The sequence below is a fragment of the Trachypithecus francoisi genome, unplaced genomic scaffold, assembly GCF_009764315.1.
Source record: "Trachypithecus francoisi isolate TF-2019V2 unplaced genomic scaffold, Tfra_2.0 Lachesis_group0, whole genome shotgun sequence".
Lineage (NCBI taxonomy): Eukaryota > Metazoa > Chordata > Mammalia > Primates > Cercopithecidae > Trachypithecus > Trachypithecus francoisi.
The window spans coordinates 81,112,084-81,256,262 of record NW_022681453.1 but is presented as its reverse complement, the minus strand read 5'-3'; the positions used below and the strand labels follow the sequence as shown (position 1 = coordinate 81,256,262).

The following is a 144,179-nucleotide window of genomic DNA, read 5'->3' as shown; positions in this document are numbered from 1 at the left end:
AACCTGAAAATAAGGCAAAAAGATGCCTATATATCATTTCAATATCAAACTGGGCCCAGGAGATTGTTAATTCTATTGGAGACTATACCTTTGTTTGACTTACTGTTTACTATTGATTAGGACTAGAGTCTATGAATCTGTGGTTAGCTGGTAGATTTTTGTTTGATAAAAATGCAAATGAATTCTGTTCAATAAAAGTATGTCAGAGGACATTATCCATCTATCTACCTATTTATCTGTAAATATATATTTAGTCTCTTTGATTCTGGAATCAATTTTAAAAATCCTAATGCTTCCCTCGTTGATAATTAAGTTTTACATGTATCTTTGTATTTTTCTATGACAGACAAAGTTTTGACTTACTATAATTTATACCCTGAAGATCTTACAGCTTATAACTGGGAAAGCCAGTATGCAAGCCAGGGCTTTAGCTCTAGAGCTGATGCTCTTGCTCCCACATCCACTTTTTCTGGCCATATGTAGTGTACTGCATTACTGAAAGCTTATGTTCAACTAAAAAGCTAGTCCTCCAAAGTAGGGGTAGGGAAAAATCTCATTATCAGAAAAACAGTCCCATTTTTCATGTATCTGAGAGTTAGAAACAAGATGGAGAAATCCTATCTCTGGATATGAATTTCCTAATATATAAAGGCCTTATCACTTGGACCCATATAGTTGCTCCCTCCTATAAGTGTCTTCCCTCTTCCCGTCCAATAAATAGAGGAATAGAGTAGATTATCCACAATTTTGTACTTCGTATAACCCTTCATAGTCTGGGCTATATTGAATGCATACTATAAATGACTAGTCAGTGTTCCCACCCTCAGCTTCTATCACCATCCCTACTCAACCAATTTCTAGCTCTATACCAAATCCCTATAACCCAAGGCATTTTACAAAGATAGTTATATTCTATAAACTCCAGGAACATACACTCACAAACAGATATGGTAAAATCCCACTTGTTCAGTTTAATCAAGAAAGTTTGGACTGAATTAGTGAAAATATGGAATTGTGGAGTATTTTTAAAGAACTGAAGTAGTATTAATTTCAACTATCTATATGATGGTATTTCAGTTATAAAACTATACCTGGTATTTGTCCTTGGGGACTTAATTAATGGGAAGATAAAAATGGTATGTAATCAGCTTATCAATGGAAGGAAGAAATGTGAGCCTTTCTTAAGTGATTGCAAAGTTTGTTCTCTTAAGCAGGTTAAACAACTCCCAGTTTCCTTGTAACCCTTTCCAGATTCTAAATTAATGCAGAGTATCATGTCTTCATAAAAAATATCGACTGAGCTCTTTCAAATCCAAAGCAAGGATGCGTAAACTAAGGAGGTTTTATTGCTTCTACATTTTTTTCCTATAAGTTCCTTCAATTAAAGGAGCCAATTACTTAGTCCATGTCCCTGGTAACACCATCTTGAAACAAAATGTTGGACAAGGTCTCCTGGCAACCAGTGGCCACCACCCTTTTGCTCAGAAAATGGGGGCTACTGTTGTACCAGCCGGAGCCCAGAGGACACAGGCGGGCAGCCGGCAGCACTCCCTGCTCATGCTAATGATCCCAGTCCAGCGCTTCCTTTCTGGGGAAGAAGGAGGACAGAACTGGATGCCAAGTTCTTGCACAAGGTCAAACGTTTCTGGAGGAAAGGAGCCAAGGTTAAATTAGCACTCAGAATGACATAGGAAGCTGGGTGGAGAAAAACACTGGCTGAGGGGGGAAAGTCTGGAAACGCAAATGGAGACAGCAGTAAAAAGTAATTACTAACACATTTCCCAACTTGGAAAGCCAGCCACATCCCACACCAGGGCCAGACTCAGAGCTCTTCTGTTCCAAGGAGGTTGGAGCAGGCTCAGGGACAGGAAAGGATTTTGCAAGCCAGCCACCTCCCTCTCACTGGCTTTGGAACTGTGCTCCCTGAAAAGTGGAATTCATCTTGAAAGAGAAAACAGAGGACATTTCTGCCTAAATTCTCCATTAAGATACACATTTTCCATACATACAGTGTATCTATCCTTTTAGTACTACTCAATAGCAAAAGATAATCAACATCAAAACAAAGGAAAGGGAAATCTTTGAGGAGAATGTAAGCTTTTGCAAACCTAAAATATCTCCCTTCTCTGCCTTTTATCAACATCACTGGAGGAGAGAAACTGTTTGTGGGAGGGACAGACCCAAGGAAAGGAGGAGGAGGAGGAAAGAAAGCGGGAGGGAAAAGGGAAGCAATGCTCTCTGGTGTCAGGGAGAAATTCATGACTGGATTGACTGTTTTGACAGTTGATTTTTACTTTTTTTTTCCTCTAACTTCAGAACCATGACAGACAATTGCTGAATATCAAATTGATGAGTGAACACTTCATCAGATCTGCTTGCCTTAACAACAAAAATAGCCAAAATGTTAAGACAGTCAAACTAGATTGATTGTTTTTGATACAATCTGTGGGTGGTTGACCCAAGAATGCTCAACCTAATCACGCCTGTAAACACAGAGACTGTATCCACAGATGCAAAAGCAGCCAGAGGACAAGGGAGAAATTCGTCCGTCACCTGGATGCCTCATCTCTACAGTGGCACTGAACAGCGTCTGGAGAGACACCCGCAAGGGTCTGTGAGTGACTTCTGGGTGCTGGTCTCACAGGAGGCATCCACTTTAAAAGCTGTGAATGCTGATCCTTTCAGTTTCTATCAAGAAGACAAAGTCTGGCTTGTAATAGAAAAACAGACTCCCCCAAATCATTGTCTAGAGGTGCTGAATCATGCATGAATGTCAGCATGATGCCAACTATGGCTCCCTTTCCTGGGGACTTTATCTGGTGTGGACCAAAAGAATCCTACTTCATGCATTTTTTTAAACATCCACAGATAACTATTGTGCCGTGTCATAGACCAAAAGGGAAATTACATTTTTCTTATAATTGGATTTGGTACTTGTAGGCTTTCCTGAAGACAAGGAAAAGGAAATTTATTTTAGATTCTTAAAAAATCTTGAACTAAAAAAATTCGATCAGCATATCAGGTACCTATCTGAATTCAACCACCACTGTGGCAGAGATGGATGCCTTCGTGTACGGGTATAGGAGAAAAAGGTTCCTGAAGCTTCATTCTTGTTTGTTTGTTTGGTTGGTCTTTTTCTTTTCATTCTGAGTTCTAAAAAAAATTACTACTTGATAGCTTGGTGGCAATGCAGTCTGTGTTGAGAAAATAGGAATTGATTAAGAAGTGAGAGACTGTGAGAGACTGAAAATGAGTACGAAAAAAAGCCTACAAAGCATTTACAGTGTAATTTTCCAATACAGATTTGAGTAGATACTGCATGCACTTAGAAACAGATGCATTGTCAAGCCTTTATTATTGAACAAAGAATACGTTTTGAGTTTCCCCCTTTTAAAAAGAATCCAAGAAAATACAATGCTAGAATCTATATATTAGCACAGCATTCATTTGAATGCCTAATTGCTTGAGACTTGCAAGATTCTGCCTCAACTCTTGGAGGTCCTGACGTAACTAGTGTATGACTGGATGCTAAGGAAGAATGGTTGCAATGATCATTTGTGGGAACAAAACACTAATCTATAAATCTCAATTTGCTGGGCTAATTACCATAGATGTTAACTTGATGTATTGATTATTACAAAATAAATCTGTGGATACATTTAAACGTATGTTTGTCATAGTCTGTTTTGCATTGCTATAACAGAATGCAACAGACTGGGTAATTTATTTTTGAAAATGTATTTTATACATCTCTGGAGTCTGGGAAGCCTAGGGTCTGGGAGCCACATCTGATGAGGGCCTTCTTGCTGGCTGGGACTCTCTGCAGGCCTGGAGGTGGGACAGGGCATCACATGGCAAGAGGGCTCGTGAGAGACAGCCAAGAAGGCATTTACAGCAAACTGACTCTCATGATAACTAGCCATTCATGGTGACCTAATTACCCTCAAATGATTCCACCTTTAAAACTGTTGCACTGGGGACCAAACTGCCAACACATGAACTTTTTGGGAACACATTTAAACCATAGCAGTGTTTAAAACCTAGCATCACGTCTCCTTAATATGTTCTGTATTTTATAGTACCTCCTACTTTTCTTATTTAAATTGATCCACGCCACAATCCTTTGAGGTAGACATTTCCATTGGACTATGCCGATTAATATACATTAATATGCTGGCATGCCTGTATTTCCTAACAGCTTGAATTGCTAAGAACTAAGCTTTTCTCTACACAAGGGTGGTTGCTAAATGAACAAGAAAAGATGTGACCCAAACACAATCCACTTTGAGGCCAGCAAATTATCCCTTTCCTGAGAATTTGAACCAAGAAATTCCCAAAGAGTAAGAGAGTGGTGAGAGCTGATGTTGAAATGTCTTAATGGAGAGAGATGTGGCAGAGGCCATGAAACTATCTGAAGTTCTAAAAGCAAAAACTATGAGTCAGCAGAAGTGATAAGGAAGAGACATAGAGACAGCAGAAGGTGATTAGCGAGTAGGAGGCAGAAAATGAAAGGTAGAGAACAGCCAAGTCAGATAGATTCAAGAGCACTAGAGTGAGATTCCATGACCTCCTACTGTTAAAGTTATGAAGATCCACCTCCAGTTCCGGGACAGCTGTAGTTCCTGCTTTTAGTCTGTTTTTTTTTTTTTTTTTTTTTTTTTTGTCTATAAACCCTTGGTAACATGAGTGAGTCTCTATTCCTTGCATTCGAAGGAATTTTACTAAAAAGCATTGTCATCCTCCATATTGCTATTGAGAAAACTAAAGCAAAAAGAGATTATAGGTCATAACCACACAAACAGGAAGTGGTAGAGCCAAGACACATGCCAAGATTTTTCTAGAATTGGTGCTGATTCCAGTTTATCATACTATAGCAGTTTCAAAAAATGGCCCCCTAAATCCTTTGACCCTCCATTCAACAGAAGGAGGTGTCTATGTCCCCTGCCCATGAGTTTGAGTGGGGGCTGTGACATCTCCAACCAATGGAGAATGGTAGAGGTAATGCTGCATGATTTTTGAGGCTAGGTTAGAAAAGACCAAGCAACTTCAACCCTGCCTTCTGGGAATGTTTGCTTTTGAAACCCAGCTACTATGTTGTGAGGAAGCCCAACCTAGTCCACGTGGAGGGACTATCTGGAGAGATCCTGAGACTACAGTGGGGAGGGAGAGAGAGAGGAAAGGGGAAAGGGGGAGGGGCTCTGGTCAGTTCTCAGCTGCTCCAGTCTTCCTTTCCTCTCCCTGGTTGTCCTCTTTCCTCTCCCACTATTTTAGGTCCAACAACTGTTTGACTGCAAGTACACGAGAGACTCAAACCAGATTTATCTGAATGACACCTTCCTGAATTTCTGGATTCCCACGGAAACTACGAATAAAATGATTACTGTTTTAAGTTATGTTTTGAACATAGCAATAAACACTTGGTCTGAGCACTGTTACCAAGTATGTAATATGCTACATCCAGAACCTAAAGAGGCCCACCAGGCGTTATGCTTCCTCCTTAGTGGTGGGAGGGGTAATATACAATACTTTGTTCTTTGCCTTGAGAGGGATGTCATGGCATGCCCAAACCACTAGACACCCCCCCCCAACCAAGACATTTCCTTGATATTTCAGGGCCCTCAATCTTCATTAGATGTATTTTCCACATTCTACAATTCACGTGTCTCACCAAGGTCTCCAAAATGCTTGTGACCTCCTGCTTAAAGTGGAGAAATGTATGACTCTCAGGAGTTCCCAGTCTGGTCACTATACTAGGAGAGAGGGAAAGAGTTAACACAGTCCTGGGGCAAGGTCACAAGTATATATTGTTGTTCATTTCAGTGCAGATCAATGGCTCCATGCCATGTCTGGTATATAGGAGAAAACCAAACCAAAGTGCTTTTTCTATTCTCCCACTCAACAGTCAATAACAGATCCCACAGGCTGAGGGCTCAGTCCCACAAGACTGCCCCACACTTCAGATGGTAATCACAGGCTCAAGGTTGTTTGACCTCTGTTTCTGACCTACTGTCTGTAAATCAGGGATCCTGTGACTACCTCCTTGAGTTCAATTAATTTGTTAGGGTAGCTCACAAAACTCAGGGAAATACTTACTTATGCTATCTGGTTTACTATAAAGAATATTACAAAGAAACAGCTGGATGGAAGATATACACAGGGCAAGGTATGGGAGAGGAGGAGCTTCCATGCCCTCTCTGGGCACACCATCTTCCAGGGATCTCCATGTGTTCTGCTGTCTGCATGCCCACTTGAACCCTGTCCTTTTGGGTTTGTATAGAGGCTTCATTACACAGGCATAATTGATTATATCATTGACCACTAGTGATGAACTCAACTTTCAGCCACTCTCCTTTCCCTGGAGGTCAGGGGGTGGGGCTGAAACTTCCAACCTTCTAATCCCATAGTTGGTTCCCTGATCACTGGCTCTCATCTAGAGGTTATGGGAAAGCCCACCAAGATCACCTTATTAGAGCAAAAGAAGCTCCTGTCACCCAGAAAATGCCAAAGGACTTAGGAGCACTGGGTCAGGATCCAGAGTCAAAGACCAAATATTAAAACAAAAGATGCTTGTAGCACCCCTATTCATCAGGAAATTACAAAGGCTTGAGGAGCTCTGTGCGAAGGACTGCTGGTAGAAACCAATATATGTATTTCTTATCATTTTCACAGCATGTATTAGATTCCATGTTAACCTGCTCTAGCAAAGACACCACAATTTGTCCAGCAGCTACAAGTGGGGCTGCTACTTGGTAGAATTTTCGGTTGCCCACTGTCAAACCAAAGGAGCCACATGGCTTTTATAGATATAAGGCTAGTCAATTAAATAGGGATAGGGTGTGGCTTCTAACCCTGCATCCTTTTGGTCTTCAAGATGGGCCCTAATCTCTGTCATTTCCCCCAGGATGCAATATTGTTCTTGATTTAATGTGTTGTCCAGAGTTGATGGAGTAGTATCAGAGGCTTCCACTTGGACTTTCCCATTATAATTCTTACCTTATAGGCCAAAAACCAATAGAAGGGTTCTGTCAATTGCTTATTCCAATGATGTATTCAGAAACTAGGGAAATACCACCACTGGTTGGGCCCATACACCTAATTGATCTACTATAAGCCAATTTTTATCCAGAATCCTCATTTGCACCCTTTTAAACAGGTGTGTGTGTGTGTGTGTGTGTGTGTGTGTGTACCTGATGATGCTTTGGGCCGCCAGGTGTTAATGTTAACACTCAGTTCTTGAAAGGCTTAAGTGTTCCCCTTCCCCCAGTACATTGTTACCTAAGTAGATGATTGTAGGTCCTTTTGGAGAAGGATAGGGAGAATCACTGGAATTAAAACTTGCCATGATTTTGCAGTCTCTTTCTCATGAGACACAGCCTTTCCTTCAGTCATGTGGGCTGAGGGTAGAGAACAGGACCAGGTACAGAAACTCAGCAAGAAACTGTGACATTTTATTGGGACAGCAGCCCTCAGCCTTTGTTTCTTTTTGTTGTGTAGATTGAGAAATAACCTCATTGCCTGCTCATTGTATCTTGACCCTGGAAATGCTGTTTTCTATTAACTGTCTCTATAGCACTAGGTGAGTCATACCACTCTACCCCAGCCCGGCTACTCTTTCCAGTGACTGAGCTCACCTTGCTTTTGACAGTTAAGTGCTACCATCTGTCCTCTATCTTTTTAAGGCATCTATCAGTGTTTTGCTATCTGAAAACCCATTTTGGGGACAGCATCTTCCAAAATCAATCCTGGTCTACCGAGGTCAACCACCACTGAGATTCTTAACAACGCTGGTCCCCCCAGTGCATCCCATTTAACTTCGGTAAATGGAATGTCCTCTGAACTCTGTCACAGAACATAACCAGCTAACAGGTTTTCTGACATTGCAAAATATACGCACTTCCATATGCTCACTTTCCATCCTTTTCTTCATCATTTGCTCCAACAATGCTGGTATGTCTCTTGAGGTTTCTGCCTGGGTCAGAAATTCTGTACTAAAGGTGAGTGTCCCAATAATAAAGTATCCTTAGTCCAACATTATATTCTACCTCCTTTAATGCAGCACCTCCAAGAAGCCAGTCCATTTATATTCTTTGGCCCTTTCCAGTAAATGTTGGCTAGGTCCTTCAGCTCCTTAGTGTACAATCCCTTTCTTTGCTTTGCAATCCCAGCACTTCCTCAACTGAGTTATGTTGTGGCTTGACCCTACATTGTTATTCTGGTGATTAGCAGGGGAGATGGGGTAAATTCTTAGGGTTGCATGTTGTCTTGCAAGGCAGAGGCTTCTGCAACAACTTCAAGTAAGGAGAAGGCACTAGCGTTTAACAGAAAGGAAGGCGTTTTTCTTTTTACTAGTCCCAGAGAACCCAGCAAAATCTGAGATTTTAGATTCCTCATCCTAAATCTCATGGTCCCACTCTTTCCCAAACAGGCCCTTGACTTTGGTGCAGCCAACCTGTTAAGTTGAGATTTCAACCTCCAGGAAGCTCTGCTACTCTTCCACTTAAATCCTGGTCCTGACCCTCAGCTTTTTCTGTCTTCCTGCTGCAGGAGAAGAGCCTTGAAATACTGCCAAGGAGACCCTCTGGCTCCCGTGCTTTGCTTCCCCTGTTGGTTAGTTGCCATCAGCTTTTCATTGATTTTCTCTAATACATGGGTGGCCACTAGCAAATCTTCCAAATCCAAAGTCCTAATAGTTTTATCTACCACAGAGCTATCTGATGCCAGAAATACTGCACTTGCTACTGTATTCCCTTCCACCAATATCCCATCCCAGTTCACCCCATAAACTTAACAACTGCACTGCAAGTATATGCCAAGGGCTATTCATGCTTCATCTCCCACCAATGATGGGGTCATCATTTCCAGGAGGCCCAAATCTGCTCTCTCAGGCCACTTTTGGTACCATCTTTGACAGGTCAGGTTTCCAAGGAGACAGACTCTGATAGTATTAGATTTGTGTGCAGGAGGTTTATTGAGAGCATACTTTTGAGAGCAATAGCCATAAGAGGTAAGAGAAAAGTGTAGGGCCTAATAAGAAATGGAACTGTAATTCAATTACAACAAAGGCCTCAGCCAAGCTTATAAGGACTTCTGGAAAAGAAATGGTCTGTCAGAGCTGTTCTGCCCTGAGGAAGAGGTGTTGGACTTTTATAAATCACGTCTCCTTTAGCCAAACATTCTTCTACCAGAGAGGTGAGGATGATCTTGGTGGAGGCAACTATCTGGTTGTTGCCAGTTGCTAGAGAGGAACTCAGCCAAGAGTGCCCAGAATCTAGGGAAGTGGGAGCTTTTGTTCTGAAAGAGGGATCTGATTGGCACACCATAACTTCCGTTATAAGGATCCACAAGATAAAAACTATTTTCCGACTCTGATTTAGGCCTACCAAACACTCCTGACCGATGGACCATGTACCCCATTTTAGACACAGCAGAGTAACAGAATGGGCAGAATTAGAGAATGGCAATACAGTGAGACAAACACTCTCAATAAGAATTCCAGGTCCTGACTTCCTATCTTCCATCAGGTGATTCTGAACATTTGGCATTATGTGATCCCAAAGCACATGGGAAGTGGTGCTCTAGGCTTTCCAGGAGGTTCTCGCATCAGACTAGATACATTGCTCAAGTCCAAATGCTCTGTGAAGTAAAGGAAAGGCTACCAAAGCAACAAGGTTTGGACTTTTATCATCATTTGGGCCACAGTCATAGGTGGCAGCAGAGTGTTGCGGGGAAATCCACTGCCCCTGGAACCAGAAGACAAAGATGTTTGGAGTCCAGCCCTGGCTTTGCCGGTCATTAACTAAGTTGTGGTGAGCAAGTCACTTAACCCCTCTGCATCTCAATCTTCCAATTGTGAAACAAACATCATATGCCAAAGTTATGTTACACTCATTTTACACGTGGCTATAACAGCCAGAGGAGCAACGTCTATGAAATAGGAAGGATTATTGTTGTTTTGGTTAAAAGGGGAATTTCTTCAAGGATTGTAACAAGATATCTAAATTGACTTAACTTTTGTACTTCACTAGCTTTGTGTTCCTAATGGGCAAATAGTTCCAAATATACTTACTATTTTACATTAAAATGGTTGTTTTCTCATCTCTACAGGATGCTAAAGGTAAACCCAAAAGAAACCTTGCCAGCTGTGCCTCACTGACAATCAGTCTAGGATACTTTGGTTTGGAAACCTCCCCACTGATGGTATAGAAAGGACCAATTTCAAACAAATCACTTAATAATAGGAGATGGCCATTTTCCACAATAGCAACCAAAAGTAAAACCATGCATAATGCTCACTGAGTTTCCCAGGAAGGCAATCCTTTAAAAGACAGGGTGGAAACAGGAGGGGTAAGAGAGTGAAGAGGAAGTCAGGCGGGACTGACAATGATACTTTATATTCATATAGATTTTTCCCTCCATTGATTCCTAAGCATTTGGCAAACTTTAATTGGCTAATCCTCACATATCCCTTTGAGGTTAAGTAGGCGGCAAGTATTATCTCTAATTTTCAAGTGGAGGAATGAAGGTACAAAGAGCTTAAGTGCCTTGCCTAAGGTCACAAACACGAGCTAGTGAGAAAGCTGAGAGCCAACAAGACTTACAGGGCCCCTAACTCCTCATCCACAGCCTGAACTCTGAGGCTCACCCTGCGAATCATTTGGTCTTTTCTTGATCTTTCTGAAGCAAAATCCTTGACAATTCATTTTACTAAAGGTGGAAGATATGGCATCTTTATTCCAATATAGCATTTGCTTTGGATCAAAGGAAAGATACATATTTTCAGGCGTGATGAACTTTTCCACAGTTACACAATGCTCAATGCAGGCAGAAAAGAAGACACACGTGTGTGTGTGTGTGTGTGTGTGTGTGTGTTTAATTTTCAAGAAAGACATTGATGTCCTTTTCTGACACTGCACATTGTTTGAATCCAGCAGCAAGGCAGGGCCTGTGAACAAAACCCTTTCTATTCACTTCAAAATGTAGTATCTTTGCTAGACATTCTTCAGAGAATTCTCAGCTTTGTCTAACAGATTACCAAGGCTTCTCTTCAAACTACCCAGCTGACCCTTGTTCATCTAGTAGCCTTAGTGTTGCCAGGAGAAACAGATTGTCCTCACAGGATTAAAGCTTGCTGTGGGGTGTAAGACAATTTTGTATCTTAAAATATATATATACCCTGGCAAGAATTGCAAAAAGTCTTTAGGTATACATGCAGGCAGAAAATCTATGAATCAATGAGAACAGAATTATTTCACCTTATTGAGACTCACAGAACACTGGACACTTTACAGTCATTGTGTGAAGAAAATGAAATTTTCACCCAGGTTTGGTTAAGTGCAGTTTTGTGTTCAGGGAACCCTGCTCTAACTGCGGCCCTGAGCCTCATCACAGAGTCCTGAGGCCCTCAGCTCAAGGCCCACAACACCGGTGATGCTAGCATGTCCTCCCAAGGAAGTAAAAACCTGAGTTCCTCTGAACTGGAAATACAGAGGGAGAAAGAGTGGGGGGATATTTTCGAGGGAAGAAGGGAGGAGAAAAGGCAAATTGAAAAAGGACAATTTATGTCATAACAAATTGATAACAATCCCCAAGCCTCATATTTAAGCCAAACTACACCCATTTCCAATGCGAGGGTGAACATGTGGTTAGTCCAAGGCTCACTTCTCTCGATCCCAGAGGTTCCAGGTTGAGGGCAACTCTGACACTCACTGTATCCAAGGCCTTGGGTCAGATTTTTGATATTTATGGGTCTTAGTTTCCTCATAAATCCAACAAGAGAATGAGGGAGTTTGAAGGCCCTCTCTCTTAGTCTCTGAGTGACCAGCAGCCAAAACAACCCGTCGGTCCTCCTTTCCTCTTCACTTCCTTGCTTCTGACTGGCTGGTGGCCTGTGCTAAGGCCCAGATACTATTCAGATGGGTTACCTGGCCATTTTGTTTTTTGCCTTCTAGGGATCTCTTCTTCCCTCTGCTGGCTGCTTAGAGCTGTTTAGGTCCATCTCCTGGGAAAGAGGGAGAAAGAGCACTTGGGGGAAAGGCAGGAAACTGTCTGTATTGTTGCTCATGCCTGTGGGGCAGGCCCTTTGCATATCTAAGTTCGTGGTACAGATGAGGAAACTGAAAGTCAGAAGAGAGAAAATTATTTCTGAGATCATGCAGTCATAGAATAGAGTTAGGACTGACAATATAAAGTGTGGGGCTGAGTGCAAAAGAAAATTGTGAGGCCCCTTGTTCAGACAATTTTTATTTATTTATTCTATTCAAGACAAGGGCTCATCACCCAGGCTGCAGTGCAGTGGCATGTCACAGCTCACTGCAGCCTCGAACTCCTGAGCTCATGAGATCCTCCCACCTTAGCTTCCCACAGTGCTGTGATTACAGGCATGCACCGCCACACCCAGTCTCAGATATTATTAAAAATTTCAAGACATGACAGCAGAACATGAAACCAAGGACAGGGACCTTCTGCCTTTAGGCCCTCTGTGAGTGCGCAGGGTGTAAGCCACCCAGAGTAGATTCAGAACATGAACGCTGCTCTCTCTTGTGGACGTGGTGTCAGGATTTCTTCCACTTACTGCTCCTGATCCACGCCCCATGCTCCTCCATCTTGCTCTGTGCCCAGGAAGTTGGCCTCTTGGATTTGGCCTCTGGCTTCTGGGTGGCTTGGCTGGAGGGTGAGGAAAGTGGGAGCTTTCTCTCCCCTGGGCTGCTGTTTAGTGGTTGCTGTGTTCTCTCTCTCCAGCTCAAGGACCAAGGTGACAGTCAAGACTCCTATAGATTTAGGTAGACTCCCCTCCCTTACCCCTTCAGGACTAACTGTCCTCTGTTCCTAGTCCCAATGCTCTTCTCCATCCTTCCACGCTGTCCACGCTGTTGGAAGTAGTCCTCTTTTAAGAGTGACATCTGTTTCCTTACAGGGTATCCTATTGGGCTTTCCCAGTGACTCTTCCCTTTTCTTTGGGAAACTGTACACTGCTTTTTCTTGGGAGAGCTCCTGTCCTGCCCCCAGGTACCCAGAGGTCACAGGACTTGAGCCTGGTCAGTCAACATCTCTGGTCTCCCTTGCCACACTGACTGTTCAGGGAGGACTCCTCTCTCCCCGGGAAGTTTCTGTTAGAATTGATGGAGGAGGTGAGGGACTGTCTCTTACCTTCTAGGAGACAGCAAATTTTTTCTATAAAGGGCCAGATAGTAAATATTTCAGGCTTTGCAGGCCTTCACTGTTTGTTTGCTTTTACACAACCTTATAACAATTTAATATCATTTTAACTTGCCAGGTGTGGGAATGGGGGGTATACAGAAACAGGCTACCAGGCCAGTAGGTTGCTGACCCCTTAGGGTCATATTAGAGAAAAAATGAGGCAAAGAAAGACTCAGCCCTCTTCTTTGCTAGAATAAAGGAAGCCAGCACACTACCATTTAATGAGTTTTCATTATAAGCAAGTACATGCAAACATGTAGGTGTGTAGGTGTGATATAGATCCATAGATACACACACACGGCAAGGAGAGAAACTCCTGGAAACATTAAGATCCCCATTATAGTTCATAAGTTTCTGGTTCTATAACTCTTTCTTCTACCCATGAGCCACCCAGCATTCTTCCTAGTTACTAAGCTAATCTGAGCTGGTTTGAGTTGGTTTTGTATTACTTGGAAATGACCAAATCCCAGCTACCATATCATACTATCTCCAGAACCCACAGTCAGCACCCCCTTTGATTCTAGTGGTGGCCAGAGCAATTCCATGCAGCCCATGAACTGTACAGTTCTTGGTCAAGGCTACTTGATGAGGTCCACTCTGGCTAAAAGTTTCACATAGTCAGCATGTATATCTTCTAGAACGGGAAATCGGAAAAATAGAAAGTCATTACAAAAAATGAATGTGAACTGAACTCCCTTTGCACAAACATTTAGAGTCACAGCTCACAGTTCAGGGGGCACTGCTGCTTCCAAACAAGGTCTCCATGGCATCGCATGCGGGAACCAGAGGCCTGGGACCAGGAAACCAAAGCTTTAGCAGCAGCAGCTGTCTCTGCCTCTAATTCAGTCAGTCCTGATGAAGTGGTAGCTCTCTGGCAAGTATTCATTGCAAGTCACATTCAGAAATTGCTGTTGCAAATAGCCTGGTGTCCTGCCCATGCAGCTGAAATGAAGGGGCATTGAAAAGGCAGGGCGTGAGGCATTCACTGAAGAGGGGACACCAGGCATGACCTGGGCCAGCTCCACCAGTGCAGGGACTGATCTCCAGAAGAAGGCAGATTCCCATGGTGTGTCTGCTGGGGAATCTTTTTTCCTTAGAAGAAATGTTTAGGCGGAGAAGTTCATAAAAAGCTACCATATAGCCACACCCATGGCTAGAATAAAAGGGGCTGGAGTGGTGGACTGTTTAAAATAATTCTTCCCCTTTTTCAGAAATAGGAAAGCAAAATGGTTATGAGATAGGAGTAAAAAACAGTGATAGTGAAACTCAATGTCAAATATTCTATCTCATTCTTTCCATTAGGTGAATTCATGTTTGATTTGACTGTGTGCCTGGATTTGGGTTGTAGAAAAAAATGTCGACCATAGGAGAGATTGTCCTGAAAAAAGCATTGTGACTGGGTGGGTTGGCCCTTCCAGGATCCAGGGAGTGTTGACTAGACGGCAGCACTTCCCAAACGTTAATGTGTAGGGACTTCCTGGGGATCTTGCTCAAACGCAGATTCTGATGCATTTCTAACAAGCTTCCTGTGATGCAGAAGCAGCTGATCTGTGGGAACATTATGAGTAGCAAGGGACTAGAGGATAATAGTGTCTTAATCCTGGTGGCATTTGTCACTAATAAATGTTAACAATGGCTACCACGTACTGCATGCCAACTATGAGACATGAAGTCACAGAGCTAGTAAGGAAGGTTGCTAGAAACTGTCTCTGAAATGTGTGCTCTTGCCATCACTCCAAGCCGGCTCACTGCAGGGTACTGGGGTGAATGGCAATGCTCTGGCCCTCACAATCCAGCTCGAGGTCCAGACCCCTTGCAGCCCGGGAGCCGGTAGTCCAGGTGCAGCACCTGGAGCCCTCCCTGGGCAGACACTTGGCCAAGTTCAGTGAAAAGCATTCCAGGCTTAAAAAAAAAAAAAAAAAGTACATCTGGCATTTCCAGACACTGATGAACAGGCTAGCCTTTCTGCTCAGCCAACCTGACTGATTGTTCAGAAGTAGGGTATTAGGATGAATGAAAGTAGGCAAATCTTGATCTGATTGAAAAATGGTTGTTTGTGTACAAAATACAGTCAAATGATGAACTGCTCCTCCAGGGTAAATGCAGGATGTCTTTGTGCTATCCACAGAGGATAGAAGTTGGTACTGAGTCCTGCCTTTGTTTCTCCACTCAACAGTTAAGAAAACATAGGGCCATGATGAACAAATTATCCAGATGGAAATTGTATTATTTGTCCCTGAAAAGAAGCCTGGATCCCAGAAACTTCTGTGATGTGGGTTTATTGTCTCAGTCTTTGTGCTGATTGGACTCTGGACCGGCATGATTAGGAAGAAATACAATCAGCTTTTCAGAAATGTGTACCCCTGGAAAACCTCACAAAGGAGTTTATTTTCCCCCCTCTCTCTTTGGCCTCCTTTCTGAACAGCTTTTCTTGTAGAGCTCCAGGCAGAAGCAGCTCCAGGCAAATTGGGACTCAAGGGAAATTTCTCTCTGACATTTTCCCACCTCTTCCATCTGGGTTCTTTCTTCCTACCCTCCACCCCCTCCAGCCTCCTCCACTTCCAATACTGCACCCCATCCACTGGCACAAGGTGTGCATACATTTGTAGGGGATGGAAGGGATGGGAACAACTATTTGGGTATTGTAGTGATTCATATTTATTTTCTATTTTGATGAAAAATTACCCATTATTTATTTGTCACAAGTAGAATCATGACTTATGTTCTATAATTTATCTAACTGATTTCATGTACAAATTTTAATTAGATTTCTGACAGTTACGTATCACTTTCCTCTTCTGGAAGGATGACGTTGCATGTCTCCCGCTTCTGCCCACCTGTAGTCATCTCTGGGCTTGTAGTTCCACATTGTTCCTCCCTGGGTAGTAATTAGGTACCTGAAGTATTTACTGATGAGAATTCAGGCTGTCCAGACTCCAAAGGCCATAAGGCCCATGAGGTACTGTCCTGGTGGAAAGGCCTTGAAAGAGAGTTAAAGTGGATGGCCCAGGTCGTTTGCATCTCTGCTCCGTCAGCACAGGGCAGTGTGGGAGACCATGTGAAGACTGATGACCAAGAGCCTCGAGGTTTTGAAGAGTAAGTTGAGGCTCCCTTCTACCAAGGAAGAGAGAACCATCTGTGATGAGCACACTTATTCAGCAACAAACTTCACTGAATGGCAAACAACTGGAAATACTTATCAATGGTGGGGGCAGGGCTGGCCAAAGATTATGAAACTAGTCAATAAATCATGGTATTGCCATGACAATGAAGCTTTAAAATAATGAGTTAGAGCTGCGTGAGTTGTTAGGCAGAGGTCTCTAAGCATATTGTCGAATGAAAAAGGTAAGATATGCATAATTTGCTGCCATTTGCTATTCAAAAATCATAAATATATCATATATATATTTATGTATGCATATAACATTTCTGGAGTAATACATAAGAAAATATTAATAATGATTGTCATTAATAAGGGAAGCTAGTGTTTTTTATAATACTCTTGCTATTATTAATAATAATATTAGTTAATATTTGTTGAGTACTTGCCCTGTAGCAGACAGCATTCTAAGTACTTAACATGTATTACCTCATTTAATCATCCTAAAAACCCACAGGACACATTTTAATTTACCTTCCCATAAACTTTAGTTCATCTTTACCTTACCTTTGTATAAATGGGGGCACAGAGACACCAAGTGACTTGCCCAGGGTCACACAGGTAGCCGGTGGCAGAGCTGGGACGTGAGCTCAGCCTCTAGAACCCTTGCACTTCACCACTCTGCAATAGTGCCTCTACTATCAACTCCTTTTTACATATGTAGAGGTGGAGGCACATCATGAAGTTAGGCAGTTAGGCAGTGAATCTTGGATTCAAACTCAGGTGACCACATCCATTATGCTACATGATCCCTTTTCTTGTACTGTTTGAGCTTTTACCAAGCAGACGTATTAATTTTCAGAATTTAAAAATCTTGACAAAAATTGCAGATATTCTATAACTTTAAAAATTATTTGAGAAGTTACTGTGTATTTGTTCTGTGCACGGAATACAGAAACTGACCACCTTGTCTTGCCCTTCAGGGCTCACAGTGGCATGGGAGCTACTTACAAATGAAGAGACACTTTGAACACAGCAGTAGAGAGGTAAGTGCAGGATGCTATGGGAGCCCAGGCTCAGGCCTCAGGCTTGGGAGGGAAGGACAAGGAGGACCTCTGACCTGTGACATCGGAGCTGAGTCCAGACGGATGAGAAGGAAGAAGTTAGCAAACGAAGAAGTTGGTGAATACAGGGTGAGGGGGAGCTCTGTGGGGAGGGGAAGCAAAGGCAGAGGCATAAGATAATAGGTACCTCCAGGAACTGCAAAGTTCAAGATGGTTCCAGATTAAGGTAAAGAAGTTGGAGTAGCCAGAAATAAAAAATCATAAGCCAACCAGCGTAATTCAACTCACTATCTGTTGTTTTTTTTTGGATAGCACAATTGTTCATTGGGCGGAACTGCATCTTCCACCTCAAGATTTTCAGCATCTCTGATCCTTGCCCAGTAAATGTTGGTAACATCCTGGCCATTGAGAAACCCAAAATAACCCTTAAAGAGATGATACTGTGGCTGGGCATGGTGGTTCATGCCTGTAATCCCAAAACTTTGGGAGGCTGAGGTGGGAGGATTGCTTGAGCCCAGGAGTTCAAGACTGGCCTGGGCAACATGGCAAGACTCTGTCTCTACAAAAATACAAAACTTAGCCAGGTGTGGTGGCATGCACCCGTGATTCCAATTACTTGGGAGGCTGAGGCAGGAGAATAGCTTGAGCCACAGAGGTGGAGGCTGCAGTGAACCGTGATTTTGTGATTGTGCCACTGCACTCCAGCCTGGGCAACACAGCAAGACCCTGTCTCAAAAAGAGAGAGAGAGAGAAAGAGAGAGAGATAATACTGCCAGATCCCAACTTCCTTTGATAATCATGAGATAAAAGATTCTTGTGGGTGTTTAGGAATGAGGACTTTACCAAAAGGCAATAGGAGACATGGAAGAAGAAGAGCATCATCAAATTTGTGTTTCAGAAAAATGTCCCTGATTGAAGGATTCCACAGGCTTTGGAGATGTGAGAAAATTGGAGGCAGAGAAAATAATTAGGAGGTTGTTACTAGAATGCCAGCAAGAAATTATAAGAATTTAGAAGAGAGCAGTGGGGGAGTAGAAAGGAGATTAAACACTATGAAGGAGATATTATTAACATATGTGTCTATCAACTGAGATAGAGGGTTTAAGAAAGAACAGCTACGAATGTTCCCTTGGGTAGAATTTGGTGACTTTGGATAATGGAGGTACTTGCCACAGGAATATAGAATGAGAAGGTCTGAAGTGGGGAACAATGATGTTATCCTGGACATCACAGATTTGGGGTACATTTGTCACATCCAAATGAGGATGTCTGACAGGTCAGAAGAGAAGCTGAATTGGAGATGCATATTTGAGAATTATCCAGGCGTGTGCAGCGGTTGAAGTCAAGGGCATCCAATGAGTCTCGCTGACTTAGGCAGCTGATGTGAGGTCACAGTGCCTCCTTAGGCAAAAAGAACCATTAGATAAATCATCTGAAATTGCCAGTATTCAACTGCTTTTTGACCAATGAGAAAGGAATTTCAAATGATTCACACTAAAAGTAGTCCCATCTTTATACCTTATTACTTTATGCCTTATATTACTTTCACTCTCACCATCTGCAAATAGGGATTTAGATCATCGATCTCCTGCTTGAGTAGAGGAAGGAAGGGAAGAGGCGGGTGGGCTGTGGGGTAGAAACTGGGAAGTAAGACATCATCCTTAAAATATGAGAGTCCTGGCAGGGTCAGCCGGGAGAAAGTCAGCCCACAGTGAGACAGGGAGCTGTCAACGAACTGTTCTGCTGTGCAGTTAAGGGGGGATTCATTTTTGGGATGGAGTTCCTACAAACCTTAAGGGGAAACAGACTCTTCTGTCTTCTTTACAGGAAAACCCAGAGAGACAGGGAGAGAGTTGTTAGCAAAAGAGCAGAGGGCAGGTAGGTCAAAAGCATTTTGGCTCAAAGAAGGTAGTTGATGAGCCGATGTTTTCCAGGCCTGAGCTTATCTTGTTAGGAACGGCCCAGCCTCTCTCTTTAGGCCAAGAAGAATAACTCAGCAAGCCAGCTACAACTTGGAGCAAACAAATGTGCCCTTGCAATCCAAGTATAAGGCTTCTCTGCATAACGAGTTCCATGCTTCTGGAGTACTTTGAGAAAGAGGGGGTTTATCCAATGTCTGCTACTGAGCTATCTGCTAGGCAGATGTTTCTTCACATTATGTGTTCTTTATTGCCATTCTTCCAACCACCATTCACGTTACTGATGGTCACAGTCTCAAACGCCGGGACCCCAGGCTCCCTTAATAGAAAGCTGCTTTCCACATGTGGTCAGTAATAGAGGGATAAATGTGGAAGTTAGCCATGCTTCCCTTTACTGTCCTTACTTCTAGTGTCTAAAATGCTACTATATGGGAGGGGTAGCATCATTATGCAAAATGTTCCTTAAGGATTGTGTATAACTAAAAGGATGCTTGGCTGGGGAACAGGGATTTTTATTTTGACTACATGTTTTTTAGGGAAGAGAATGTTCTATGAATATCTGACATTTCTTCAAAGTCAGGGTCCTCTGAACAAAGACATTTACAGCCAAATTGAGAACACTTGTATAAGGAAATATTCCAAGACAGTAAACCTTAGAGATGTTTCCCTCTCTGGAGATGTTGCAATGTAGCATAGATAAAAGCCTACACTTCCTTCACCCAAAGAAGGGCAGTTTAAATTTCAGAGTAAAGATAATACTTTTGTTTCTCTGCATAGTATGATGTACAGGTCACTCGCAGTTCCATATAAGACCAGAGTTTCCTAATTGTGGGGTTTCTTTCCAATAATGTACCCCACTGTGCATATAGGTGCCATTTGGCCTTCACTGCATAGCTCTGTGGGGGATATTACTCTAACCTGCTGATTTTGCTGAGAGTAATAAAAGATCTTTGCCTCTGACCCAGAGATCTCATATTTTATGTATGTGTGTGTATACATATATATGTATTTATATATATATATATGTTTATTTATCTGTGTGTATGCATATCAATCTGTTAAATTTATATATAAATAAAACTGTGGCCAGCTAACTTGTTAGCTTGGAAGTAAGACAAAATCTCAGACCCTTCACAAATTCTTATTTAACAATTTTATATGTAAATCTCCTCCAAGCAAATCTGCTCCCCATCTAGAAGGAGTATCCTGGCCTAGAATCCATCCCATCCTTCCCCCAGGAAACAGTGGGGATAGGGACTTTTAGCCTACTTCAGAAAGCATTTTTTTGCACTCCAAGCCCGGGACCATTTGTGGTGTTTCCTAGAGAGTGAAGTACGGATCGTCTCCTCACTATGCAAGGATATCCAATAGGTTGTCACTGAATCAAGTGCATCATATTCTCGCAGGTAGATAAGGTCCTAGGACAATCATTACTTATCAGAGTCAGAAATTTCGGAATCTTACTGAGGAGGAGACACTCTTTCTAATGGCAGCACTAATTTTGCACAACTAACTCTCCCTCTAGCAACCTTAGCACTTGACATCTACCTGCAGAGCAGACTTCAGCAACACTTTAATTCTCTTCCAGCTCCAGACCATGCCTCAGGGCCTGCAGATGCCAAAGAAGGGGCCGCTCCTCAGGCACCACCACATCATGGCAGCAGCTCAGCAGCTCAAAGACCTGGCAGCTGTGTGTGTGCTCATACAGAAAAGCTTCAGCAGCTTTGAAATTAGTGTGTGCTTGTACAGAAATGCTTGTAATTACAGCCCGGCTTCCCTTCCCCACCTAGAACATTCTGCAACTCCCAACAATTCTCACTACTCAGAGGTTCAAGCAGTTGAGGAACTTTAAGCTCTATTAACTTTATAGAAAATCGACATCTCTTTTTATGTCTTTCTTTTTGCTGAGGCTGCTTCATTGAAGTCCCCCCACATTTTCAAAATTTTAAAGGAAACAATGCTAACAGGAAGTAATGCTTAAGGTCATTATATTTCTGATCAGGGCACACTTAAAAATTTTTATTTTGTAGAGACTAGGTCTTGCTGTGTTGCTCAGGCTGATCTCAAACTCCTTACCTCAAGTGATCCTCCTGCCTTGGCCTCCAAAAATGCTGGGCATGAGCCACTGTCTGGCATCAGGGTCCACTTCTGACGCACTCAAATTATTACCTCTCCAATCCCCACCCCCTCACTCCCTCACATCCCCACATATAGATAGTTACTTATCTCCATCTAACAAAGCCAGCCTGCACCGTGCATGAGATGGTGATCTGTGTGGAAGATTCCAGACTTCCCTTTATGGAGACAGCAAGACTGTCCTGATGACCACCTCCATATTTATTTTTCCTCCAGGATGAAATTTACTCTAACCTCCCAGTTGTCTGCCCTGTCATCCACTAATAGAAAAGATTTTGTGTTAATCCTACCTCTTCCGTCCAGGAAGGAAAAAGAGAGCTCATCCCAGACTGTTGTGCAGCACCACCTGCCCGTTTGTCCATAGCCAAGCAATGATGGATCTGTGCTAGGGGGATGAATGGGAATTGTGTTTATTTTATGAGCTGCAGAAAGTTGGCTAGGGAACCCAGCAGGAGGTTTAACAGGAAAAAAATGATTTTATCTATGCTGTGTATCTGCTGTCTAGAAAAATATATGGCATTATCCTGGCTTGAAATTGAGAAAGAAAATAAAGGAGGATGGACTTTTTTTCCCCAAATCCTGGGTTTGAGGGATTAACTTCAGATAGGTCTTTCTCTGTTTTGGGGATGACCTGCTCAAACCGAGGGCCCTCTGCTCAAACTGGGTGGTGGCAGGAAGGGAGTGTGAGCCACTCAGGGACAGGGGCCTGTCAGAGGGTCCCCAGGCCAATGCTCAGTGACCTGGAGAGAGTCCTACACTATTTGCAACTTCTTGGATGACGGGAGGGTGCAGCTGTCCTCAAGAATTGTTTCCCTCATGGCAATATTATGGTTTGTTTTCTCTTGGAAGTCGCCACACTTATCTTAATGAGAACTTAGCTAAACAATTTAATATGGAACTGCTTTAGAGGATGTTATAAAGAAAAGCTCATTGTTGGAGTCTGTACTTTTAGTTTTGATTGATTGATCGATCCATTGATTGGTCACAGTGTTTGAGTTGCTTTCTGGCTAAAGCAGTTCCCCTAGGTTTTACTTTCCACAAGGTCCAGATTGACTCAGGTTGTGAGAAGAGGGCTTTGCTGTGGACATTTGAAAAATATCTCACTTGCAATTCTGGCTGGAAAACTACTGGGAAGGGGGACATAGTGAGAAAAGGATCTTATTGATGAAAAGAAACAGTGCCAACAGAGTCAAGGCCAGATGGGATTTCGCTCTTAATGTAGTAACTGTATGTCTTGTTTCTCACTCTCTTTATGCCATATGAGAGGAGCCAGATACCGCAGAAAAATAGAGGGCAATGGGAGTAGCGTGGGAACATTAGAAAGACAAGTAAAAATGGTGCCTTTAAGTTGCTCTTGCAGCCCAAGCAGTGGTCCTTGACTATGACGGAAGAGCTGAGGACCCCCGCTAACCCAGGTAGCACCTTTATACAAATTAGAAAATGATCCCTTTCCTGCAGGAGTTCAGGCAGGGTGAGAGAGGAAGGGTTGAATTTCAGCGTCCCTGCAGCCCCTTGGGAAAATGCCCTTGTGCGGTAAACAGCCTGTAGTCCTCGGAGAGAAGCCCCCAGTGGCTGAGGAAAGGCTCATGAACGTGAATGTCTTCCCTGGGATCAGTCTTCCTGGGAGTCCCAGCCCTCCTGGCTGGAACACAGCTCCAGGACTTCTGGGCAACCCAATTAGAGGAGGGCAAATGTCACAGCCACAGAATATCTTTTCATTTTTTTCTTCAGTGAGAAGCCCTTTCCCCTCAGAGTCCATTGTAATTAACTCAAGAGAGAATAAGCCATCCTTCCAGCCCAACAAGCAGCTGCCATCACAGTTTGACATATTTAAACTGAAAATCTGTTTTCAGGGCTCACCCAATGTATATGTCCTTCCATGTGAAAATCTTATAGCTAGTGTTTAAAAAAGAAAGAAAGAAAAGAAAAGCCACATTTGCAGTCCATCTACCTTTATCCCCTTCCTCCTAGATCCACACCAAGTCTAACCATGCAATAATCTATATGAGGGAGTTTCTCTGCTCATTAAGGAATCAGACAATGACAATCTTCTTGCCTGTGCCAGGGTGGGCGCCGGCTGCAAGCTCCTTTGTCTAAATGCCACAAATTGTTACAGTTTTGCTCTGCACTTTGGGTGTTGGCGTCATCACCCTTTAATTGGCCAGACGACTCTGCTGTAACATTGAAAAGGAATAACAACATTCTCAGTCCCTGTCCACTTTTCAATATAATTATTTGTCAGAATCATATTAACCTGATATATGACAAACCCATAAAATAGATTCATTTAGGTCTCCAGGAGTCCTCCCTCATTAACTCTGATATTTATAGCCATGACTTCAATGCTACAATTCCTCCTCCTGTGAAACACTGAGCAAGGATGTGAGATTTCTCTGACACTAGTAGAGGAGTTGTTTGTTTTCCAGTGTTGTGAAGAGGAACAGAAGAAACTTCGCCTTGGGTCCAGGTCCCTGTGAACCCTGATTGGCTCTTCTGCCCATTCCTCTCTTTTTTGGGAAGGGGAGGAGAGCTAAAACTAGTCCTTGCTCACAAATCCTACACATTTAATAACTTGCCCAAGGTAATGAGGCAGAACTAATTAGACTGAGTTATTCAGAAAGCTGGTTCTGAAATGCAACTTCCTGGAATCAAAGTCTGGCTTTACCACCTCCTAGCTTGGGTAAATTGCTATATTTCCTTTGACTTGGGCTTCCTCATCTTCAGAGAGGGGTAATAATAGTTCCTAACTCATAGGGTTGCTGTGGGGCATTCAATAAATTAATGTTAAGTTATTAGAATAATCTGTGGCACATAATAAGTGAAAAATAAGTGTAAATTAAAAATGTGATTATAATTAATAACATTACCATGGGCCGCAGCTAAGCCAAGTTTTCACCTGCAGGTGTATGCCCTAGGCCAGCTGGCTCCACATTGTGTTTTGGGGATCCCTGGGGTTGGGTAGAGATGGCTCAGGCTCTCCAGAGATAGAGGTCTCTTAGCTGTGGACAGCGTGGTGGGCAAAAAATTCATCAGAAAGGGTACCCCTATCCTATAGCCAGAGCCTTGGCACTTTTATCCGTTCAATGTATTGGAATTCTAGATGAGTTCTCATTTAAAGAATGGGTTCTAAGCTCACAACAAATGGAAAACTGTGGCTCCCCAGCTCATTTAAGTGGCCCTGTGAGCACTTGTCACTACTGCTTGCCAGGGGTTCTTCATGGAACTGTGATCATGAGGCCCACAGAAGTTTCTTTTACTTCTAAACCTTGGGAACTCACATGGCTGCAACTTTGATTTCCTGGCATTGCCAAAGGCTAAGCGTGCTTCTTATGGCTGTAAATGGCTGTGTTGGAAATGTTGTCCAGGACAACCATGAAAACGTGAGCTTTTGTTCCATCAGGCTTGACAAAGATGGGCTATAAATAATAACAGGATCTGATTTCACCGAAGTATTTCTCATGTTGCGTTCTTCATAGCTGATCTTGTTCCAGGAATCCACGGACCATTGTGTTCTCAGATTGTCCACCTGTCTCCTGGAAACCAAGCGTAAGGCATTTGCAATCAGCTCACATTCCTGGCAAGGGCCCTGTTTGACTCCCATAGAGCCCTGCAGGATTGATTCGTTAATTCTGAACAATAAAGAGAATGCAATGAAGCTCTGTCCACTGATACCAAACAATCTAAGTAAAACGCCAATTTCATCCTGTCATTCATTTCCTCAGAATTTTAGTATCTCCTCCATACGTGTGTTGGATAAAGCCCAAACCTTCAAGCCTGGCTTTCAGGTTGACCTGACCAACTTTCTTTCTCCCTGCTCATCCAAAACAAACTTTCTGATAGAGCAAATTGGTTTCATCCCCACCATCCAAATCATCTTTCCTCCATCCTCTCCATCTTTCCAGAACAGATTCATTTTCTTAAAATCCATCCCTGGCCCCTTTTTGTTTCTGAAACTCCTTTGACTGTTGAAAACAAAATAATTATTTCCGTCTTTGATCTACAACTGTGCCTCCTATCTGCTTTGCTTATTTGGGCCCTTATTCTGTGATGCCAATTGCAGGAGGAAACAGGTGATGAACTGGACCAAGGGTCTGACAGGGTCTGATTTCATGGAGGTATATCAAGGAAGATTGGGTGCAGTTACCAAGACAGGATCCCAAAAAGTGACATCTGACTCAGGGACATGGAGGGGAGGCTAACCCAATAATCCAGACACCAAAATGTAAGTCAGAATGCTCATTATGAAGAGACACAGACCATTCATATCAGCAGGGTGCCGGGTCTCCAGTCCAGGCTGCTTTCTCCCTGCATCAAAATGTCAGGGAAGCTTAATTGGTCATTAGGAGGTTGAGCAGATGTTTTAGCAAAGAAGGCAAATAGTCCTGTAAACTCTAGTGTGGGTTACAGTGAGAGCTGGTTACATACTTCTGCTCCCTAACAGCAATGGAGACCCTAGTGACCAAATGCTCCAATCTCCCAAATTCAGTGTCTCTCTCCAGTGAATAGTGTCATATCAACAATAAAAGTATCTGCCTCCCTGTTCTGACGTTTTCCTAAGCCCCCAAGACTTTTTCCCTCCTATGACTCATTAATTTTATTCTTTTATTCAAGAAATATTTGTTGAACATCAGCGACTACGCACCAAGTGCTGGGAATATAAAGGTGAACAATACCCGAGATGCTTTCACGCCACTGGTTTTACTATGGCTGAGTTTTGCTGTAGATCTAAAAGTCATTCTTTCTTTCTAAGGTGACTTTGGTGTGTCTGATCTGATCCATTTAGGCCTCAATATTGATATCCAGCATAGCACTATTATCTAACTTTCCTGAGTGAAAATCTTATCGCTTCAACAATATTTTAAGCTCCCAGAAGGCAGAGAACAACACTCTTTCTCGTGGATCCCTTGTGGTGTCTAGGATAATGTTGTGTACATAATAGCAACTAAATATGTGTCTCTTTACAAGAGACATCATGTTTCTTACCAGCCATATAAAAGGGAGGCAGTCTTATATGATTTTATTTTAGATTCCCAAACCAGTGGTACATAGGTTAAATCCAGCCAGCAGATATGTTATATTTGGTCACACAGTGTTTTTGTAATTGAGCCAACATTTTAAATGGTTAGATTTCTTACACACATACGTGAGGTGTGTGCACATGCAAGAATTCCAAGCTCCTCTGGATTTTCAGCTTTCCTTAAGAAACTGGAAGACCTGCAACCCTTGGCCTTACACCCGATAAGCAAAAGTGCTGGCATGAAACTATGCTGGACCGCTTCAGAGAGCAAGCCTTCCCAGTATGTTGCAGTCCCTGTCACTCCGTGTCTCATCACACTTAGCCCGCCTCACTTACATAACAGCCTCATCCTGAGGCACTTGAATCTGTGACCTCTGTTGTACACAAAGCCAGGGATATAGAGAAAGGGGAGAGGAAATATCCTCCTCAGCACACTGCAAAAGAACAACTCGGCACTGCTGCTGTGTTTCCTGGCACACTGGAGGTGAGGACAGGCGTGCAAGCTTGGCCAGGGGCGGTGCTTACAGCGAGCCTTCTCTGGAATGTTGGTTTCTCCTGCCGGGCAACCTACTGGGGCTCCAAATGGCCTGTCTCCTCTTATCGAAACGATTCCAACCTGCCTCCCAGGCCTTTTGCCAACTGCCCCGAACCCTGTCTCAGCAGCTTCTGGCTCATTGCTCGCTGCCACCTCTGCTCCTGCCAAGGGAATCTGCTGGCCTTTGCTTCCCCTCCCCACCTCCATCTCACTCAGTTTCTCCTCAGGCCACAGGCATGCCTGAGTGGAAAATGGCAGCGAAGAGGAAGCTGAAAAAGGGAGGAAGAACGAGAGGAAGGGAGTCCGAAAGAAAACATTCAGAGCGGGGAGTTTATGTACATTATCCAATTGGATGTCAGGTCCCTGTCAACAAAGATTTTAATCATGTGTGGGTATGTCTGTGTGTTGTGTGGGTATGTAGGGTGTGTGTGGTAGTTTATAGGGAGAGGGAATAAAAGGAATAGTACAAATATATTCACAACTGTTATTCAAACTAAGGGGAAAAATCTATAAAGATAATGGGCTTGTGACACAGGAGGCAACCGTCATATACAGGTGGAGCTGTTTCCCTGTCAAGACACCAAATATATACATATATGTATCTGTGTGTGCATGCCTGTGTATGTAGAAATATGCACACACACAGGTATGCATTTCTTTTTTATATTATAAATTATTTGCTTATTATAGAAATTTGAGAAACAGAATATTTAAAAAAGGAAAGAAAATGGAATAAAAATCAGAGATCCTTATCACTCAGAGATATAATTTTTAATCTATTTCCCATTTCTATGTATACTACATATTATTTTATATGACTGAGAATGTATATTGAGTATTAAATTTTACTAGCTTGCTTTTTTGCTTTTAAAATTATATCATACCTCAATGATATTAAAAAAGAACTACAACTAACATTTTAATAGTTCCATTACATCCATAGTGTGGATTTTCATAATTTACTTAATCAATCTCCAATGTTTGAGCATTTAGATTGACAGCACTTTTCGACTTTTTAAAGTATTGTACTAGTGAACTATGATCAAGTCACTGCACTCCAGCCTGGGCGAAGGAGTGAGACCCTGTCTCTTAAAGAAAAGGAAAAAAACACACTAATAATAAACATCTTTATGCATCGATCTTTGCATTTAGCATTCTTTCTTTGGGATAAGTTTCTAAAAATGGAATTACTGGACAAAGAGTAAAAGCACCTTTAAAATTCATGGGGTATGTATTGGCAAATTGCTTTCCTAAAGGTGATACGACTTTATCTTCCCAACATCCTTATATAAAAGTGGACACTAGAAGGATCGCTGAAATTTTCTAGTGGATACACCTAGCTAAGACATCTAGCCATCTACAAAAAGGGGTTGTTTTATTATATAATTTATACGTTACAACAGAATATGTCATTTAAGAATAATCAGAGTCACTAGCTGGAGTTTGCCTATTCCACACCCACAAATCAGTCTTTCTAAGAGATATATAAGAAACTCCTGGGTTTGTTCTCAGATACAACTCTAGGGCCTTCTCCCTAATTCCATCTTTGATTCCAGCACAAACCCATAGTGTGTCACACAATTGCTTGTGGAAGAAGTAGCACCCTCTCTGCTACTGGCAAAGATGGCTGCCTGCACCGTCCTAGTGGCCAGAGCAGGAAGTCCGTCACCGCCACAGAAGTGCCTTGCAGAGCCTGTGGGGCCCCATTTTATTTCTACTGCCAGTTTCATTACCAAGTCTCTCCCAATCTTCTTCCAATGTGTGATCATTGTTTCCCCTCCTTTCCATACCAAACATCTCTCTCTGAAATGGAAGAGAAGAAATACCCCTTCAAGGTATACCGTAAGTAAAGCAGTGCTGTCCTGTGCCTTTAGATGTTTTTGTTTGCATGTTTCTTTATTACTGCTTTTATTATATTTTGCTCTGTATCATATAGCCCTTTCTCCTTATAACTTATGGAACTGGTCCAAATGAGGCTGGCTTGGTAGCCAATCTGGCATTTGCTATTGAACCTGCATACCTAAGGAAATTACTGCTTACCTCAACTCTCCTGCTCCTGCCTGGAAGGAACACTGCCCATCCTGTACACTGCTGGAGGCTGGGTGAGGGGAGGGTGTTTAGAGGTAAACTTTGCTTTCCTCTGGCTTAAGGATTTTAGAGCCATGGCTCAGTGGTCATCCTCAAAGTGTCCAGCCAATTTCCCATGCCGCGAAGCTCCTTGGTATCCCACTGGAATGATGGCTTGAAGTTTGCCCACAGGCCTAATAGACATCCCTGAAATTTTAACTTGTATAGACCGTAAGCCCTTCCTGGAGACTCAGTCATGGACCGTTCGATATAAAATATGTAGTGTGGTTTTGATGTTTAAACCCAATCCCTTCCTCTTAAGAAATAGTAAAACATCTCTTTTCCTATCTTTTCTTAAGGATTGTCACCCTGATTCTCTGTCTTTTGCTAATCCTTTTGATTTTCATTCAGTTTGTTTCAAATTAGTCATTTCCATTGGTCAATTCCAGGAATTTACATATATATATAAAATAAACATATATATAATAAATATGTGTATATATATGTATATTACATTTACTGTTTTACTATAAAGGATGCTACATCTCTTCCTACATGAAGAGATGCATAGGGCGAGGTACAGGGAAGGGGTGTGGAGCTTCCATGCCTTTCCTGGGTCTGCCACCTGCCAGGAACCTCCACATATTCAGCTATCCAGAAGCTCTAGGAATTTTTATATTAATTGCAAAAAGTTCTCAGTCTTTCTGTCTCTGAGCTTCAACTATCTGAATTCAGCAACATGTGAAAGGTTTTGATACCTCCTCCACTGGCCAGAAGAGAGCAACTTGAAGGCCGAACACAGTCTGAAAAGAATTCCCTATTGTTTAAAAATCATGGCCCTATGATGAACTCTGAGTCATAACATCAATCATTTCTCTAGGATGCAGCTCCCTAAAGATTTTACTAACTGAGCGAATTGTCAGGGAGATGTTCCCTATACCCCGGTCTTAGAAATTCTGGTTCTGGAGTGATGACAGTCCAGCTGATAAGACAAATTGCTGTGATGTCCCTTTTGGGTTTTCAGTTTTCTTTTCTTTTTTAAAAGCCCATCCATGAAGGTAACCCATGTAGGTCTCTTTCTTGCTAGCTTAAAGACCCTACCTAATAGACCTGAGGATTAAATTAAGTTTATCTGTTTTTAATTTTTTCCTCATGTTATAAATGTAATTCAGATCTATTACAGGAAATTTTTAAAAATCAGTTAGCAAAACATAAAATCAATAAAAAATTACCTGCAATTTACCAAGATAATTTTTGCATATATTCTGCCAGACATTATATATATGTGTGTGTGTGAATATATATATATATTTAAATGAAAATAGGATCCTATGGTTTGTAATCCTTTTTCTTTTGTGTAAAGAGTAATGTCTGCTTTGGATTAACATTAAACCTGAAAGTGACAATTCTTCAATTTTCTCCATAGTGAATAGAGTTTTCTGAAAGTCAGGCAAGAACAAACCAAAAATAAATGCAATAGCTTATAAAATCTCTAGGTTGTGTGCATGCTGCACTTCTCCTCATTTTTCTAGTACTGGCAAATAAAAGTAAAGACGAGATGACAGGGAAGAAAGGAACCTATACCCTGTCAGGTCATCATGCTACATCTCTCTACACTGGGTCTTCGCTTATTTATTTTTGACCAAGAAAGGATCCTCCTCTGGGTAGCATGACAGGCCTTTTGTAGCTTTGGGCTCTCAGGCAGGCACCAGTTAATCATCACATAATAACGGGAAGTGGGTCCTACAGCTGCCTCATGTCGGGATGCCTTGTTTTCACTCAACTGGGTGTGGTTACGACATGGAAGTGATGACCAGAAGCTCCCACCAGAGTCGGGGTCCAGCCTCTTGATCCCCTGACACAAATACTTCACCCACTTTGTGTGTTGGAGTCCAAGACTTGACAGACCCTTTTTATTAAATATTTCAGTTATTTTCGTGAATGTTCTCTGCTATCATTTTAGGTGGTTTATAGAGGTGACCTTGCTACAACTTCCTACTTCATAATCATCACAATCCATATTAAAAAATATTTCCACAGCTGTATGCATGAGACACAGCTTACAGGTATTTTAAATACTAATATTTTGGGGTAGTTTAAATTGTGACACTTAGACAAATATAAAATGAATATATGTTTTTCATTTATTCATTTTGTATTTATATTTATAAATAAGATTTTATTTATTTAGCTCTAACTAACAAATAAGCAGTAAGATGTTACAATTGGTTCCAAGAAGAAGCCATATATATATGCAGGAATGCTGAAATAAATAGGAAAAAACTGATGAATATGCTCAGGGCAATAATCAATTGCATTTCAGCAGACACAGTTCACTGCTTTCCTTTCTATGGATAAGAATATTTTAGATGATCAGTTTTCTATAACTTACAGAGCTGTAAAACAGCTCAAAGACAATGAAAGTTAGAGATAACCCCTAGACAAGACACCCAATGATCCTTTTTACCCATGTAAAAATCTTTTACATTTATATTGGAGTCTGTGCACCCCTGCCTTAGCTGCAAGATTCTTTTCCATGTAGCTATTTGTCATTAAGCAATGTGGATGCGAGCAAAGGAGTAAATAGTACCCAATGGGGAAGCTGCTCTCATGCAAAAGTTTATTGCCACACCCTCTGGATCACCAGCTGGTCCCTGAGAGATTGGGTAGAAGAAACAGTAAGAGGCTGGCTTGTTGAGTGAATTCCCTTAATACCGGTGAAGTATCTGAGCAACCCATGGGATTCCAGATAACACAGGGATCAGAAAGCCTAACTTGTCCCGTCAGATCATCCTGTTCCAAGAACCTCATTTTCATCAGGGTTGGAATCACTTTCCATGGAGTGAAGCTGTGAGGTCAGGTTGCCCTATTGGACTGAGCCAGAGGGTGACTACAGAGTGAAATCAACCAAATTCACACATTTTTTTAAATACACATTTTCCTACCACATAAACAATTTAAATATTTAAATCATTCCCGTCAGCATCAGCTTCAATGGGATTGTTATTACTACATTTTCCAATTCTACTACTGCAATTAAAATGCATTAACATAACCTTCAAACAGGCCTGCCAATGCTCAATTTAAATCATCTCTTTAAAACTGTGTGTTTACAGAACTAGCCAGAGTAATATGTGGCCTCTGGAAACCATCAAGGGGAAGCATTACGAAATTTTCTGTTGTTAGCAGCAGACCAGCTCTCCAGGGGATTTCCCAGACTGCCCACTAAAATCAGGTCTCCTGGACAGGAGGTGAAGTCCTCATAAGGTACAGTAGATACTTGTTTTGGCGACAGTCCAGATACTCACCATGAATAGTTTTTTCTAAGTCAGTTTGATTCTAGCTTGATTGGGAAAAAACACCCTCCCTGTCTACTTTGCCTAAATGAAAGGCATGAAAGAGGTGGGGCAGAGGAGAGGCCTTCTATCATTCTCTAAGACCTAGAAATCTACTTTCACAGGAAGACACAGACTTCACAGAAGAATTGAGCAAGAGCCAGTATGGAAATATTGGACAGCTTCCCAGCAACTCTTGAGTCAGGTCATTATTGTGCAGTTTCATCACTTTGTTTGAAGGGAATTCCCAGGACTATAGGCGTATTCAGGTTCATATGTTATGCAGAAATGCATTCCAGAATTAAAAATACAGTTACTGTGATTTGGGACTTTCTACCCCTCTACTTCCTGCTATCCACTAATATAATTATGCATGTTTTATAATTAGAGTATGTTAGGATACACATTTGCATCTTGTATGTGGTTGAGAATACATTCTCAAATCTATTTGTGGGCCCAATAAGCCATGTGACCATGGCAAGTTTCCTCATGGCTCTGTATGTCAATGTTCTCATCTGTGAGCTGGAGGCAGGGGTACCAGATGGTCTTTCAACTCCCTTTGACTCTACACATACATTTCCATCTCCAAACTAAGTCTGAGTTCCTTTAGAAAAGGTGTCAAGAGATTTGTGCCTGGGCAAGACCTTGAAGGATGATGGTGTTGCACTTTGTCTAGTTATTCAAGTCAAAGTAACGACTACTTATACATATTTTTAGGGTCTCTCTGCTAGGGTTACGCTTCATGAAGACAGGGATGACATCTTTCTTGCTCAGCACTGTCTCCTCAGTGCCTAACACAGTGCCTGGCACATACAAAGCACTTGGTAATTATATGTTGAATGAATAAAGGTCACCAGGGGCCTGGATTCTTGTCTGTTCAACCTAGGTGGAGAAGAAGCCTGGCAAGACTAGAAGTGGGAAAGTTTCTCCAGCTGCTCTGACTTTAAAGGCAGCGGAAGAATCCAGACAATGGTGACCACCTTCTGGGGCCTCTTCTGGCAGCTGAGCCTGCAGGATCTGCAATGCCCAATCCCTAAACCTTCCTAGCCATGTCCTCACACTCCAGGACTGACAACATTAACACATCCCCTGCAGCACTATGCTTGCCTGGGCTCTACCTGCAGAGATGCTGGGTGGGACCACGTATGTCAATGCTTAGGGGGTTCCTACATGATTTTGGTGCTGCCTCTCACCTCTGCACTTTGAACCAGGCCTGCCAGACCAACTCTGGTTCCACTCACAGAGCTCCACATGCATCACTGCAGCCCTGGGTACTCTCCTGCCAATCCCGATGCCACTCTGGCAAGTCCAAGTCACTGTAAGGATCACTGCAAGGACACTCAAGACAAGGAAACAAGTGACACCTGGAACCCTGCTCAAATTCCCCTCACTAGCAGTGAGCCCCGCCTGGCGTAAAGTTTTGCTCAACAAAAGGAAAGGCAAACACGGAAGGGTGGGGTTAGAAAAAGCTGTAATCCAGATGAGTCACTTTTAATACTTTGCATAAAGGCAGCCCTGCCAGAAGCATCTTTTTTTGGTTTTTCTTTTTAAAAAAAATCTAAATAGTTAAGTGTCCAATATATGCTGGTGGGTCAATACATTTTATATCAAAGTGCAGGATTTGAGTATTTATGTAAAGTGCAGAGCTTGCTCTGTGTACCACCGCCATGTGGAAGCAGGGCTGGTCCATTCCCCCTTAGTTATGCTTGAAATTTCTTCCTCCAGGCTCAACTCAGAGAAGAAGCTGGGAGAAAGCTCTGCTTTCCCCGGCGTCTTGGGGCAGCCCTGTTTGCCTCGCAGACAGAGAAGAACCGAGCCCTATATGAACACACGTGGCCTCTCTCCAGCATACAAAGCAAGATATTTTCACCTAATGTGAAACTGAACTTGGGTAACAGTATTAAGCTTTACAATGTTCCTTATGGCCTCCACATTTTGTGTCACTCTTTTGAAATCTGTGATCTCCTCTAGAGATCTCTAAATATAACATTCGGAATTTGGAATATCAGCAATTGGAAGTCCCATTAGCATTGTGATTGAGTTGGGGCTGGGTGGCAGAGTGAGAGTTCAGTTGTACTTGGGCAGGCTTTCTGCTTGTTTACAGGGCTTTAAAGTTTCCCAGGACTAAACCATGTGATTAGTATATGATTTTTCCGTAAACATTGTCCATACATTATGATCAAAAGTAGTGTGCACTTAAACAAAGATGTGTGAGAATGAACACACTTCCTTTCTCTCCTTTGCTGAGTCTTTCCTTAGGCTCACAATCCTAAGTCTTGGGGGATGTTTGCCGATGTCAACATCCATTTTTAAATGTCCAGCAACTTCTGCACGTCATCCAGATGGGATGACAATTAACAAAATGCATCTGTTTTGCAAACTGCTAAATGGAAGATTTGTAATTATAAGATATCTGAAGTTCATGGGTTTTTTTTTTTTTTTAATTTACTAAAAGTCTACAGGGAAAGGAAAACATTGAATTTTAAGTGTGTGTGCATGTTGTGTGTGTATGTGTATATAAATTGTGCAAAGGATGGGGGAGGGTAAAAGAACAAGAGATGACTGAAAGTGCTTCTCTTTTAATAATAAGAAACAAATGGAGATGATTTTGTCTGGGAAGCCTCACTGTACTTCTGCAAAGTCATTTGTATATTGGCTAAGTGATTTGCATACTGCTGGGGCTACCGGCTCCCTGAACTGCATTCCCCCAGGCCTCTCTTTTTGCTCCTGCTCCTGCCTTCTTCTTTCCACTAGGAATATGGTAATAATTAAGCTAGCAAGGAAACATGAGAACAAAAGACTCAGTGGCAGGCGTTCAAAGTCACCTCTTACTTTTAACTCCGTAAAGATCTGGGGACAGATCTGCCCTGTCAGCTTCTCAGGAGAAGAGTCAGACATTAATTTCTCTCTTCTAGAAAGGAAACCCATTTGAGGGATTATGAATGTTATTCCGTGTCTCGGTCTGAAGTTTAAAACTTTTCAAGCATGCAGTTATTAAGATGCCAAGTTGCCTCACTTAATTACAACTTTTATTATAGTATTGAATACTTTAAATGCACTATTTATCACACCTCAAGAGAAGAGCAGTTCTGCTTTAATGGACCACACCCAGTGGGCCATCTATTGATTATCTTCTCTACTGAATTAATTCCTAGTAATCGCCTAGTGAGCAGTCATTAAAGGAACATCTTCCTGGGCATACAGGGTTGGGGTGGATGGGGTCTGATGGGCCTTTCGGACGGCAGCAGCTTTTGTCCCCCTTACTGCAATTTCAGCCATGTCCTTACTGACCTAAGTTCTTGAGACAACATGGTGTCTTCATGGTAGAAAGGCTTTGTTCACAGGGAGGCACCAGACAGGGCAGGACAAACCAATTCCTTCCCTATGAGTGACTTTTAATCAAGCAAACCTGCACTTCCCTTGCTCCCCACTGAAGATGGCTTCTGATGTCAAAACAAGAGACTATTCTGTTGAAGAAAAGTCCAGCCCCAGTAGAAGGATAGTGCTTCGGGAGTTTTTATCATGGGATGGGTGTTACATGACATGTGCGCTCTCATTTCACTGAATTTAATTCAATCATTGAATGAATTTCTTGTTCAGAATGTAAACTTCCAAGTATGTATGATGAGTCCAGTATTTAGTTGAGCTGCCTGAGGTCCCGAGAGGTTATATATGTCGTCCAAACAAATAGGTGGTAGGTGGCAGCCCTGTCCAATTTCAAGGAGGAAACCGATTTAGAAAAGCAGCATGCCGAGTTTCAACAGGGACAAGGAAATGCAATCCAGAGCTGTGATTTTGCCTTTCGCTTGGGGAGGAAAGCGGTCCCTGCAGACCCATCATCTCCCAGGTGACCTCGGTTCTCTTGTCCGTTTATAAATCCCATTCAAGAGTCACTTTATAGCACTCAGCAGAGCCTGCTTGTCACAGGCACTTCAGTCTTTTACAAATGAACTGTCTCCTCTAATTTAATTCCACTGCAGTGCCCAGCGGCCAGTGTAGTGGTAGATTTGCAAAGCCAAATAATGAATAGCCTGGTTGGCTTTCTCTTTTCAGACTTCCCTTCCCTGTGCTGGACCCTAGGCCACCTGCTCCCTTCCCTGGCCTCCTCTTCCCGAGCCAGGCCACAGACGGTGGCAGAATAGGGACTGAGATGATTTCAGGCAAGCCACCAAGTCAGGGACTCTGGGGTCCTACAGGCGCCACACTCAGCCTAACATAGAAGTTGGTGGAGTTAGATTTGGCCCCCCAGAATGCCTCTACGCTTGTATTCATGACCTCCAATCTACTTCCACGCATCCTTTTCTTTCCTTGTGATATCTTATAATAGCAACAATAATGATAATTTTTCAAAATACCATGTATTAAATGCTTATTGAGAACCAAGCACTATGCTTAATGCATTACATGTATTACTTCATTTAATTCTGACAACAACCTAATGAGTTAGACATGGTTGTCTCATTACTAATGAAAGTCTATGACTGTCAGCCCTCGCCGTACATTATAATCACCCAAACAGTATTTTAAAATGTGGACTCCAAGGCCTGCCCTGTAGAGGCTGTTTTAATTGCATGGGGGTAGAGCCTAAGAATAAATGCAGCTCCTAACAGGTGCTGCATATTGGAAACACCTGGAGAGCTTTAGCAACATACTGATCCCTGATCCCACTCCCACATAATTCTGATTTGGTTGAGCTGAGATGAGGTTCAGGCACTGGGATTTTTAAAGTTTCCCCAGGTGTGTTTCATGTACGGTCAAGATGGAGCTCCCCTGTACTGGGTTGAATAATTGGCCTAAGATCTACAGACTCTGGGGAGTAAAGCTGGGATTAAGACTGGCCAGCCCCAATTTGTGTGTGATACCTATCCCTTTCACTCATCATTACAACACCTATTATTACACCTCTACACCGATGAGTTCTTATGATTACACCCCTACACCCCTTTCCTATTTGTAGAAGGAAACCACTATATATATTATACTCCATGGAAATTATTTAAGGATCCAGGAAGCTGGTGGAAGCATTTTAGAGGTTAGAGGGAGCAGGAGCCCTGCCCACTAAATTTCCACACCTGCCTTTACGCATAATACCAACGCCATGCATCCTAAGGGTCACTGTGCTCAGTGGCTGCTAGGACCAGAGCAGAGACTACGTGTGCTTCAAGTCCAGGCAAAAATGTCCTCTGAGACCACCCTCCTGCTCCTCTCCTCCTGATATGATAGCTACTCTCACTTTGCAACTTAATTTTCACTCAAGGAGTAAACAATTTTTAAAAAATTCTAATAGAGTAGGCCAGGCGCGGTGGCTCACCCCTGTAATTCCAGCACTTTCGGAGGCCGAGGCAGGCGGATCATGAGGTAAGGAGATCAAGACCATCCTGGCCAACATAGTGAACCCCATCTCCACTAAAATTACAAAAAATTAGCTGGGTGTGGTGGCGTTCAGCTGTAGTCCCAGCTACTTGGGAGGCTGAGGCAGGAGAATAGCTTGAACCCGGGAGGTGGAGCTTGCAGTGAACCGAGATCGCGCCACTGCACTCCAGCCTAGGGACAGAGCAAGACTCCATCAAAGAAAAAAACAAAATCGAATAGAGTTAAAAGCTGAAAAACTCTCATCTTAAAAGTTTTAACCCTTTGAAGTCTCCCACCCTTGATGTGGATCTCCACTGTTGTTTATGTCCCAAATTTAGCATATAGCACTTGTTACCCTGGCCGTACTTGGGGCTGTCCCAGCTGGGCATGGGCTGCCAATCCTATTCCAAGGTCTGATGGGATGACAGGTTCTCTGGAAGCCACTGCTTAATAGAAGACCTACACAGTCCCTGCTGCAGGCGTGGTTCCCACCAGGCATTTCTGGGAGTTCCCAGCAACTGTCCTGCATTTCTTCACAAAGGAACTCTGTCCAACCTGTTTTTCTTCTCCCCAGTCCTGTCCTTCTCTGTATACACCTGGCAGCCCCCAGTAGGGTGGCGGGAGAGGATGAGGCACAGGCACTGGGACTCCCACGCAGTGTCATGGCTAGGTTCTGCTCAGGGTGGGGGCCCTGTAGAGATTTTAACAAACACTGCTCTCTTTCAGGTGTTATTCACATCATTCTTTCTCCCTGGGACCCAGAGAGAAGTCAGTGGAGCTCTGGGCTGGGGACAAACCCACGGGCCAGGAGCTGCCTGTGCTGACTCGGCAAGTTCCCCACCCTTTCTGTTACTAATGACTAAGTAGTCATCAGTCTGGTGACTCTTACTCTCTTTTCCCTTGGGGAAAGTTCTCTTCTGGGAAACACTTCAGTTTCTCAGAAAGACTCCTAGGGCCCACGCCCTAGTCTTTGCCCCCCTCACCCTGTGCCTTGGGTGCACCAATTTGCTGAGGTTCATATTGATTGCAGCTTAGGCGTGCCCAGGGCCAGACCCTAGGGACACTTTTATTTTTTAATACTTTAAGTTCTGGGGTACATGTGCAGAACGTGCAGGTTTGTTATATAGGTATACACGTGCCATGACACACTTTTGAAATCGCCCTGTGACTGAGAAAGACCCTGCCTGCATATTGGTTCACTGAGGCTGTATCTTTATGACTCTCAGAAAACTAATAGCTGAGAACTTTACTGAAAGAAGAAATTAGATAAAACTGGGCACATCCGCTGCATTCTTCCAGTTGCCCATGATGAAAAACCTTGGCCTTACCCTTTCCTCCTCTCCCACCCCACATTCCACGGGCCAGCAAAACCTGAGAGTTGGTCCTTCAAATCACATCCAGAGTCTGACCATTTCTCACCACCTCCACTGCTTCCAACCTGGTCGAAAACACTATCTTCTCTTTCAACAGCTTCCAACATCTCCCTTCTTGCTCCACCTTTGCTGCTCTGTGGTCTAATCAATGCAGTAAATTGATGCTGCCAAAATTAAATCAGATCATGCCACTCCTCTGTTTAAAACCCTCCCATCAATGGCTTTCCAACTTGGTGGAGTAAAGTCAAAGTCTTTACAATGGACAATGGCTGCAAGGCCCTCTAAGATCTGGCCCTCTGGAACCTCTCTGAATTCCTCTTCTGCTGCTCTTCTCTAACTCATTACATTTCAACCACAGGACCTCTGCACTATTTGCTCTGCCTGCAATGGTCCTCCCCAAAGTACAGACATGACTTGCTGCCTACTGGCATGACTTGCTGCCTACTGGGCTTTATTCAAATAATTACTCCATTGCATTGCATTGAATTCTAAATCCAGGTATTTGACTTTAAGCTTTTGTTTCTCATTAATCAGTCAAACCTGTGTAAAAGACAGAGGAAAACTGCCCATAAATCTGCACAGGTAACTCCTCTCCTCCCCTGCCCTCCTTGTTAAAGATTTTGCATTTGGCCACATGTGGTTTATATATTATGGCACATAGAAGAAATAGGTCCACTTGATAACAAGAATATCTCAAGGGATATCTGAATGAACCCTGGGCAAGTTCTGACAACCATTTTTGACCAACAAGAACTAACTGAAGTGTGAATTTATTTTGAAAAATGGCTATTAGTAATGAAAATGTCAAGCAAATTCTGACTTTCTATAACTGGAGTAGATGGATTCACCTTTTCACAAAGCTTCAGCATGCAAAACAGGTTCTGATCTTTCACAAGGATAAAAACCTATTCAAGGCTATGGCTGGAAGCCCATGGCAGTAGTAGGAATTTAATGGTTTTTAAATTATGGTTTTGGATGCCTCTAAATTGTTCTCAGAACCTGGGTAAGGCCACCCTGACCACTTGAATGTATTCATTTTCAAGTTAGAATATTTCACAGATTGGCTGCAACATGGAGATACAAAATTCATACACATATGTGAAGTAAGGAATTCTGTGCCATCTCAATTTGTAACTGTCTATATTATATATGGTTAATCTATGATTAAGCAAGAAGAAATTTAGAAAATGCTGGCTCAATGCCAGCTTGAATTATAGACTCTAAGTTAAAACAGAGTTTAAAACTCAAAGTGTCTTGGCCCTATCGTCCCACTCAGTAGTTGAGTATTTCTGCATATTTCCTCAAAATCTATACTCTAAGTCTTCAGAATCTGGCACCAGAATCTGAATCTATGATGGTTTCCTTTTATGTACCAGTTGAAATTCTTAAAATTAACAGTCTCAATTATAACCTGAGGCAATGAATAAACACTTGACTTCATTTATATTTACATGATGGTACCCTATAGTTAACCATGTAATTAATCAGTCTTACAGAACTGTACATTCAAAAGGAAAAAAACGGAACAGTTTTCCGCATTTGTTTCATACCCTACCTATCACACAGACAATGTCCTCCTTTGACACAGCAGTCATGCTGCCAACAGAGAGTAGTTTCAGGAGGAAGGCATGCTGTCCTCTTTAGGATAAACTACGTCGAATGAAAGAACCAGCTGTTTGCCTCTGGCTGGGCTGAGGAGAGGGGAAGTTTAAATTGCAGTTTTTTTTCTAGCTTCATCTGTCTCTCACCTCTTCTTTTTGTTCTTTATTTTTACCTTTTCCCTCTTCCAAATGGGGGTAAAAACTGGAAAGGCTTGAAATTAGCTGGAAAATCAAAGGTCTTGAAAAGCTGAAACATCAAAAGAAAGGAAGAGTCTACATGTCAATACTGCCTTTGAGGTTATTTCTAAATTATCTCTATGTCCATCTACTTGCTTTTCTTTCTAATTCAATTAGTACCATCATTTCTATCACCTACTATGTGCTAGGCCCAATGCCAGTCACTGGAGATGTTCCAAAAACCGAGACAGGACCAAGAGACGCATCATGATGTAGGCACACACATGTGAGCAATCATGACATCATGGTAAATCACCGAAGACACACAAAACTCAAAATCAGTCAAATTCCCATTGTTTTAAAAACATTATACAGTAAGAGGTAAAGTGAGCATTTCAACCCACTACTGAGAATTAAACATCTTCAACAGTTGCAGACATTTTCCTGTGCATCTGTATAAATAAAGCCATGTGTTCATGCGTTAGGGGCCCTCAAGATCACTGCCAGGTTCTCTGATTTGCTAGAAGGACTAAAGGACTCAGCATATAGTTTTACTCCCGCTAAGATTTATTACAGTGAAAGGATACAGAATGAGATCAACAAAGGGAAAAGGTGTGTGGGGCAAAGGCTGAGAGAAACCAGACACAAGCTTCCAAGGTTCCTTTCCCAGTGGATTCACATGGAACATGCTTAATTCCCCAGGCAAGGAGTTGTGACATGTGTTAAATGTCTACTAGGGAAGCTCCTTAGACACTCACTGTCCAGCATTTTACTGGGGACTGGTCACACAGGCAGCCTCTAACTGAGATATATCAATATTTCAGAATCTGCCACAGGAAAGCAGATGTTCAGCACAAACCACATGGTTCCTATAAACAGTTTGGGCGCAGGGAGCCGCTCTTACCAGTTGGTAATGGCAGGAACTCTCCTAACTTCCAAGTTCCCAGATGCCAGCCAAGAAATCTTTCAAAGGATAGCAGTCAGGCCTCCTGTGTTAATTCTTTCTTGCACAATTTATCTGTACATTTTATACAAAATGCCGTTATGCTCTGTCTACAAATTTTCTTTTAAAGATGACACAGATATCTTTCCATGTTAGTTCATATAGACCTTCCTAATTCTTTGTCATAGTTACATAATATTCCATTCATAGGCAATTTAAGTGTTCTTTCATAGGTAGATATTTGGTTTGTTTCCAATTCTTAAGATACAAATTATGATGCAATGAGCATCATTAGACATATATTCTTCATGTAGTCATGTTTATTGTTTCTGTTACATAGGCTTCTCGAAATGATATTCCTGATGTCATTCAATTTGTTTTTTGTTTTTTTTTTATTATACATTAAGTTCTAGGGTACATGTGCATAACGTGCAGGGTTGTTACATATGTATACTTGTGCCATGTTGGTGTGCTGCACCCATCAACTTGTCAGCACCCATCAATTCATCATTTATATCAGGTATAACTCCCAATGCAATCTCTCCCCCCTCCCCCCTCCCCATGATAGGCCCCGATGTGTGATGTTCCCCTTCCAGAGTCCAAGTGATGTCATTGTTCAGTTCCCACCTATGAGTGAGAACATGCGGTGTTTGGTTTTCTGTTCTTGTGATAGTTTGCTAAGAATGATGCATCCATGTCCCTACAAAGGACGCAAACTCATCCTTTCTGATGGCTGCATAATATTCCATGGTGTATATGTGCCACATTTTCTTAATCCAGTCTGTCACAGATGGACATTTGGGTTGATTCCAAGTCTTTGGTATTGTGAATAGTGCCGCAATAAACATACGTGTGCATGTGTCTTTATAGCAGCATGATTTATAATCCTTTGGGTATATACCCAGTAGTGGGATGGCTGGGTCATATGGTACATCTAGTTCTAGATCCTTGAGGAATCGCCATACTGTTTTCCATAATGGTTGAACTAGTTTACAATCCCACCAACAGTGTAAAATTGTTCCTATTTCTCCACATCCTCTCCAGCACCTGTTGTTTCCTGACTTTTTAATGATTGCCATTCTAACTAGTGTGAGATGGTATCTCATTGTGGTTTTGATTTGCATCTCTCTGATGGCCAGTGATGATGAGCATTTTTTCATGTGTCTGTGGCTGTATGAATGTCTTCTTTTGAGAAATGTCTGTTCATATCCTTTGCCCACTTTTTGATGGGGTTGTCTGTTTTTTTCTTGTAAATTTGTTTGAGTTCTTTGTAGATTCTGGATATTAGCCTTTGTCAGATGAGTAGATTGCAAAAATTTTCTCCCATTCTGTAGGTTGCCTGTTCACTCTGATGGTAGTTTCTTTTGCTGTGCAGAAGCTCTTTAGTTTAATTAGATCCCATTTGCCAATTTTGGCTTTTGCTGCTGTTGCTTTTGGTGTTTTAGACATGAAGTCCTTGCCCATGCCTATGTCCTGAATGGTACTACCTAGGTTTTCTTCTAGGGTTTTTATGGTATTAGGTCTAACATTTAAGTCTCTAATCCATCTTGAATTAATTTTCGTATAAGGAGTAAGGAAAGGATCCAGTTTCAGCTTTCTACTTATGGCTAGCCAATTTTCCCAGCACCATTTATTAAATAGGGAATCCTTTCCCCATTTCTTGTTTCTCTCAGGTTTGTCAAAGATCAGATGGCTGTAGATGTGTGATATTATTTCTGAGGACTCTGTTCTGTTCCATTGGTCTATATCTCTGTTTTGATACCAGTACCATGCTGTTTTGCTTACTGTAGCCTTGTAGTATAGTTTGAAGTCAGGTAGCGTGATGCCTCCAGCTTTGTTCTTATGACTTAGGATTGTCTTGGCAATGCGGGCTCTTTTTTGGTTCCATATGAACTTTAAAGCCGTTTTTTCCAATTCTGTGGAGAAACTCATTGGTAGCTTGATGGAGATGGCATTGAATCTATAAATAACCTTGGGCAGTATGGCCATTTTCACGATATTGATTCTTCCTATCCATTAGCATGGTATGTTCTTCCATTTGTTAGTGTCCTCTTTTATTTCACTGAGCAGTGGTTTGTAGTCCTCCTTGAAGAGGTCCTTTACATCCCTTCTAAGTTGGATTCCTCGGTATTTTATTCTCTTTGAAGCAATTGCGAATGGAAGTTCATTCATGATTTGGCTCTCTGTCTGTTACTGGTGTATAAGAATGCTCGTGATTTTTGCACATTAATTTTGTATCCTGAGACTTTGCTGAAGTTGCTTATCAGCTTAAGGAGATTTTGGGCTGAGACAATGGGGTTTTCTAAATATACAATCATGTCATCTGCAAACAGGGACAATTTGACTTCTTCTTTTCATAACTGGATGCCCTTGATTTCTTTCTCTTGCCTGATTGCCCTAGCCAGAACTTCCAACACTATGTTGAATAGGAGTGGTGAGAGAGGGCATCCCTGTCTTGTGCCAGTTTTCAAAGGGAATTTTTCCAGTTTTTGCCCATTCAGTATGATATTGGCTGTGGGTTTGTCATAAATAGCTCTTAATATTTTGAGGTATGTTCCATCAATACCGAATTTTTGAGCGTTTTTAGCATGAAGGGCTGTTGAATTTTGTCAAAAGCCTTTTCTGCATCTATTGAGATAATCATGTGGTTCTTGTCTTTGGTTCTGTTTATATGCTGGATTATGTTTACTGATTTGCGAATGTTGAACCAGCCTTGTATCCCAGGGATGAAGCCCACTTGATCATGGTGGATAAGCTTTTTGATGTGCTGCTGAATCCGGTGTGCCAGTATTTTATTGAGGATTTTTGCATCGATGTTCATCAGGGATATTGGTCTAAAATTTTCTTTTTTTGTTGTGTCTCTGCCAGGCTTTGGTATCAGGATGATGTTGGCCTCATAAAATGAGTTAGGGAGGATTCCCTCTTTTTCTAGTCATTGGAATAGTTTCAGAAGGAATGGTACCAGCTCCTCCTTATACCTCTGGTAGAATTCAGCTGTGAATCCATCTGGTCCTGGACTTTTTTTGTGGGTAGGCTATTAATTATTGCCTCAATTTCAGAGCCTGCTATTGGTCTATTCAGGCATTCAACTTCTTCCTGGTTTAGTCTTGGAAGAGTGTAAGTGTCCAGGAAATTATCCATTTCTTCTAGATTTTCTAGTTGATTTGCGTAGAGGTGTTTATAGTATTCTCTGATGGTAGTTTGTATTTCTGTGGGGTCCGTGGTGATATCCCCTTTATCATTTTTTATTGCGTCTATTTGATTCTTCTCTCTTTTCTTCTTTATTAGTCTTGCTAGCAGTCTGTCAATTTTGTTGATTTTTTCAAAAAACCAACTCCTGGATTCATTGATTTTTTGGAGGGTTTTTGTGTCTCTATCTCCTTCAGTTCTGCTCTGATCTTAGTTATTTCTTGCCTTCTGCTAGCTTTTGAATGTGTTTGCTCTTGCTTCTCCAGTTCTTTTAATTGTGATGTTAGAGTGTCAATTTTAGATCTTTCCAGCTTTCTCTTGTGGGCATTTAGTGCTATAAATTTCCCTCTACACACTGCTTTAAATGTGTCCCAGAGATTCTGGTATGTTGTATCTTTGTTCTCATTGGTTTCAAAGAACATCTTTATTTCTGCCTTCATTTCGTTATGTACCCAGTAGTCATTCAGGAGCAGGTTGTTCAGTTTCCATGTAGTTGAGCGGTTTTGATTGAGTTTCTTAGTCCTGAGTTCTAGTTTGATTGCACTGTGGTCTGAGAGACAGTTTGTTATAATTTCTTTTCTTTTACATTTGCTAAGGAGTGCTTTACTTCCAATTATGTGGTCAATTTTGGAATAAGTGTGATGTGGTGCTGAGAAGAATGTATATTCTGTTGATTTGGGGTGGAGAGTTCTATAGATGTCTATTAGGTCTGCTTGGTGCAGAGATGAGTTCAATTCCTGGATATCCTTGTTAACTTTCTGTCTCGTTGATCTGTCTAATGTTGACAGTGGAGTGTTGAAGTCTCCCATTATTACTGTATGGGAGTCTAAGTCTCTTTGTAAGTCTCTAAGGACTTGCTTTATGAATCTGGGTGCTCCTGTATTGGGTGCATATATATTTAGGAGAGTTAGCTCTTCCTGTTGAATTGATCCCTTTACCATTATGTAATGGCCTTCTTTGTCTCTTTTGATCTTTGATGGTTTAAAGTCTATTTTATCAGAGACTAGGATTGCAACCCCTGCTTTTTTTTTTTCTCCATTTGCTTGGTAGATCTTCCTCCATCCCTTTATTTTGAGCCTATGTATGTCTCTGCATGTGAGATGGGTCTCCTGAATACAGCAGACTGATGGGTCTTGACTCTTTATCCAGTTTGCCAGTCTGTGTCTTTTAATTGGAGCATTTAGTCCATTACATTTAAGGTTAATATGGTTATGTGTGAACTTGATCCTGCCATTATGATATTAACTGGTTATTTTGCTCGTTAGTTGATGCAGTTTCTTCCTCGCCTCGATGGTTTTTACATTTTGGCATGTTTTTGCAATGGCTAATACCAGTTGTTCCTTTCCATGTTTAGGGCTTCTTTCAGGGTCTCTTGTAAGGCAGGCCTGGTGGTGACAAAATCTCTAAGCATTTGCTTATCTGTAAAGGATTTTATTTCTCCTTCACTTATGAAACTTAGTTTGGCTGGATATGAATTCTGGGTTGAAAATTCTTTTCTTTAAGAATGTTGAATATTGGCCCCCACTCTCTTCTGGCTTGTAGAGTTTCTGCCGAGAGGTCTGCTGTTATTCTGATGGGCTTCCCTTTGTGGGTAACCCGACCTTTCTCTCTGGCTGCCCTTAAGATTTTTTCCTTCATTTCAACTTTGGTGAATCTGGCAATTATGTGTCTTGGAGTTGCTCTTCTCGAGGAGTATCTTTGTGGTGTTCTCTGTATTTCCTGAATTTGAATGTTGGCCTGCCCTACTAGGTTGGGGAAGTTCTCCTGGATGATATCCTGAAGAGTGTTTTCCAACTTGGTTCCATTTTCCCCCTCACTTTCAGGCACCCCAATCAGACGTAGATTTGGTCTTTTTACATAATCCCATACTTCTTGCAGGCTTTGTTCATTTCTTTTTCTTCTTTTTTCTTTTGGTTTCTCTTCTCACTTCATTTCATTCATTTGATCCTCAATCGCTGATACTCTTTCTTCCAGTTGATCAAGTCGGTTACTGAAGCTTGTGGATTTGTCATGTATTTCTCATGTCATGGTTTTCATCTCTGTCATTTCATTTATGACCTTCTCTGCATTAATTATTCTAGCTATCAATTCCACTTTTTTTTCAAGATTTTTAGTTTCTTTGCGCTGGGTACGTAATTCCTCCTTTAGCTCTGAGAAGTTTGATGGACTGAAGCCTTCTTCTCTCATTTCGTCAAAGTCATTCTCCGACCAGCTTTGATCCTTTGCTGGCGATGAGCTGCGCTCCTTTGCAGGGGGAGATGCGCTCTTATTTCTTGAATTTCCAGCTTTTCTGCCCTGCTTCTTCCCCATCTTTGTGGTTTTATCTGCCTCTGATCTTTGATGATGGTGACACACTGATGGGGTTTTGGTATAGGTGTTCTTCCTGTTTGATAGTTTTCCTTCTAATTGTCAGGACCCTCAGCTGTAGGTCTGTTGGAGATTGCTTGAGGTCCACTCCAGACCCTGTTTGCCTGGGTATCAGTAGCAGAGGTTGCAGAAGATAGAATATTGCTGAACAGCGAGTGTACCTGTCTGATTCTTACTTTGGAAGCTTCCTCTCAGGGGTGTACTCCACCCTGTGAGGTGTGGGGTGTCAGACTGCCCCTAGTGGGGGATGTCTCCCAGTTAGGCTACTCAGGGGTCAGGGACCCACTTGAGCAGGCAGTCTGTCCCTTCTCAGATCTCAACCTCCGTGTTGGGAGATCCACTGCTCTCTTCAAAGCTGTCAGACAGAGTCGTTTGCATCTGCACAGGCCTCTGCTACTTCCCCTTTTGTTGTTTAGGTGTGCCCTGTCCCCAGAGGTGGAGTCTACAGAGACAGGCAGGTTTCCTTGAGCTGCTGTGAGCTCCACCCAGTTCAAGCTTCCCAGCGGGTTTGTTTACCTACTTAAGCCTCAGCAATGGTGGGCGCCCCTCCCCCAGCCTCGCTGCTGCTGTTTCGGTTAGATCGCAGACTGCTGTGCTAGCAATGAGGGAGGCTCCGAGGTCGTGGGACCCTCCCGGCCAGGTGTGAGTATAATCTCCTGGTGTGCCTGTTTGCTTAAAGCGCAGTATTGGGGTGGGAATTACCCGATTTTCCAGGTGTTGTGTGTTTCAGTTCCCCTGGCTAGGAAAAGGGATTCCCTTCCCCCTTGCGCTTCCCAGGTGAGGCAATGCCTCACCCTGCTTCAGCTCTCACTGGTCAGGCTGCAGCAGCTGACCAGCACCAATTGTCCGGCACTCCCCAGTGAGATGACCCCAGTACCTCAGTTCAAAATGCAGAAATCACCAGTCTTCTGTGTCGCTCGCGCTGGGAGTTGGAGACTGGAGCTGTTCCTATTCGGCCATCTTGCTCCGCCTCTCGATGTCATTCACTTTGTAAAGGAAGGTCACTGTATTGAAATTTTAGCATGTATAGGCCAGGCACAGTGGCTCATGCCTGTAATTCCAGAACTTTAGGAGGCCAAGGTGGGTGGATTATTTGAAGTCAGGAGTTTGAAACCAGCCTGGCCAACATGGTGAAACCCCATCTTTATTAAAAATACAAAAATTAGGTGGGCATGGTGGTGCATGCCTATAATCCCAACTACTCGGGAGGCTGAGGCAGGAGAATCACTTGAACTGGGGAGGTGGAGGTTGCAGTGAGCCGAGATTGTGCCACTGCACTCCAGTCTGGGTGATAGAGTGAGACCCTGTCTTAAAATAAAATAAAATAAAAATAGAAATTTTAGCATATGTAGTAGATGTAGACAGAATGTCAGAAAAGAGGACAGTGAGGAGGCCATTGAAATAATTCGGCGACAGTTGATCAGGGCCAACAGAAAGCTATGGCAAAGAGCATGGTGAGGAGCAGAAATAGTGTAGACTTAGAAGTCAATATAACAGCCCCTGATAATGGATGAGAAGAGGAGAATGAGCAAGGAGGAATTAAGGGCGATTCCTAGTTATACCATCTGGTGGACAGCAGCTAGGTGAAATGCAAGGAGAGCAATTATGAAGCAGTTGTAATAATTTAGAGAAGAAATAGCGGGGGCTAAGATTAATTCCTCTCTGCTCCCTCTCCTCTTCCTGTCCATCATCAGGGGCGGTTGTATTGCCTTATAACTAAGCCTACAGTATTTCTGCTTCTCCCCATCGTCCTTGCCACAGCTTAGTTCAGGCCCTGATCAACTGTCACCCAGATCATTTCAATTGTTCATTCATTCACCCATCCATTCATAATACGGAACATCTGTTATGTGTCATCCACTCTGTTAGTTGCTTATCACTGGTGCAATTTTTTTTCTTTTTTCTATTCTTCTTGCCAAAAACATTGAGATAGAAATTTGCTGCAATATAGATTCCAAGTAACTTCCAACTAATTTGGCCATTAATTAACTTCACTGCAATTCTTTTGTGAATGGCACAAAGCTTAATAAAAGCTGCAGTGAGTGATGGTGCATTGGGTCCCAGATGCTTGAATAATTTGCACACACTTTGGAGTAAATATATGAGAAGAGAGAGAAAAGGAATCAAGAAAGCAAATAAAATCTCTTTTATGTCTAGGTTTGAAGACAGACTCCCTCCCACGCATCCATTTCAAGCAAATGCCCTTAGCAAACGTGAGCAGGTGATCCACCTCCTTACTTCCACCAGAGTCTTCTCTCCTGCACAGTTCCAAGTATTACTTGTGTGGGCCTTCAGTGTGATGTGAAAGAGAAAAGTCAGGAAGCAGTTCTCTTTATTTATTTATTTTTTTACTGACTCACTGTGCCCATCACATTTGCCCTCCTTCTTACCGCATGAACCTGAACTGCAACTTCCCATCATTTGAAGCCCAGAGTCATAAAATTGCAATTTGAATGATAAGAAGTTTTATTTTTATAGGATTTTACATAGTGTTTAATAGAAATTCATGTGCTTTAATGCATTTTATTTCACAACTTGTTTGAGTTTATATTGAAATCTGCCTTTTGATTAAGTTTATTTGACTAGGCAGAGAAGTCCCAATCTGCATTTGTTCCTACCCAATTTATGTAAGGAATGTGATCTCACACATTCTTTACAATTTTTTTTTCATAATTTCTGAGGCCCCAATGGAATCACTTTTTTCCCTTCCTACAGACTTAAATTTCTTTATTCTTTTTTTAATTCATGTAAAAAGTCAAGTTACATTTTCCCAAGAAGATATATAAATGGCCAATAAGCACATAAAAGGATGTTCAACATCACTAATCATTAGGGAAATGCAAATCAAAACTACAATGAGATACCACTTCATACCCATTAGAATGGCTATTATTTAAAAAGCAGAAAACAGCACGTGTTGGTGAGGATGTGGAGAAATTGGAATCCTTGTGCATTGCTGGTGGGAATGTAAAATAGCACAGGTGCTATGGAAAGCAGTATGATAGTTCCTCAACAATTAAACCAAGAATTACCATGTGATTCAGCAATTCCACTTTCATGTAGAATTTTTCTACCCAAAAGAATTGAAATCAGAGACTTGAAAAGATATTTATACATTAATGATCATAGTGTTACCAAACAGAACCTGGATCTGCCTCCCTGGTGCAGTAGAGCCAAACATCCACATGGAGGTTTGCAGCGAGAGGAAGGAGGGCATTCGTTTGCAGGGCACCATGCAGGGAGAATTAGGAATGTTTAAGACCTGACCTCCCTCATAGCTTATAAGCAAGAGTTTTTAAAGACAGGGCTACATTTCAGAAAAGCAAAAGTCACAGGCAGAATTGTAAATCAATATATGAGGATCATATATTGGTTTGGCCCAGGAAGGCAGGCTACCTTGACGTGAGGGCTTACAGGTCATAGATAGATTTAGAGATTATTTGATTTTCAATTGGTTAAGCAAGTAAAGCCTTGTCTAAAACTTCAGGTCATCAGAAAGGAATGTTGAGGTTTGGCCTGTGGGCGTGACTCTCCAGGCCCATTCTCTCCAGGGAGAAATTTAGAACAAAAAAGTGGCACTCAGAGTTCAGTCCTCAGTGCCCTCTTACCTGAGGTCTATGTGACTGTGCTCAGCATTTTCCATCTGGTGGGGGTTCAGCTTTCTGAAAAACAACTCGGGGACATATGTCAAGATATAAAGTTAATTTCTTTATATCTTATAAGGAACCAAACAGCCTGTGGCTCTAACCTTTTTGGGTGACTATTGTTTTGTCATTACTAACCTTCATGCATATGAAGTTGCTCATTCCCTTCACAAGGCTAGTTAGGTCCCTGTAATTTCTCTTGAAGAAACTCAAGATTTTCCTTTATTTCCATCCTTGGGGTTGAGGAGGCAGTGGCTGGCAGGGCCCAAAGAGAGGTAGGTCCCTGCTCCGTCTCAACAGTGGCATTATTCACAATAGCCCAAAAGGTGGAAACAATCCAACTATCCATTGATGAAAGAATAGAGAGACAAAATATGGTATAAACACACAATGGAGTATTATGCAGCCTTAAAAAGGAATGAAATTCTGACACACACTACAACATGGATGAACCTGGAAGACATTATGTTAAGTGAAATAAGCCAGACACAAAAGGACAAATTATTGTATGATTCCACTGATATCATGTTCCTAGACTAATTAAATTCATAGAGACAGACAGTGGAATGGTGGTTGTCAGGGGGTAGGGGGAGGGGAAAACGAGGAGTTACTGTATAAATGATGAAGAATTTCAGTTTGGAAATATGTTAAAGTTTTGGGGATGGATGGTGGTGATGGTTGTACAATATGAATGTGCATAACGCTACTGAACTATATACTTAAAATGGTGAAAATAACAAAATCTATGTTATGTATATTTTACAAAAATTTAAAACATAAAAAAAGTCAAATTATACTTAGAGCTGCCTGGGCAGGCCTGCACTTTTCTCCACTGATACTTTTTCCTCAAGCTGAGGGCTTTTCTCTCTTTACTGTTTCTCATTACAGCTTCCTCCTCCTGCCCTGTTGCTTTTAGTACCCCGTCCCCTCTTCCTCCTTGACATAGAAAACCTTCTCTAAGGACAGACTCTGATACAATCAAGTGATTCCCGGTAAGTATCTGAGCAAATATGATAGCTATCCCTGGCACATTTTCATTTTAAGGCTTATCTGTAATTGAGAATGTAAGATTGTATTTTCTGGTGAAGATGGCCTTCCAGAGCCCCTAAAATCTCTATGCCGTGGCCTCTGTGCTTTGCAGAGGACTGATGTATTGGTTATGGATTCATGCAAGAAAATAAAAGTCTCTCTAGGTATTTCAAGCAAGGAGGGATTGAATACAGGGAATGAAGTTCCCAAGTTGTTATAAGGAAAGGAGGAACACAAATGGGAGTGAGGGTAGTATTGCTGCCCGGAGATCAGGCCTGCAATTTACCTGTTTGATCCCTGTGTAAAGTCACTTGCCCCTGAGCTCATGGGACTCTGCATCTCTGCTGCCTGCTCAGCTGCTTCAGAAGCCAGCTGTCATCAGCCACGGCCTGGAGAATCATGCTGCTGCCACCACCCACTCTGCAGGAGCTGGCATTAGACTGTCGCTGCCCAGGCTGCAGCCAGAATGAGAATCCCTCTGCCTGCCTCCTGCTGTCATGCCAGTGCTTTCCATAAGCAGAATCTAAACTGAAATCCTCTAGCAGAGAAGTCTGAGGAATGTAGTTTGCAGGTTTCTAGCCCTTGTGACTGGAGGATAATGCAGAAAAGTAGAGGTTTATACATGGCAGGTAATTTCCTGTACAAATCAATGTTGTGTGGCTGTGGAAATGAGCACCTTCTCAGAGATAGTCTGAGCCCTGCATGATGAGTCAGCCCCAGGCTCTAGAAGGATCATAGTTCCCAAAGCAGACAGGCTTGTCTTACCAGTCCTGTAATCTTAGGCAATAATAGCTAATAGCCATTTCTCAAGCCCTTCCAGGGAGCCAAGTGCTCTGTGAAGTGCTATGAACTTTATGCCAACAAGCTTGTGATGTAGGTTTTACAATTTCCATTTTACAGACAAGGAAACTGGAGTCAGAGAGGACAGGTCACATAGCAACTAAGTGGTGGAGCTAGGGTTTGAACGAGGGTCTGATCAACTCCTCAGCCATTTAACTCTGATCTTCAATTTCCAACTCACAAGGGGTGTGATGAGACTCTGGATATCCATCTACAGTTTTACGTTTCTGCTTCCTTATCCCTAGGAGTGTTGCACTTACCTCTTTCCACTGGCTCCTGATTTCAGCAAGCACCTTCATCCAGAGCATGCACTGTGTGGTCTCCTTCTCCTCTGAGATTCGGCACTGTCCTCTGCACAGATCAAGTGCCAGACAACACCATTGCCTTCCTGGTCTGATAAATGGACCCAGTCCTGGACTTAAGAAAAGTCATAAGATTCAGAGTTGCTTCTGCCACTGGGCAACTTCTTCGCATGACTACCTATATTAGTTTCCAGTGGCTTCTGTAATAAATTACCATAAACTTAGTGGCTTTAAACAAAATCAGTGTGATCTCTCCCAGTTCTGGAGGCCAAAAGTCCAGAATCCAGGTGCGAGCAGGGCCACATTCCCTCCAGAGGCTCTCGGGGAGAATCCTGCCTTGTCTCTTCCAGCTTCTGGTGACTCCAGCATTCCTTGGAGGTTCTGCCTCCATCTTCACATCGCTGGCTCCTTCTTTGTGTCTGTTGAATCTCCCCCTGCCTTACTCTTCAAAGGCTACCAGTGATGACTTTTAGACCCTTTCCCCAAATAAGATACCATTCACAGCTTTCAGGGATTAGGAGGTGGTCATGTCTGTGAGGATCCCATTCAGTCCACACCACCTTCTTGCGACCTGGAAGAAAAGAAAGGCTTTGTGTTTCCTCCTCCTCCAGGAGCATCTCTTTAGATCTGGATCTTTCCCCTTCATTCTGTAGCTTCTTTCCTTCAGTATCTTCTAGGCAGTGCCCCTGCAAAAATGATAAACTGAGGCACACACTAAAAAGGTGGATATTTACCAACGCAGGTGTGTGGTCCTCTTTAGTTGGGCGAAGTTCATGAGCTCAGTCCAGGATTGTTTCCAATTCAGGCCAGACAACACTTCCAGGAGTTCCCTGATCTTGTGTCAGAAATCCCTACACGGTCCTCATCTCGGAGAAACTACCCAAATTAATCTTTCTTCTTTCTGGCACTCTGCTCTGGACAAAAATGCTAGAGAAGTGTCTCCAATAACTTATTTCCCGCTGGCTTCTTCATTCTAGACTCTATTTCACTAAAAACCATTTCAGTGTTTTCTCATCAATTTCTGAACTGTGTGACGGTTATCCTGCATGGACCCCTGCATTCAAACTTTCTGTTTCCTCCCTCCCGCATCTCCATCCCGAGCCTCCAGTAGCAGGAAGCATTCACCGCATTTTCACTTCTTGCTCTCTTCCCAGGCTGTCATTAATAAAAGTGTGAAACACAAGCTTTGGGCAACTCAGTGACATTTTCTTGACCCAGGAAGAAGTGATTACTTTGGTTTCTCATGCAGGATTTGAGAGAAGGGGTTTTCGCTCTGAAACTTCAATGGCAAAATGACCAGCAGGCTCATCTCTCTGCTGTCTCTGTCCAGAAAAACTAGCCGGAACCACCAGGGTCATCTCTCCCTATATGGGGTCAATTCTATAAGAAATGAGATTTGCAGGCTCTCACACAATGTGACTCCCAATCTGGGGCGGGTTTTCTCTGGGCTCCCTTTACCACTTGGTAGATGTTCCCATTCACTGTGACCTGGAGGCCTGGCCTTTTGATTCTCATCTATCCACATGACTTATATAGACACAGCTCCTGTAAACACCATTAAAGGCCGAGTGTGGTGGCTCACACCTGTAATCCCAGCACTCTGGGAGGCTGAGGCAGGCAGATCATTTGAGCTCAGGAGTTCAAGACCAGCGTGGGCAACATGGTGAAACCTTGTCTCTACTAAAAATATAAAAATTAGCCAGGCGTGCTGGTGCACATCTGTAGTCCCCGCTACTTAGGAAGCTGAGGTGAGGGACTCACCTGAGCCCAGAGAGGCTGAGGCCCAAAGATCTGTAATCCTGCCACTGCATTCCAGCTTAAGCAACAGAGCAAGAGCCTGTCTCAAAATTAAATTAAATTAAATTATTTTTTAAAACACCATTGAATAATAGCTTCCATTTGCAGACATTTTCACATATATTTTTATTTGATCCTGGAAACAAACCAGTGAAGCAGTTGGCTGGATCCCACTGATGCAGGAGCAGCGCGGTCAGGGAAGAGAAAGGCCAGTCCCTGGCTCGGGCTCCACCCTTGGGCCTGTGCCCGTGGACCTAGGTGAAGACAGGCACTCTTGCTTTCGTGCCCAAATGTTGCATTTTCCAAGACCACCCTGGTCCGGTACACCCCCCATCATGTGCCTATAAAAACCCTGAGACCCCAGCGGACAGACACACAAGCAGCTGGATGTCCAGAGAAACGCATCAGCGGAAGAAGGCACAAGTGGCTGGACGTCAAGAGGGGTGCGGCTGCCTAAGAGCACACCGACAGACCCACGGGAGGAATGAGCCAGAATTTGAACGGTGCTGTCAGAGAAGACTCCAGGCCGCTGAGCAGCCTGACTCCAGGGGAAAACCACCTTTCTATTCCATCTCCTTTCTGGCTCCCTTATCTGCTGAGAGCTACTTCCACTCAGTAAAACCTTGCACTCATTCTCCAAGCCCACGTGTGAGCCGATTCTTCCTATACACCAGGGCAAGAAACCCTGCAATACAGAAAGCCTTCTGTCCTTGTGATAAGTCAGGGGGTCTAATTGAGATGATAAACGTAAGCCGCCTACGGACGGCTAAACTAAAAGAGCACCGTGTAACACATGCCCACTGAGACCTCAGGAGCTGTGAGCATTCAGCCCTAGACACTGCGGTGGGATCGGAACCCCACAGCTTGCCCGACTGCCTGCTCCCCCTAGGGGTTTTGAGCAGAGGGGCAGCAAAGCAGCAACCACACCCCCATCACATGCCCTGCGAGGGGGATAAGGGAGCTCTTCCCGTTTCATTACTAACCTCATTTTACAGATTAAGAAACTGTGGTTATATGATTTGTACCAAGTCACCAGCCTGTGTGTGGCAGAGCTGAGGCCCCAGGGCAGGAATTCCGGTGACACAGGCAGCTTGCTTTCTGCTCCTGGACTTGTCTTCTTGCTCCCTTTTTTCTTTCTCTTTTCATTTTCTCTTTGCCTCCCAGACTCAGTTTCCTACCATGTAATCTTCCTCTCAGAATAATTCTAATTCTTTCTGCTATCATCCTATACTAGCTTCATTACTTACTAACTGTGTGACCTTGGGCACATTTCTTAACCTCCCTGAGCTTCAGTCTCCTCATCTTAAAACAGGAATAATGTTGGCTTCTTCATAGGGTTGTGGTGGAGGTTTTATATGATTATATATAGAAGGCCTGGCGCAGTGGCTCATGCCTATAATCCCAGCACTTTGAGAGGCTGAGGGGAGTGGATTGGTTGAGCTCAACAGTTTGAGACCAGCTTCAGCAACATGGCAAAGCCCTGTTTCTACAAAAAATACAAAAATTAGTGAGGTATGGTGATGCACACCTGTAGTCCCAGCTATTCAAAAAGCTGAGATGGGAGGATGGCTTGAGTCCAGGAGGCAGAGGCTGCAGTGAGCCAAGATTGTGCCACTGCACTCCAGCCGGGGCAATAGAGCCAGACCTTGTTTCAAATTTAAAAAAAAGATTTTATGTATAGAGAGAGATAAAAAAGAATAAGATAGAAATGCGAGAGTGAGAGAAAGAGGCAGAGGCAGAGAAAGTAATTAATAGTCTCTGGCACTTGGTTATCAGTCTGCCGAAATTTTCTTCCTCCACTTTTTTAATGGCGTGGACTCATGGCTACAACTGTATGCTTTTGTCCTTCATTCACCTGTGTCATCCTTATCATAGAACTGTTGGATTTCATTTATCAGGAGACCCTGGTTGTGCCTCTGTGACTGTGAGCCGTGGCCAAATGAGAGAAGCCTGATAGATGTGGTCGGAGTGATTAATAGCAACCTGTCTCCAGAGCTACGAGAGTGGTGAGTGAGACGCATTGCCCTGACTCCACTTCTAATTTTGTGTTGTTCTATGCGGCTGTTTGGCCAGGCAGAGGCCCCACACCCACAGCATGGTATCTGGCTACAAGCCCTGGATTTCCGGGGTCACCAAGATAGATTCTTTCAGTGGAAAAGAAAATGATCCGGGGCAATGGTATTTACCCAGAGCAGGGTGTGAGCACAGGGTGCATGTGCAGCTGCACTTCCATCCCTGACTGATTTCATCACTGGACAAAGAGTAAGCTGGAGAAGTCACAGCAAAGGCATGTTGGTGCAGATTTCACCCCATTCCTGCAATACCATTATCTGGTGCTTTCCCTACTGACACAGTAGGACAGTATCAGTCCTGCTGATACTGTCATCAGTAGGACAGGATGCCCAGGAACGTGAGAGCTGAGTCCAGGGAAGTGGTATCTGTTTTTAGACATTATAGTTGCTAAGCTTCACCATCTTCTGCAAATAAAATAGCATTACTTTGCAAAGCCAGGTACTTACCTACTTCTGTTCTGCAGATATCTAAATGTCCTAGCATAAGGAGGATTAAACAGAAAAAAATCTCCGGATATATCATTGTGACTTACTAATGTTAGGATTTTCTTCCCCCAGCAACATGTCTTCAACATTGTCAGAGCATTTACTGATTGCATTCAAGGGAAAAAGCAATGGTGACTATATCTTCTTTCTCAAGCCAAGCCAGTTACTAAATTCTTAAACAGAGCTTCCGGGACTGTCATCTGTCAGGAAAGGGGAAATCGAGGTCCTGCTCTGCTGGGCCAGCGGCCCTGATCCTAGCCTAGCAGTGGAATTGGAGAAAACACCACAGTTCCTGTTTGAAATTATACAGTTGGATGATGTTTTTCTTGGCTTCAACTATAAAAGCTGGTGCCCAGAGCCAATTTTTGGCAAAACTGAGAAGTATGAAGTTTTTTTTTCCTTTGAACATTCCCAGCATCCTTCTTTAGCACTTTTTGTCTTGATCCTCCTCCAAGTTCCCCAAGACTTCTTTCTTCCTTTACCTCATCCACATGTGAACAGTGAAGGCTCAGAAACATATTGTCTCTATCTGTAAGTGGTTGATAAAATCTGGAGCAGTGCTTCACAACTGGATGTAGGTATGAACCTCTTACTTTTTTTGTTTGTTTTTGTTATTTGTTTTTTTGAGATGGAGCCTTGCTCTGTCACTCAGGCTGGAGTGCAGTGGCGTGATCTTGGCTCACTGCAAGTTCCACCTCCTGGGTTCAAACTATTCTCCAGCCTCAGCTTCCCAAGTAGCTGGGACTACAGGTGCCTGCCACTATGCCCCATTAATTTTTTTGTTGTTGTTGTTTTTGTATTTTTAGTACAGACGGAGTTTCACCATGTTGGTCAGATTGGTCTTGAACTGGTGACCTCAAGTGATCCACCCGCCTTGGCCTCCCAACATGCTGTGATTATAGGCATGAGTTATCACATCCAGCTCCTATGTTTTTAAAATGCAAGTTCGGATCTGGGATTCTGGAGTGAGGTCTGACTGAAGGTCTGCCTTTCTAACCAGCTTCCAAGTGATGCTGATGTTGCTGGTTTGTGGACGACACTTTGAGTAGCAAAGCTTTAAACCAATCCTAAGGGGAAAAAATGGGAATGGGGAAAGGTCCCTTTGTGGTTTAGGGAAGTGCGTGCATGTGTGTTTGTGTGTGTGTGTGTGTGGTGTGTGTGCGTGGTGTGACTTTTTATCCTAGTGACTAGTTATATCCTTATTCTGTCTCTAGATCACATGGTATGATTGGTTTACTTGATCAAAATTTTAAATTAATTGCTTAGGTTTCAGTTCTCATTGCTGTGATAAATACAATGATCACTTTTTAGAAATGTGTTTTCCCTTGAAGAGAGACAAATCAAGAGATCTCAGACTTAAAAAGTTTCTTCCAAACCTTGTTTTCCTACTCCGTGTTTGGGGGCAGAGGTGAGTAGAGAGGGGTCCCTGGCTAAGGGTGAAAGGAAATGGCCCAGTTGATGCCTGATCTTATGGACCACTGCCATTCATTGCATCTAGTGAACTGCCAGAAGAAACAATTTGCCTGAGACACGGAAGAGCCTTCTGATGGAACTCATTTGGGAAAGCAGGAAGAATCCAGCCCACAAACCTGATCTAGGACCAAAGCCACAGTCCTCAGTGATACAGATTGATCCTCATTCCAGCCTTCCACTGACTCAATTATGCTGTTGCAGGGAGAAAGAAGCCTGTGAACCAACATAAAAAGTTTATTTTCATGATGATTCTGGCTTTAGTACCCTTTTACCACAATGGAATGCATAAAAGAAGGAGGTCAACCTTAGACAGAGCCTGCCCATCTCCAAGGCCTTAGCGGGGATACTCACTACAGAAGGTGGCAGCAGACATGCCCAGCAAAAGCAGTAGCAATGCCTGTTGGATTTACGAGCATAGACTCCACCCTGCACGGAGTCGAGAGGGCAACAAAGGCAGGGAGATGGTGCTGTGTGGGGAGCTGGCCAATTTCATTCATGATCATAGGTGAGAAGTTCTCTGGAGCCTTCCAAGAAGATCCGGGAAGAGGTGGCAGTGAAGGGGGACACCGCAGGGACAGAGACCCCACATTCACTATTAGGAATTAAAGCCTAGGGCTATGAACCCAATGTATTCAAAATCCCAGGTGATGTATAAAACCAGAACATAGGCTGAAATCAGTGGCTTGAAGTCTACATATATGCTTCAGTCAGAGAAGCTCTGTTCTTTCCTACGGGACTTCCATATATGATTCATTTGAGGAAAGCATTCCTAGGCTAAATACCCTGAGTAGGATGCTCTCAAAAGGTCCGTCCACCACTAGGACTCTATGACTCTCTTCCTCTGTAAGTAAGGAAGCAGTGGGCTTGTCAGAGCCAGGGAACCAGGCCAGGAGAGATTATAGTTAAAGAGGAGATTCCCAGGATCTGTGTTCAAAGAAGGGTTTGTGGTCAAAGAGGAGATTCCAGAAGTCTGAGCCCTTCAAAGCTCAACAGCTCTAAGTGCTGATGAAGTCCAATCCCCTGTGGACACAAAAGTCACCCAGGACCATTGTGGCACCATTTCGAACAGGGAAATAATCTTCAGGACAGGGGCCAAAATCTCTGGAAACAATGGTGATGGGCAAGGCCCCAGGCCTTGCAGGCTATTTTAAGCCAGGAGTTAAGAAGCTATGGCTCATACTCCTAGCTTTGCAGTATTCAAATTCAGGCCCCATCACCAGCTGGCTTCAGCAACTCTAAATGTCCCCAGGGAGAGAGGCCATTTCTAAATTAACCAGGACCCAGATCAGAGACCTCATTCTACTGTGATTGAAATGTTCCGAGTAATGGGATTTTTAATAAATTAGTTATTCATCATGGAAGAGGTATTATAGATAAATACCATACCTTATTGCTATTCCAATCTGTCTACCAGCCATCTCTTTTAAGGAGAAAAATAGAAGAATTAATGTCGTTCCGAATAGTGATCTGCTTAATGATTTCAAGGTTTTTATCTGGAGAGGATTTCAATAAACTACTTTAAAAGAAGTGGAATGCAAAAAAAAAATTGTGTGAAGGGCTTGTATAATTGCTGAAAGGTTGGTTCTCTAGGGCTAGAAATCAACAAAAAGGGTGAATGTTATGGAAAGATTTTTAAGTACTTATTCAGGAGAAACTAAATAGAAAATCAATCAGGAAAATAAAAAATTCATAAATCCAATTGCTTCTAATTGGCTCAGAACATAGCACAGAATTCAAAGTGTTTGGCTGTGAACAGCTCAGTCTCTTGAAATTTTAACTCTTATCATAGGAGAGTACATTTGGGTTACATTTTTTTTCATCAAAGGAAACTCATCAAGGCCAGAGCAATCCTACAAATGGTTCAAGCTGAAAAACTCTTCATCTTGACTATTTATGGAGACATTTCTAATAAAGATTTACTCAAACCAGGGGAGAACATATTCTCATTTCAAGTCTTTAAACATTGATTAAGCCCCTATCGTGAACACAGCACTAGGCTGGGCCCTGTGGAAGGTACACAAACTAATGAGGTATGATTCCTGAGATTTCACAATTTAGAAGAGGAAATGAATGGGCAAATGTCTAATTAGCCTGAGGTAGGATGAGAACTAATGCAATCAGCCTTAATAATAGACATATCACCGTATAACATGAGAAGAGAGAGGGGGCACAGACTATTTCTGACTAAGGGGATCTGAGACGTTTTCTTGGAGGAGGTAAAATCTATTTCAAGGGGTAAGAAGATATTCCACATGGAGAAAAAACTTGGAGCAAATGTTCAGTGGAAACGTGAACTAGGCTTAGGGAATTCAGAATATTTTATAATAACTTAAAATAGTTGGTACAAGGTGAAATCCTGAAGAACGCGACATTTATATTCAGCACTGTAATCTCCGCCTCTCCATCTTCAGCTTTTGTGGGCATTTATAATTTGTGTACTGCATTTGATCCCAGTAAACATATACACCCTTAAGTGTTACTGACTCAATAGGTCACCCCTCCCAAAGAGTATTTGCTTTTTACAATCAAAAAACTTCTAAAATGTATTAGTTTAAGGTAAAGAAGATTCAAGATATAAAAGTAGTCATAGTTTAAACGGTAAGGACAGCTTTAAGAAGCTGCTGGTCCCCTTTTCTTTATTGTAAGCATTTTCAGCGTTTCGAAGCTTGCCCAGTGTTTCTTTTGATAATGACAACAGGGGCATGGGAAAAGAGCCATGTTATTTTCTTCTTCTTTTTTCTTTTTAGTTTTAGTTTACTTTAAGTTCTTGGAATACATGTGCAGAATGTGCAGGTTTGTGACATAGGTATACATGTGCCATGGTGGTTTGCTGCATCTGTCAACCCGTCATCTAGGTTTTAAGCCCCGCGTGCATTAGGTATTTGTTCTAATGCTCTCCCTCCCCTTGCCCCCCACCCCCCAACAGGCCCTGGTGTGTGATGTTCCCCTCCCTGTGTCCATGTGTTCTCATTGTTCAACTCCCACTTATGAGTGAGAACACGCAGTGCTTGGTTTTCTGCTCCTGTGTCAGCTTGCTGAGAATGATGGCTCCCAGCTTTATCCATGTCCCTGCAAAGGACAGGAACTCTGTTATTCTTTGTTTTGGCTGCATAGTATTCCATGGCATATATGTGCCACATTTTCTTTATCCAGTCTATCAATGATAGGCATTTGGGTTGTTTCCAAGTCTTTGCTATTGTAAGTAGTGCTGTAATAAACATATGTGTGTATGTATCTTTATAGTAGAATGATTTATAATCCTTTGGGTATATACCCAGTAATGGGACTGCTAGGTCAAACGGTATTCCTGAACTATGTTGTTTTCTAAGACCTAACCTTTCTGTGGTGGATGGGTTGCAGTCATCTGTGTAAAGATGGTATTTTCAGACAGGGAGTTTCGCCTAAGAAAACCTCTAGGAGTTACCTTAGTCTTGAGGAAAAAGCAGACGTTTTAGGGACAGACAATCCTGGGTTCTAATTCCAGCTCTGCCTCTCAGAGTGTTGAGTCTGGGGCAAGTTGCTCTGCTTCTCAGAGACTAGACCTCCACATGTGCAAACTGGAAGTGATCACAGATGACCAAGACCAGAGTGTGGCACAAAATCCCCTTAACTCACAGCAGGATGTGGCAGCTGATTTCATCTCTAAGCAAAGCCACCCCTAGCACAGATGTAGTAGATGAGATCTTCCAGAAGTGCCCAGGGCCACAGGCATCCCTCAGAGCAGCCGCAGGCTGAGGCCAGGAGCACGTTCTGCTGCTTGAGTGCAGAAGAGCTCCCATACCCTTCTCCCACTGCCCCTGCTGGCCCCCACGCTCCCTCTTCCTAGCCTGTTTCTCCCAGCTGAACTGCTCATTTTTCACATCTCCAGGGATAATTATTTCTTCCAGGGCACCTTCTCTCATCCAGCAGAAATGAGTTCGGTCTTATCTCTTCTCACTCCCATGGCAACTTCTAATTTACTAACATTCAATGTCTGTGTTCCTAGCTAGATTGTAAGAATCACAAGAGTAAGTACCAACTCAATATGGTTTACTGCCTGGCCTGTGGTAGATAGCCTTAAATATCCTTGAGTGAATTAATAAAGGAAAACAGAAATGAAGAAAGAAAGGGAGAGAAAGAGTAAAGGAGGGAAGGAGGGAAGGGGAGAGGAAGGAGGAAGGACCCTGTTAAAATTCATTCCATCATAACCAAATAGACCATCCAGAGAACTGAAGGATGGTGTGTTCAGAGTGACGTGGCAGCCGCCAAGGAAGAATCAGAAGTCGTTCCCATTAATATGCTATGCTCTTTTTGAAAGAACAAAAAGGCAGCACCCGGGCCCACTCATTCTTATATATGTCAGCTTTGCTTTCAGCGCTATTCTTGCTAAGGTTTAAATGCCAACATCATGACCCCGAGACCCTAGGAACTCCATACAATAAATTCCCACGAACTGACACTCTTCTAGTGTCCAAGAGTGAGCCTCAAAATATCGTTCACCTGCTTTGCAAATCGACCCTCTTTTACTAATTAGGGTAGATGAATATTTTAAAATAGTCTTTCAGGAAAATATAGCAGAGTATTCCATCAGAAAACATTCTGCTTCCGTTTGCAATTCAAAATATTTGATGGGATCTAGGAATAGAGAATTTGGATTGTTCTTGTCATTCTTATCTTGACTTCAGATGAGAAGTTCTAGCAAGGGGGAGAGTGAGGTTAGAGAAAGGTGAGGATGAGGTGATAGGAGATTAGCAATGGGATTTAGCATTCAATTCAATGCAAAGAACATCTATTAAGTGCTTATTGGGCTGAGTGGATTAAAATAATTCCAAGTGTCAGACACAATGTTAATAATAAAAATGTTTTATGCAATTATGGTGCCAGGTAATAAATGATCTCATTTAATCCTATCAGCTCTGTAGTTGGTATGGCACTACTGTTATCCCAACTTTCAGATGAGAAACCAGACACAGAGATTAATTTCAAAAGTACAGAAAAAGCCCACAAAACTTCAGAACAACCTAACAAACAAAAAACACCATTTCCAGGGACTCTTACTTATTAAATGGTGAAGCTGAGAATCCAGTGTGGGCATCTGACTCAGCCTGTGTTCTTGGCCACTGCGGGAAGGGGCAGGGCAGATGGAATGGGAGGACAAAGGAATATGGGTGTGAAAGGAAAGACAGACAGACAGAGAAGGAAGGAGTAAGCAAGGCTAGACAGAAACACGTTGTCTGATGATTTGGCACCCTTTAAAACTTTGTTCTTTAAGTATTTGTCCAACATTTGCTTAAATGAGAGGCTGAGCTCTGCCTGGGGAAAGGGCAGCAGACAGGTTGCACTCATTTGTGCCACTGTTCTAATTTAGCTCTGACCTCAAACATCATGGCCAACTCGGCAAAACAGAAGGTCTATGGGAAACGGGGTCTACTACCTCCAAGTTGTCCCTCTCAACCTACCTCACGCCTCACTCCAGCCACCATCTATTATTGTTCCTCCAGCATACCCCTTGGGGGTCTCATCTCCTCACCCATCCCCAAGTATCTTAAGCTTTCCAAAAACATGCAGAAATCTGAGAGGAGATATTTCTCTGCTAACAATTTGATACCAGGTTACATCTGGTGTTTCTCAGAGAAGCTGCTCCAGTGGAATGGCTCCAAGCTTACCCTTGACCTACTTCTGAGATGAGGACAGGTGAATTGCAGAGGGTCAAGTTCAAAATCACACTGGGCATTGGGAGTCACTGAAGGTTTTAAATGGAAGTGATCTGGAGACAGTTCACAGAATCCTGAATGGGGCATGACTGGTAGGTCTGGAGACCTGAGGGCAAGAGAAATGGAAAGAACAATATTAGTATCTCCCAATCACAAGGCTGCCTAAGTGCCTGACTCCTTTTTTAAAATAGTAATCATTTTTGTCATTGTGGTCACCACCATCATCGTAATTTGCAGGAAGGACTCAGTACAAAATGAAAATGCAGACCCCTGAGAATTTCAAGCCAGCTACAGCAAGTGGCGGCCTTTCTCAGCACAGGTCACATGCCCACGAAGCCAGTCCTTCTAGGAGTCATATTTTCTCTGTCCTAGAATTTTCTTTCTTTTTTTTTCAGACTGAGTCTCATTCTGTCACCCAGGCTGGAGGGCAATGGCGTGATCTGGGCTCACTACAACCTCCGACTCCCGGGTTCAAGTGATTCTCCTGCCTCAGCTTCCTGAGTATCTGGGATTACAGGCACACGCAGCCATGCTCAGCTAATTTTTGTATTTTTAGTAGAGATGAGGTTTCACCATGTTGGCCAGGCTAGTCTCGAACTCCTGACCTCAAGTGATCCACCCACCTCGGCCTCCCAAAGGGCTGGGATTATAGGTGTGAGCGACCACACCTGGCCATAATTTTCTGTAGTAACTCAGCCACTCCTTGTTTCAACTTCTTGTTTCACTGTTTGTCGACTTTACTCTGCTTTTTTCTGCTTTATAATTTCTGCACACTGCCCTCTTTCTGTATGTTACCTGGCCTCTGGCCTTGCTACTGGCTGATGATTGTCTCTGAATATCTCATTTTCAGACTCCACATAAAAGAGGGTCTGATACATTGAAATAGACACTCTAATCTAGTGGAGATCATTTTTGTTGGCAAGAGCTCTAGCAATATTTAATCTCAAGGTCACAGACTGACCTTGACTAAGGTGTCCACTCCTGGCCAGACTGGCAAGGCACCTGGGAAGATGGAGGCTCTAGGTAGGGCAGGCACAACTGTAGGAGCCTCTTCTCCAGTGAAAAATGTAGGAGCGAGTCCTCTTCCAGGCTCTAGAGCTGTAAAGAACGAGAAGAAACGTGGGGGCTGGGTGTGGTGGCTCAGGCCTGGAATCCTAAAACTGAGTACCCTATTTTGAAGGTTTCTTATGTTCTTTTTCTTCTGCAGCTCTTTGTATTAACCTTTTAGTAATGCAAATGTAATCTCTACCTTCCTTTCTTTCCACCAGGTACTCCCCTGCAAGGACTGCTAGCTTACCTAATTATATGTTTGCTTAGAAGTTCCAGGGACCAAATCTTAAGACAAACAAGGTACATTCAAAATTCTCCACCAGGAGACTGCTCAAGGCAATGATTAATTTACAACCTGGTCATGCCCACAGTGGTGCCAGCTAGACCACCAGATGGCCTATTGCTCAAGATAAGTCCTCAGAGCAAATCATCTAGGCGCCACACCTCCATGCCCTTCCTGCATACCAAAATTTCCCTTCTTAAGACCCTGCTTTCTGCCCAGAAATCTGAAGTGGTTCCTTTAGAGGTGAGTCTGGTCACTTCCCCACTGCTAAGCTCTAGAATAAAGTAGCTTTCTTTTTATTGAATCTCATCCTTGTCATTTGCTTGCAAAGCTGCAAGCAGCGAGCAGTCAAGCCTGCCCTTGATAACAATCTTAGTGCTTTGGGAGGCTGAGGAGGGAGGACCACTTGAGGCCAGGAGTTCAACAGTATTGCTCACTAGACAACAGACAAGAGATAACAGAGTGAGACCCCATCTCTACAAAATATAGGAAAAAAAACAAAACAAACAAAAAAAACAATTAGCCGGGCATGGTGGCTCACTCCTGTAGTTCTAGCTACTCAGGAGGCTGAGGTAGGAGGAGGATTGCTTGAGTCTGGGAGTAAGAGGCTGCAATGAGATATGATCGCAGCACTGCACTCCACCAGCCTGGGTGACAGAGAGAGACCCAGTGGAAAAAAAAAAAAAAGGAAGGAAGGAAGGAAAAGATAAACAAAAGAAACACTGTAGTCTTTCTTCCTGCACTCACAGGGCTTATACCCTTATTGGGGAGAAAGGACATAGGCTAAATCATGCTAGGAGGCATCAGGCAGAACAGAAATGAGAAATAAGAAAAGCAGCTCACTGGTTATCCCCACCCTTGAGGCCGTCCCCTCTCCTCCCGTGCTGGCCAGGAGGTCGGACAGCCCATGCCACCACATTCCTGCCCCACCACTTGATTGTGCTGTGTCTTGGGCATGTTCCTTCACATTTCTGTGCCTCAATGTTCTCATTTATGCAATATAAAATTAGGATATTAAGAGTGCAGTCGTGATCTCACAGAGTTTTGTGAGGTTAAATGAGATAATCAGTTCCTAACTCAGTAAGTGATTAGACCTAGTATTTTCTACCATAAGCCATTCTCTCTTCCTTTACTCATTTCTCCCACTCCTCTTGAAAGGGCAGATCTTACCTTTTTGCATCCAGAAGGTCGATGCTCCTTTCTGCTCCTGGGATTCTGCTCAGGGTTCATCTATCACCTAGCATGTCCTCCCTTCTCTCAGCCCCCTTTTTAAGCCAGGTCTGTCTTCACAGCTCAATTTAAGTCCCAAGACTTTCATGAAACTTTCCTTGATTGTTTCAACCCACATACAAAGACTCATGGAGCAGGACGGGGTGTTGAAAGCACTGAGACCTCAGGGCACAGCCCCCCTTGATAGCTCAGGAAATGGAGGCTGACAGCCTCACCTCTCTCTCTCTCCAAATCTCCTGCTTCCATCACTCATTTGTATCACCCATCATGGCATTTAATCATCCGTTACCTCGCTTCCTCCTTCTTCCTGTCATAAAAGCTTCTCATCTTAGGCATCAGGCCTCAACTCAAATGACTCTCAACGAAGTCTTCCTCTCCCCAGAATAGATCAATATTACCAGTTATTCTTTCTCATCACTACCTGTTTTTCCGCTCAGCAGACTTCACCAAAAGGTGATTTAAGAATTACTGCTGTAATTAGTTGCCTAAGCTTTGGTTGTTGTTGTTTAAAAAATCAAACGTTTACCAGATGCCTAGGTGCCCACTATGTGTGTGGCAGTGTGCCAACTGTGGGATTTGATGGTGAACTGGACAGATCTGGTCCCTGCCTTCATGGATTTTACATATAGCTATGAAATTAAGAAGTGAGAATGAGCTCCTAAACCTTTTGGGAACCCTCATGGACTAGAAGGAGCTTTAAAAAAAAAAAAAAAAAAAAGAATAGTACTGGGAATTTCCTCTACACTAAATTGAAGCCAAGTAGTGAAGTGATTTCTATAGTCAAACATAAGCTGATAGAAATATCAAGTGTAGATAGAAATATCATGTAGCACAATAAAGACAATGAAATACCATCCTCCTTAGTCTAGGGTCCTCTTTCAAAGGGCAAGAGTCAACATTTCTTTTAGTCTTACTTGTCTACACTGATGTAATGCTTTGTTTTTTCCAATTATTTGTTTCACAAGAAACAACCTAGGTCTTCATTATGAAGGTGGCATGACCGCTGAACACCCAAGCAATTGTCTTCCTTTGTTAACTAATCTGAGTGCAAACAAAGCCCTTCATTTGAAGGTCAAGAGTTTCTTTTGCCCTTTATTTAAAGGAACTAACTCCTTGTGAAATGGCACTAAATTATAAGCACCCGATCCATTTAGTGTGAGATTAGTAATTTTACAGGCTCCAAATTCTCCACTTATGGGGACCTCCACCTTCTGCTAGCCTGTTTGAAAATACCCTCCTTAGAGATTACAATGTTCACAGCATCCTTCAAATGTTATGAGGTTCCAATTGCCTAAAGGGCATTTCTGCTTAGCTATCTCCACAGGTAATTCAATAACATGTCTCAAATAAATTATGATCTGGTTACTCTCTTTTTATTCTTAATATCTGTTAATGAAACCTCCCAACCAGCAATCCAAGATGTACTCTTGACTCCTTATTCAAATACAAAATCCTGCTGTTTTTACCTAAACATCTCTCACCTCCCAGCCCCTAAACCTCTCAGCCCCTTCCTTTCAACACTCTTTCCTCTCCTGCCATACCTCCTTCCCCTGCCCTGGCTGAGACTGTATTATCTCCATTACCCTTGAAAGTACTTGAACTGTAGCTTCCTAATTTTTCTCAAGCCTTCACTCCTGTCTCTCCAATCTCACACTCCCGTTGCACCCGAATGATCTGTTCACAATTCCTATCTTGTCACTTCTCTCTTTAAACCCCTTCAGTGGTTCCAATCGTCACCCAGCAGTTTTTCTCAAGGGAATGGAGCTCTTTTATAATTTGGGGAGGGACAAGAACATCTTGCTTGTGCTGGACTGTCCATCACACTGAAAGACAGTAAGCTTCCCTGGCTGCAAGGCCACTAAATGATGATACGCAAATTTCCAAACATGCCCTATGCTGCCTCAGCTGATAATAATCTCTAAGAGAAAAGTGTGTGCTTCCTAATATAGCCTGCAAAGCCCTCCAACACCTGGCCCTTTTCTCAGCTTCCAGCCTTCCTCACTCTTGCCTCACACTGATTCTCTGTGAACAGTGGACTGCTGTGCTATTCTCCCTGCCTGACGCCTCGTCCAGCTTCCTCCCCCAGATGATGTCTTCTCATTCTTCAAGACTCAGTTCTTGGTCTCCTTGAACAGGTTCCCTTTCCTTGTCTCCATGACTGCCCTTCCTCCCGCTACCTGAGCACCGATTAGACAGGTGTGTCTCCCAGCTCATGCTAACTTCTAAATGCCTCTAAAGGTTCATATTAACTAAACTCATAAGGCATTAATAAATATAAATCTGCATAGCTGTTTATTAATTTTCATGGGAAATTAACATGAGAAACACTCCTCATGTCAAGTAACGATGCCCTGTTTATGCTTGAAGGGTCCACGAGTATTTCTGAGGAAAGTGTGGCAGAGGCAGATGCACTTTTCAGGTGTGGCATCAAGGAGGTACTTGCTGTCTGTATTAGCTTCCTAGGGCTTCCATAACAAATTACAACAACTATAATGTATTCTGCACAGTTCTGGAGGCCAGAAGTTGGAAATCAGGGTTCAGCAGGCTGTGCTTCCTTTACAGGCTCTAAGGGAGCATCTTCCCTTGCCTCTCCCAGCTTCGGTGGCTCCTTGGTTTGTGGCTCTACAACTCCAATCTCTGTCTCCACATGACCTTCTTGCCTTCTCTGTGTCTTTTTATTTTCTTGTTTCTTATAAAGACATGTGTCACTGGATTTAGGGCCCACCCTGACGATGATCTCAACTCCAGATCCTTAATTATATCTGACAGGACCCTTTTTCCAAATAAGGTCAACACCACAGGTTCTGGGGGTTAGGAGGTGGATCTATATTTTTTTTGTGGGGGGGCACTATCCAGTCCACTACAATCTCCAACACATTTGTGGGATCCTCTTCGTAGCAGAGGTGTGTTAGACCAGGTGACCTGAATATTGGCTTGAATATTGGGATGGGTCACTGAGAATTAGGCTACCTTGTCACCGGGCAATGATTGGAAATACCCATGGCCAAGCTCTTTGTCTTTTACTTTAATTTCCCTATACTGGCACGGCTCACTTTCTCTCTGAGTATCCTTCAATGGTAATTTATGGAGAGTCTTTTAAGCCTCTCACTGAATGAGATGTTGAGGTTGCTATAGAAGAAGCCTAATGGATTTCCTCATCTTCCTGGGGCCAACCTTCCTCTTAAGAAAGATGATGATTACTTGTCATAATGAATGGTAAAGAAAAGTGGTGACTTCAGAAACGGAGCATGGTTAGGCTCTGTCAGACTCAATTTCCTGAGCGGTAAAGGGAAGCTGCACCCTGAGGTCTACATGTTTTCAACACCGGGTACTTCTCTGCAAGTCTCTCTGTGTGAATTGAAACAATCAAGGAAAAACTTCATGAAAGCCTTGGGTCTTAAGCTGAGTCATGGAGTTAGATCAGGCTTCAACAGGGAAGAAAGACAAGGAAAGCCAGTCCATCCAGCCTGAACAAACATATGGGGACAGGAGGGGGAGGGGTATCTAGAGGAAAAGGAATAGAATTCATCTGCTCTAGAGAAGGAGGCAGAACTGGTTTGGGAACAGAGGAGCAGGGTGAGAATATGAAACAGTAGGAGATAAGGATGGAAAAAACCACAGATGCGCAGGGCTTAGAGGCCAGTCTGCTGCAAATGTGGAGTCATAGAGCCATTGAAAGAGTTTCCAAATAGGAGGAGAAATAGGAGTTGAGGTTATTAAAGTGGTATTTGTTTCTTCAAAAAAGTATTTAAGGCACGAAGAAAAGGTGAGATCAGGAACAAGAAGCCAACTCAAGATACCGTGACAGTTGCCCAGGTGTATGACAGGGCGGGACTTGGAGTAAGGTAATGATAAGGCTAGAAACCTATGTGAGTTGTTGATTTATTAATTGGTCTCTTTAAAGAGAGAGAAATCTCAACTCGCGAGTTAGGAGGCTGAGGGACACCTAGAAATTGGGACATTCAAGTCGAACTTGAACATGTTGAGTTGTGGTAATGTCAGGACATTCAAATAGAAATGGCCAGCTGTTTGTTAGAGACAGCTCATTGCTGCCCTGCCACTGCCACAGCAGTGTCCTGTCACAGTCTGTCCTGATGGGCTGTCTCTCCATTTCTCCTGGGAAGACAGCCTCCTGTTAACTCTACAAAGGCATTCTCTGTCTTATCTTGAATGTGACCTTTTCCTTAATTTATAATAGTGGCTCCTGAATCTTTTGTTGTGTTAGCATCCATTCTCCACTCTCTAGTGGTTGAGAAAGAGGCACAAGGGGAGGTCAGGGCAGCATCCATTTATCTATTTGTTCAGCAGATATTTATTGAGTACTTACTTTGTCTCAGGCACTATGATAATCATGGAGCATCTAAGAGTCAGTAAAACCAACCTGGCCCTCTTCAAGGTGGGGCAGATAGATGGCAAACAAGGGTGAAAAGTGCAAGAAAGGAAAGGGCAGGATTCTTAGAGCATAAAACAAGGAAGCCAGATAATTCTGGAGTAGGGGGGGCTCTTCACTCTGCAGGTGCCTGCTAAGGAAGCAGAATTTAAGTGGAGCCCTGTGGAGTTATTCAGGGCAGGGCTGCAGGATGGCACAACTCCAGGGGGCGGCACCTCTTACATCATAGTCTGTCAATGGGCCCCTGGAGATGTGCAAGAAAATGGCCTAGAATGAGGGCTGGGAAATAAGGTGGGGCATGGGGCAGGGTGGGACTTTTTGACCAGAGGAGAATCTTGGGGAACTCATTGCAGCTCAGGTCTTACAGGGACCTCTAAGCTGATCAGAGTTGATACCAACTCGTGCTAACTAAACTCATAAGGCATTAATAAATATAAATCCACATAGCTGTTTGTTAATTTTCATGAGAAATTAGAGTATATCTGTCATGCAGACCAGAGATTGACAGCTTTGAGGTGCTGACTCATACTAACTAAACTCCCAAGACATGAATATATGCAAGCCAGCATGCTGGCTTGTTAATTTTCCATGAGAAACAGAGTCTATCTGTCAAGTAGACCAGAGATTGACAGCCCATCCTCTCCCTGTGTGAGGGGCTCCCTGGGAAGCCTAATTATCCCAGGGTTTTGTGGTGAGCCTGAAATCAGAGGAAAGAGCAGTTATTACACGACCTGAAGATTTACAAACCTCAGGTTCTGTGTCTGATGCATCCGCCGCCTGCTGGGGACAGGCTCAGGGGGCTTGTCAGGGGAAAGGGGCAATGTGGGGTCTCTGCTCACGGGAACCTCTTTGTGCCTCTCTGTGCCAAAGCTCATTCAGTCTCCTGATTCTCATACTCTTGAGACAGAGTAGGAACAAGACTTGGCCTTGTTACCAGTGGTGAATCTGACTGCTCTGCAGCAAACTCGATCCTTGCCTCCTCAGAGGAAGGAATTTGGCCAAGGGGCAGAAGTAGGTTTAAGGCAGAGGGAGAGACTGAGGCAAGCTTTAGAGTAGGAGTGAAAGTTTATTAAAAAGTTTAAGAGCAGGAACCAAAGGAAGTAAAGTACACTTGGAAGAGGGGCCAAGTGGGCAACTTGAGAGATCCAAGTTCCCTGTTTGGCCCTTGACTTGGGGTTTCATACATTGACATGGTTCCAGGGTTTTCATTTCTCCTCCCTTGATTTTTCCATTGGGATGGGCTGTCTGACTATGCAGAGGCCTGCCAGCACTTGGGAGGGGCCCCACGTGCAGTGTGTTTACTGACATGCCCACTTGAGGTGTTTTTCCCTTAGCAGCTGAGCATTCCTAGAGGAAGATCATAGACCAGTTAAATTCTGCCATTTTGCCTCTTAGTGCATACGCTTGAGCCCACTTGCCCAGCTCATGAGATCTTAGCAGGAAGCTGCTGATCGTGAGCATCAGGCATTTTCTATTGGGAGACTGTCTTTCCTTGGCACCAACTACCTGACCATCACCTGATGATCACCTGACATTCCTTGCGGTGGGGGCCTCTCCTGCCCTGCTCTTGTCTGCCTACCTACATAGTCTAACAGCTTCAGGACACTTCCACTACAGCATTCTTTCATGCATTCCCACTGACCACAAGCCCTACACCACTACCTCACTGACATCATTAGGTTTAACCCTGCCTTTTACTTAAAGATGTCTGGGAACTGGCCTTAGGAAATCCAGATATACAAACCAAGGTTGTGTAATGTTTCACCTCAGAAAGGAATGCTGAACAACTTATTTACAGCCTTGTTGCTGCTGGCCAAACCATTGGGTGGCCCTTTACTCAAGATAACCATTGAAACCAAATATAGTGACTTGCATACTCTACCCTTCAGTGCTTTGCCCTTCCAAGTCCAGCCTGCATACTCTATTCCTGATGTCATTTCCTGTGTTTTGCCTAATAAAAAAGCCCAGTCATCTCTTTTTGGAGAGTCAGAGAATTCTCTCTCTCCTGTGCTGCCACCCTTATGTCCAGACATAAACTCCAATGAAGTCTTGTCTGAGAAAACTCTTTTGGCTTCATGTCAATTAGTGCACTGAGAGCCCAAGAACCCTCGGTAACACTCTTCTTTTCAATGTGTGAATGCTAACTGAAGCCTGGGATTAGCCTATTGACCACACAACTGTATAAAATCAACGTTTGTGTTGATTTTAAGAATTTAAAATTAACAGGGGCAACTCATTGTTCAGGTTCTTGGTGGCACCTTCCTGCTGTCCTCAGTCCTACGCACACTTACAAGCTAATTTGGTATCATGGATTGTCAGTAACAGCTTTATGGTTTTAGAGAACACTGAATGCAAATCAGCCTGTAACCAGGTAAAACGCAGGGTAGCTTTGGCCATTGTGTAAGTCATTTTGCTAGGATTAGAACTCACACCTACAGACTTCCTGCCCCGCTCTGCTGGTGCTGTGAAGGCCTGACTAAACACTACCCTACTACTGTGGGGGCAGGGTGCCTAGGCTCTGGCTTGATCTACACTGATCTCTCCTCAATCTGGATACTCAATGTTGTGGCAGAGTAACAGTCCCCCAAAGACCTCCACATGCTAATATGAACCTTATATGGCAAAAGGACCTTGTGGATGTCATTAATCAAGTCTTAAGATGGGGAGATGATTGTGGATTATATGGACCCAATGTAATCTCAAAGGTCCTTATAAGGGAAAGGAGTTAGATGAATGAAAGAATGGGATGTGGGGGTGGATGTCGAGGTCAGAGGTTTGAAGATGCTATTCTACTGGCTCTGAAGATGGAAGAAAGGGCCATGAGCCAGGAACATGGCAGCCTCTAGAAACTGGAAAAGGCAAGGATACAGATTTTCCTCTAGAGCCTTCAGAAGAGACACAGCCCTTCTGATGTCTTGATTTTAGGGCTTCTGACCTACAGAACTGCCAGATAATGAATTTGTGTTGTTTTACCCCCATCTCAACAATCGGAAATGGATACAGTTGGCTTCTCCTGTCTTCAGGACTTACCTAGCCACGTTCACCTTGCTGTTGAGAGCCCCATCACTCCATACACATGAGAGTCTGTTGGTGGGAGACAAGTCACCAGAGTTTGTGCAGCATGGAGAGTTATATTTCTCACAAGCTGTGCAGTGTTAAATGCCCCAGCTCATTGCTCCTCATGCATAAGTGGTGATTCCATGCCCTGGGCCAAAAATACAGTTCCATTGTCACTGCCTGTGTCCAACACAGCTCTCCTGGGGTGCTGATGAAGATGTTGGCTTTCTTTGAAGCTAGTCATTCAGATCAGCTCTACGGGGGCCACATGCAAGATGAGAAATAGATCCAAGATCCTCATCATAATGCAGGTTTTGTATCAAAATGCACAATGAACTGACTGGAACAGGAAATAATTAATCAGGACATTACAGAGCAGTTAAGTATAATTAATTCATACAAAAGAATGTGAGTGTGCAGTTTTAGCTGCTAGAGTGATTTTATTTCCCTGCAAATTTAGTTCAAGATAAACAAACATCAGAATAGTCTTTTCAGGTTTTTCATGACTCATGGGTTATTTCCTCCTTTCTAGTTACCAAAAATATTATTAAACTTATACACTAGCACCGCCAAGTTGATCATATTTTAGAAAAAAACTCCCTGCTCATAGTAAATGGGAAATTAACTCTATCATAGAAGTCACTTTCCACATATGTTAGTATCTGTGTGAGTATGTGTGCGTGAGGCAGAAACCTAGCACTTACTGCAGAATAAAAACTGGACGGAAATTTTGATTTCTGCCCAAATATCTTAAAATCTAAGCAGAATGCATAAAAAATTATGTTGTGAAAACACCATCCAAGAATGCGACTTAATCTCAAGGGTAAACTTTATTGATATTGTGTGGGTTTTCCTTTCCTCTTTTTTTTTTCTCTTCTTGGAGCTGGGAGCTCTTTATAAGAAAAGAGGTGAAAAATGTCAGGCAATATGGGTTGGTGATAGTAGCAGCATTATTGGTCTTCTACCAGTTCTCCTGTCATAGTCGGGACACTCAAAAAGCCAAAAAGACATGCCCTGTGAGCAGAGCTTAATGTAGAGGTAGAAAAATTCACCATGCAGGAGTGTTGGAGGGAATATTTTCTTCTCTTTGTGGCTCCAGAGAACACAGTGTGTTCTGTCGAGCTAGAAAAAATAGAACTGGGCTGGTGTGATGGATGATGAGTGTGTGGAAGTGCCAATCCAACAAGGCCACAATAGAAAAGGCAGGGCTCCTGATGGCTTTCATCAGGCCAGCGTGCTTCTCTCCTCCAATGGATCACTGTAGGATACTGATTCACTTCCAAGATTAACCGGATCACACATTCAAACCAAAGGGCTGTTTGACTACCTATGTCACATAATGTTTTATTATGTGACAAATATAGACATGCTCCAATTTCTGATCTAATTCACAGTGTAATGATGCTCCAGTTTCTTAAGCTATAATTCTTGTATTTGGAATCAGTCTAGTTCCCAAGAACTTCAGTTTGATGCTCTTCAAGTTCTACCTTCACTATAGGATGTGGTTTCCAAGATGAAAGTGATGACCCACCAATGGGTTTTGAAATAAATGTAATAGGCCATAACCAGTATTTTTTTTAACAAAGGAATAGAATAGAAAAGAAAATATCAGGATATATAACACATGGCAAGGATGATAATATGTAAAACTTTGGTTTCAAAGATAATATGTGTGTCTATTTATATATCTATTTCACACCATACATGCTGACTACACACCTACATGTTTGTGTGTACTTGGTTATGATAAAAATTTATTAAATGATGGTAAAAAAAGTTTGAAAAAACAAATAATTCAATCTAAAAATGAGAAAAGAATCTCAATAGACATTTCTCAAAAGAAGACATACCAATGGTCAACGAGAATATGAAAACATGTTCAACATCTCTATTAGGGAAATGTAAATCAAAATCACATGAAATATCATCCAACTCCCATTAGAATGGCTGCCATCAGAAAGACAAAACAACAACAGCAACAACAACAAAAACCAAGTGTTGGTAAGGATTTGGAGAGAAGGGAATTCTTACATTACGTTTTTGGTAAGAATGTAAATTAGTACAGCCATTATAGAAAACAATATGGAGGTTTCTCAAAAACCTAAAAACATAACCACCGTATGATTCAGCAATCCCACTACTTCCCCAAAGGGCAGGAAATCAATAATGGAAAAGACATCTGCATTGCCATGTTTATTCCAGCACTATTCACAATAGCCAAGGTATGGAGTCAACCTAAATGTCCATCAACAGAAGAATGAATAAAGAAAATGTGGCATGTGTACACAATGGAGTACTATTAAACTATATAAAAGGAACGAAACTGGGTGGGGCATGGTGGCTCACGCCTGTAGTCTCAGCACTTTAGGAAGCCGAGGTGGGAGCATCACCTGAGGTCAGGAGTTCAAGACCAGCCTGACCAACATGGAGAAACCCCATCTCTACTAAGAATACACAATTAGCCAGGCATGGTGGCGTATGCCTGTAATCCCAGCTACTCAGGAGGCTGAGGCAGGAGAATTGCTTGAACCTGGGAGGCAGAGGTTGTAGTGAGCCGAGATCGTACCATTGTACTCCAGCCTGGGCAAGAAGAGCAAAACTCCGTCTCAGAAAAAAAAAAAAGGAATGAAATCCTGAATCCCGTCATTTGTGACAACCTGGATGAGCTTGGAGGACATTATGTTAAGTGAAATAAACCAGGAACAGAAAATATATGTTCTCTCTCATACATGAGAGCTAAAAAAAGTTGGTCTCTTGGAAGTAGAGAATAGACTAGTGGTTATTAGAGGCTGGGAAGCATAGTGGGATAGGTTGGTTAACAGACACAATATTACGGATAGATAGGGGAATAAGTTCTAAGTGTTCTATAGAACTGTAGAGTGAATATAGTTAACAATAATTTATTGCATATTTTTTAAAATCTAGAAGAGAGGATTTTGAATGTTACCAATACAAAGAAAAGATTAATGTTTGAGGTAATAGATACGTCAATTACCCTGATTTGGTTATTACACGTTATATACATGTATTCAAATAGTGCTCTGTATCCCATAATATGTACAATTATTATATGTCAACTAAAAATAAAAGGAAAAACATTTGAAGGCTCAAGCCATTCTAATGCCTGAATCACTTACAGAGAGATGCAGAGTGTGATGAAGCTAGTCTGTACTAGGAAAAGAGATGGCGAGAGCCAAAATAAGAAAGGGACATATGGAAGCATACTCACAGTGGCTACTCGGCTCCCTACCATTGCCTCTGACGAGTTGAGGTCCCCAGGAGGTCTCCTCATACACATCTTTCTTCCGTGATTGCCTGTGAGATATCTCTTTCCTTTCTTTCCTATCTGTATACACAGCATGAGTTTCCATATGCTAAATGGGACATAACATGATTGATTAACTAGGAGACATGTGTAGACCCTCTTATGACCCGTACAGAAGTAGAGTGTGTGGGCAGAGAGAAAGGCCTGTTGCATAAGTGCCACAGCCTCTTTGTTGTGCTAAAAGTAATGGAAATGTCTAAGAAGTATTGTGATGGCCTAAGACATCATTCTTGAGCAAGAGCTGGATGGAATCACACGCCACATTTTTACATTTACAATTTCAGTGTTTTAGCTATATACTTAAAACTATAAACAATGCTTTTGTTATAGAGATTCCTGCAGTCCCCATGCCCCTCTTTTTTTTTTTTTTTTTTTTGGTTAACTGAAACGAAAGTGTGTATAATGCTGTTTTTGTTAAGGTAAGGTTGCCTGGGCACACCACCCTCACGTCACTGCAGAACACACTATACTAGTGCCTACAGTCGTTTGGGTCAACCTAAGGGAATTGCTCTCCCTTGTAATCATAAGGACCTAAAACTGAACAGGTAACATACCCAACATCTCAGATTCATTATTTTTAGTGTATATTTTTTTGGTAGCTTTAGTATGGGGCAGTCACATCAAAGGTGTTTGTTATGACCTAAGTGATCATCCTTAATAGCTGATAACATCCAAAGAGAGAGACAACCAGACATCATGCACCTCCTCATTACAGTACCAAGATACGCAAACTAAGTCTGCACAACCTACAGCTCTAAGTACCAACGCCCAGGAAACACAGGAGAAAAGGAAACGTCCTAAACAATGTTATTATGGGAATGCCATTAACCAAAGCCAACATGTGGGAGACTACCAGACAAGAAGATTTAGTTCCTTTAACAACATTAACAACACAGCAAACAGGGAAAAAGAGGATGGAGCTTTCATGCCTCAGGGATACTGAGGCAAATAAACTGTGAGTAAAGAAAAGACAGCAAGGTAGAAAGAGGCTATCTATAGGATAATTAGGAAAATGTAAGTACTAAATGAACATCTGACAATATTACAGAATTATTAATATTGGTTTTTAGGGAGCTGTGATGATTCTTAGGGAGGTGTCACGATGCTGTCATAGTTGCTTTTAAAAAAGCCACTCTTTGCCTTTTACAGATCCACACTGAACTGTTTACTGATGAAATGCTCTCTAACATCTGGGATTTCCTTCAAAATTATCTGGGGCAGAGAGGGAGTGGGTAGGGGCAGAGTGGGATAGGCCATAAGTTGAAAATACTGAAGCTGAGTGAAGGGAGTTCATTGTAATACACTCCACACTTTGGTATATGTTTGAAGTTTTTCCTAATAAAAAAAAATTCAGTGTCTATTTTACAGATGTATTTGTCATTTCAACAAACATATATTGAAATCATGTTGTACACTACGGATTGGAGACATATAAACAAATTAGCATTCTGGCCAGACTGTTTATCATTACTTCTTATTTCCCCTTTGTAAGATGCCACTTGTCTGGGCAAGGTAGCACATGCCTGTAATCCCAACTCTTTGGGAGGCTGCAGTGGGACCATCACTAGAGGTCAGCACTTGGAGACCAACCTGGGCAACACAGTGAGACATCATCTCTACAAAAAGTAAAAATAAAAACATTAGCCAGGTATGGCATCCTGTGCCCATAGACCCAGCTACTCAGGATGCTGAGGTGGGAAGATAACCTTGCCACAGGAGTTCGAATCTGCAGTGAGCTAAGAAGATGCCACTGCACTCCTCCCTGGGTGACAGGGTGAGACCCTGTCTCTATAAAATAAAATAAAATACCATTTATTTTAAGACACACAATTATATTAATTGCAGCTTTTGAAGTCTCCCGAAGGTCAATGCTCACTTAGAGTGGGAGAGGGGAAAAAAAGACCACCATGTTCAAATTAAACATTGATTTTAAGACACATCCTAATTTCAGACTATCCAAACTATATATCTTGAGATCAAGGAAGAATGGTGATTCTCACTTTCTTTTGGATCTATAGTAAATATCTGGTTATAAAATCCGAGGGTATCCTAAGGGAAAATATTGTGTTCAGTGTAACTGGGGTTTTGATCCTATAGTTTTTTCTTTCTGTTTTCTTTTTTTTTTTTTTTCCAATGTGTCAGAATCTAGCTATCAAGTTGAAATAGGTTAATCTGAACTTATCACCAGCAGACGCATCTCAGTCATCTGGAAGAAAATGCTGTTACAAGAAGTAACTCTGGGTATGTGCTTCAAGAATGCAGTTGTGGAAACCATGTTTGCAGCTGCTTTAAACTGTTTTCCAGGAGTCAAGGAAAATTCAAGAGTCTGAGACCAAAACGGTACCTTCGGCACAGTCTTCCTTGGCACAGTCGTGGAGAACAGGGCCAGGGCTTTGAGTCAGAGGAACTGGGTTGAAATCTGCCTGTATTGGTTGCCAACCTGGTGACCTTGGATATCCTTTTTATTCTCTGAACCTTATATTCCCCCTGGATAAAATATACCTGATGAAACCTGCTGTTGCGTGTTCTGGGATTTAAATGAGTAACACCATACCTAAAGCATTTGGTGCAGTGTTAGGATGTGTAGAAGCTTAAGTTGTTATTCTTCTTAACATTTTCCCGGAACCAGGGTGAGGCTCCCTGAGCATGCGACTTTTTAGCTCTGTCTGACGACTGGTCCCTGCAGTTAACTGATTGTTCTACAAAGCAACCATTTGCTGAATTCATTGCCAAAGAATCGATACAGGTGATATCTCAGCTCAAGCTGCTATATCAAAATACTATCGACTGAGTGGCTTAAACCACAAACATTTATTTCTTACAGCTGTGGAGGCTGGGAAGCCCAAGATGAAAGTGCTGGCAGATCCTGTGTCTAGTGAGGGCCGTCTTCTTGCTGTATCCTCACATGGTGGAGAGAGAGATCTCATGTTTTTCCATTTCTTTAATGAGGGCATTCATCCCATCATGAGGGCCCCACCCTCACCCTCATGACTTAATCTAACCCGGTCATTCCCAAAGCCCCTACCTCCAAGTACCATGAGGATTAGGATTTCTACATATGAATTGAGGGGAGGAAGACACAAACATTTAGTCTATAGCAGGTGAACTGGCTGCTTCCATCCTGGCTTGGAACTTCAGACACAGAAGCCTTGGGACTTTCTCAGGACTTTCTCCAGATCTGACTCATGCTCAGCAAACAAGCATCTCTGTGGATCATGTGACCTTAGCCAGGGATGTTGGTGAAACTGTGTGTTGATCTAGGTACCTAGCCCATGCTAGGTGCTCATCAAATAGCTTTAGTGAGTGACTGTGACTGAAAAGGCATCCTGGGCTGTGCTTTCGCACCACTAGTGCCAATGCTGTGCATTTGCTCTTTTTCTAGGATTTTTTTTTTTTTTTGAGATGGAATCTTGCTTTGTCTCCCAGGCTGGAGTGCAGTGGTGCGATCCTGGCTCACTGCAACCTCCACCTCCCAAGTTCAAGCAATTCTCCTGCCTCAACCTCCCAAGTAGCTGGGATTACAGACGTGCACTACCTTGCCCTGCTAATTTTTGTATTTTTGGTAGAGATGGGGTTTCTCCACGTTGGCCAGGCTGGTCTTGAACTCCCGACCTTAGGTGATCTTCCCACCTCTGCCTCCCAAAGTGCTGGGATTACAGGTGTGAGCCACCGTGCCTGGCCTCTAGGATGCTTATATGCTCTCTATGCACCATGATATTAACGCCCTGGCAGAGCAGTCTCAGTTCCACTTCTGAGTTGGGATGAGTATTTAACTCCTTCCCCATCCCCTCCCTGATGGGAACTAGGCAGCACTACAGGGCCAGAGGCAGAAAATGGGGAGGGCTTCTCACCTGTCCTTGTCCATGAATAGCCAATGCTCTGCTGAGGACTCCACGAACCCACTCTTCATGATCAGCCTCAATTGGCAGTGGCCATCTCCTCTGGCAGCAAGCACCAGTGGATTTCTCTTCCTGCCCACATCTGCTAGATGAGGGTGATTCCCTGGAGAGAGGCTGGGAGAAGCTAGCTAGCCTGTAACCAGTGGGCTAGTGTGTGTGCATATTGTATGCATGCTGGGGGACAGAAGAGGGTGTGGGGAAGGGCACCTTGCTTTGCCCAGGTGAAGGAGCAAGGAAATGTGTCCTTCCCAACCTTCTTTCTAGACCAGCTAATACTCCACTTCTACCCTTTGGGCAAGACATTTATCTGTCTGAGCCTGAATTCCCTCATGTATATGAAAGATGGAGAAGACCATCATAGAAATTCATGTTTATTAGTATTCCAAGCAAAAGAGCTAAAGGTTAGTCTCTCAAATTCCTACCCCTTTGAAGACTGATGGATAAGAGTCTTTAAGTTTACTGCAGGTGATTAAGCATGTAAGGGCTAAAGACAGCAGAACTTTTGCCAAAGTAGGTGCCATGGTAATTCTGCCATGACCTATGTAACGGGAAATGGGTGGATTAATAGTTGCAGACCATCTACAGATTTCCATCCTCCAAGTCTTCCAGGCAGAGGCTACAAAATAAAATACGCTTAAGAGCCAGGCAGGTAATGAGAATGAGTGGTGCATGCCAGGGGTTTGCATGGTAAATATTAGCACTATTCCTTGCTTCCACAAAGGCACTTTCTGCACTTGCTGGTAAAACACACAGTCCTCTGGGTATATGTTTTGTTTTCTCACATTTTGTAGATTCATGAGCACAGATAAATATTTCTCCACTACTAGCAAAACACTAAAATATAGGCTCAAGTAGCAACTGTGGAAGGAGCCCTGGAGAATTGGGAAGCATATGCACTCTACCCAAAGAGGACCGAAGCTGTGCAACTCCAGCTCACCGTTAGGGAAGGGGAGTAATGTGGGCCCAGTGTAGCCAGATCCTCTACTTCTTTATTTAACAGAAACTGGAAATTCAGATTTTTAAAAATGTAGTGTCCTGCTTTTGCTGTTTTTCTTTTTCTTCTTTTTCCTTTTTAATGGTGCACATGTATTTTTTAAAACTTTGTGCACACCAAATAAAACCCACCGGCCGGTGACCTGTCTGCCTCTTACCTTCCACACAGCACACTGAATTTTGAAGGGTTCTTGCTGAATCGCTCTGAATCTGACATTCTGGGTAACCTCCTTATGCAACTGGGAGCCTTTGGAATCTTCACAACCAGGAGGGCTGTGTCTTTGACCTTGACTTAGGCCTCGTGTCTTCAGGGCATGCCAAGGGGATGGTGCAGGCTGGACAGAGGTGTGATCTCCTTTTCTCAGCATAATTTCCTTCCTGGGGTCTTCATATCACCCTGAGGCAGGAGCTGGGGTGTTGGCTTCTTCTGAAGGTCACTTTCTGGCCTTTGCCTGGGTGGAGATTAGAGAAGAAAGGCAACCCTGGAAACCTGACCAGCTTCCCGGGAGAGATGATAGGCAAGTAACGCTGGGTGAGCCATTGAGGCATCTGGGCCAAGTCCTTCATTTTACAGACAAATAAGCTGAGATGCAGGAAGCCACAGCATCTTATCTGGGCAGTTCATCAGCAACAGCTAAGGGGTGAGAGCCCGTGTTTCCCGCCCCACCACCCGATGCTTCATCCACTGTGCTTTTTGGCCTCTGTCTCTACAGAGTACACTCAGCCCCTCCCAGCCATCTCTGGAGTTTAGTTGGGATTTGAACTGACTGAATGATGGGACTTCACTACTAAGCCTGGGGACCTAGGTAAGGCCAAAGGAAAAGTGGAGGAAGGGAGAGGAAGAATTGGAAACACTCGTTTTCCTCTGGCTGTGAGGAGAATTCACCTGAGATCCACCCGGAAAAGGGTCTGTTGCTTATTTTGTCACCAGGGTCTGGAGTCGCTCATGTCCAAAGTGCCTATCAGGTCATGAGGGACAGACCTGGCAGTGGCATTTCCATGGCTCTCCACCAATTTTCACTGGCCTGTTGCTTGATTCAAGTGAGCACCTTTCTCACTGCCAGCAAAGGGTCTGCTCCCCTCTGGCAGGTATCCTGACAGAAAAAGCTTGGCTTAAAGAATTGTTTGTCCTGTCATTTCTGACATACGATTTGCTATTTAATCCTAAGTAGCTATTTTTTTTTTAATCAAAAGTTTCAGGTTTCTCCCAACACCACCCTAAAAAAAAAAAAAAAACTGTTAAGAAATGGGGAAATGTATGGATTTAATATTTTTCTTTTCCTGCTTATGACTGGGGGAAAAAAAAGTTTAACATTTGTTGAGCTCCTAGTTATATTCCACTAGGCTCTTTTATATACATTATTTTATGTAGTCCTCAAAATATTTCCAGGGCCAGGCATGGTGGTTCACACCTGTAATGCCAGCTGTTTGGGAGGCCAAGGCAGGAGGATTGTTAGAGCCCAGGAGTTTGAGGCCAGCATGGGCTACATAGTAAGACCCAGTCTCTATGTCTCCACAAAATGCTTTTTAAAAAATTAGCCAGTACGCTGGTGCACGCCTGTAGTCCCAGCTACTTGGGAGGCTGAGGCAGGAGGATTGCTTGAGCCCAGGAGATCAAGGCTGCAGTGAGTCATGATCATGCTATTGCACCCCCGCCTTGGTGACAGAGCAGTACCCTGTTTCAGGAAAAAAAAAAAAAAAAAAAAAAATCCAGAATGTATGTATCACTATTTACAAAAATGTCCTGTGTAATAAATGAGGGGATCAAGGTTCAGAGAAAGTAAGAAATGTACTAAATTGATATCCCCCATCTTGGAGGGACAGTGTCTGATCCTGACTGTATTCTTAGGCCTTGCATAGTGCCCAGCACAGAATAAATGCTCAACAAATAGCTTCTGATAATGTTATTTCCAGGGTAAGAGAGTCATAAATGATGAGCCTTTCATGAAAGATTAAAAAAAAAAAAAAAAAAACACAAAAAAACCTTGTGAGATAAAGAAAAGAAAGACATTTGCATCATTACTAGTGAAATAAGAAATGACTTTGATTTGTGGACCATCACATCTTTCTTTCAAGGATTTGGCTTTATTTGATGTGGTATCTCACTTGTCTCTTTCACCAATGCTGGCAATATTCCTGACAAGTGAGAGGAAGTGAGACAAGAAATGATAGAGTAAGGGCCAAGTATGCAACTCCAAGGCCAGGCATAGTCATTGTCTGCTTGGGCCCCAGTTCCTTCCTGCACCCCTGGGGTCATCAAAGCACACTCTCTCTTCAGATTCCTCTGGAGAGAGGGGTTTCTGCCTCTTACCCCATACCCTTCACCTAGGAGAGAACTGTCATTAAACTCAGCAAGGAAGATTATCTCACCTTGGGTTTTTAGTTAATGGGGGTAGACACAAAACAACTAAGGAAATTGACTGCGGTAAGGTGTTTAGACAAAGCAGGTAGAAACAACCTCTGCCCCCCAATCTGTCTTCTCCACACCTGACATTTACTGTGTACTAAACAAATTTAGTTGAAAAGAAGCAAAATTTTAAGTCAACGTTTTGCTGAGCACTTATGTATTGCTTTTATTGTCAGAAAAAAATAACACCACACTGATACTTTTAGCTATAGCTCTAGATACAAGCTTTGCTTATGTTAGCCCAACATGGTATCTTTTCATCAGAATCACAGAGTAAGAGTTATAGAAGTGGCTTTACAGTCACAGTTCTTCTAGAAGATTTCTATACTCCAACTGGAGATCTATAGACCTGTCCACTGCAGGGCAATGGGAAGTTTGCATGAGACTCCTACTTACACCCCTACCGTTACTCATCTTAAAAGCTTGTGTGAGACACGGAAGTCTTGATTAAATGCAGATGACAGTGTCCTGAGTTGATTTTTCTCATTTGACATTAGACTGTCTCGATTTAAGTAGCTCGGTAAGAAGTGAGACATAATTGGGTCTTGCTTTTAATTAAACATAGACATATATTTATTTATTTACTAGTACCACTCAGATACTGCTTAATTTTCATTAATGCTGTTGACTTTTTCCTCTCCTTAGAACAACATTCTTGTTAATCGGGCGGCTGCAATTAGTTGTCCCATGTTTATCCTTCCGGTTCCACAGCTAATTCCAGTGTAGAACCAATTTATTTATAGTTTTCACTGCTCAGAACATCCTACCCACTGAAAATTCATTGATAATGCCATAACTCAGAGTGTCCTTTTATTTTTGGGTGGAAGGAAGCAGGGATTGGTTTGGAGGCAGAAGCAAGAGGGAGGTGTCAATAAGATCCTCTTCATTTGGTAGCATAGAATGGCAATGTTCCTAATGAAGGACACAAGCATACGCTTTCTGATATAATTACGGTGTTGAGATTGGCTCTTTGCATCACTTTCTGTTCCCTCAGAGGCAGACGACAGCCTAACAAAGAACTCTAGTATAGTTATTGCATTTCTAAACACCAAACAAACATAAACAGGGAAGCATCTTTTAATGGAATGTGACATATTGATTCACCACACATCTCTGGCCAAGTTGGGAGTCAGGAGCTAAAATGCCTACATATTAGGACAGTTTAGGTTCCCTCTATATGGAAAATATATACTGCTGTAAGCATTAAAGGCTTAATAGAAAACCATGCCTTCAAATGGACTCGGGGCCTTTAATCAGGCTCTCTTAAAGCAAGTTTCTGTGCTCCACTCGAAGGACTTAGGCCAGTTAGCCCTGCATGGTGTTCTATTCCTGCTTGAACGGGGCACCATCCGTGGCCATATGAGTAGGTGGAGAAGAGGTAAATAGAAGCCACTTCCAATTCACAGCATGTAACCAACTGCCTTTTCTGCATTCCACAGCCACTCAGGAGGACTGATGGAACAAGGACTCTAATCATTTTAGAGAAGAGAGCAGGCTGATTACAGTATAAACCTAAGCCTTATCAAAACCCCCGACTGAAATACTTCCATTTGCTAAATAATATTTACTAGGCCTCCATATTTTCAACATCCATCTTCACTCCCAAATACTTGGATTTGGTTTCTTCTGGTTATTAGCCTAAAGACAGCTCTAAGTTCCTAATCATATTCTTTCTGGTGTGATTGGAGAGCCTGCTCTTAACATATTTTCAGAGGTCTTGAGAATCTGTCACTGACATGAATAAATAAACGAATGAGCTGAGTGATGTTGGCAGGAGGCGCCGGGTCCGAAAGCCTCTTCGTGTGCTACAGGAGCGGGCTCCTTTCCTTCCACCTTCTTTGCATTCCAGGAAAGGGCAAATAGGATTACCCAATGCCAAATGTCACCTTCTGTCCTCTGCTTTCACTAAGGGAACCAGAGGGTGGCCTAACGTGAATACTGTGCTTGGAGTGAACATGCCTGCAACTTAGCTGCACTTGTTATATTATTTTATATTTTCAGTCATTTTGTGTTCTGTTTGCTTCTTTGGCAATAAAGCATAGGAAAATACATATTCCAGCATGTTATGTACATTGTTAGACTGTGTCATGGTAAGCTTTTTCACCTTGGCCAAAGCATAATAAGAGGAAAAAGACAAACAGCTTACATGTATTGAGAGCTTACATTGAGCCAGGCACCATGCTACCCACCTGACATGCTTTCTCTAATTTAATCTTCACATTTAATCTCCATTTTACAAATGAAGACATTGAGGCACAGAGAAGTCAGGTTACGTGCACAAGGTCACACAGGTGGGGAAGTGCAGGCTGGGGCACTCAGCTCTGTGCACATTGCCTCTCTTCTAAGTGCCTGCACCAACAGCCACTGTCTTTCATCAGGTGCTCAGAAGAGATGAAACCTAGGAGCACAGGCAGCACTTCTACTCCATGGAAAAAGAAGCAATTATCAGAAAACATCGACACTTCTGTGGCTTTCAAGGGCAAGAATAAATGTGCTGAACTATCCTCGAAGGCACTAATAACTGGGCTGCTGAACACCACCATGGCGATTATTGTTTTCCGGCTGACACTTGGCTAGTTCTTTCTCCTTTTTACTTTCAGGCTAATAATTAGATTTAAATCCCTGACAGGACTCTAACCATCACCTCAGGGGGTTCTGGATTTCTTTACTATTGCTTGCAAAGATTTCATTTTAAAAAAGCCCTTTGAAACGATAAGTAAGTTACACTAGCAACAGCTTTTTAAAAAATCTATTATCTTATTGAGTCTTTTGAAGAACATATGCTGTTCTCCTCCTCCTAACCTTGAGAGACTAACCCTTATTTTTATCTCCAGTTTGAAGAATAAAAAATGCCCAGGAGGATGAGTGAAGTCAGACTCATAAAATGTGGTTTCCACCAGTGCTGGTGTCACTGCCAGGCTGATTTGGACAGCCCTCAGAATGTGTTGAATCGGGAATTTCGTTTCGTTTTTGATTTAAAAACTTTTTTCGGTTACGGGCGCGGTGGCTCACGCCTGTAATCCCAGCACTTTGGGAGGCTGAGGCGGGTGGATCACGAGGTCAGGAGATCGAGACCATCCTGGCTAACACGGTGAAACCCCGTCTCTACTAAAAAAAAAAAAAAATACAAAAAATTAGCCGGGCGAGGTGGCGGGCGCCTGTATTCCCAGTTACTCGGGAGGCTGAGGCAGGAGAATGGCGTGAACCCGGGAGGCGGAGCTTGCAGTGAGCCGAGATTGCGCCACTCACTCCAGCCAGGGCGACACAGCGAGACTCCATCTTGGGAAAAAAAAAAAAAAAATTTCCTATAGTGAAAATTATTATGGTGGATTTGCTTCTCAGGGGTGGGGGAGAAAGAACTGTTCTTTATATGAGTAAGTGACACTCTCGGCCTCTGTGGCGGGTTGCTTTGAGCAAGGCAGTTAGAGGCGAGGTTTCGCAGACAGCATTTTACCCTCCACGGCCCTGCTCTCCTTGGATGCCCATGCCGATGGCCGAGTGCACTCACCTGGCTGTGACCGTGGAACGCCGCTTTTCTCAGTGTGAAGACACCTGGCCCAAACAGGGCACTTTAAAGCCTTGAAGAACAAGATGGAGTCATCTAAATAAATAACTGGCTCAGGTGAGGACCCACTGGCAACCTGGCCTCATTAGCACTGTTACAGCAACGGAGTGGCCTCCCTGGAGGCTCTGGCACACACGAAACATCTGTTCTGGGGCCTTTCTGTCACCTTATGACTACTCTGGAGAATCCCAGTTGCTTCTTAGGAGAAGGCGGAGAGCCTGTTGGTCTCTGTACTGAGTCTGATCTATCCACACAATAAAGAAAAACGATTCTGCCCACAAGGCCCAAGGATGAGCTATGGGAAACTAGTCCAGCCAAGCCCTTCCTTCAGCGAAGCTTTTTCCAGGGGAACGAATTTAATATCTTTCCAGAGACATAAAAATAATACAAGAATATTTAATTTTACTTGGCTGGGTGTGGTGGCTTACGCCTGTAATCCCAGCACTTTGGAAGGCCCAGGCAGGGGGATCACCTGAGGTCAGGAGTTCGAGACCAGCCTGGCCAACATGGTGAAACCATGTCTCTACTAAAAATGCAAAAATTAACCGGGGGTGGTGGCGGGCACCTGTGATCCCACCTACTCAGGAGGCTGAGGCAGGAGAATCTCTTGAACCTGGGAGGCAGAGGTTGCAGTGAGCTGAGATCCTGCCATTGCACTCCAGCCTGGGGGACAAGCGCGAGACTTTGTCAAAAAAAAAAAAAAAAAAAAATTAATTTTACTATAGTGTTTTTGAAAGAAACTAAAAACAAAATTTTTGGTATAACTTCAAGGATCATTCTTTTAGGCAATTAATAAATGCCCCATCTTCTATCATCATCAGCTTAAAGCAGAAAGGTTCCATAATTTTCTGACAACTTTCCTTGAGCAGAAATGAGAAAAACTGATTTTTGTGGATGCTTTCAAACATTCTCGCACAAGATCCATGGTCATCTTTTCTGTTCCATGTAGTAATAGTTGTTAGCAGACAATTCCCATTGATAGCTAGGCATACAGCTAAAGATGGGAAGAGACATGGGCTCTACTGAATCCATGATAATCAAATTTAAAAATCTAGGATATGTACCTAACCAATTCAACTGTGAGAAGTGAATACTTGATAGTATTGCAATAAACAAAGGTTTATTCGGGTTACCAAATATATACAACTTGCCCAAGTGACACTTATAAACATCACATTCCAAAAACATTAGGTTGAGCTGTGGATGAAAACTCTCCAGAGTATAAGGAGCATTCCTAGAATGAGCTGCCTGGGAGGCAGGGGCTGAAGGCAGCCGACACAGGGCTCTCATCCCATATGGTGGGGTCGCTAGTCCTACAACTGCTGGGGGAGGAGGCTGCAATGGTAGGGAGAGCAAAGGGTCTAGTTGTTCCCAGTTAACATGCCAGAGACATATTTCCCCACAGAATCTGTGACATACATGATGATTGGTAGAGACACAGGGGTTCATTCTGCCCACAGTGCAGCTTAACTACAATGCCCTCCACAAACAGTATTTTTAACAAGAATGAGTAAAAATTAGAGAGCTCCACGAAAGACATATTCCATGCTTTGTTATTTTAATTATTATTATTATTTTTTGAGACAGGGTCTCGCTCTGTCTCCCAGCCTGGGGTGCAGTGGCGTAATCATGGCTTCCTGCAGCCTCTATCCAGGGCTCAAGCGATCCTTCCACCTCAGCCTCTCAAGTAACTGAGACTACAGGTGCCCACCAGCACCCCAGCTATCTCTTGTATTTTTTGTAGAGACAGGATTTTGCCATGTTGCCCAGGCTGGTCCCAAATTCCTGGCCTCAAGCAATCCAGCTGCCTCAGCCTCCCTAAGTGCTGGGTGAGGCAGTGAGACAGTGTCCAGCTTGTGTTATAAACAATACGTTTAAATTTTTCAAATAATCCATTTGTTTAGAAAGTCAAACCACTTACAGGCTGTTAGTTTAATCTTGAAGAATTTCTTAGGCAACCCAGAGAAAAGTAGGAAGCAACGTTATAGTTTTGCTTTTTATTAGGGGAGGCCTACGATCAGATAAGATTATTTTCAGTAGAGGCTTCCAGAAAGCCTGTCCATTAAGTGAGCAATGGTAACAGTCTTGCAGTCTGGCTTCAAAACTGACGTAAGACTGCTGTCTTTAGATTTACAAATCACTTCTCTCCAAACTGGACTTCTTACCAAGCATTTCTCATCATCCAGATTTGGAAAATATGCCTAGTCTTTCACAACTGGCTATCATCAGAGCTGCAAAGTTGCTGCCTGCTATTCAAGTGATTAAATAAATACTTGCTAAGTACATAGAGTTCTAATCATTAGCCCACTGTTCTATGTAGTCATAGATACATAAAATAACCAGGCCAATTATCCCTAACTTAGGAGTAAATACTTCATTTCCCTCTGATTTGGTGAATGGGTACTTAGTGTGAAGCTTACAAAAAATAAAGATTACTTCTAACACCAAACACTGCCAATTGTGCTTAAATCTCTGAGCCACTGGTAAAATCATGTCTTACCTGCATAGTGTTACCGTATCCATTATTTTCTAAAGCTATCAAAGCTAAGGCCTTGAGGTGGACAGGTGCTGCACCAAAATGAAATTCAGTTGCGTTTGGAAGCCTACCCCTCCGTGGGAGTTCAATCAAGTTGAGTACAGTTCTGTGCTGCACAGAGCAGCTTTCAGTGCAGGAGGCAGGCCATTACATGCTTTCTGAACTCCATTAGTTACCCCTGCTGAGAGTGAAAAGTTCTCATAAGTGCATAAAATTTAAATTGCCTATGAGGTAAGGAATGAGACGGTATTTTGCTGCCAAATATTACTTTCTGTTCAAATGGTCTACAATCACACATATAATGTAGAATCATAGAGTACAGACCTGAAGGAATGAAGCGTTGACTAGGAATACTGTGCCTCAAATCAAATCTCATCATCTGGAAAGACCCCCAGAGTTTGCTTCAGGTGAACTTCCCCTCCGCCTGGCACCTCCAGCCAGGTACATGTGCTCCGATGGAGCCCAGAACCTCCACTCCGGTCTAGACTCAGGAGTCAGCCAGGCCTGATCAGAGCACCAGAGACGCTTGGCCTCAGTGACTGAAGGAGGCATGGCACATGACTCAGTCAGAGCACTGAGGTCAGGTGCAACCCAGGGTGGACAGGACTATTAAGAGAGAGAGAGATGTGCTCTTTTTCACCCCTCTACTCTCCCTGAACCTGGGAGAAAATGGGTTTGGGACTGCTGCTGGCCATTTGCCATCACAGGAAACCTGGGAGAGTAAAGCCACATGAAGGACAGTAAAGCTGAGAGCTGGCAAGACACTGTGTCCTTATCACACTTTTCGGAGGCCCAGGATCCAGTTGCATGTCTGAATTTTCAGGTTACGTTAGCCAGTAGATCCCATTTTTCTTACATTTAAGTGTTCTTTCACTTGTAATCAAAATAGTCCTAACTGATAATTAAAATGGAGAACCATACATTTCAGTCTTGAAGAGACTTATCTCATTCTACAGGTAGAGACGGACACTGAGATCCAGGGAAGTAGCTTTCCCAGGTCCTCTGCTAGCTGGTAGTGGAGCCAGAACTAGCACCCAGGTCTCCTGCTTTCTCATGTGATGTTTTCACTGCACCATGGAGAAAATTAAAAAATAATTATGAAACACATTGGACTGGTTTAAAACTTTTAATTAAAACTCTGCTCTAATTAAAAGCTTATTGGATATTATACTCAAAAAATTCATAATTAATATTTCAAATCATTCTTTACATTGTTACCTAGAATATAAGCAACTTAAAAATACATTAATAAATTAAAATTTTCAGAAATGTGCTTGTGGTCTGCTGTAGCAGCAATAGAAATAGCCCAACAAAATAGCTTAAAATGTTTTATTAAGTATATATAATATTACAGGGTAATATTTACAAAGTTATGTTTTTTTTAAATAAAAAAGTACCTTGGCAAAGATTGCAGATATTCAAAGCTTCAAACAGTGATAAATTGATTTAATACATATAAAAAAAAAACCTTTAACGGTAACACAGCTGTTAAACAACTTTGGTCTTCAAATCACTGCAAAAAAATGGCTACTGACAAATAGCACACCTTTAATTGCTATGCAAAAACGCTCTCAAGAGAGGATCTTGCACATAGCAACACTGGAGTTCTCTTTATTTAGAATGGTTAATAGATATTTATACGATGTGGGATCTAATTGTCAACAATGGCTTTTTGTAAATAATGCTCCATTTAATAACAACCAAATGTTTTCTTCTCTCACCAGCCATGGTAACAACACTTTTAAGATTTAAGATGTTGTCTTACAGAGGAGCTTAGTACAAATGCTTTCTTTTTCTCAAAAAGAGAAATTTATGAGAAAGCTGGTTTTCAATGATCATAATTAAGAACTGTCAAAGTTAAAGGCAGAAAAACCTCCTGGTCACTCACTGCTCATCTCTTCAAAGTTACCTGGATTATCCCTATTAGTCACTGAAAATGACTTAACAAAGGACCCCCAGCAGGTGATGGCAGTTAGTAATTTTAAAATATGACACAAGTAAAACTGTTTATAAAAAATCCCTCAACCAAATAAAATACAATAAAAGATAAACAGTTGCCCGACAATCATTTCTCCAGCTTCCAACAACAGGTAAATTAAGGAGTATGTGTTTCCACACACACCACAGATCCCCCTTTTTGAATACCATTTTACGACAAGAGAAACCTAGAAGGTTGATTACAGCTTAATTTTTATTATTGAGATGGAGGAGTAAACTTATCGTGTTTTGAGCTTTGTTAGTGCAAATAACAATTTGGTGGTTACTTACTAAATTGACTATAGCATCCGGAAAAAAGAAATATTTCCAATTACAGGATAGCCCGTTATTTTAATTCTGATATTCTTAGGGATTTAAACAGAATGGACCTGGAGTTTCCAGGAGAAAAATAATCACCTTTGAAGGTTTTTAGAGCATGTGAAATTTGTCAAAAAAAAAAAAAAAAAAAAAAGACAAGAAAACTCTCAAGCTCATCCTATTAAAAAGTGATAAATCTAAATACAGCCAACTCTCAATCATTTAACTATGTATCTAGCTTCTGATGTATGCAAAACACTGCAGGAAGAGAGAATGGAAGAAAAGCTCTAGCTATAGAAGGACTTTTAAAATCAAGGGAGAGGAGCAAGACCAAAAAACTAATAGAACTAAGCAAAGATGCATAAAGTACTGTAGGAATGGTAAGTTAAGAGACAAAAGAGCAGCTACACAGATGGAGAAAGACTGCAAAGGAGAGCTGGGGGAAGGGGCTGCAGGGCTGGAGGAGAATGTTTTGAAGGAGAAGACAAATAGAATTTGGCAAAAGCAGCTGGAAAGGTTGTTGCAGAAAAGGACAAATGGTGTCACTATGAGAACAGACAATAAATAAAACTGAATGGAAGAGTCGACAGCAGAAACTGGGATCAGGGAGTAAAAAGCATTCTATGGGACAAAACAGATACATAATGTGCAAAACATTGTCTGCAATTTAAATGTGATGCGATGGAATTTGGGAGCCATTACAAATCTGATTTAAAGAGAAGGAACTGGCCCAATGATGCCCAAGCAGGAGGACTCCTGCTGCTGTGGTCCCTTATCCAGAGAAGCTGACAACTAGTTAGAGCAAGAGTTGGTTTCATCTGGCATTTCCCCCACTACCTCTGGTGGCATTGTCTAGGGCAGTGAATGCCTCAAAAGGCAGGCAGCATTAAAGAGAACACAATGGATGGATGAGATCCAAGAATGAACCCCAAATAAATGAGAGTTTACCACATATTAAAAGGTACAACTTTAGTTTATAAAAAATTTTACTATAAAGATTTTCATACCTTTCCTAATAGGAGTTTGGATGTTTTTCAAGTCCATCTGCTTTTCCCTCGTTTCATCAAAACTGATTTTTAAAGTAACAAACTGTGTTAGCAAAGTGTAAATATTTTCAGAAGGAAAAAGTGCTGCAGGAGCCATTGGATTTGTATAAAGGAACACAGCTCCCTCTATATATGTTATTATTTTGGACAGCTACACAATCAGGGAATAATATGCATGTGTGTATAGATATATGTATATATTTGCGTATATATATTTTTTTTTTCAAGAAGAGCTGTCTTGCTAGTATGTTCAGTTTTCTGAGAGGCTTCAGCAGGTCATAAATTTAGGTTTGCCATCGGCAAACTACTTGGTCCCAACATGAAATATGACAATTAATTTGGCATAAAAGAGGCACACGGGAACATCTGATGGACTAAGAAATAACTATTATTAATGCAACTACAAATATGAATATCTCATTACACAAACAGGAAGAATTACGTATTTTTACAGGGTATTGGTAAGCAGTCAAAAAGCGTGGCGAATTACCTAGAAGTTTTAAAAGTTTTAAGTGATCAAATATTTGCATCAAATATAATTCCACCCAATAAAGAACTTTGTATTTAAATGTTTTTACTAAAAGCACAAAATTAACCTTTGCTCTCCTGTAGGTACCCCATCTTTGTCCATACAGAAGATGCATGTGCCTTTCTCATACATATGCACATACAAACACACACCCACAAACAGGTAAAAAAACAAGTGCTAAAAGTCTAAAAGTACTCCAGGCGATCACAACTGTCAGAACGTTAATTTTCTTCTAACCAGGATAGGAAATGTGGGTTTTGTTTACTTTTCAATCATAGGGGAAGGGGAGTACGAGGCAGGACTACAGGAGGAAGGTGATGAATGTTTATCATGCAACATAGATACAACAGTAATAAACCCCCATTCAAGGGCTGGCCCATTGGCCTGATGGTGACACACATTTTGTTGCCATGCAGGAGACTCAAAGTTCAAATTTCAATCTTGCTTTTTCATGCCCCAGATCAGAAAAGAAGTGAAGAAACACTGTAGATTTTTGCCTTCAAATCAGAGGAAGGGAATACATATGTTACAACCATAGCTATTTTTGCTGAAAAGTGTGAACAAAGTGCTCTGAGAACACGTCTGGCTCCTTCCTGCAACTGGTGCTACCGTGTCACTAGACCATGTTCAAAGAGGAGAAAAGGTGCTACATCTTGTACAGCAGAAGCAAGTTAACAGGAGGACAAGACAGAGTTTCAAGGGGTTATGTGAATAAAAGGAAAACATATCCATCAATAAAAGTACCCTAAATCTGGGAAGGACCTGTTACACTGTTTGTGGAAGGGGAAATGCGGGAATGGCAACCCCCAAGAATGAGGACCACTATCTCCGTCAATATCACGTCATACAGAGATAGCATACAAGATGCTCCCAACCAAATTCCTGCCTGTACTTAATTTATTATTCCCTTGACCCAGAAGTGGCAGACACATCTCAGCTAATGCCATACTGCCATAACTGCCCAAAGCTGCTGTGAACCTGAGTTGGCAAAGGTTTGATGGAAGCCACTGGTTTTCATAGCGATCTCTGGGTAATCACCAGGGCAGTGCTAAGTAGTTATCACCCTGAACCAATTTAAACTGGTTACCTAGAGACCAGAGGCCCTAGGATCTGAAAGGCATCATTCTTGGAAATTGTCCATTTTACTTTTGCCCCTAATTGATGAAAAATAACAACAAAAAACTGGATCTCAATTGGGCAAACAACAAAGATCATAATTATTTTATTAACTAAATTACAGCTGCTTTGAATAAAAACTTAACAAACAATCACATAAGGGTCTCATAGGTGACAACCAGTTACTTTTCTTGTTTCTTCTCCCCAACAGTGAATCATCAAGGCCATGGTGCTTAAACACAAGTGTATTCCTTTCACGTCTTACTACTCTCCAAATTGGAGTCCATCACTTCACTTCAGTTATTCTGGAAAATTGAAAAATGAACATATAATCACTATTCGTGTCTATTTTCTATCCATTAAAAAGTTGATGCATTAAAAAATAGTTTCAGATATATAGTATCTAAAAATTAAGAAAATACATCTGCAAAGGTCAGAGACAGAAACCAGGCGAATCATAGCCTTTTTAATTTCAGTAAGAAAAAGGCCAATGCCAAATCAAAGTAAAAAGTCAACACAGTCTGATTATCTCTGTTTGCTCGGTTGGCTGAGGAAAAGCCAAGAGATGTTGATTTTTCAAAGCAAAAGACATTGATCCTAGAATAATATTCTATAATATTCACTTTGGATCTCCACCATTCATTTAATGTAAGTAAAATAAACATCTGATCAGCTGTAGATGAAAGAGAAGAACGGTCCTGACTCTGATCCCTAGGAAGCACCTTGAACCTCATTCATTGACAAGGCAGACACACTGTGAGCAATGAGCAGCTGTCAGTGGGAAGGACCCATCAGACAGACATTTTAAAAACAAATGCTGATCAGGTGAATATTAGCAAAATTAAGGGAATCTTGAAGATCATCGTAGATTTCATCACAAATATTCAAGGCAAAACTGATTTACAATATTTCCTGATGCAGTAGTTTAAAAAAGTCACATCTTAAGAGAAATTAACAAAAGAAGGGGCGCTCAAGATTCTTAGATTGCTTTCCTGAAAATGGAGAAAAGTTTAGTTTCTTCATACGACTACAGAACAATGACACTACCAAGGAAAAGGAAAGGACATAGAAATTAAAAAAAAAAAAAAAAAAAAGGACATCAGAATGTAAACATGGACAAACCATGCCACAATTCCTGGAACAAACCATGCCATGCCACAGTTACTGGAACAAACCATGCCACAATTTCTGGTACCAGTTGTTTTTTGTTTTTTTAATGTCTTTTAGTTTATTCCTGTGAATTTATTCCTTGAAGTCTTTTTTAGGAGGGTAATGGCTTACATAACAAAACATGCTTTTAAAGGCTGTGACACAAACGTACAAAAGTAGGATCATTCTGTGACTCCATTTTGAATATACATGGTTTTAAACTTTGTTCACCAATGCATGAAGTGTTTTTAATCTTATGCGAATATTAACGGTACTTGGGGGAATATAGCTTCCTGAGTTAAATGCTGCACTTTGCTACAGAAGTGGGCAGGTAAGGTCACAGACTTTAAAACAGTAAAATATAAAGCAAACTATTTACATGACCAAGGAGTGATTATAAATATCAAAGGCAAGAAGATTTTTTGGTAAGATAAAAACGTAAACATAGTTACTAAATGCCAACAAAACTGAGGAATCATAATATGTTAAGGTAAAACCAAAATGAATGCTTGTAGCACTCAATATCTCAAACGTATTAATCTTTAAGAACAAATATATGTCTTTGAAATATTCTGTAAAGATTAGAAGTTATTAGCCCAGAGTCCTTAAAAAAAAAAAAAGCAGCAGCAGCAGCAAAAACTGAGGACAAAACATCTCTCTTTCTCTCTCTCTCGCTCTTTAATCATCTCCCAAAAGGTTAGAACCAAGCTCCTGATTGGAAAAGCAGAGATGTTAAGTCCTCATGGGTTAAATGCAACAAAATCACCAACACAAGCAAAAAAGAAACTTTGTCAAAATGATAAAGATCTGTGCCAGATTATTTACGTGCCTTATAAAAGGCATTTTACAGTCACCAGACACTGAATCTGAAAAACGTTTTACAAAAAGTGGTAATTTCTCTTTGCTGAGAGCCATATGACTGGAGTCTGATTCGTGACACCCTACAGCTTTTATAGTAGTAGTTTTGCAATTTTTAGTGAAGTAGTTTTAAGTTGTATACATCAAGAAATGTGAACCTTTATTATCTGACAGTGTCCCTTTTACTAAAAAAGAGCCACATTTTCAAGAAGCTTTTTTGTTTTTCAATGTCCGTGTTTTAACTGATCTACAATTATTAAGTGCACTTTATACTTACCATCATTCATCATTCCTTTTGATTCTTTGAATGCTAGGGATTAGTAACAAGCCAAGCAGGCAGTTAGTAAGGTTCCACAATTGGAAATCATTTCTAAATCAACAAATATGCCATGATATGCTAACTAGTCTACAACTCTACAGCCAAATTAATTGTAAAGCTATCATTTTATTATGTTGCCTTTTTGTGGATCATACCCACAGCATTCACAAAGGAAACAGACTTAGCAGGGAAATCAGATCTAGGTTTACAAAGAAAGGAAATGAGATGTTTTGGTCTCACTCTGTGGCAACAGCGTGTGTCTTTCTAAAACGTGTAAATCAGAAATTGGAAGTAATTGGGATCCTTCTCTACTAGGGGATGTCATGCTTCATCTCAGCCAGTACCAAAAGGCAACGATCTCCTTGCCCATATAGCACTTGGCTAAGGTAAGCAACTACTTAGACACAGAATAGTGCATTTTTCCCAGAGGTGAGAATATTATAAAATACTCATAATTCTTTTTTTTTTTTTTGAGACGGAGTCTTGCTCTGTCGCCAGGCTGGAGTGCAGTGGCACGATCTCGACTCACTGCAACCTCCACATTCTGGGTTCAAGCAATTCTCCTGCCTCAGCCTCCTGAGTAGCTGGGACTACAGGCGCGCGCCACCACGCCCAGCTAATTTTTGTATTTTCAGTAGAGACAGGGTTTCAACATGTTGGCCAGGATGGTCTCAATCTCTTGACCTCGTGATCTGTCCGCCTCGGCCTCCCAAGGTGCTGGGATTACAGGTGTGAGCCACCGTGCCCAGCCAATAATTCTTGATGAATAATCAAGAGGAGAGATGCCAAGGCAAGAGGAAAAGAGGGAAAAAACCCTATATTCTTCCTAAGGCATAGACGGGGCATTCTACTGTTTTGCAGGCCAGTTCAAATTATGATCTGGTAAGGGATTAAGAGTGAAATAACCACATACCATTAAGGGGTTCCTCTACAGCTTTCTGAAAAATATTTAAAATATATTTACATAAAAATATAATTTATGTGATGTCCTTTTATAGTAAAACTTATATATGCTAATATTTAAACTATGTAGTAAGCAGTAAATCCTATAGTCAAAAAAAAAAAAAAAACCAACATGAAATAAGGCTATAAATGTTAAAGCAAAGCTTGCCAAGTCTGGTTAATAGTTTAATAATAATTGTATTATTCTCTTAATATTATTTTTCTCAACAGAATTTCCCACTTCACCACTCTCAGCTCAAGAAATTCTAACTTCTAAAAATATTAAAGTGCAAGCATAAATAGCAACAACAGAATAAATAATACAGTGAAAAGGTGGAAGCAAAACAGAATCATCTTTAAGTATTGCAAATTGCGCTCAGTAACCAGGAAAGAAAATGTGTTAGGATTTACAGGTCCGGTTAAGTTGCTGGCCTTTTGTGACCAACGTAGCTATGGCACCAATTCTTCTAGAATATACGCCTGTGGTAGACACACATAGCCGCCCTGCCTGCCCTTTAGGCACACGGAGGCTTGTCAGACTTAGAAGCGTATGTGATCTCTACCTCTGGCCACAGACAGAAGACTCTCTTTGGCATTCCAGATAAATCTATCATCACTCCATAAAAGGAAGCTAAGTACAATATAATCCTTTCCAGAGCTTATCTCCACAAAATAGCCGTTGGGCCTGTCACCGTGATAAGTCTATGTTTTTAAACATGCTTTTCTCTTCATTTATGCCCTCCTAAAATTACTCCTTTCTTGGAATTTTCTCAGATGGCTTAATAACATATCTAAGGTACAATGAAACCTTAAGCACAGTTTTAAGGGAAAAAATGTGTAAAACATTTGTATGGGAGGGGATCGAATCGTAACTCCAAACAGATGTTTTCAGCAATATTTACATTTACTTTTATAATTATCATTTTTAATGATGTCAATTTAGTATGAATTTCTCCTCATTTTTAAGCCTGAAATTGTCATTCTGTGTATGTACATCCAATGAATCCAACAGGTAAGGTGATATATTGGAATCAGCTTCCTTCTGATTGCAGAGATAATATAGCCATTATTCCTACTTTGCAGTTCTGGGTGTGAGAAGTCAGTACAATCTTAAGAAATCATGTATTCCATCCCATTGATACTAAAATGACCAAACACAGGTTTTAAAATAGAACTGGGCCCATTCATGCAGAGGTCATGCAATGACTTCAAACTTCTCTTAATTTGATGTGACACTAAACAGATAGCAAAGTATCTCAATTACCAATTTCCTCAGTCTAATCCCTCAAATGATCATTCACAATTCATTTAATAAACATTAACTTACCCTAGGAGGTTGTATAGTCTTCTGATTGGAAGCTGATATGAATAACAAATAAGAATATAAATTTAATAAATGGAATAAACTAAGGCATTTGGTAATGTTTAATTTTAAGAAAAAATGCTCAGGGCTAAAACTAAAGGTGCCAGAGATGTTAATGAAAGAGTTCCAGCTCTGTCTATTCAAACATACTGAATATTCTTGATTATATATACTGATTTGAAAAATGAAGCAAATAACCCACCTACATCAAATAATAAACACATTCTCTCATTTGTTAAAGCCATCTTTCCCCCAGATCAGCCACTTGTTACACTGGTTGGTGGGAAAATGCTGTCACCAACATCCCCCCACTGTGGGTGCTCCATCCTCCCTCCTCTGTCTACCCAGTGTGGACAGAATGTGCCAGAATTTGTCCCCACTACTCCATCTCCCTTAGCTCACTGCTCCTGTTTCTTACTGCTCAGTCTCTTTCTTTACACCACTCCCTGGGTCTTTCCAGTTTCAAAGCTCCAAAGAGCTAACAAACTTAAAGAAAATACTCAGATCGCTCTGAGTATTCCTGTATGTATTTCTTCTTAGCTTTCTGACTCGCCTTTTTCACTGCTTCTAAATGGATTCATTAATGAAGTTGAAGGAATATAGGACATGAGCAAAGTGACAAAAGGGAAAAGAATACCCTAGTTGGGTAGGGAAGAAGAGATAGCTTTCTTATTAAAAAAAACAAATGAGAAGGCCGGCCGTGGTGGCTCACACCTGTAATCCCAGCATTTTGGGAGGCCAAGGCAAATAGATTGCTTGAGCTCAGGCGTTCAAGACCAGCCTGGGCAACATGATGAAACCCCGTCTCTACCAAAAATACAAAAATTAGCTGGCGTGGTGGTGCATGCCTATAGCCCCAGCTGTGTGGGAGGCTGAGGTGGGAGGATCTCCCTCGGCCTGGCAGGCAGAGGCTGCAGTGAGCTGGGGTCGCGCCACTGCACTCCAGCCTGGGTGACAGAGTGAGACTCTGTCTCAAAAAATAAAAGAACCCAAAAAACCAAATAAATACAGAATTAGAATCCTACAGATGGAAAAGCGTCAAACAGAAACATGCCATGAACCACTCAGCAGGAGGGGGATCCTACTGAACAGAGAGGTCCATTCCACTGAGACCTGGGCTGGATGACAGCATTGGATTTTCTCATCAGCAGATCGAGGCACACCTCCAGGACTGCTCTGTGTTCCTTACTATTTATTTACCACCACTGCACACTTGTACTCTGTTAAGCTTCTGAAGCTGGCAGGGAAAAGGGCAGGTCCTGACCCAAGGAAAGCCAATCTGTGAGCCAGCCAAAAGCTGGTGAGTCTTTCTCCAACAGGAAAAATGGCAAAGGACTAGATTGACAAGTTTCTCCCCACCACTGGACTCTAAGGAGAAACAGAAAAAAGACCAGAAAGTTGGTGATGGGAAGGGAAAGTGAAAAAGAAACAGAAAGGAGGCAAGGACGAGCTCAAAGCTGTAGGTAAGAAAAGCTGTCTGTGAGAAGGCATGAATAGGATGAAAAACGGGCGCATAAAGGAGAGGGTGAGCTAGCTGGCTAACAGGCAAAGAATCAAAGACAGGAACTCAGGAACTATAACTGACAGGAGCATCACCTTACTCTCGTGGCTGAGAGGGCAACACGATGCTTCAGCTCTTTGAGATGGAATGGATCTTTCCAATTCCTAGACTACATACTGTCCCACCCCTGTGAGGCCCAGTTATGTATCTGAGCTCATAGGAGTCCAGTCTCCGTTAGTGCCATGGGTGGCTTTAAATAGACCTCCCTTACTGTGGAGGAACCTGGGGGAGTGATCTGGTCCTTGCATCCAAACAAGAAGCCAACCTCTTTTTAAAGTAGAACGGGGTAAAATGGGTTGGGATGCACTACATTTAGCAGCTTCCCCAATAAACCAATCAGAAATACAGAGCTTTATTTGGGAACATCAAGATAGTTACATGTATATACAACTGAACTTCAATGAAACCATGCCTTATATCTATGTTCTACAAAGAAAAAGAGAACTAAACAGCTACCTAAATTTCTGATGATAATATGAAAGGTCACAGATACGGTTTTAGAGTTACATTTTTGAGCTCATAAATTTACTTATCAGAATAAACATTGCCAGGTGTGGTGGCACATGCCTGTAGTCCCAGCTACTTGGGAGGCTGAGGTGGGAGCATAGATTGAGCCCAGGAGCTTAAGGCCAGCCGGGTCAACATAATGAGACCCTGTCTCTAAAAACAAAACAGAACAAAATAGAATATTACTAACTGCCAAGTAACTCCTTTTCTTCCCTAATAACGTGTAAAGAATAGTTTCTAGTTCTAAATGTCACATCCAAGGGTTGTCACATTTGGCTGGCCCATTCTGAAAAAAGAGATTTATGAAGAACGGTACTTCAAAGGGACATCAGTCAGTTGTGATCCCTCTAAATATTATAAAACCAAATAGTGTAGAAGTTAATTTCACCTGAGTTAATTCTCTGCAATATGGATATAACCCATGTGACAAAAGAATTATTATGATTAAGCTGCTGCTACCATGAGCCTAAGACACTGACAGCCATATACATATATTTTTTTAACCACAAGCCTTAAGCATTCCATACGAGCTTACTTGCAGTGCTTCTTGATTTGTTCTTCTCTCCCTGAAACATCTGACTCCATGCCATAAATATATTTCCAGGGTTTAAATTTTTCAAAAACATTTTTTCTATTGATACCAAATTTACCTCTCAAATGGAACAAGAAAATATCTGAATTTATACCTATACATAGATATAAATTATACATATACATTCTGCATCTGCATCATTCTAAAATGTCTGGGATGTTGTGGTAAATATGGTTCTTACTGCTACTCGATTGATCTGTATCAAAACACTATATGCCCTTATATTGAACTAACTGGTAATAGCTTTAAAAATGAGAAAGTATTGACCCTTATAATTATATAAACATTCTCTACAAACAACAAGCCCAACTTTAGTGAGTTTGGTTAGTTGCTTGTAATCTTTTCTATGCTTTCACATTAAGTTATTGTGCCCAGTCCTTTGTCTCATCTTATAAAATTAAAATGCTTCCAATGAAAGAAAAAAACCCAACAGTTAAAAAAGTTAAAAAATAGAAAGTGAAAGCCCTACTCTTTAAAATAACAAGGCTACAAATTTAAAGTTGGAAATAATAAAAATTATAAAAGTTAAAAAATCTCATAGTGACATTAACTTCTTCTTGAAGAGAAAGCTTGGATTTTTAACTATCTGAGGATTTTATTGCATTTAAATCAAAACACAATCATTAGCGTTTTCTAAAATAGAACACATGCAATGAGTAAAAATTGTTTTGGAGACACTTAAAATTTTAACTTCCTAATACAAACGCTCAAATTTGCAACCTAAATGTAACATAGATTCAGATTTACACAGTCAGATTATATAAGCAAACCATATTAATGTTCCTCCTAGTCTACCACATTATCTAAAGAGCAACTTTCCTGTACCTTGTCTCTTCTTGCCTTTCAACTGACCGTAGGTGTTCCTCTGAACTCTGGCATCAGACAAGTTGATTTAAAAAGTTAACTTAGGATACTATCAATAAAATTAGGACACTATCAATAAGATTGCACTAAATTTTAAACATATAGCATACATTTTAGCATATCGTATACTTATATGCTAACCTATGACAAAGAAAAAATAATTTGGGGTACTTGTCAGGATTTCAGTCATTTTAATTTTAATGTCAGAACAGTGACAGGTACAGTAGAGTGGTTTCCCAGGCTTGGAAGAATGTAAGTGATGGAGAAGGCAGGAGAGTGAGGTTAAGGAGGTGGCAGATAGACAATGCTTAGTTCCACTTGAGGCATTGTCACTAGACCTGCTAGCAATTGTACTGAAGATCATTCTATGCTAGATACGGAAGGCATGGGGTGGCATGGGAGTAAAAGGGAGGACAACCCAGATAGTGAGGAAAAAATAAGAGCGTGCTGCCCATCAGCCAAAGGTATCTAATACTAATTCACCAGAGTTGTATGGATACTGCAAATCACACACTATTCTCAGGCATTCATGGGGAGCAACAAAACCAGGAGTGTCATCTTCCAGAACCAGACACATGGTGATCGGAAGATGTAGCAAAAATAGAATATGCACCAACATTCAAGATGTTCACTGTAGCTACCACATGGATTCCATTCTGCTTTAGATGTCTCCATTGTATTTTATGGCATTATGTGGTATAAAATTAGAAAATTTCATTGAGCAACAACTAAGACTTATGAACTCATATGCTAAAGATAGGTAGATTTTGGTTAAGTATTTTAATTATCTAATAAGCATTAATTAAAGAAAGACACAGAATATATGACAGAATTGAATTCAATTACCAATTACCAAGAACCAAAAGTTCAGAAATAAAGGTAAAATTTTCTTGAAACTATTATGTGAGTCGTATGGGAAATTATTTGACTGTAACAATTCAAGTTTTGTATTAGTTTTTAGAAACACATGCAGCAAAGTTTACCTACAGCAAAGCAGAAACACTATTTTTTTACTCCATTAATTTATAACTTTGGATTATTTTGATAGGTGGCTAAGAGTATGTTTTATTTCATAAAAAAATGTAATTTTTTAAAAAAGGGAAACTAATATAAATTACATTATTGGGAACATCTTGAGCTTAGGTAAGATAACATTAGTTTCAGGCACAATTAAAAGTATCTCTCTGTGGGCACATATCTCAATAAAAATAAGAATTTATGCAGAAACATTACTTGAAAATTGGCAGATTAAATATAAAAGAAACAATGAAGTAAATTCCATACTTATTTATAACTGATTTTAAAAGGAGTAAGTCTAAATTTTGAAACTCGATGTTTTCATAATTTGGTTTTGACTAGAACTGTTTTAAAGTCATGCATTAGAGGTCACTGTCCTTTAAATGAACAAAACTGATAGATTGTGAATCTTAATTCCTGTCTAGGGGTGTCTATGTCCGCAAGAAAAAGAGCAAGTGATAAACAAACAGGTCTCTGCAGGAGAGCTCTATCACAGAAACACTGCAACAATTAAAACTCCTATTCTATTACTCAACATGGATCCTCAAAGATCGCTCCCCTTTTACGTAGTATAAAAAGATACACATTCTAATAGATAAAGCCATTTTCTTTAAACTAGTTTGAAAACCAAACTTTTCATTAATCCTATATGTCTTCCACTCTCTTTAATTACCCTCAAATCATTCCAATTGTATTTTCTGATTTTTGGTCCTAAACTGGAAGAACTAACTAAAACTCTTATATGTCTTCTACCCTCTTTAATTAACCTCAAATCACTCCAACTGTATTTTCTCATTTTTGGTCCTAAGCTGGAAGAACAAACTAAAAAGCATTTTCTAAGTGATATATCTGAAATTACTGGCATAGGTTAATGAAAATAAGATTGACTTACCCACAAATTTCATATAAACTAGTCCAAGTAATTGTGCTAGAGCTAAGATACTCAAACCTGAAATCAGAAGAGGGCCATGCATTGGTATACACGCTGTAAAAACAAATAAAATTCTGTATTAGAAAAGCAGATGAAACAGCTTATTAAAAAACAGTAATAATCCCAAGTTTTAAGAGTTATTCTAATGATCAAAAAACAAAAAGTATCCATATGTTTATTAACTTAACCAGTAAAATGACTCAAAATTATTATAAGAACAAAGCCCGCCTTTGCATAACACATACCTTATCATATCAAGAAATGGGAACTACTGTTTCAAGTCTAGGGCTCCAACCAGTTTGAGCCCAGTTATTTTAAAAGTTCTTCCACAAATACAGGCATATCAGTTTGCATGCTAGAACAATCAGCCACCAAGTCATAGATACAGCTAATATCTTTGTAGCAAGGAGGAAAGCACTATTACCACTGGGGTAAATTGGAAGTTTAAAAAGAAAAGCTCAGAATGCTAAATGCTGTCAAGTATATGAATAAACAAAAACCCTTATTTATTGGTGGTGATAATACAAAATGGTACAGCCATTTTGATACAGAGAGTTTGGCAGTTTATTACAACATACTCTTAACATACAGTCCAGTAATTGCACTCCTTGGTATTTGCTCAAATTGAATTGAAAACTTATGTCCACACAAAAATATGTATTTGAATGTATTTTCCACTCAACTTTGCCATGAACCAAAAACTGCAATTAAAAAAAAAAATCAAGTCTATATATTTTTAAAACGAGAGAAAGAAAAAGAAGAAAAAGGAAGAAGAGCTCTGTCCAGGAGTAACCCAAATTAGGTCTACAGAAAGATGACTCTTACCCGCAATACAGAGACTCAGTCCAACCACAGCGAGGATATAGGCTATCACCTGAATAACCAATATGGCAATGACGAAGGAGGTTAATCCAATCGCTGGAGGAAGCAAAAGGATGTAACAGAAGCGTGTCAAGAGTATTTAAAAAGCAATCACCTCCACTTGCATTTGGTATAATCAGGGATCTCCTAAGACCAAAGACTGACTTTGGAGTTCATTGTCTGATGGTAGATGTTAGCTCAGCGATCTAACCATTTCACACAAGTAGTCAGCTCCAAATTCACACATTCAGCAGCCTTTAATTTTCACAGTCAGCTAAGCTGGACTGGAAGTTTTTACCCTGAATCTTAGAACAATGCTGCTTTTACCACACTCGTGCATTTTACAATATGAACGGCTATTATGAATGGCTTCTCCACATGCACACAGAATTGCTCTTGCTGAGAGAACCATTATGCAAATATGTGACTGTAAACATCATGCTCTCTATCTCTAGATCCGTCATTTTATAACAAACTAATACCTTTCCAATGTACAACAAGCCTGAGATAGGCTCTAAGACCAAGTGTTAAATGTGACTCTTTAATCGTAATAACTAAATATGGTAGTGATCTACTTTCAAAATGCAGTGTAAATGATACTGATTATAGTTTGGATATCCATACCATCTTTTAAAACTACAGTATTAAGGTTTGCTAATAATTAAAACAAGTTTCTACTATTTGTGATTCATAATTCCATTTTATAGAACCAGTCTTCTTAATACAGAAGCAGAAGTTTAGCAAAAGAAGAGAAAGACTGTTTAGCATCCACTTATAACTTCAAAAAACTGAAATTAGAATATGAAAATAATCATTAAGAAATGATATGGCATAATTTAAAATTATGCTGATTGGCATCAAATACACACGAAAATCACTTTTTACAAAATAGCTAACCTAGAATAAACTTAAAGTTAATATGAATGGGAAAACGTCACTAAGAATAGCATGAAAAATCTTTTAATAAACCAACTCTTATTGAGTTGTAAAAAAACTATGAGTATTTTCACCAAAACTACTGTTTTGTAAATGAAAAAGGTAGGCAAAGTCATACTGTAACAACAAATACTCACCTGTACTAAACACATAGTAGTGAAGTAATATTAATATCCCTGTAGAAGTCACAATTAAACCAAGGCCAGTAGCATTCTTTAATGAATATTCACCTGTCAATAAATAAAAACATTTAAAATATTTTCCTGCATACTTTTTACATGTACTAATCTAAATTCTACGCTTAACAACTGTGAAAATTTAAAAAATATACGTTTCCCTGAAAACCTCACACAAAATTAGTGACTATTTTTTCATTAAAACCAAACTTAAGACATCTAAATCTCAACATTGAAGTTTCAATATGCTGAAACCTTGAATTGGCTCTGCCTCCTTAACTAGCTTACAGAATTCCAGATGAGAAACTGTGTATTCATCATTCACCGTTCCCTTCATTTGCTGTGTTCAGTATGTCCGAAAGTCAACTCAACTGTTCTTTCAAGTTGTCTTCTGAATCCACCTCCTTCCTCCCGTTGTCTTCACTAACTTCAGATACCAACAGAGCTGCCAAGCCCAGGTTCCTAAGCATTACATTTGTACTGCATTCTTCTCCAGAAACGATGGTGTGCTATAGCTATCAGGTTGAGTCCCAGCCTTCCTTTGCTTTTCTTTATATGTGCTACATATCCTCATTTCCCACTCACATTCCCATCCTCCAAATGCAACTGCCAATTTCCACCTTCATTCCACTTGCATGTCTTGGCCAATGGAGTTTGTCTCTGTAGTGAGTTGAATGATGGCCCTAAAGTTATTTCTACCTCCTAATCCCCAAAACCTGTGAATATTACCTAATAAAGCAAAAGAGTGAATACTGCATTATATGGCAAAAGATATGATGAAGTTAAGGATCTGAAAGGAGGAGCTTACCCTGCATTATATGAGTGGGCTCTAATTCCAGTGACAAATGTGCTCGTAAGAGAGAGGCTGAGGGAGATTTAACAAAAACACAGAGGCAAAGACATAGAGGAAGGAGAAGGCAATGTGACCAGAGAGGCAGAGGGTGGAGTTATGCTGTCGCAACTAAGGAATGATAAACACTCTCATTCTTTAACAAATTCCAAAAGCTAGAAGAGGCAAGAAATGGATTCTTCCCTAGAGCCTTGAGAGGGAGTATCGCCCTGATGACATCCTGATTTCAGACTTATGGCCTCCAGCGTGGAGAGGGAATTGCTATTGTTTAAGCCACCCAGTTTGCAGTCATCTGTTCCAACAGCCCTAGGAAATTAATGCAGCCCTCCTTACCTTGGAATGCACTCATTTACCGCCTGTGTTCCTGCCTAGGAACTGCACATCTTACCTGGGACGAAAAGAATGGCTCCAACAATGACAATGACAGTGATCATTAGTCCAGCAACAAGTAAAGCAATCGTTTTCTCATCCATACCACCGGATCTATATTTAAGTGCTTAAAAACGAAAAAAAAAAGAATTACATGAACTCAATCACAAGTGAAGCCATTTTAACAACTTATACAGAGACCAAGTGACAAAAGTACTGTAGCGCACTAACTTCTGAGGAACAACTCCTTCATATCATCAAGTCACCTCACACCTTTCACAAGCAAGTGGGTACTGTCACGGCAATATAAATATGGATGGTGAATTTATAGGTGACACTTTATTTTCCTACACTAACAAATGAAGTTCTATACATCAGTCTTTCTCGGTTGATGTATTACTAATATCTTGAGCTAGATAAGTTTTCTGGGGGAGGGGGGACACTGCTCTGCATAATATAGAATGTTTAGGAGCATCCTTGGCCTGTACATACTAGATGCTAGTAACTAGATGCCAGTTATGTCAATCAAACTGTTTTCAGACATTGTCAATGTCCCCTGATGAGCAAAACCACTCCAGACTGAAAACACAACACTGAGGTACATAATACTAATGGGAAATAACAGGTTAATTAACAATATTGAGAAAAAGAGAATTTTGTTCTACCTTATATAAAATTAGTAAACCATCTGGAAATCTAGTTATTTTGTTTTGAAAAAAATGACAGAATAAAACTGGGCAAATTACACCCTTGTGAAATCCTGATGAAGAAAAAAAGCTTAAATTGTTCAACTAAAATATTTTAATAGAAACAAACTGCAAAGACTCACAGGATTCATCATACATGTTACTGTTTCTGCTGCTAGCTCTACTGTCATGTATCTCATACCTCCTCTGAAAGACGAATGGAATAGATCAATCTGCAAATATTGAAGTTGATTTTTTCACTAAGGAAGTTGTTTAAGGTAACCTAAAAGCAAACTGAGTAGCAGAAAGAAACAGTGTGTGACTGAAATGCTTCTGTGTGTTATTCACATAGAGATATTCTCCATGCCAGTAATCAATGGGTGACTGTCATGAAGGGAAAAATATTTTAAATGTTATATTTAGCATTTAGGTTTTTTTTCTTCTGCAGTGACAAACATTAAATAAAGTAAAAGCAATAAATAAGCCCCTAAATGATCGTGATAAAAATCTATGTTTAAGGTATATGACAGGTACCTAAATATTTTGGAATTTCTATCTACCCATACTTTATAACCTCAATTTTAGTCTCTTTATGGGGAGATAAGTCCTAAGCAATAAATAACCAATAGAGAACCCATATTAATCAGAAAACATCCTATAGCAAGTTCCCTAAGTTTTTATTTGATTCGTTACTTCCGCCCAGCCCTGGGATTTATGTGCCTAATAGTCATAGCCTTGCCTTCTCATAAGGCACAGAGTTTTTACAGCTTCCCTATTTTCTAGGCTAAAATGCTGGCTAGAATGAAACTGAGTGTGTAAGTCACAAAAGGCGCACACACAGAAAAAGGAACTTTCTCTAGACATATGTCACATTTTCCATTTTAACCCCATATATATTGTGATCTAAATAGAGCCTGAAGGTTCTGCAAAGGATTATAAAATAGAAGCTGTTTCAAACGCACCTCACAATCAATCAAACATTCATAAGAAACTCTTCCAGGTTTAAGTCAATGCATAAAAGAGCTACTAAGATCAAGCAACAAGAATCTGCCTTAGAGTACAGCATATTTTCATAGAAAAAGGTTGACTTACGTTCTTCTTCTATTTTCTTTTTTTTTTTGAGATAGAGTCTCTTGCTCCGTTACCCAGGCTGGAATGCAGTGACACAATCTCGGCTCACTGCAACCTCTGCCTCCCAGGTTCAAGTGACTCTTCTGCCTCAGCCTCCCGAGTAGCTAGGACTACAGGCACGTGCCACCACGCCCTGCTAATTTTTGAATTTTTTTTTTTAGTACAGACAGGGTTTCACCATGTTGGCCAGGCTGATCTCCAGCTCCTGACCTCATGATCCGCCCACTTCGGCTCCCGAAGTGCAGGGATTACAGGCATGAGTCACTGCTCCCGGTAACTTACATCCTTCTTAATAAAAATAAGAGTTTGAATCTCATGAAAAATTTATCCTCTTTAGGCTTAGAAGAGCTGTTATAGGAGAAAACAGTGCGAACAATAGCAACAAAAATAAAACACCACAAAATACTACCATAGACAGGGTTCTATCATAAAATGGTCTGTCTCCCTTTGACTATAAGTACACTATATATTGGAAGTAGCTTTGGTGCCTGTTGATTAGTTCAACTACTACTTGTTTTCCAGGCCACCTTAACCTTTTCCTTAAATTAAGCAGCCATTTCCAACAAATACACACATTGAGGATCCCAAGTGTGAAAAAATCTGAAATCCAAAACACTCTGGTCCCAGGACGGACACTCCACCGGTCTCTGTGGGGTGTACCTAAGTAACCACAGGCAATGAAAGAGGATCTCCAGGTTTTCTTCAGTGAATCTTCAGAAAGAGTTTCTTTTGGCTCATTTTCTTTGCTCGCATAGCCACATTTCAGCAGGTACCACGGCAAATGTGGGGTAGGTATCTTGTTGCTAGCTCAGTCGTCAAATTTCTCAGTGCAGCGAAAGGGCAAGGAATTTGATATAATAGATACCATGGAACCCAATAACCTCAAGGATCTTATTGATCTTTTCTTATCCTTCAATAAGTGGATTTATCCTTATTTACTGCATGTATCAAAACATTAAATGCAACAAAAAAATAAATTCAAGTAATTCTCCACCTAGTATTAAGACAAAAATAACTTAATGTGTTCTTAACAGGAGGCTCTTATCAAATTTCCTAGTATGACTTTCAGACTGCTTGGCAAGGCAATCTATGTAATTTTTAAAATCTGCGTGCTCTTAAGGATTCCCCTCAGCTACAACTACTGAAATCACTACACAAAATAAAGTACATGAGAAATAACAGTAGTTACACGCTTAACAAAAAATTTATAACCTTAGTGCTTAGCCTGACACAGGAAAACCAAGTATCAGGGGAGACAATATAACATTTTTGTGAACAAATTAGGTATTCTAAAATTTTCTTTTATATGTTCTATAAAATAATTAGTAACCAAAAGCAGCCTACTTCTCAGAAATCTGTTGGGTTGGTTCATTCATTTGTTCTACAAATATTTACTGTGTACCTACAATGTACCAGCCCCTTTTGCTAGTCTACATCAAGGAACAAGTAGAAGATTACTTAATTTGCCAATAATTGATTGAGCACTATCAATCTGTATGACAATCACTATTCTCAATGCTGATGGTGAACATAAAAAGCAAACACAAGGCCTGCCTCAAAGCCCTTACATTCTAATGGGTGAGTGTGTGTGTTTAAGGGCAGGAGAGTGTGAGTGATGAGTATGTTACTCCCAAAACTTCTTTCCCAGTTAAATAGATGGTGAAGGCCTACTCTAGTCTAAGAAAATTCCTTTATGCATTTAATCTTTCAAATTCATTCAGATGAAGCAATGACATGTCCCTCTAGCCACCTGAGAAAACAGCTAATGTTATGGATGGACAAGAAGGTTTTCTGATTTTGTGACCGACAGACAGCACATATAAGATAAAATGCACGTTGTGACTGATGAAATCTAATGAAATTACCAAGTCAACTTGGGGATAAAATCAAGTCTATCATGTTAAGTTTCCATGACACCCCAAAGACTGGATTTGACACACCCATATAGGCTCACACAGACTGCAGTCCATCCAACAAAACCCAAAACCTAAGAATTTAATGCCTGCCCAAAGACATGACATTTGGAGTGATTGGTAAGTAAGGAGAGAGACAGGAAGGCTTACCAGGCTGATGTGTATCAGACTAAGAATAAATCATAAAGAAAGATGGGTTTGATTTCATTATTATAGTGCTGTTTTCTGATAACTCTAGGAAAGTAATTTTAGAATCTTTTTTGTATCTGTTGAGCTATAAATGAATATTGTTTTCAGTGCAGAATAAAGCACATCTGACACCTTTACACATAAAATTACAATTTCATTTTTTAAATTATTTAAATTTAAATTGCTATTTTTCAAATATCTAATACACTTATTTAACACACACAAGCACACACAAATGAAAGCTTCTGAAACTGGTACTGGAAAAAAAATGAACATTAATACCATTATAAACTGGTTACTTGACAGAAGGCAAGTTAAATAATTTTATAATAAACTCCATACACTATCCAACTTGCTCTGATGAAACAATTTTGTCACAATGAATACTGACTAGACATCAGTCTATAGGATAGAGATAAAAGAGCCCAGGCTTTGTGCATCAAGTACTTTGAACATAAAAGATGAAAGAAGAGGATGTCCAACAGACCAAACTTCCTTTTTTTCATTATCAACTTTCCCTGCCTTGTGGATTTCACAATTTTAGAGTGTATGGAGAAAGTTGTGATGTCTGGATTTGGAAAAGGTCAAGGGATTTCTACAAAAGAGTAAAATGCTGAGCTACAGATTTGTTCAATTCCTCCTACAATAAAATCAGCACATAATCACATTAATAACAGAACGTGCTCATTATATGGACAGGACCAAGGGAAAGCACTGGGAGTTCAAGATTATTGAACAGAATTCACAGTAAGGGGCCAGGCACGTGGCTCACGACTATAATCCCAGTACTCTGGGAGGCCAAGGCAGACGGATCATGAGGTCGGGAGTTCGAGACCAGCCTGGTCAATATGGTGAAACCCAGTCTCTACTAAAAATACAAAAATTAGCCAAGTGTGGTGGTGCACACCAGTAGCCTGTAGCTACTCGGGAGGCTGAGACAGAAGAAATGCTTGAACCCGGGAGGCGGAGGTTGCAGTGAGCCAAGACCACGCCACTGCACTCCAGCCCGGGCGACAGAGAGAGAGTCCATCTCAAAAAAATAAAATAAAAAGAATTCACAGTAAACATAATAACAAAGTCTCATTATCAGGGGCCATCAACCAGGTCACAGAATGATTCTTTGTGATAATATTTATTGTATATTTTACTTTCTTGGATGGAAATTTCCTAGTCCGTTAGGATATGTCTTCACTTTTTCAGAATAATTTTTCTAATCTATGAAGAGATTTCCTGTTCCATTACTTATTTTAAATATGCTTTCACGGCCGAATTACTTTCATTATTAAGCTGTCCTCAAGTCAAAACTCAAGGACTTAATAGGATCTCAAGGTAGTATAACGAGAACTTTTTTCCTTGAATTTTCTAACAATGATTTCTACAGGAACATCTACTCAAAGACATCTGAGCCATAACCAAAATCTCTGTGGAATAATTTTGAGTAGGGAGGGGAAAGTTGAAAAAAAATTAAAGATGCCTAGAATACACTGTTTTAAATTTGGAATCAATTACAGCAGTCCTCACTTTGCACTATTCTGATAGGAATTCCAGTTACCATGGTTTAATCAAATAAATTCCTCACAAATAGTCCAAATTTCAATTACCACAATATATTAACTGAGTAACTGCATGAAGTACAACTTCACTGCTATTTCTTCAGTTCAAAAATAACTATGTAAACAGCAGATGCCCCATCATGATCAGTGGTCAATCATGTCACTTCTTTTGAAGACTGTTGGTGACTAGTCACTGTACATCTGATATTTAGGTCATGCACAGACAGCAAAGTATGGAGTTTTGTTACCTCCTTGTTTCCCAGTGATAAACCCATGTGACATTTTATAATGGAGAAATCAAAAGAGGAAACTAGGCAAGAACCATGAAAGAGTAAAGAAATAAAAACTGACAAATGCTGGGAGTGAAATTTGAATAGACCATAAACGGAATAAGAGAAGAAATAGCTGATTGTGGGAATGTTGACATTACTGCAATGCAAGAAACTCTAGAGACGAAGCCAGAAGAACTCAGCGAAGGTGGACTTACTGATATAAAAGAGGAAAGTGAGGAGGATGTAACAAAAAGAATAAAGATGTCCCAGAGGAAGTCACTGGCAATAAAATAAACTTTAAACATTCAAAAACATTAAAGGAATTCTTTCATGACATCGAGAGTGCAAAGGATAAAACGGTAGAAACTGACCAAACTTATAAAGGGGTATGACAATTCACCAAGCCATAGAGAAGATGCTTGCTCTGTATCCAAAGTTATACAAGAAGAACACACAAGTGTTGTTCAAACTACTCTTGATAACACACTTTCATTCTCAATGTTTCTAATGATTTAATTTACCACATACTAAATACTGGCTTTACTATTTTTCATTTCTCAATGTCATTGTTATTGATAATAACAGAGTTTTTAAGGTTTTAACAAAAACAATTTTAAGGTCATGGAACAATACAATAATAGTTTTTCCCATTCATCGTGAAGATTGTTTTGCAGAGTTTCAGCTTACATGGTCATGTTTATGGTCTTGCAGTTTGGTGTGAAGCAAGTATTGTTTGTGTGAAGACACAGTTATAAAGGCAAAGAAAGAACAGACAGACCTATCTCAAAGAATTTCAAAATGTTAGCCAGTTCTTTACATACAGCTGGACCTTAATCCTGCAGGAACTGGAGCTGTAGGTGGACAGAACTTAAAATGATATCAAAGAGTGAGAAAGAAGAATCCTGAAAATCAGCCAGGAACTTAACTGTCAGTAGAGTGGCAAACTGAGCTGGTGTAGTTTTCAGAACACAAACAAAGCGTGTTAAATGCAATACTATCAGTTAAGGCTTGGTGTCTGATTCTAGCAATCTCAGAGTTGTTTGCTAAGCATAGAGATTCTGCATGAAAGTTCCTAAGTTAAAGCTAAGCTAAAGATGAAGGTATTCAGGAACATTTCCCTGTGAGAGGCCTTTATCTTTGAAACATGGTCCAGGGCTCACCAAGTCCTGGCTGGGCTCTGGGAGTTTAAGAGTCGTCTTGGGCTTCTTCCTCAGTAGGACCAATGGCATCCTGAGATATCATTCAAGATACAGCTCTGGTATAAAGAAATGCTTTCTCCTCAGAGTGAGCAAATGAGGGCATAACCTGCTGTCTTTACTGAAAGTTTAGCCCGGTAAAGGTCCAGGTTTTGTCTTGGACCACAAAGTCTCACATGCAGAGCTGGAAAAACCACTGAGAGTACAGACCTGTAGCCAAGTACAGACCATAAATGGTAATCAGGAAAAGCTAAAGAGAACTAGAAATCTATAAAATAAAAGTCATGGGTCTGAGTTTTTATGAATGCTTTAGGGGCTTTACCATATTGGATTCTAAAAAACACACATCTAAGCAGGTGGAAAATAGAGATGCTTTTTGTTTCTATTTGGTGGAATGCTTAGGCCATCAACAGGAGGCACTAACAGAAAAGTCAGATTTGGATCCATGACTATCTCGAAGATGTGACAAAGCACAGGATGCACATACATACATGTCTCCCTCGCTGCAATGACTTAAATGTGGGTGCTACAAAGCCCGGGCAATATGCACATCACACCCACATTTCAGGCATGTAGCTAGCTCGGTGCCCAGCAATCCGCAGGCACCCCATCACTAGGTATTTGCAGAGTAAGTAAACACATTAGGTCAACATTCTGCTCTCCTAATAAGTTTTAACTACTCAGTATTATGTGCTTAGATACAGGTTCACCCTTCATGGAAAGAAAATCCTCAAAATAAATGCAAAACGGGAAGGCAGCAGTACAGTGCAGTGGTACACAGTACTAGTTCAAATCCTAGTACTACCAGGAAACGGTTGGGTGATTGCGGGCAAATTGCCTAATCTATCTGTGCCTGTTTCTTATCTACAAAATGGGAATAACAACAGTGCCCATGCCCATAGAGTTCCTGGGAGAAATAAATGTCATTTCAGATATACAGTACTTTGCACAGAACCTGTCATGCAGAGCAAGAGCTCCACAAATGGCTAGCTACTATTATCATCAGCACCTTTAAACGTGAGCGCAGGCTGGGTGAATCATGTATAGACATACCTCTTCCATGCACATACACACACATCTACCTGTTTCAAGATGAGCCAAAACAAAAAATTCCCACCAAAATATTTCTTTAGGTTTATAAGCACGTTCCTTAAAATATGACTAGTATAAAAAATATAAAAAAAGAACATTCCACCTTACTAATAAAAATTACAATTAAAATAAGATGCTTTTTCACCCATCGAATTAGCAGAGATTTTAGAGTTATAATACCAGAATTATAACTGAGGTGAAAGACAGGTATTCTCATCTGCAATAGTAGTTGATACAAACGCTTCTGGAAAACATTTTGGCAGTACGTATCTGGAGTCTTAAAATATCTCTGCCATTTCCAGGCTTCATATCTTTAGCAGAGTTATTTTCATAGTATCAAAAAAATTGGAAACATCCTTAAAATCCATCAAGATGAGAGTTAAGTAAATTATAGTGCATTCACAAAAGTAGAACACAGGCAGCTATAACAAGATTTCTGAAGACACGGGGGAAAATCAGAATGTACAAGCATATAAGCTGTATGAGTCCATTTATGGTTACCTTTTTAAAAAAAATAACAAAAATGAATAGAAAAAGACAGAAAGGGAAACAGGAAATTCACTAGAATACACCAATAGTTTATTTCTAGGTTTGGGGACTACAGATGAGTTTTTTTTTTTTCAATAACTTCCTACTTTGTATGAGGTGTTCTAAAGTGATATGTATTTTTTTTTAAGTCAGAAAAAATATTGTAAAGCTCATTTTGTAAAAATACAGCCAACAGTGCACACACTCACTCCTGGTATTTCACTAAAAATAATGTCACCAATGATAACATCTGGATCAGCAAACATCCATCAAGCCAAACTCAAAAAATCGCACTATGTGAAATAATTTCATGATCTTTAAAAAAGGCTGTTTCCCTGCCCACGTCATATGACTTAGCACTTAAAAAGCCTGGCTCTGCCAATATGGTTAAAAGCTTTCCCTAATATCACTGATGTCAGAATAGGTCTTAATGCTATACCAGTCCTTTTCTTGATATAAAAAACTAAGAAATTCTAGGAAAATTTCAAAAAGAAGTCTAGACACTATCTTGAAAGTAAAAGTTATTCAATGTCTTGACAATTGCCACTGCCATTCCTTTCTCCCCCTTTTTCCCTTTCAGACAAAAGTTGAGAACATTTCTGAAATCACTGAGCATTTCCAGAATGCCATACATTGAGAAAAGTGCTTAAAACATATAATCATTCAGTCATCTCCCTTCCATGTTTATACATCACCATAGATATACACAGCTTAAACTGCTGAGTAAAAGTAAAATTCATAAAATATACAACTGGGCAATCCACTGCAATATTTTGCTAGCTTTTGTATGTTTAAAGGTTGCAGAATAACTTAAATAAGCAGTATTTATTCCTTGCCTATATAAATGTTTACTGGTCTTCAGGATGCTACATGGAAAGAAGGAATAAATCTTGTATTTAAAAAGCTTAAAAGTTTAGACTGTCACCTCAGAACTTCATTAATTTTGTAAATTTTCTTTATCAAAATATGAAAATATGGTTGATTAAACATTAACCATAATACATATTACCTATCTGCCTAGTAATGACAATTCTACATTGTTGAAGCTAAATCTAGTGCAGCATCAAGATCTGCCCTCAGAAGTCTGGTTACGTTACTATTATAGGAAAGCAAGATCAGAGAACATAACTCTCTGGTGGCTGCTTCTTTAGAGGCTGCAGAACTGCAGAGAGGATGACAAAACATGGTTCCACTGGACTTTTCCAAGGGTGAACACATGTACACAGAGAAATTCAAACTGGGAAAATAAAAAGAGGGGAATCTAAATGCTCCAAAGTATAACATCCTATCTCAAAACTAATGCAGGCTGTCACCACCTGTTTACCAAATAACATAGTGTGTGTGTAGATGTTCTGTGACTATTAAAATGTGACATGAGTTTCAGGTGTTGTTACTAATATTCCCACTATCCATTCTTAAGAGATTAAAAAAAAAAAACACCATATGAAAACCACCTTCTTAGGAATTAAAAGTGAACTACAGCAAAACGTGGGCGACAACATATACTTCAAGGAGACTAGCAGTATTCAAATTACATACTCATATTTATCATAATAGCACTTTTCCTAGGACAACTTTAAATATTTCACTGATAATGTCTCCTAGAAATAACTATATCATCACTGAAGCATAAATGAAAAGTAGAAATAATACTTACTTTTAATACCAAACTGTCCCCAAAACAGGAGTATAGCAAAAATTGGGAAAATAACAATGAGAATATTTTCATTTGGAGAAAACCATGAAACTGGGGAAAAAGAAAACAAAAGTCACAATTAATATTTACTATAACACTTTAAATCTTGCTAATGATCTATAATACATGCTTTATTATGGAGATGGAAAAAAATTAAAACTGTGGCCTTATTTTTACATATATTTATTTATATACACACATATATTTTATGTATATACACATATACGTAAAACAAATTACACATATAATGTACTCACGTAAATTTTATTTATGAAAAAAACTACACTTACTTAAGTGTTTCTCACATTTTTCCTATGTTTCAAGGAAGGAGGTAGTGCAGTGTAGTGGCTGAGAACAAGGCTCTGTGGCCACATTGCCAGGGTTTGAACCCAACTCTGACTTAACACTCTGTGGAACCATGACCACCACTTGACACCTCTTTGTTCTTCGGTGTCCTCAACTGTTACACCAGTATAGCACAGTACCTGTATCTTGAAGGACTGTTGTAACTACTAACAAAATTAATAAAGTACATGCAAAGGGCTTAAAACAAAGCTTAGCACTCACCAACTACTCAGTTAACTAAAATTAGTATGTGTTCATGTGCTGAGTAGCTGTGTATGTAAAGTCCCAAGAATGTACCTTCAAGTAACAATGAAGCATTCCTGTAAAGACAGACTCAGGGAACCTAAGCAAGGAAGATGCACCACTAGGTACTGTATTCTCACTGTGGCTTAGATGGAGAGAGATGTGCCCGGTCGGTCTTTTCTCAAACTCACTCTGCAATTATCCAGGCACAATTAGGCTTCAGAAGGACTGTTTATATGTAAAGTAACATGAGTGGCTTTAGGGTATTAACGAAGCTGTTATTAAGTGGGTCACATGCTACTTTTATCATAAAAATATATCCACATATCCTATATAAAGGAAATTAAGATATTAAGACTTCAAATAAGATTTGTGAGAACTTTTAAAAATTAAGTTTAATTGCCTCTTATAAACCCCTAAGACCATAATTTTAGCCGTGAAATGTCTGCTCTAACAATAAAGCCAAGTAAATGGACTGAAAGTATTCCAGAATTTGCCTGTACAAGGGGCCGCGCGGTTGGAAGAGTACTTCTGATACTGCCTTAAGCAAGCACTGGCATTCCTCTGAAATCAACACTTCTTTCGAATTCTACCATGCACTACCCCTCAGGTCAACAGGTGAGGAATTTTCCAACATTTCACTCCATAATGATAGCCACATATTTATTGTGTTAAGCTAATTTTTGTAATTTTGGTAGAGACAGGGTTTTATCATGTTGGCCAGGCTGGTCTCAAACTCCTGACCTCAGGTGATCCACCTGCCTCAGCCTCCCAAAGTGCTGGGATTACAGGCGTGGGCTGCCACACCCACCCTAAGTGATTCTTAACTGAAACTTATCAGTTTGTCACTCTCCCTTCTCACTATTGTGCCAGGATTTTAAATTGTTCCCTGGTGTGTGTAGGGGATGGGGAGGGCAAGCAATGGAGAAGAGCATCCATAATTCTCTCAGTTTGAAATCACTGTTGCACATTTCTGCTGGATTTGAGCCATGGTCACTGATGAACGTGTTCCTCCTCTCTCTAATTTGTTACAGTGGGAAAAATTTGAGGATCACTGAATTAGATATTTAAGAACCAATTGAGATGCTGGGAGAAAAAAACCAACGTTTTATATAAAGACACTTGCATGCCTGTTAATCTATTGATTTGTTATGGTAGTATTGTCAGATGACGTTAACTCTTGTTTCTCAAGGGGAGAGTAAGACATGATACTTCTTTCAGCTCTGGATTTCTATGCCACTAAGAACATAAATTAAGCTTAAAATGGACTAAACAACGTCAGATATTTTTCCATCACAAGATTAATAAAGAAAGGCCAAGAACATTCACATCCTTATTCTACCCAAGCTATGGCTGACAACTGTGTCTATCACTCTCCTCCAATTCCTGGACAGGCAGAATGGCTTCCACGAAAATGAATTTCTTGCTAGTGGAAAGGCAAAGAAGTGATATTACAAGGGTGTACCCTATGAACGAGTGTCTAATTTTTACTTCCAAGCTTAAGTGTTATTAAAACCCAGGACCTCATTTGTCTTACCACTGTACAAAAATGAGACAACCTAAAAAAGTGAACACCATTTCCATCAACAAAGTGTCTCCTTCAAACCTCCACAAACACAGGGAACACCAGGTTACACACACATACACACACACACACACACACCCCACAGTAACATTTACAATACTAAAATGCAAACCAAATTTTTACTTGATGTTTCAGGATTGTAGTGGCTTTTTTTGATGTGTTGACTTGCTAGGCTACAGTCCCATTATTTATTTAATCAAACCCAGAATTCTAAGGTGGTCCCAAAACCACTGCCCTAGCCATGCATCTTTTATACTTCCCTCCCCTTGTGTGTGGGAGACTGAGACTATGAATGTATTGGATTTCATTTCCGTGCTTATACCACCTAGCAAAAGGGAGTTTGCTGACGTAATTAAGATCCCGAATGAGCTGACTTTAAGAGAGATTATTTTTGAGGGAGAGAGAGCTGACCTAATCAGGTGTTCTCTTAAAAGGGTCTGGGTTCTTCCTCTCATAAACTCAGTATGTGAGAGGGATTCAACAAGAGGAAGATTCTCCTTTGCTGGCTTTAAATATGCAAGGGGCCAGGGGGCAAGCAATGAGGGCAATCTCTAGGAGCTGCTAGAATTCCCTGGCAGATATTTAGCAAACAAACAGGGACCTCAGTCTTACAATCACAAGGAATTGAATTCTGCCATAATTATGTGAGCCTAGAACAAGACCCCAAACTCCAAATGGAAGTATGCCCTGGGCAACACCTTGATTTTAGTCTTTCAAGACCTTGATCAGAGAACCCAGTCATGCCATGACCAGGCTTGCCACCTACAAAACTGTGAACTAAAAAATGAGTATTGTTTCAAGCTGTTGTATTTGTAGTTGTTATGCAGCACTAGAAAACTAATACAAAGATCTTGCAATGCCTTCATGTCTTCATCATGAACAGACTGTATGTCTTGTTGATAATAATGGAATTGGCAACTCTGTGGAACTTGAACTGACCTTTCTAAACAAAACTCTTAATAGCTTAGAGAAAAATAAATTTTAAGTTTTCAAGTTTTTGTATTGCTAATAGAATAGAAATATTAATGACAAATTTTATGATTACTATTACTTGCATTTAGTATTTAGTTATTTACAAAGTGTTGTCACATGAACCACATACTATGGTGGTAAAAATACTGGGTTTTGATGCCAAAGAGATCTAGGTGTAATTCCTGGCTATTACTCTGACCTTGAACAACCTTGAATCTCTTTTGCTTCCCTGTTTGTTAAATGGTAAGACCTCCATCTATCTCCTAGAGTTCTTGAGAGGATAACAGGACACGACTTACATAAAGTATGTGGCACATGTGCAAATAAATGTTAGGTCACTTTACATATTTGTACTGCAACCACTTCCTTGAAATCAGCAATGATGTCTTCCTCATCATGGAATCTGTGATGCCTAGCATGGTACCTGACACATGGTAGGCACTTAGTAAAATTTTGTTAAGTAAGAGAGATATTATTTATATCTCAAACATTTCCATGGTGATGACATCTTTATTGTACTAAGAAAAATTTGAGGGCCAGATAGGTTGAGTTTCTTATCTAACTTTTTTTAAGCTATTAAACAGTGAAGTCTAGAAAACAGTGAAGTCTAGAAAACAGTGACGTCTAGAAAACAGTGAAGTCTAGAAAACAGTGACGTCTAGAAAACAGCTTTGTAAATTCAAGTACAGTGTTCCTTCCAGTGGACTATACTATACATAGGCACAGAGGTACATAAACCTGTATCTTATAGTGTTTCCATGTATTCAGTCCTAGTCCTCCAAAAAATAAAAAAAGGCACAAAGAACGGTCACTATTATCTGCGTTCTATTAAGTATAATTCACTTCTCTATTGAGTAAATTCTGCTTCTCATGTATGCCTGTATTTGCAAAAATCACAACATAGTAAAAATGGTTTCTAATGCCTAAATCCTCAAAGTCCGTAACAGGTAAAATTCTCCATAGTAAGAGTCCTGCCCCACTTAACTTTTTGTGCAGATAAGTTTTTAACTGTTTTTTGTTTGTTTGTTTGCTTGTTGTTTTTTTCAGTTAAAAATGGTTACAACATAGTGGTACCAGATATTGCTGAGGATGTGGAGAAACTAGATCACTCTTACACTGTTGATGGAAATGTAAAATGAAATAGCCACCCTGGAAAAGTCTGGCAGTTTCTTTAAAAACTAAGCATATACTTACCAGACAGCCCAGTAACCATACTTCTGAGCATTTATCCCACAGAAATGAAAACTGTGTCTACACAAGAAACTGTACACAATTGTGCATAGCAGTTTCATTTGTAACAGCCCAAACTTGGAAACCACCAAAATGTCCTACTGTAGGTAAATGATTAAACAAACTGCGATATATTCATACTAGGGACTACTACTCAGCAAAAAAAAGAAAGAAAAAAAAACTATTGATAGACGCAGTCACTCGAATAGATCTCAAGGGCATTGTGCTGAATGAAAAAGCCCTCAAAAGGTCACATCCTGTATCATTCCATTTATATAGTATTGATGAAATGACAAAATTATAGATATGGAGGGCAAATTGGTGCTTGCCAGGTTAGGGACAGTGGGAGGTGGTGGTATGACTAGTTAAGAATAAGCATGAGGGAGATGTTTGTGATGATGGATAGGTCTATGTCCTGATTGTTATATGCAAATATACACGTGATAAAATGAGAGAGAACCATTCACACACTGCACCATTGTGAACTTCCTGATTTTCATATTGTGTTATTGTCACATAAGAGGAAACCATTGGGGGGACTGGGTGAAGGGCACATGGAACCTCTCTATCTTTGAATCATCCTATAAATCATTATTTCAAAAAATTAAAATGGATGCAAAGCCAAATGTCTCAAACTCTGGTAGAATTTTCTACATTCTCTATAATAAAACTGATTTGTTTTTCTAAGACCACCAGAGCGGGCACAAAAGAACCAGCGAGTAGGCAAGTGTAGGAGCAAAACTGCAAGTTTATTTGGGTCACCTAAGGTGTGGGGAAGAGGTCTGTCAGCCTCCGGCAAAGAAGGCCAACAGAGTCCCCCGGTGGGGCTCTCGGAAGGAGTTCCTGCAGTCCTGACATCCCAACAGGAGTGGAGGACTGAGGAAGGCCGAGTGTGGCGTCCCTCCGGAGTGGCTTTTCTGGGGGGGGAGGGCAATAGGCGGGGCACGGGCGTGTCAGGGGGCGTTCTGCAGGTGCGACCAGGTAAATCTTGGTCTCTTCGGATTGACATCACCTGGTGCATGCCTAGTTGGTCTGCACCTTCCCGGGTCGCCGGCTGCATTTTCGCGCGTGCAGGGAAAGTTGGTGAAGAAGAACCCGGAAGTGCACCATCTTGCCTCCGTTCATCCAAACAGTCCAACCTTTTATTGGTAATAGTGATAAGGGGCGCCGTGGTCTGTCTGGCTACTTCCTGCTGTTAAGGGGTGGTGTTAAGGTCGGGGCCCATGGTTGGCATTTGGACGTACCGATGAAGAATAAAATAAGGCACAGTATTAGTATAGGAACGAGGAATGGAAGCATTTGTTGGAATAGGGGCAAAACCCAGAAGGAAGGTCCCAGCAAGGTTGAGGAGTATGAGATAGTTAAGAAAATTTAGTAAGTTTGAGGCGAGTAGGGGAAAGCCAAACTGATTTCCACTGATTGCTTTCGGTAGGGGCCCTTTTTAGCTGGGAATGAGGAACGAGTGCGCAGAGTAGTTGTTGGCCAGGCAGCAATTAAGGAGTGGAGTTTTTGTGGAGTGGATGGCTTTCCGCTTACTCCTACTACAGAGATATTGGATGGAAGGCTAGGTCCAGAGAAGGACGGCAAAACAGAATAGGTAGCCTCGCTGTTGATTAAAAAATTGATTGTCTTACTCGCTACCAGGAGAGTTACCCGTGGCTCTGCGAGGGTGATGGGGGTCCCGAGTCACAGCACCTTCAGTTGTAGTTGTCGTCCAGATGTAGGAGCTGGAAGGAGCTCCCAGGATCCTGGGAAAGGGGGTCACGTGGAGACGCAGCACCTTTTCTCAGGGTGGGGCAATCAGACTTCCAGTGTCCTCCCTGCTGGCAAGCAGGGCAGGGGGGCTGCTGGTGGACGAGGGTTAGGACATTCACTGGCCCAATGTCCTGACGCCTTGCACTTATAGCAAGGCTGCGTTGGGGCTCGGGGACCTTGCGGACACCTGTTGGCATAGTGTCCTGCCTTGCCGCACTTATAGCAGGCTCCTTTCGTAGCCTTGGAGTCTGCGGAGTGTGTACTCTCTGGCCTGGGGTTATGACTGGGCTGTAAAGCCGCTGCTAGGAGCTGTAACTTCTGTTTGAGGCGAGCCTGCCGTCTCCTCTCTGGAGTTATAGACCTTAAAGGCTAATTTAACCAGGTCTTGTATTGGTGTCTGAGGACCATCCTCTACCTTTGAAGTTTTTTACGAATGTCAGGAGCTGATTGAGAAATGAAATAAGACACCAAAATGGTGGCCCCTGCGGGGGAGGCCGGATCTAACCGGGTATACTGGGTTAGAACCTCAGTCAGTTTAGGGTAGAGGTTAGGATAACCTGGAGGTTATGCCAAGTTAAGTCATAGGCCTGACAAAAGTATCTAAATTCCTTTATGTAGATGGTGGGATTAGCTGAGAAATCCCCCAAAACGCTTCTCAATTTTGGAAAGATCAGCCAATGAAAAAGGGACATGTACTCTGACTACCCCCTCCGCCCCAGCCACCTCTCGCAAAGGCGCTAACACTGTAGGAGGGTGTGGGGCAGGAGTGGAGGCATCAGCAGGGCACTTAAAGCGGGTGTGTGCAGAGACAGGAGACTCAAGACAGCCAGTTGGCGGCCCTGAAGGAGGCACGGGACCGAGTGGATTACTAGTAGATAAGGAGGAGGAAGGAGGAGTCTGGATGGGGGGAGGAGGAGGAGTCTGGGCAGGAAGGTAGGGGGTGGAGAGAGCGGGGAGAGAAGGAGGAGTATAGGGCAGGTTAGGACGAGAGCGTAAGGCCCAAAAGCCTTGTATGTAATTAATTTCAGACCGCTTGCCTAGCCACTGGCAGAAATTGCTGAGGTCGATCACGCCACAGTGGAAAGGAAAATTAACCGCTTCCTCCTAAGGTCTTGTTCGAGCTGTAAGGTTTTTAAATTGGCTAGGAGGCACCCTAAGGGGGTGCTCTTTGGAAATTTGGACTGGGGGGTTTCCCGTTTGTTTCCTCTTTACCGACACAATGGACACAATGGAAATGGAAATGGATCCCTGCCTGGCTTCAAAGCGTCCTTTGGAACCAGCAGAGACAGACTGGAGGCTCATGGAGCCAAAGTGGAGATTACCTTCAGGCGGACGTCTCCGTCCTGAACGGGTCTCCCGAGCCACTTGGTGGCTCCAAATGGACCTCAGACCTGCGCAGGATTTTGGCCGAGGGAGGTAAAGAGGAGACAAGGGCACTTACCCCAGAGAGGCCGTGAGAGTGAGGGAAGCGGGTCTCAGGTCCTGGTCCGTCTGCCGCATGGAAGCAGGAGGAGGTTCCTCAACCCTTAGAGGCCTGAGGAGGGGTCTCCTCCCGGGTTTCGGCACCAACTGATTTGTTTTTCTAAGACCACCAGAGCGGGCACAAAAGAACCAGCGAGTAGGCAAGTGTAGGAGCAAAACTGCAAGTTTATTTGGGTCACCTAAGGTGTGGGGAAGAGGTCTGTCAGCCTCCAGCAAAGAAGGCAGACAGAGTCCCCCGGTGGGGCTCTCGGACGGAGTTCCTGCAGTCCTGACATCCCGACAGGAGTGGAGGACTGAGGAAGGCCATGCGTGGCATCCCTCCGGAGCAGCTTTTCTAGGAGTGGGAGGGCAATAGGCGGGGCACGGGCGTGTCAGGGGGCGTTCTGCAGGTGCGACCAGGTAAATCTTGGTCTCTTCGGATTGATATCACCTGGCGCATGCCTAGTTGGTCTGCACCTTCCCGGGTCGCCGGCTGCATTTTCGCGCGTGCAGGGAAAGTTGGTGAAGAAGAACCCGGAAGTGCACCATCTTGCCTCTGTTCATCTAAACAAAAACAACACTTTCTCCTTTTAATGGCCCCCAAAATAAGTCTAGTTCTTATTTTTATAGGATATTTGGAAAACAAAGAAAGATAAAACAATCTTTCAATCACATGCAAAATAATAAACTGCTTTCTTCTCAGATCCTGACATTCCTTTCTCTTCCATCTTCATTTCATCTTCTGGCCTTTCAAATCTCGTATCTTGAGTTTTCCAGTTTACCTCTCAGTGACCTATATTACCCCCCAAAGTTACTGTTCCCCCATGTCTTATTCTTTCATTTCCACAAAACTGTACCTTCCCTCAGAAAAATTTCAACTAGGTATTAGATGATCTAACTCCAGTTAGCCACAGTGCATATGACTGACTGATTACACCCTTCCTGAAAGGTATACTTAACAACAACAAAAAAAGCTCCTTGGCCCAAATTAATATCACTAGTAAAAGCTACAAGGTAGGAGAGATTTCTTAGCAGAAACACCTTTCAAATTCTCCTTGCCTACTCGGAGCCATTCCCTGCATATTCCTCACGGCACACAAATCCCTCTCACAATGCTCCAGGCTAACTTCAACAACTTGATACCTTCCTTCGCAAAATAAACATCCCAGGAAAACAACGAACGTTTACAACACACTTTGGTTTACAAAAAAACATGTTTACATGGGATCTCATTTGATGCTCATTAGACTATAGAATACATAAAAGCAAGTATCTATTGTAATCTCTTGGACATGAGGTCACTTGGATTCGGTTAAGTACCTTCTCAAGATCACACAGGTGAATAGTAAGTTGCTGAACAGGGGCTATAACTCAGACCTCCTGATTCTCAATCCTAAGCAATGTCCAAACATTTCATCAAACCAAACACCCCATTCCTAATCTGGTAGCAGATTATTTTACAAAAGCTAGACAAATAGTTGATCCAACTGAACAGAACTGAAGCTAACCATAGTTAAGGTTCTCAGAATGTGGTTAACCCATGATGGATAATACGACAGGTAATTTTAAACAGAGATTTCAAAACAGAAAGAACAGACTCATATGGGGCTGAAGAACTCAGCTAGCACAGCAGGAAAGAGGAAAGAGAGGAGACTATTCAGCTAATTTTACTACCTTCTACACCTCACCAACCCAAGTTTGTGACAAAAAGGGCAGAATCATGGTGCTATAATCAAGTCTGAATTTGAATAAATTAATTTGAATCCCTACCTCTCTCATATTTTGGCCGAGAAAAAGAAGACCAAAGTAAGGCTAAGCACAGAAAATCTGAAGAAATCATCCATGATAATGTGATTTAATCTCCTGATTCTCCTCTATTCTCTCCAGAGGAAGCATGGCTGGGACTTGCCAACCCTTGGTCAAAGTGTAAGGTTAAAAAAAAAAAAATACCAGAAGTCTGAATAATTGGAAAGAGACTTTAAAATTAGTCACAGGAAAGAAAGTATTTGGATGGCGGCAAACAGAAATGAAGAGTACATTACCCCAGGACCAATCACCCAAATAGAATGGTCCTTAGACCAAAAGTTTGAGAACCACCCAATATACAAATTAACAAGTAATACAAATTAAACAGTAAATGTGTTTTACTGTGAAAAGTAGACTAACAAATAGGATAGAAATCACAACCTTAAACCTGCTAAACATTACATCAACATTTATTATTAATAGCCTGCTTTTTGATTCAAAGGAGTACCTATCCCCATTTGGCCTCCTCTCGAAAGAGGATCAGGTTGTACCAGGACAAATAAAAAAAGGAACTTTCATAGAAGTCTTACCAACACGGTATTTTAGCTCAATGATCGTTTCACCTTCTCTGGTTAATTCTGTTACTTCACAAGTGTAGTTTCCTGTGTGTGAGGCAGCATCACTCTTATCCATCTTCAAAGAGGCATCTCCTTTTAGTAATTGTGAGACTTCAATTTTTGCACTACTAAAGTTAGTGGAGACAGTGGACTTGTTTAGAGCTCCATCAAACGTGTAAATATCTCTTCCTTTAAATTTCCACTTTACATATACTTCGGTAGTGTTTTGTGCCTCCATATTAGTAACAAAGCATGGAATGACGACAGTGTCATTACAGAACGTGAATTCTACAGATTTTGTTTTATTAAATAGTAGCTGAGCTGATCCTGGAAAGGAAAAAGAAAAATATTTCATTAGTTATAGAAGTCTGTACTGTAAGATCTTAAGTTACAAATCCTTAAGATAAACAGCAACATTTCCATTGTTCACTTAAGTAAACAGTATAGCAATGAAGAAGACCTATTAGGTGAAACACGGAAACAAATTATATTTTAATATTAACTTGCACAGCTGGAAGGCATCATTATGACTTTTCTTTATTCATTCTCAATAATACAAAGTATACATTACATGCATCTTGGGAATAAATTCAGCAACTATGTTAGAACATGCAGGTGTAGTATCTGGCTTCCGAAGCTGTGAAGTAATCATTACTGCCTACTGATATATATAGAAAAATATTGTACTTATCAAGGTAAAATTTTGAACAGAAAATCAAACCAAATATTTTATTCAGTCTCAGCTTCAATACATTGCTAAATAGAACTTGCTGAACTGGTATGAAATTTATCTTTACCCTTATGCTGCATTTCCCAAAAAAGTGGCAGCTTCTACTGTACTATAATATACCCAGTAAACAGGATGAATCAAATCATATCTTTCCACTAGGATGGAAAATCCTAAAATACTAATGAGGAAAAAAACCCAATATCTGTGGCTACTTTCCCATTGCAAAATATGGGCAGCAATAGACATTTTGTATGGGAGTCTTGAATGACATCTTCCCATCCCTACATTTCATTGACACTACAGAACAACAATCTCCAAATGTGTATTACAGGTATTCTTCCTCCAAGAAACCACAAAACAGCGAAAAAGCTAAGTAGATACAAGTTGAAACCAAGAGCAGTTACTGCTAACAAGCATCCTTTCAATACTTCTCAATAGGATAAACTATCAGTTGTTGCCTTATAGAAGAAGGACTGGGTAAATAAATGTAATCACTCATTGTTCAACTAAAACGTACAAGAATGTGTAGGAATTATAGTTGTCTTCCATATTCTTCAGCCACTCAGCAATTCTTTTATCTAAGTAGCTACTTGGCCTTCCCCTCAAAATAGAAACAAAAACAAAACACAAATTACTAACAAATACAAATAAAATATCAACTTTGTTAATAGTTTACAATTAAGATTTCCTTCTACATAAACTGGAATAAAAATCAGAGGCATAGAATGTTTCTATTGTAAGAACACAATGTTTATTCAATAAATACCCCATGAATTGAATGCAAGGATGCATAGTGGAATATGTACTGGATAATGTTCAAAACACCCGAGTAAAAATTCTATTTCTACCCCTTTTTAATATGCTGCCTTAAGCAACTCACTTTTCTATGCCTTGATTTACTCTCTAAAATAGGAGGATCTCTTAAATAGGAGGATCAAAAACAAACACTGGGCTACTTCACAGAACTGTGTTGAGCATTAACGTGGAAAATATAGCGGCAAGTGCTCTCTAAACAATACTATACTGTAAAAATGTAGGGCGATACTATAAAAACTAGATAATCTGGCATTTTAATGTAATGATATGGACCTTCTTTGACTAGTCCAAATGGTTATATTTCTGGGAAACTGCAGTCTGAACCTACATTATGGGCATCCACAGCTCATCTCTTACCAGTTTTATACATTTCTAGCCACTCAAATATTAGGAAGCCCAAGGCAAAACCTGGACTTCTGTTGCATTCTTTAAAACTTGGAATTGTGAATTCTTTCCCCTGAGAGAGAAACACTGAGGGAGAGAGAACGTAGTATACAAGAGAAGAAAAAGGGGGTGAAGATGTTCAAATTACAAAGGCAGGAAAGTATCAGAAAATATGGTAAAGATTTTGAAAGGGATACAAAGATTACTGGGTATTCTTTCAGTGAAGTGCTGGGCAATGTCTAACAGACCCTGTGGAATTACCTGACTCTATAGAAGCCTGCGCCTTTCACTGACTTTGGGCTGTTTTACAGTTTCATAAGTTGTAGAAAACTGAAGGTAATTCAAATGGATTGGTGTCCCTAGAGATAAAAATAAATCGTGTTCTGCAATTGATTTCCACCTGGTGGAAGAGAGGACTCCAAAAGATTACATTTTATTGCCCTGAGGATGTTGACCAATTTTGCATTTATTAGCAAATTCACTTAGGCATTCTTGATTGCCTATAAAAGTGTCTGTTTTTCCAATTTTCTTTTAAAAGGGTTTTGCCTTCTTGCTGGTTTGCTTGTTAATTAATGAGTAAAATAAAATCTTTGACACATTTTCATTTTATATTTGCATACATCATGGTTTGACTTTTTAGAGATTATTCTTTAAAAAAAAGAGGTACAAATGAACTCAGTTATCCTATGAAACTTTTTGCAAAGGCTTTAATTAAGTAAGTAAGAAGTAGTTGGTGAACAATCCACAATTTCATAAATGTTTAGAGAATGAATTTTCAAAGGAATACAGAAAGCAATAATTGCACTGCATTATTTGTTATAATAAAAATATTTTATAGCTGAAGCAATTTAAGTAGAATAAATGCTATTAGTAAAAATAACAGTAAAATTGACCTGGATAAACCATAATTTGAATAACCTTTGCACTAGTAATTAATAAATAAGGGCAGGCCAAAAATATCACTCTAGCTGTTAACTACAACTTCAATCTCTATAATAAGATGCATTAAAAAACTATTAAGCAGTAAAACTGTCTGATTTGGGGTTTCTTCCTTTTGCCTACTGCCTTCTCATAAAACAGCAAAGTGAAGAAACTATTTAAAATGTAGAGAGCAAATAAAGAAACACAGATAATTAACATGAATAAGAAAACTCTGAATAAACAAAATAATGCTTATAGTAGTCTAAATCAGATAGTAGACAAATGTAACCAAGAGGAATGCCAGAGTTATAGATAAACTAGCAAATACAATGGGAAAATAATTTTATATCAAATGCCAAAAGTATTAGACTTGAAACCTTCATTGCAACTGTACAAGTACTGGTGAATATAGACTATCAGCCCAAACCATCGCAGATCACAGTCTAGAAAACAGCATTGTAGTGGCAGAGAAGACTCAATCCATGGTGGTCATAGCACACAAGTTCAGGTTAGAAATTTTAAAAATGCAGCCAACATTTGTTGAGAATTACCTGTGATGAAATATTGTGACAGGATGTGGGCATACAGCAATGAAAAAATATAGTTATTATCTTTTAGGAGCTTACAATTCTCATATGGGCGATGATAAGTACTTTATATAATACAAGGTTACAAGTGTTATCTTCTCTGTATGGATAACGTCCTTATGGATGGGCAGAAGAGTAATCGGTCTTACAGATTTCTAAGAAAATTTGTGTTGCTACTAGGCAAAAACAGAAGAATGTCATAGTCCCTGCTCCTCCAGGCCTTCAATCTTTATCCTTTTACATGTTTCATGTAAATGTTCTCTTCTTTTTAACAACTCTTAAATTACTCCCTTTTGCCCTTTATCCCATACTCTCTAACAGTCCTGTCTCCCTATTTAATACAAACTGAATCCTTCAGAGGAGAATCCTGAAGCTTCCAATACTCCTTGCCTATAAACTTACCTGCAACCCCAACTATCCACACCGTTTTTTTTTTTTTTTTTTGCTTCCTTTTCAGAAATGAATCCCATCACCTGAGAGCTAGTTTCCATTTCTGCTCCATACCTATCAGTCTCCTCAAGGACTTCCCTTAGTTGATTATCAGCCTCCCACATCCCCCATTCCATTTACAAGGTGTTTTGTGTGTGTCTTTAAAAATTGCTTGAATATTCGCCAACTTAAAAAAAATAAAATCCCTCATACTTGTCTCTCTCTTCCCTAGCATCCCAAATTAACAATCTATAAGCATTTCCTCACTTCCAATTCAATCCTTAAATCTGTTACCGGCCTCCACCCATTCACCCCTATTTCTTCACTACTACAGCTCTTGCCAAAGTCACCACCAATCCCTTGTGAAAAATCAAATATGCATGGTTCACTTTCTGTCTTGACTTTTCCACAGTTCTTGAGCCAGTGGGTGGTTTCTTTCTTGCTCTTCTCTCTTGGCCTCCATGGTATCTCCTGATTATGAATTTCCTCCTGCTTGGTCCACCCCATCCTAGTTTGTTTTCTTTGTTGAAATCTATTCCTTGATTCACACTAAATGTTAGTGTCCCTAACGGCTTCCGATTCAGCACCCTCTGCCCCCCAGTATTTTCCCTGACTCCCATGGTTTTCTTCACCTGCAAACTTTTAAATAAAAAACTTAATCATGCACCGCCTTTCTTTTCAACTGCAGATGTTGGACAGCCAACTGTCTGCTGCGCACTTCCACTTGGATATAATACAGTTACTTCAAAGTCAGTATGTCCAAAAACTTATGTACCCCCACTTCTTACCCTCAGCCTAAATCACTTTGCTAAAGCATTTTCTATCATCTACCAGTGAACCAGACCTGGACCTAAGAATCATGTTAGATTCCTCCCTCTCCTTAGCCATGGAGAATTCTTTGTAGGTTCAACCTAATTAATAGTTCCTAAATCCAATGTCTGTTGAATGAATGAATTAGACACTCATCCTCTCCCTCGAACTACTGCCATACCCTCCTAACCAGCTCCCTGCCTCCATCCTCAAGGTTTCTCCATCCTGGCCCTGACGTATTTTCTACAGTTCCCAAAATAACTGTTCTAAATGCAAATGTGCACTCCTTTGCCTAAGATACTTTAACAACACCCTCAACCCTTTTCAGGCTAAATTCTAAGTACATTAGCATGGAATACAAACGAGGTCCTTCAAGATCCTTTCCAGCCCCACCTCCTGTACTCCCTCATTTCCACTCTAAGCTCCAATCATAATGACCTTACTGCAATTCCATGACTATGCAAATGCACTCTCATCCCCATGCCTTAGCACATACTGTTCCTCAAGCCTAAATAGCCTCTTAACTATTATACACTATTACCCCACTGAGTACATAGGGTGTATAATAGTTAAGAGCACACATTTAGGGGTCAGACCCTGGTTTAAGACTCAGCTCATGCACTTCTTAGCTGTATAACCTTAGGTAAGTTACTTACCTCTGCCCCTCAGTTTCCTCATCTATAAAATGTGAATACTGGTGGTATATACCTCATAGAGATATTGTTAAGATTTAATAAGATAATGAACATGTTTTTGTACCACCTTTCACATATACAGCAAGTATTCAATAAATGGCAGCTACAGTTGCTAACTTTTGCTCTTCTTACAAAGGTGCAGTTGAGTTGTTCAATCTTGTTTCCCTTCCCTACCATTACTCAAATGTATTCTTCCCCTCCTTATTGCTCCCACTGCCTTGTGTTCAAATGTTGTCACTGTACCTACTACTGTATAATTACTATGTTACTTAACTGATCTCTCCAGGCTCAGAAAGTAAGACACTGTCTTCATTTGGTATCCCAAGAATCTAACACAGGGTCCAGAAAGTAGGATTCAATACATTCCTTGTGAATGTAAAAAGTTTAAAGTATAAATTCCATAGAAGAAAAATCTAAAAATCATGTGGGAGAAGATACACTGTTCTTCCATATTTCAAGAGAACCTGCCACTGCTTCTCACTTGTATAGACTTGATTATGAAATCATGAAGCTGCATATTTTCATGGAAAATCTCAAGTCACTTGTATGGTTGGATAGAAAAGTTCCTTAAAAATCACAAGAATGTGTCTTCCTAGAGGGTGAATGATCTTCCTAGAGGGTGATGTTTAAACTGGGTCTTAAAGGATGAATAAAAATGTTATGGGAAAGAAGGGGCTTTCTAGGCAGAGTAACGTGTACAGCCAGAAAGTGAAGAACAGAAAGCAAAGAATTATTTAAGTGAGCTCTAGGAAATGAGGTTGGAAAAGACGATTAAGAAAAATTCTAAAGGGCTTCCTTGAATGTCATGCTGAGTTTAGACTTGATAACATAAACAATCATAAGCCACGCAGATTTAATTTCATTTAAAAAAAAAAAAAAAACATTGACAGCAGTGTAAAGGAAGGACTGAGGGCAGCGAGGGAAAAGAGAAAGGGAGATCTAAGAGACTATTGCAATAGTCCAGGTAAATAACAACTGGAGAGAAGACCTAAAACTTACAGTAATCAACAGAAGTTAGTTGTGGAAAGCAGGGGAGATAAAGAGGGGAAAATTAAAATGGTTAACCAAAATAGTATACATAGCTAGTTGAAGGGTAGGTTAATTATAGAGAAAAGAGACTTAAATATTTGTGGGGAATATCTTTCCATCTGTTAATGGACTACTGAGATCTGATGTACACCATGTTTGAGAAGCGAAAGAGGAAGAAGATGGCTTTATCAAGCACTTAAAATATATTAAGTGGCAGTGATTCTTTTACAATAAATTTGGCAATGTAAGAAAGCAGAGAAGGCAACAACTGACAATGTGGAGGCAGGGACAAGGGCAAGGACATTTTGGTTCTTGAGGTTTTTTGTTTTATTTTTTAATATGGGGTAAAATTCGATCACGTGTGCAAGCTAAGGGGAAGGAGTCAATGGAGAGGGAAAGATCTAAGATGCAAGACTGAAGAATTAAGCTGACTGAGCAAGTCTCCAAGATGGTATAAGTGAAAAGATGGTAGACAGGTTGTCCCTTCCTTGGAAAGGTGAGTAGGTTTTCTTCTGACGCTGGATGAGGGAAGAGAATGAGATGAAGGTTACCTAAGATGTTATAGATCAGTTTAGTAATGGTGGGAGGGAAGCTGAGGGAGTCCAAACCACACACCACTATTTTTTGCGGTAGAGTAGGAAGTTAATTATCTGCTGGGAATGGATGTTCAGGAATAGGGTAAGAAGTCTCAGCAGCCTCTAAGGTACAGAAGCAAAGAGCATCAGTAAAGATACGTGCCAGAAAGGAATCCTACCTACTTTTGCCCTTAGAACTAGTGTCTGGCTTGAATAACTGGAGTCTCTAACTAAATTGGGTTATGTATAAAAAGGATGAAGTCAGATCTTTCCTCAATGAATGCCAAAATAAAGGTCTGGGGTAGAGTGGGGTGTCCACAAGTTGTACTTAGTTCTGACCCAAAGCAATCCCCCTAATGAATTTAAAAGTGACCTTGGCTGGGTGCGGTGGCTCACGCCTGTAATCCCAGCACTTTGGGAGGCCGAGGCGGGCGGATCACGAGGTCAGGAGATCGAGACCACGGCGAAACCCTGTCTCTACTAAAAATACAAAAAATTAGCCGGGCATGGTGGCGGGCGCCTGTAGTCCCAGCTACTTGGGAGGCTGAGTCAAGAGAATGGCGTGAACCCGGGAGGCGGAGCTTGCAGTGAGCCAAGATGGAGCCACTGCACTCAAGCCTGGGTGACAGAGCGAGACTGTCTCAAAAAAAATAAATAAATAAAAGGTGGCCTTATAAGAATATAAGAATGGAAGAAGCCAACTTAGAATTACAAGGGGCAGGGCAGTTTAAAGTCAATAACATCCAGAATTATGGCCTTATCAAGCACCTAAGTACCATCAGGGGATAAAAACAAGATATCCCTATGGTCTATATACTCCATCTTAAGTCATTAAGAGACATACTGTCTGAAATCTGTCTATATGCCAAAGAGGGCTTTGCAATCTGCTTGGTGCATAGCATAGGCCCATACTTGCTTGAAATGGAAAAAGTGGTTTTGACAGACCTTGAACTTGCCAAACCCCTTGCTTTATCTTTTAACCTACAGGTGTGATATATATTCAAATATGCACATTAATTCTCCTAATCTGAATCTCAAACCATAAGACTGACCAGAGTCTGAGTCTTATGCAACTGCTCCATGGATTTGGAATGAAATATTCAGAGGTGGGTATAGCTTGATTTCTGTTTTAACACTGTATAATCATAAAGAGGAAAACCCCAGATTCTATTGTCTTAGTCTAGACATATCAGAATCAAACTTCCTGGGTGCTCTGTATTTTCTACTTCAGTACTACAATGAGTTTAACAAAACTGATTCTACACTATTATTGTTGCTCTTTTTATCACAGAAGAAATATCTACATCAGTATACAAAGTGAAAGTAACTTCATGATAACCCAAGACAATATTATTAAAATCAGACTGAGAGATAAGATATGAAAATAGAAATGTTTATCTTGTATAAAAAGGTAGGCAGAAACCTAAAAGACAGGGAAAGTGATTGAAAATTATGTCACAAAAAGAACATTACTATATTAAAAACAATGCCTATATACTAGCTATAGCTGAATTCATATTATGAAATGCAAATCTAGTTTTGCTAACATGCGTGATTATTTTGGATTTAGAATATGCAACAATTTGGGGGGAAAGTCATCTATCTCTCATCTTTAGAACCTGGCCTTTCAAATCTCCATGAACAACTCAGTGGCAAAGATAAAACATCTGCCAAAACACAGATGACAGCATGAGCAAGTGTCCTTAATGGTAGTGTTTAGTGTAATGCTTTAAAAAACCACTGCCTCTAGACTGCTGGGGCGGCCCCATAAATACGTACTGTTAAATAGGCATTTACTTCCTTAAAATGGCAACTTGTATTTAAAAATAATATATTCTTTAAGAGAAAACATTTTTATTTAAATAAGCCGAATTACTACTAGACTTGGATAATGGAAAAAAATGTTATTTAATCATATGTACCCTGATTTAAAACAAACAAACAAAAAAAACTCATTTTGAACAAAGAGAAATCATTCAACCACTAAAAAGACAGTTCACAACACCATTATTATTTATTTAAGGTTTTATTTGCTAGCTAATAAATACCACTGAAACTATGCACTTTTAAACAAAGTATAATTGGACATGAGTGGGGGCAGAGTGGAACGCAACATAGTAATTCATTCCACATCTCGCAAACCATTCAGGTGCCTTGTAGTTTGCTTGTCATTGCATGAAATGAGTATCTGAGATAACTTCTTTTACCACAAAGGCCACTAACACTGTAGAGGGTGCCAGGAAAGGTCCCTGATTCCTGGGGCTTAATTAATGAAACTGAAAACAAAATCAAACTTCAACAGAAATGAATGTACAGATCCATGACCTTCTTACTCATTCTAGATTCTAAAGTCAGTCTCTCAAACCCTCGGTTTGCTGAGACATCTTTCTTCATACATGTCCCTTTCGAAGCTATATATTAAACACATACAAAAACATATTTTATAACAAATACTATCACTTCCTGTTTTACAGTCCACACTTAAATCAATTGCATAATGCCTGTATTTTGCAGTTTTTCAGGTGAATATTAACTAAGTACAATAAAATACTATAAATAATGATTTCTATGACTCCAGGGATTCGAACACATTAAAATTGTGTGTAAACGAATGCTAATTACATGATATTAACTATTACTAAAGAAGGCCTAACATAAATCCTATCACTCAAAGTACCATTCCAACAGTTCTAATCTACTTGATTTAAATCTAACCTACCTGTTTTAAAAATAGTATACGGTTTATACTTTTTACTATTTAGGCAGTTTGAATAAGTGATACTGTATCACTTCATATCTGGATCACAATGAAAGCGTTCTGAAATTATTATGCGATTATACAACACATCTCTGAAAGCAGTTTTGGCAATAATGATAGTAAAGGCAACAAGCATACTAAACGTGATGACAGGAAACACTATCTAACATCAATCATTTAGACAACGGAGATCTTGATTCAAGTGGTCAACAGAGACTTAAGGTCATCTTGGAAATAGCTAAAGTCACAAGCCTTTAGGAATGGCACACTGAGGCTAATAATCAGTTTAAAATTGAATTAATTTAGCATTCTAGGATAAATTAACAATTGCTGTTACTGGTACTCAAGCTGAATTCTGAATCTTACAAAAGTTCACAAAAGGCTCTATAGATGTGAAGTGTGACAGACACTCACTGTAGAGCTACGAATGTTTCTATTCCTTGCTCAGTTTTTACAGACGAAGCACACGTTTTACAAAAGCGAAATGGATTCCAAAAGCTCGGGTGGGGGGGGGGGGGGGAGGTTCTTTGGCGTCGAAAGACACCAAATCCCATTCTGTTGCACATGTTTTGACTGGAGGTTACTGTCTTCCTATTTCAGGCGAAATCCAGATTACTTTTAAAACGGTTCCCCCAAATAAAGTGGGAAAAACTTCAACGTACAATTTAGAATGTATGCAAGTGGCTGATGGGGCGTGGGGGTCACGAGAAAGAAAGAGTTTCCAGCAAGCTTATTTTTAGGATTAAAAACTACAGCAAAAATTACACGGCCGGAAGATTCTGCTCATTGAATGCTGAGTTGAAAATGAAACTTAATTGTGTCCTTTACGTCCTCTTCGCTCCTATGTTCATGTGGGAGGCAAATGGCAGAAACCCCTTCTCACCGACTTCGCCAAAATGCGCACTTCCATCGCAAGAGGCCCGGGCCCTCCCACTCCCTCCCTCAACCCCAAATGCGTCTAAGCACTGAGAAGGGAGAGGGGTGCGAAAGAAGGGGATCCCTGGCAGCTGCAGCCCCTCGCCTCCGATCGCGCCCTTTCTTTCCAGTTAATTTTTACGCGAGGTGCGCGGTTTAGAGTCTTCCTCTGCGTGTGCATTTGGAGATGGAGAACCGGGTGGAGGAGATGAGCCCCGCTCTCACCCAGGGGGAAGAAGACGACCAGGGAAAGGAACGGAGGAAGAAAGGGGGCGCCCGATTCCCCGCCGGGCCCTCCCACGTCTGCACTTCGGGCGCTCGGGGCCCGAGCGTTCTGCGCCCCGGCCACCCTCTTTTCAGGGCGCCGCCGGGCTGGCTGGGGCGCAGCCCACACACCCGCGGGGGCGAAGCGACAGCAGCCGCAGGGCTGGGAGCGAGGAGCCACTCACCGCAGCACGCCGAGCCCAGCAACAGCGCCGCTACCAGGGGCCACATCTCCGCGCCCGCCGCGGGGTCGCCGCCGCCGCCGCCGCAGGTGTCTGGAGCAGCAGCCGCCGCCGCCGCCGTTACAGGCAGGACCGACCGCCGCCGCCCGTCACAGGCAGGACCCACTGCCCAGGCTGCCCGGCCGCGCGCACGCGCGTTCCCACCGCTTCCCGCCCGCTCCCCCGCCTGCTCCCCGCCCGCGAGAGCCGCGCACGCGCACTCGGCCCCGCCCCGCAACCGCGGCCGTTGACGTGGCGCCCTCCCCAGTCGCAGGCTCCAGACCCGGGGCCCGCCTGCCCGCTCCACGGAGACTAGATGCCTGCTCCAGGGCAGTGGCACGCGCCGCGCTTCCCGGTCACGTCCTGTCGCACCCGCCCGCCCCTGGTCCGCGTGCTCTCCCGCCGTAGGAGGCTGAACCCTGTGTTCCCACGCTCGCCGTGGACCTCCTTGCACCCGTCCCTCTCCGCGGGTCTGTTCCTGCCTTTCGCGCGGCGCTGGGCCCCACTGTCCTATCGCTCTACTTTTTCCCTCTTTGCTTTCACTCCCACCCTCGCGCTTCAGGGGCCAGGCCCGCCCGCGCCGCCCCAGCACTAGCCCTAGCCCTAGCCCTAGCACTCGCCCTCGCCCTCGCCCTCGTCTCTCCCTGGACCCGACGTCCGGTTGCGCGCGTGGACCCGGACGCCTTCTAGGCTTTCACCAGCACCCACTTCCACCGAACGCGGCCGTTTGTCCCCGAAGCGCACTCCGTGTGGGGGAGTCTCGCTGCTTCCAGTGTGTCCCTGAGCCCGAGGCCGCCACGCCCAGGGCAGGGCGGCGGCCCGGTCCTTGCCCGCAGGGAGCTTCCACTTGGTCCTGGCGGGCTCTGCGTTCCGCTCGTCCACTCGCTCTGCTGTTTCCTATGCGGTTCTCTTCCCTCTTTCTCACTTGGTTCTTTAGTGTTTTCATCCTCTGATCAGGGTTAATCAAACAAATTCCATTAACGGTGGTAAACATTGTTACCTGCGAACACCGCCACCACCGGGACTAGCGAGTATTGTCGCAAACAGGCATTAGCAGCGTATCCAACACATCCCCACCAGCAAGGTTATTCAGCTTGGTTTGTGACTGCCCCGTGTGCAGCCCTCTGCGCTGCGCTTGGGTTTAACATACTTGAAAAATGGATTCGAAATGTGGCCGCAAGCCACAACAGGGACAAGGCTTCCGAATTTATCGCTGAATCACACAGGCCACATCATTCATCCTGAAGCAAAAATACTTTTAACAATATTTTTACTTTTGAAGATACTTTTAACAGTTGTTCTAACTGATGTACTCTCATCAAAAAGTCAGGCTTTGGTGTGGCTGCTCTAATGGGGTGCCCATCCTGTCCACCTCCTTGATTGTTTTTCTCCTACCTGCTGGGAAAGAAAGCAATTTCCCACCACAATACCCCACTTCTCCAAATCCTCTACACAGTGCGGCTCCTCCCAAGCACCCCATTGCCACAGAAATAAAACCCAGCGTATGAAAGTGGCACTGTCTATGACACTCTGTGCCAGTGTATTGTGTACTATCGAGCTTCTTCCTGTAATTGTTTTTTTGTGTGAACCTCTTCCCCACAGCATTATCAATTCTTTTAAATCCGAGAGCATTCAAAGTATTCCCTCCAAGACTTTCCATTGAGCTCGGCAAACAGAAGGGGTTTAATAAATGTGTTGATGCAACTTGAGGCAAGCTTTGCTCTAGTGAAATTTGATTGCTTTTTTAATGATTAAAAAATAAAGAACAACAATTGTCTGGCAGACATCTCACTAAAACAATGGTTAATAATTATGGTGGTAATGATTTGAATGGCAGCCTTGACACCCCGAGGCAACCAAAGGGACTCATCGATTCTCCTCCAACTGCTGCTTATGTGGATACAAAAGAATCACCCACCAGACTTTGAGCATTAGGGACATTGTGTATCACAGAGCAGCTGGTTGGCTAAATAAGGCTGTCAGCTGTCCCTGATATCAACCAACCCCCCTAAAGCTGAAGAGTGACTAGAAAGGACTGTCCCCAACCTTCAGAGGTAGAGATCGGGTGATGTTCTGTTTTACACTGGGAGCTACTGAGCTATATGCTTAATGTCTTTTTGTGCAGAAAATGGAATGAGACGCCACCTGGGTGACCACTGCTGCTCTTGGGAATCTAGCTGGGGTATGTTTTGGTGGTGAGGCAAGAGCAGGCCTATCCCAGGAGAGACAGTCCAAAGCAGCCTGCCTAGGTTTGATTATCCTCTCCCTGAGATAACCTTAAGCTCTTTTCAATATTTAATCATTTTAAAGGTTTCCCTTTTAACTTTTCGAAGCATTTTAATTTGCATGTTGAGCTCATTCTTGGGTGGAGAGGGAGGGAATAATACATATTAGAATGTTTTGAACACAGGAAGTACACATTAGCTATATCACCTAAGTTAATCTTCGTAACAACCTCAGAAAGCATAAATGTTATGATATCCCTTTTTGAGATGAGGAAACAAAGGGAAAGAAGCATGGTGAGCACTTTGCCCACAGTTATACGTGACACTGCTCTCTCTCTCGTCTCTCTCCCTTGTTCTCATTTTCATCCTTTTTTCTTTTGACCCTATAATATCAAAGTTGTTGCAGTTTCCCCTTTACAGATAAATAAGCTTACAAAAATCACTCTTATCATCAAAGATAAGGAAAGTGAGGCTTGGTCACAAGCTCAGGGAGGGGCTGTGGTTGGACTGAAGTCTCCCTGACTTCACGGCCAGTGAAAAAATTCACAAACTTCCTCTCTCAATGCATAAAAATTTCCCTTTCCCTCATTTCTGTCTCAAGGATATATCTACTTTTATCTTCCCCCCCACGCAACATCAAGATCCTGCCACATAGTAGGTATAGATATGATAGTATCTTTAAACGTTTACCTAGATACAATTGTATCCTTATTGTAACTTTTCATTCAGCAAATGTTTTGCCCCATGGTGATATGTCATGCAACAACATGAGACAGTGCTGTCTCCTGGTACCCCCAGGGGTTGGCTTAGAACTGTATGTGCCTACCTACTCATACTCTGTGTTTTGTGTTGGGCCAGATGCATCTTTCAACATAAGGGAACATAA

At 41.4% G+C, this 144,179-nt stretch overlaps 1 protein-coding gene and 1 long non-coding RNA gene across 9 annotated transcripts; both read right to left on the bottom strand.

Annotated features, from left to right (window-relative positions):
• Nucleotides 1-53,173: 53,173 nt before the first annotated feature.
• LOC117083566 lies at nucleotides 53,174-76,528 on the bottom strand. The gene is made up of 4 exons (XR_004437126.1): nucleotides 74,692-76,528; nucleotides 65,670-65,806; nucleotides 64,611-64,814; nucleotides 53,174-53,758 (listed from the first exon to the last, which is right to left on the bottom strand). It is a non-coding gene; the product is annotated as an uncharacterized LOC117083566 (long non-coding RNA).
• A 16,230-nt stretch (nucleotides 76,529-92,758) lies between these two features.
• CD47 (CD47 molecule) lies at nucleotides 92,759-142,188 on the bottom strand. 8 transcript variants are annotated; one of them, XR_004437123.1, is made up of 12 exons: nucleotides 141,033-141,746; nucleotides 129,908-130,261; nucleotides 119,942-120,031; nucleotides 109,744-109,851; nucleotides 108,467-108,559; nucleotides 107,358-107,450; nucleotides 106,494-106,586; nucleotides 104,546-104,592; nucleotides 101,025-101,056; nucleotides 99,669-99,693; nucleotides 98,714-98,746; nucleotides 92,759-96,734 (listed from the first exon to the last, which is right to left on the bottom strand). XR_004437123.1 is itself a non-coding variant. In XM_033211371.1 (11 exons), the coding sequence occupies exons 2-11, from the start codon at nucleotides 130,170-130,172 to the stop codon at nucleotides 96,730-96,732; spliced, it is 837 nt and encodes a 278-aa protein (XP_033067262.1). In that variant the 5' UTR covers nucleotides 130,173-130,261; nucleotides 142,069-142,188; the 3' UTR covers nucleotides 92,759-96,729. The 8 variants fall into 8 exon arrangements, 6 of the variants coding, with proteins under 6 accessions (XP_033067262.1, XP_033067256.1, XP_033067261.1 ...); XM_033211371.1 differs by lacking the exons at nucleotides 104,546-104,592; nucleotides 141,033-141,746 and adding an exon at nucleotides 142,069-142,188; XM_033211365.1 differs by lacking the exon at nucleotides 104,546-104,592 and having other exon boundaries at nucleotides 141,033-141,286.
• Between the last annotated feature and the right edge of the window lie 1,991 nt (nucleotides 142,189-144,179).

Excerpts from the sequence above, each read along its gene's own strand:
- CD47 (XM_033211365.1), bottom strand. The coding sequence starts at position 141,078 with ATGTGGCCCCTGGTAGCGGCGCTGTTGCTGGGCTCGGCGTGCTGCG. Across the intron at positions 108,560-109,743 it reads AGCCATTCTTTTCGTCCCAG|GTGAATATTCATTAAAGAAT; the intron begins GTAAGATGTGCA and ends ATTTATTGACAG. Across the intron at positions 101,057-106,493 it reads AGTTTATATGAAATTTGTGG|CTTCCAATCAGAAGACTATA; the intron begins GTAAGTCAATCT and ends TATTCATATCAG.